General features: G+C 41.5%; 3 protein-coding genes across 3 annotated transcripts; all 3 read right to left on the reverse strand.

The window, feature by feature from the left end:
• Window positions 1–433: 433 nt before the first annotated feature.
• LOC103095836 (zinc finger protein 383-like) lies at window positions 434–32702 on the reverse strand. The gene is made up of 4 exons (XM_056826300.1): window positions 32358–32702; window positions 31587–31709; window positions 15730–15856; window positions 434–3740 (listed from the first exon to the last, which is right to left on the reverse strand). The coding sequence occupies exons 1-4, from the start codon at window positions 32700–32702 to the stop codon at window positions 2143–2145; spliced, it is 2193 nt and encodes a 730-aa protein (XP_056682278.1). The 3' UTR covers window positions 434–2142.
• A 20719-nt stretch (window positions 32703–53421) lies between these two features.
• On the reverse strand, window positions 53422–106536 carry LOC100620029 (zinc finger protein 420-like). Its single transcript, XM_016422424.2, has 9 exons — window positions 106438–106536; window positions 106133–106243; window positions 102221–102395; window positions 101228–101346; window positions 100819–101136; window positions 100047–100169; window positions 65793–65915; window positions 59862–59988; window positions 53422–56546 (listed from the first exon to the last, which is right to left on the reverse strand). Exons 1-9 carry the CDS (start codon window positions 106534–106536, stop codon window positions 54949–54951), a joined length of 2793 nt encoding a protein of 930 aa, XP_016277910.2. The 3' UTR covers window positions 53422–54948.
• Window positions 106537–117656: 11120 nt separating this feature from the next.
• LOC100619999 (zinc finger protein 260-like) lies at window positions 117657–133322 on the reverse strand. Its single transcript, XM_007492628.3, has 4 exons — window positions 133045–133322; window positions 132284–132405; window positions 126991–127117; window positions 117657–121635 (listed from the first exon to the last, which is right to left on the reverse strand). Exons 2-4 carry the CDS (start codon window positions 132314–132316, stop codon window positions 119630–119632), a joined length of 2166 nt encoding a protein of 721 aa, XP_007492690.1. The 5' UTR covers window positions 132317–132405; window positions 133045–133322; the 3' UTR covers window positions 117657–119629.
• Window positions 133323–144179: the final 10857 nt, after the last annotated feature.

Here is a 144179-nt window from a genome sequence, read left to right on the forward strand (position 1 = left end):
TTGAACCCCATTCTATCAGGGGATTATGTAAGGCCTACCAACAGGAGGTCCTGGGTTCAAATTTGCTCTCAGATACTTCCGAGTTGTGTGACCCTGGGCAAGTCACTGAAATCCTATGGCCTAACTCTTACTATACTTCTGCCTTGCAACCAATACACACTATTAATTCTAAAATTAGGTAAAGATTTTCAAAGCAAAACAAACACAAATAAATGAAGATGTCAGCACAAATTACCTCAGTTGAACAACTTGTTAGTCTAAAACAATGCATTAATTAATGACATTGGGAAATATTATGTCTCTATATGCTTTCTCTTATCAACATACCTTACTAATGGAATTGCCATGATTGTTATCCCCTCCCTAGCCTTAGAATTAAATTAGAGCAATATGCTTGCACTCTATTTCCCCAAAACATCACCAAAAGATCAGACCCTTGAACCCAATCCCAAAAGACAATGATGGGTTAACATTTATTTAGGTACATAATTCCCAGTGAAACCATAGCCACAAGCCAAACCCAGAACTTTTCCACTTACAGAAACTTATTCTCCCAGAGCCACAATATAAATCAATCATAAAAACCCATACAAAATGTGCAGGTACACCAAGCTTCATCATGCCTCATTGTCTTGATTTTTTCCCTTGAGAAACTCCCTAGGAAACCATGAAAAATGATCAGTCTAATATTAAATTAAAAGTAATAAGTAAATTCCCTCGATTGATTGTAAGCTCAAACTCCTCACAGGTTAATGAGAAAATCCAGTTGCCGGTGATGAAATAATTTATTTTGTGTGGAACCTTTATTCTGTCAAGAATCAGTAGTTACAATACAAGAATATAGTATGACCTCAGAATGTTAATCAAGTGATTTATTAAAAGTTAATGTGTCACTTTTCCAATTATCTTCATTTGAGCATGTGCATTAGCTAATGTATCTGTGTGCCCAAAAAATGGGCATTAGAATAAACACCAGATCTGGGTATAGTGGAGCAGCTGCCAGATGCAAAGCATGCCCATGGCTGAATCATATACATAGCTGTCTTCTGTTTGTTATTTCTTGACTGATGGTTTACCACCTGCCGGGAACCCCTGGATCCACAAGTGAGGCTGGACCTGCCCGTGGCATACCAGCAAAAAACAGGAAACAAGAGAGTGCCAATTAACAAGGCAATGACTAAAAAAACTGTAATAGATGAATGCCGACAAATAGTGAGGAAGAATGACAAGCATTGTATCAAAGAAAAAGTCCTTATCACTGTGGTATTGTTATATCTAAAATTATATCTCTAATAATAAAAATGTGATATTTAATGAGGTTTAACAATCATTAGAAATCAAGGAATAAAGAGGATACAAAATAAAAACCACTTGCTCATGGCTGATTAGCCCATTTTTTTAGCAATCCCCACCTTGCCACCATGCTACATCATGCAAGAGAGTCGGAGGCTTTGCCGCCAGTTAAATACCAATAATGTGATGTCACCAATGTGAAGACTCAGGAGAGATTATAGGGAATTTTGGGAACTACTAGGACTTCTGGGAAATGAAGTGCAAAGGTTTAAAATCTCAATATTCCCACATCTCCTACACCTTTGTCACTTTCCTTTTATGTCCTAATTTTAAAAATCTTAACAGATATGCCCTGTTCCCTCAGACTTATTATCATTTGCATTTTTCGAAATAATAGTAATTACCCTCCTCCAGAGAAAAACACATACAACTTGAGCACATTCATTAGGTTTTTTTGCACTATAAATCCTCTGATATGAAGGATGAGAGGATCTCTAGCTGAAAGCATTCCAGAGGGAATGCATCTGGATCTGATCTATTCAGAAGACATTTTCTTTTATTGAACAAGCTCTGGACTCTCCATTTTAATGTCTTTCTTCATTCATGACAGAAATAAGATTTCGATTGAAAAGGAATTCTCACTTGGGAATAACAGATGATTATTGCCTGAAGGCCTTACCCACATTGATCATATCCCTAAAGTTTCTCTCTAGTGTTGATCTTCTTATTTTAAATAATCTGAAGGTGATGATTATAAGCTCAGCCTCACTCCTGAGGTTTCTCTCCAGTGGGGATTTTCTGATATGAAGAAATTGTGTAGCTTTATGTGAAAGGCTATCTGAATTGATTTCATCCATAAACTTTCTCTCCAGTGAGAATGCTGTGATGGTTAGCAAGTTCACTTCTCTTTCTGAAACCCCTTCCACACTGTTTACACTTGTAACGTTTCTCTCCAGTGTGAATTCTCTGATGTTTACAAAGATGAGAGCTACACCTAAAAGCCTTTCCACACTGTTTACATTCATAAGGTTTCTCTCCAGTGTGGATTCTCTGATGTAAAGAAAGATCACACCTCCATGTGAAAGCCTTTCCACATTGTTTACATTCATAAGGTTTCTCTCCAGTATGGATTCTCTCATGTGCAATAAGATACCCATGGTCTGTAAAAGCTTTTCCACATTGTTTACATACATAGGGTTTCTCTCCAGTGTGGATTCTCTGATGTGCAGCAAGACTACTCCTCTGTGTGAAAGCCTTTCCACATTGTGTACATTCATAAGGTTTCTCTCCAGTGTGGATTCTCTGATGTTTAATAAGACCTCCCCTCCTTGTAAAAGTCTTTCCACATTGTGTACATTCATAAGGTTTCTCTCCAGTGTGGATTCTCTGATGTGCAGCAAGATGGTCCCTCTGTTTGAAAGCCTTTCCACATTGTGTACATTCATAGGGCTTCTGTCCAGTGTGGATGCTTTGATGCTTAGCAAGATTACTCCTCTGTGTGAAAGCCTTTCCACATTGTTTACATTCATAAGATTTCTCTCCAGTGTGGATTCTCTGATGTGCAACAAGATGGCCCCTCTCTGTAAAAGCTTTTCCACATTGTTTACATTCATAAGGTTTCTCTCCAGTGTGAATTCTCTGATGTGCGCAAAGATTACTCCTCCATGGAAAAGCCTTTCCACATTGTTTACATTCAAAAGGTTTCTCTCCAGTGTGGATTCTCTGATGTTTACTAAGATCTCTCCTTCTTGTGAAAGCCTTTCCACATTGTTTACATTCATAAGGTTTGTCTCCAGTATGGATCCTTTGATGCTTAGCAAGATTACTCCTCTGTGTGAAAGCTTTTCCACATTGTTTACATGCATAAGGTTTCTCTCCAGTGTGGATTCTCTGATGTTTAACAAGATCACACCTCCATGGAAAAGTCTGTCCACATTGTTTACATTCATAAGGTTTCTCTCCAGAGTGGACAATTTTATGTGAACCACATTCAGAGTTTTGACTGAAAGGTCTCCCACCTTTATTACTCACAGATAGTGTCTCTATACATTTATTTTTTGTAGGTTTAATGAGTGCTAAATTCCAACCAACAGCCCTTCCCTCTAGGTTTTCTTGATACGTGGGCATTTCAGGAGGTTTCTCATGCAACTGAATATGTCCTACTTCTTGAAGAAAGCATTTGCTGTATTCTCTATCATGACAATCATCATTCCCTGATATCAATTTCATGTACTGATTTAGGACTGAATATTGGCTGAATTTCTCTGCAATTTTATCAAATTCACAGTCATTCTCTGGATTTTTATTTACCTTCATATTAGAGTCACATATTTCTCTCAAATTGAAGTCACATGGACCCCCATTTATGAATCTTTGGGGGCCAGATTCTTCCACAAAAAGTCTCAGCTTTGAAGATATCTCCTTCACTTCAAAATTGGTCTCTGCCTCTAAAGAAAACAAATAATGATATGAACACAGATGGAAGAAGGACACGGGGACACACACACACACACATGCACAGAAATATAAGTTTCTTCCTCTTATGGCAGAAAGTAAACTGCTTTTTATTCTATTTTCCCAGGCAAAAAGGAGTTTTCAAAGTTAAAAAAAAGAAAAGCAGAACCCGCCATTGGATATATAATTTGGTCATAACTGCAAGATGGATGATCATACAGTAACAATGTAACCTCACAAAAGACCTGTGACACAGGCAAATCAAAGATTCTCATACTTCAGAACTCGTGTCATAAGCAAAGAAGGGAAGAGTGACCTGACCAACTTCCCTGCAGATAAACTACATTTCAAACCTTGTGTCTAAGCATGCTATGTCCACAGTATTGAACAATCTTCACGCAGTGCCCTTTCTATCTTTCCTTTAAAAGTAACTCATTAGAAGAGGCGGAGTCAAGATGGTGGCGTAGAGGCAGCAAAAGTTCAGACCTCTGAAAATCCTTCCTTACAGATTACAAACTAAATGCTCCCAGGGAACTGAAAATCAAACCTAACAAGTCAGAGCCAAGCAACCCTATTGCTGGACTCAACTGAAAAGGTACGCTCCGCAAAAGCCTGAATTTGAGAACACTCGGGTTTAAGGGGTAGGAAGAAGGAAGGTCCCAGGACCACTTCCCCACATTGGGCGCTGAACTTCCAGCGATAGCTGGAACCTCTGGGAAGACAAGGGTGCTGGTCTGGAGGGAGTACCTTGCGGGCAAAGCTGTGCCAGGCTCAGAGCATTGAACACAGGCAGAGGGAAAGCAGTTGGAGAAAAACACAGAGTGGGCAGCCTAGTTGCAACAGTGGAGACACTCCATATTGCCCCACCCCTTCCCAAGGTTTTGGCCTTAGGGCACATCCAGCACTGCAACTCACCTGGGCTTAATCTCAATAAATCCTTCAGAGGGCAAGGAACCTCAAGTTTCAACACCCCTCCACCAAAGACTGAGCTGAGAGATTTGCTGTCTAAGCTGCAAGGGTGAATTCTGACAGAAAAGCCCCAAACCAAAGATCCAACACAAAATGAGAGGAGCAAAAGTGCAGGCAACTACAGAAAGTAAAGAAGGGGTAAATATGAGCAAACAATAGAAAAAGAAAAAAGAAATTACAATCAACACCTTCTATTCAGGCAAAGAACAAAGAGCAAAGGGAACAGAGAAGGATGAAGAAACAGCAAGCAAAACAACAGAAATTCCAGCAAACTGGATACAGACTTTGGAAGAACTCAAAATACAATTCAAAACACAATTAAAAGAGGCTAAAGACAACTGGGAAAAGAACTTAAAAAGCAAGAGAAGTCATCTGGAAACAGAAAACAGCGTCTTGAAAGCCAAAATTAATCAGCTTGAAAATGAGGCAAAGGAGATGAAAGATCAGAAGGAAAAGGATGTCCAAAAAGCCATAGATAAAATCCAGTCTTTAAAAACCAGAATACAACAATTAGAAGCAAGCAACTTCACAAGGCAGCAAAACAGTATAAAACAAAATCAAAGGAATGAAAAAGTTGAGGAAAATATGAAGCACCTCATTAATAAAACAGAAGATATAGAAAATCGTTCCAGGAGAGACAACGTAAGAATCACTGGTCTACCAGAAGACAAAAGAAAAAGCTGGGACATTATACTACAGGAAATTATTTAAGAAAACTGCCCCGACATTCTAGAACAAGAGGGAAAAGTGGAGATTGAAAGAATCCACAGATCACCTCCTGTACGTAATCCCCAACCGACAACACCCAGGAATGTTATAGCCAAATCCAAGAATTATCAGACCAAGATAAAAATATTACAAGCTTCTAAGAAGAAGGTATTCAGATACCATGGAACTACAGTGAGGATAACACAGGATCTGGTTGCATCTATACTGAACAACTGAAAGGCATGGAATATGATATTCCAGAAAGCAAGGGAACTAGATCTACAACCAAGAATCAACTACCCAGCAAAAATGACTATATTCTTACAAGATAAAGTATGGTCATTTGACAAAATAGAATTCCAAGCATATGTAAAAATAAGACCTGAACAGAAAATCTGATGCACAAACACAGAACTCAAGAGAATCATCATGAGGTAATTAAGAAAGAGGTAAAAAAGCTAAAAAAACAAAACAAAACAAAACAAAAACCTTCTTAAGAGACCCAATATGTTAAAAGCATATGTATCCGTATAAGAATAGAGGTCATTGGTAACTCTTAAAAATTGTTATTATCACCTGGGTAGCTAGAAGAATTATACTTAAGAGGGAACAGTGACAAACTGTACAGGATGAAATGCCAAGACATACATATGTATATACATATATGTATGCATAAATACATATATATGCTTATAATATATACACATATATGTATAACTAGATCTAAAAAAAGAGGTTAATACTAAAAGATATGGGAAAGGAAACAAAATGGGGTAAATTTAAATGTCACAACGAAGCACATGGTGGAAGAGGGGAGAAGATAAATACACTGGAAGAGTAAAGAAGTTGGAGATAGGAAATACTCAATTCTTACGTGCATTACAATTGACTCAAAGAGGGAAGACCAATCAAATACACTGGGGCAGAGAATTGATTTGCACTATATATAGAAGAAGAAGGGTAACAAAAGGACTGGTGGGGAGGGAAGCAGTAAAAGGGTGGAAGAGGGTGGGGGGGGGTAATTTAAAAACCTGTAAAGTAAATAAGAGGGGAATAAGAAGGGAGGGGAGTAGAAAAGGAAATAAAATAAGGGTGGGAAATAGGGGAATTGCTTAAAAACAAAACATAGGTGTAAAAAGAAATAGTGAAAGAAGAAAAGACAGGACTAGGAGTGGAAATCAAAATGCTAGGAAATACACAGCTGGTAATCATAACTCTGACTGTGAATGGGAAGAACACACCCATGAAATGCAAGCAAATAGCAGAGTAGATTAGAAACCAAAACCTGACCATTAATTAACATCAATTGCTCATGTGTAGAATGAGGTAACATAATAAAAATGACAATCCTACCCAAATTAATTTACTTATTTAGTGCCATACCCACTGAACTACCAAAAAAACTTTTTTACTGAATTAGAAAAAACCATAACAAAGTTCATTTGGAAAAAAAGGATATCCAGGGAAATCACGAAAAAAAAAATAAAAAGGAAGGAGGCCTTGCAGTCTCAGATCTCAAACTATACTATAAAGCAGTGGTTATCAAAAAAGTTTGGTACTGGCTAGGAGACAGAAAGGAGGATCAGTGGAATAGAGTAGGGGTAAATGACCTCAGCAAGACAGTATATGATAAACTCAAAGATCCCAGCTTTTAGGACCAAAATACACTATTTAATAAAAAAAAAAATTGCTGGGAAAATTGGAAGACACTATGGGACAGATTGGGGTTGGATCACCATCTCACACCCTACACCAAGATAAACTCAGAATGGGTGAATGATTTGAATATAAAGAAGGAAACTATGAGCAAATTAGGCAAACACAGAATAGTATACATGTCACATCTTTGGGAAAAGAAAGATTTTAAAACCAAGAAAGAGCTAGAAAAAAATCAGAAAATGTAAAATAATTTTGATTACCTCAAATTCAAATGGTTTTGTACAAACAAAACCAATACAACCAAAAGTAGAAGGGAAGTAACAAATTGGGCAAAAACCTCTGACAAAGGTCTAATTACTCCAATTTATAAAGAGGTAAATCAAATGTACAAAAAAAAAATCAAGCCATTCTCCAATTGATAAATGGGCAAGGGTCATGAATAGGCAATTATCAGTTAAAGAAATCAAAACTATTAATAAGCACATGAAAAAGACTTCTAAATCTCTTATAATCAGAGAGATGCAAATCAAAACAACTCTGAGGTATCACCTCACACTTAGAAGATTGGCTAACATGACAGCAATGGAAATTAATGAATGCTGGAGGGGATGTGGCAAAGTTGGGAAATATTATATTCCATGAGGTTTATTAAGGATTATTAGAGTAATCAATTATTAATGTCAGGACATTAATGCATTGCTGGTGGAGTTGTGAATTGATCCAGCCATTCTGGAGGGCAATTTGGAACTATGCCCAAAGGGCACTAAAAGACTGTCTGCTCTTTGATCCAGCCATAGCACTGCTGTGTTTGTGCCCCAAAGAGATAATAAGGAAAAAGACTTGTACAAGAATATTCACAGCTGCGGTCTTTGTGGTGGCAAAAACTTGGAAAATGAGGGGATGCTCTTCAATTGGGGAATGGCTGAACAAATTGTGGTATATGCTGGTGATGGAATAATATTGTGCTCAAAGGAATAATAAACTGGAGGAATTCCATGGGAACTGGAATGACCTCCAGGAATTGATGTAGAGCAAAGGAAGCAGAACAAGGAGATCTTTGTACACAGAGATCTATACACTGAAGTACAATCAAATGTTATGGACTTCTCCATTAGTGGCAATGCAGTGATCCTGACTAACTTGGAGGGATCTAAGAGAAAGAACGCTATCCACATTCAGAGGAAAATCTGTGGGAGTAGACACACAGAAGAAAAACAATTGCTTAATTACATGGGTCGAGGGAATATGATTGGGGATGAAGACTCTAAATGAACATCCTAATGCAAACACCAACAACAAGGAAATGGGTTTTGACCAAGGACACATGTAATACCAAGGGGAATTGTACATCAGCTACGGGAAGGGTGGGGGGATGGAAGGGAAGGAAGCAATATGATTCTTGTAACCAAGGACTTATGTTCTAAACTGACTAAATAATTTACAATGAAAAAATGAAAATAAAAGTAACTCGTTGATTGTTCTTAATATTTTGAGAATCTCAGATAACCTTCCAGATATTTTGTTCTTATCATTTTGTAGACACTATCACATGGTCATTCATGGTAAATTTTATATGCTAAGTTAAGAAACAACTTTACTCTTTTTAACTCTCATGCAGTAATTTTCCAAATGAAATGTTTTCTTCTTTTCTCTACAGTTGCAAAGATATTATGCCATTTCATGCAAACATGCTAAACATTCATTTTATCTTATGATCTGCCATATAGTATATTTCATACTCTATACTGAGTCCATGATCCATCTCTCAGGAAATGAAAAGCATTATTCAGGATTGGTCTGCCAGCCCCCAAATCTACCAGTCCCTTCACTACAACAGATAAAAGGTTTTTGGGATAACCTCTTATACACCTGTTTTCACCTCATTCAACTGGACAGGAGCTCTTTGGGCCTTTTTGTTCTAGCAGTCAGGGTGATTTTCCTTGCTTAAAACAGGAGATAAATTTTTTTCTAGGAACTGGAAGCCCTGGGAATTCAGAGGAAGGAAGGGATCAGGAGAGGAAAATAAAAATTTGGTCCTCTTAAAAGAAAGGGGCCAGGTAAGCAAAGATTTCAGAATGGTTTCTGCTGTATAACTGTTGGAACATTTGCAGGAGGGCAGAGATCATGGAACCCATTTGCAATCAAAATATTCCATCTTGATTTACCTGCTATAACAGGTACATACCACAACTTCCATTACCAAGACATTAAAGGCAGCTCGTAGTAAAGGGTTAAGAGTTCAGAACTTGGAGTCAGAAAAACAAATTGAATGCAGACTGAGAGACATGGTAAGTGGGTATCCTTAGGCAAGTTATTTAACCTCTCTTTGCCTCAGTTGCCTCAACTATGAACTGAGGACAATAAGAATATCAAACCTGCAGGGATGTAGTGAAATTAATGGAAATAATGAACTCCTTCACCCAGTAGAGGACACAGAGAAGGCATTTTAAAATGCTTATTCCCTTCCTTTCCATTCCTATCCTATTTCTGATCTCTTTGGAGCACAGACCTAGTAGTGGTATTACCGGATCAAAAGGTATGCATTGTTTTGTAGCCCTTTAGGAGTCATTCCAAATCACTCTCCAGAATGGATGGATCAGTTCATAACTAAAGTGTTCCGAGTTTGCCACATCCCCTTCAAACTTTATTACTTTTCTTGACTGTCATATTAGCCAATCTGATGAGGCTGATGTGATGCTTCAGAGTTCTTTTAATTTACTTCTTTAATCAAAAGGAATTTAGAATACTCCTTGATATGATTATTGATAGCTTTGATTTACTCATCTGAAAACTGCTTATTCCTAACCTTCAACCATTTGTCAATTGGGGAATGACTTGTATTCTCATAAATTTGACTTAGTTCTTTATACAATTGAAAAATGACATCAGAGAAATTTTTTATAAAACATTATTTCCCAGTTTGATGTTTGTATTTTAATCTTGGTTATATTGCCTTTGTTTCTACAAAATAATCTTAATTTAATATAATAAGTTACTCATTTTGCATCTTGTAATGCTCTCCATGTCTTGTTTGGTCATAAATTCTTCCCTTTTCTGTAGATGTGCCAGATAAACAATTCTACATTCCCCAAATTAATTTATAATGATCACCCTTTATGTCTAAAGCATATGCCCTTTTTTGACCACATGCTCAAATAGGATGTGAGCTATTGATCTATACCTAATTTTTGCCATACTTTCCCAGTAGATTTTGTCAAATAGTAAGGTCTTATCCCCAAAGCTGGGATCTTTGCGTTCATCAGACCTTAGATTGCTTTGTCAGTTACACCTAATCTATTCCATTGACTCACTCTTTAATTTTTCGTTCCATTTTTTAAACTGAATTAGGATCTGAAAAGGTTGTAGTTATTGTTTCTGCTTTTTTGCATTTCATCGTGAAGTTTTTATACTCTGGTTTATAGTCTTTTGCATATTTTCCATGTGCAGCTGAAAAGATGATACATTCCTTTACTATTCCATTCACATTTCTCGAGATATGTAGCTTTAAATGTAACTTTTCTAAAATTTCATATACTTCCTTTATTCCTTTCTTGTTTATTTCTGATGGGGAAAGTTGCAGTTCCCCACCTTATTTATGTTAAGTGCCAATATTGTGTCACTACCTATATTATCTTTCATCAAGATGTATCTATTGACCTTATCTTTTAATCAGATCTATTTTTGTTTTAATTTTGTCAGATCATAATTGGCATTCCTGCTTTCCTTGTTGTAGTTGCAGCCCAAGAGATTGTGCTCCGTCCCCTTCCCTTTACTCAATGTATCCCTACCTGTGTATGCCAAATGTGTTTCTTGTAAACAACATATCCTAGGATTGAGGTTTTTAATCCACTCTTCTACCTGCTTCCATTTTATGGATGAGATGATCCCATTTATAATCACAATTATGATTACCATTCCTGTGTTCGCCTTCACCTTGTTTTCCTCTTTTAATCCTGCACTTTCTCCTTTGACTCTGTCCCTTCACATTATTTCCCATTTAATCACTACCCCCATTTCTGTTCCCTTATATTATTCTCCTTCCCACCACCAACCTTCTTATTCTCCTTTTATTTCTACTTTTTGTTTTGGTCTGCTCTCTTCAACAGGAATGTTTCAATATCCTCTATTTTATTAAATAACCAATCTACCCCTTGTGAAGATTGGATTTAGCTATTTCCTGATTTTAACAATGAAGTACTTAGTTTAACAAAATCAGGAATGTCTTGGGAACTCTAAATTACTCCACCCTACTTAGACTGTACTTTAGGGAAGATAAAGTTGTAATCTCCTGATTGAACAATAAAGGTACTTAACTCTTACCTTATAGTAAAGATAGAACTTTAAGCTGTCTATTTTAAGATCTTAATACAAAAAGGTGTTAAGTATCTATAATGGTTAAATTAATCACAAAAAGGTTAAGAAACTCACAAAAGGTGAACTTAACAAAGAAGTGTTAAGTAACTCTAAAGATATAATCTAATCAAAGAAGATGAGAACTAAAAAGAATGGGCATTTAGAGGAGGAGATGCAAGAGTGAAAGGTCTATGTATTTGGCACACTTCCTCTCTCGGGCACCTTTGGCAGCGGAGAGTTGGCTGATAGTATCATGCTGAGCCTTTTGGCATCTTAGGGTGGCTAAAAGCTATTGTCCGGTTCGGTGGTGAGTTTCTGGCTGAGTTTTCCTCCTTTACTTTCCAACTTTGTCCTCTTAGAAGCCTCTAAACTTCTTCAGAAACCTAGAGGCAGGGATTTTAAAACTCCCCCTGGCACAGGCCAGGCAGGAGAAATCCTATATCCTCTTCCCTCTTTCTCCTTAAATTCCTTTCCTCTATATTAATTAAATTACCATAAATTTCCAGGCCGACCTGGGTATTTTATCTGGGATTTTCCCCAGCAACCAATTAAATCTAGATTTTAAGTCACAACCCTAAAATTATCTTTACACCGAGAAAGAATATAATCAATCTAAATTTCTGATTTGTGGTTGTAAATCCAGGTGCTTTGCCTTCCAAAATGTCATATTCCAAGCATTCTGATCCTTTAAAGAAGAAGCTGCAAGATCTTGCATAATCCTCACTGGAACTCCATTGTATTTGAATCATTTCTTTCTGGCTGAGTGTAGTGCTTTCTTCTTGGCCTGGGAGTTCTTCAATTGTGCCATAATATTCCAAGGAGTTGTCATTTGGGGATTTATTATAGGAGGTGATCTTGGGATTCTTTCAATTTTTATTTTACCCTGATTTGAAAATATGAAAAGTTTACTTTGATAATTACATGTAATATGATGTCTAAACTTTTTTTTTTCACTGTGAGTTTTAGGTACTCCAGTCAGTTGTTTTTTTTAGTGAGAATATTTCAAATTTTCTTTTATTCTTAAATTCGTTGGGTTTTGTTTTTTTCTACATATCTCATGAAGTCATTAGTTCCTATTTCTCTAATTCTAATTTTTAAAGAATCATTTTCTTCCATAACCTTTTCATCCCCTTTTTATTTAATCAATTCTACTTTTCATGGAACTATTTTCTACACTAGATTTCGCCCCCATTTCCAATTGGTCAACTATATATATATATATATATTTTTTTTTAAAATTCTTTTCTCCTTTGGATTTTTGTGCTTCTTTTGCAACTTGGCCAATTTTGCATTTTTCAGCTTTTATTTTTACATTACTTTTCCCCATTCTAGGTCCACTTCTCTCATTTGATTTTTTAATTCCCTTTTGAACTCTTCCAGCATCTGAGACCAATTCCCATTATTATATTGAATTTTGCATGTGGCTGCTTTGTTACCACTATCTCTGCCTGAAATCTATGCCTTGCTCTTCTTTTTTCTCCTTTGACATTTTCTTTGGTTAGATTTTTTTTTTTGCTATTCACTTATTTTCCCAGAAATTTTAAGAAAATACTATTACTTCTATCTCAAAGCTGGACTCTGTTCTCAGGGTAGAGAGAGCATTCTCTTAAACTTGGGTTTTTTGATATGGCTCCCCTCAAGCTGTAGTTCTGGTTTCATCAAGTTTCCTTTCTTCCATATCAAGATGGTATCATGGCTTATGGGCTAGGTGTTCCCATAGCTGCTGATGGCTTTCAGGACTCAGAGATCTTGGAGCTACTCTTCCCTGAGGCTAGGGGCTTCATCACAGGGTTCAACTGGAAAAGGTACTTTGGAGCCTCACTATGGCCCTGTGTGAAACCTTCAAATTTCAAGAGGTAGGCATAAGATGTGCTAATGAAGGCTTAAGAAGGGTCCTGAGATCTCAAAGTTGGCTTGTGCTCAGGTATTCAACCCATCAGTATGTACGGGGTAGACAGTCTGCATTCCCCTGGGGGCAGGTTTACTTCCAGTTCCCCTTTATTCCCAGAAATGGACCCTTTCTGTCTACATTTCAAGTTGTATTCCTCTGTAGGCTCACCTTACTCTGACACTTGTGATTTTTAGATTTTCTCCATCTTGCTTGGTCTAGCACCCAGGAATGTGCACACCCACATTACACTGGCATGTGCTAACAAATGACAAACCAGAAACAACTGACTGTCCCCTGGGCTGTCCTAAACCAAGCTTGAGGCACCATTGGCACATGTGAGATGCAGGAAGTGAGGTAAAGAACACCCTCTGGAGTTTGCTCACTTCCTGTGGAAAGGGCTAGATGCCAGTTCGATCCTGGAGCTCGAGCTGGGAGGAGGCTCGCTGACAGCTTTCCTTCAGATCGGTCATATGAGTGAGAAGATCTGACTCCCTTCCCTGCCTTGGCCCTCCAAGGCCTAAAACTCCCTCTGGCTCTGCCAGAATGTTGAGTTAACCTCTTTCCTTCTCTCCCTCTCTCTCCCTCTAATAAATTCTTACTCCTTTTATAATTAAATTACCATAAAACTCCATTTGGAGTTGAGTGTTTCATTCAGGATTTTCATAAGTGAAATCCTTGGCACCCTTTAATTATATATTCAGTCTTTAATCCTAAAATTAACATTAACACAGCTTTCCTTCAATCGGTCACATGAGTGAATCATAAGAACTGACTCCCCTTTCCCTTGGCAGACTGAGTTAACTCTTTCTCCCTCTCTCCCTCTTTCTTAATTTCTTTCTTATTGTAATTAAATCACCATAAAAATCCATTTCTGACAGGAGTGTTTCATTTAGATTTTAAGAATTTAAAATCCTTTATGACCAGATAAATTATTATATTAAGTGTCAACCCTAAATTTAACCTTTACGCACTTATTTGTTCTGTGATTCTGGAAATTTAGAAGCACAGTTTTCAGGTTTGTTTGGGATTCTCAAGGTAGTTCCAACTTTTACATATGCTATGTCACCTCGTGACTCTGCCTTCCCCATTAACACCTTTTAACAAGAAATCCTTTCTAAAGACCAGACCATTGCAAATGGGAAGAGGCTACCATGGCAGCTAAGGTATCCCCTTCAATGGCCAACTGGAAGGAAAAAATCTTCCTGGGTAGTAAAAAGAGGACTTGCACTCAAAATTCAGGGCTAATTAGAAGCTGGACTAGATGACTTTTGAGATTAGCTTCAGGAATGTAAATCTGTGACACCGTTTTAAGCTTTTATCTGAAGCTACATTAAACAGAAGAGAGACTATTTCGGGAACAAGAAAGGAAAGTCCAAGATCCTCATCACAAAATTCAAAGACTTTTTTTATGAAATGCAGTCAGAACACTATGCAGAGATCATCACTTTTGCCTTACTATCACCTGACAAAGACTTAAATTTCTGCACTTTTGACCTAGAATGAAGACATCCCATTTATAGCGAGCCCCCATGGGAGTCCTATAATATTTATCTGTGGGTAATAACCTGATGTAGAAAGGAAGCTAAGGAAACAGGAGAATAATAATGACTCAAAGGTAGAAGTACAAACACATGGGGAGTTACGCGAACTCCAAGGAAATAAAAGGAATTAAGAGAATAGGTGAGGAGTATCAACTCCTTGATACTCCTAGACAAGAGAGTCTGCTTTGCGTGCAACAGTGTCGCTAGGAAAAGTGGGAAGTCTCAACTCCCTGGTGGCTCCTATAGCAACAGGAGGCACTGGGGGCGACAATGTCAGTAGAAAAGGGGGGAGTCACAATTCCCTGGTTCATCCTATAGCAATAGGAAGCAATGGGGCCACCGCGTCGCTATGAAAGAGATATAGTGAAGCAAGAGGGAAATAGGAGAGGAGGGGAAGAGAGAGAGAGTAAGAGTGAAAGTAAGAGAGCTAGTAGGAGTGAGCTAGTAAAGGGCTAGAGAGAGTTTCGCGCTCATTCCCAGTATTTATTGAAGGTTTTTAGGAATGTGGATCAAAATATACCTAACATGACATAGGTTTTAACATTGGTTGAATTGACAATGACGAGATCAAAGAGGTGGGGATTAATCCAACCCGAGCTTTTCAAATGAATGAACTCCAAGCAGAGGCATGGCTATTGACCTGCACTTTACAAATGAAAGTGCTCGGCACCAAGGGCTCTAATCTAAGCTCACTTTGCAAATGACTGTACTCCGAGCTGAGGCACGTGGCCACCAAGGGGTCTGACCATGTGTCTAGTAATACAATATCAATACATCAATCATACTTCCCAGATGCCAACATGCCTGGTATGCTACACCATTAATGGCAGATTGAGAGTTAACAGAAGAAATGGTCCTTACCCACAAAGAGGAGATTTTGCACATTCTCCAGCATGACCTCCAGGAACAGCTCTTTCTCAGCATGGTCCAAGAGGCACCACTCCTCCTGGGTGAAGTCCACAGCCACATCCTTGAATGTTATCGACCCCTAAACCAGCAAAAGTCGCAAGATTTAAAGATGAATCTTCAGAATTCATCCAGTTCTGTCAGCAACAAACTGGAGAAAACTAAAGCCCACGAGGAATTTAACTCAAACTCCTAATCCTGAAGAGTATCACAGCCCACACTGGAGATCAGTCATTCAGGGCCCAGTGGAATATTGACAAAGGCATTTTGGTTCTGAAGTGAGAATCATGTTGGAAGAGTAAAGACTGTAGAAATGTCTTACTTATTAGTCTGAAATACTTTCCCCATGGAATCTGAGTGATGGTATGTGTTCTCTGAGTGAGGTAAGGTTCTGTGAATAAGAGAAGTGATCTGAATTTCCTCCTTATCATAAGTGACAGAATTCGTCGGGTAAGAACATTTTTTTAAAGTTTGTGAGAAGGTAGCAAGTACTAAATATTCTGGGGGGAAATATTATCAATAAATAATAAAGAGGAAAAAAAAGAAAATGGAATTCTCTATCTAATTTCCTAAAAGGCTGAAATACTTTTATGTAGATAAAAGCATAAAGAGGAGTTCAGAGATTTATATGAGAAAAGATTCTGATTCTAGGTAAGTGACGGAGAGCAATGTGATGTTGTATTAAGACTTTGGCAAAACACTGGGTATGATGTGTCTTGGCCAAAACATCCTGTCTTTATTGAATGATGACTGTCATCGCTGACTGGAATATATTCAATGATTTTATGTTTAGATACACATAAAGAAGAGTGGGATGCGGAAAGGAGGGGGTGCTCATCTTTTAAAGATATAACATCAGACTAACAGATTGGGGACAGAGCTCCTTCATGAGAAAAGATATTGACAGCTTAATGATTAGAATTCTCAAGAGGCAGAATATCTTAATTTTAAATTAATTTTTAATTGACTAGTCATTTAATGTGGTCAGTTGACCCTTTCCACAATATAAAAGAAAAATGACAGTTCTCCTCTCTAGCACTGGTCTTGTCTTTATCTCGCTCTTTCTATATCTCTTGTCCTTATCTCTCTCACTTTATGTATTTATGGGCCTGGTGACCAACCCACTCAGTCCCTACCCTGGACATCCTCTGAAATCTCAGATTCATATATAACCACTGAGGAGGAGGACTTAAGAGATCTCAACTCCTTCCTCATTACTTCATCACAAGAGAAGCAGGTCCTTGTCCATACAAGAAAGCTGTCCGTCCAAGCTTACCCCCAGTCTTCTGGCTGGCCTAGCACACCCTCAAAATGGGTCAAAAGTTCACCACGTCTTGCCAGGACTAACTTAATCCATTTATTTTAACAAAAGAAGGGAAACTAACCCCTAGTTTCATAGCCTCAGGAGAAGGGGACAGCAAAACTGGAGTTTTTACCTTGGTCAGGCTAAAGGGAAATTTATTCCACAAAAATATCACAATTGAACTTTAATTTTCAAAAAGCTTATTACAGAAAACAAAACTTCTAAGCCTAGACCTATAACTATGGAAACCTGAGGAAAATAGGTCAAGAGAAGAAGAGGCAGACTGAAGAATAACTGACCAGCCAGTGGCCAGACCTAACAATAACAGGCTACTTGGCAGGACTCTTTTACTTTTCCATATTGCTCCATAGAAAACCCAGGCTACACCTGGTATTGGATGCTCTTCCATTTCACCCCTTTCTCACACATTCCCTACTTTGCAGCCTGAAATAACCCTGGGACACACAGGGGAAGAACAGTTTGAGGAAAAGATCAGTTTCCAAGCATGGGAGGACACCAATTCCCCAGACCTTCAATACACTCTAGAAACCGGAAAACCTTACAGGAGCCATTCCAATGTGCTCTTCATGCATGCAAGGGCTATTCCACTTCCCTGCAATGGCTTTTTCCAACCCTATGGCTACACTATGTAGACACCTTCAAGTCTTGAGAGGAATGGGTCTGAGCTGAAATTCTTTGGGCCAGAACCAGCATTTCCTCTCACACAATAAAACTAGCTCTACCACAACAGTGGCAGGGGCAGAGAGCAGCGCCTGGAGGTTGGTCTGGGAGGGAGAATTGTTCCTGACCTATGTGAAGGGCATTCAAAGAGTTCAGACAGGAAAGATGAGGCCCAGGGAAAGGGAAACCATCACCAGTAGCAGGGGCAGCAAAACATTCTCAACCAGAAGGCAGAAAGATATCAGCCCCAAAGGAAAGCAGAGAAATCTAGACTCAAAGGGAAGAATGCAGAGACCTTAGTTCCAAAGAGAGCAGACAGCTTCTTATTTTGAACTCATCTACCCTGGGTGGGTCCTAGTAGTCCCCACTGTCCCACCTGTCCTGCCTTTGTATTCCCAAGATCACTGCTGTCCTCCAATGGCACCCAAGGCTAGGACTTCAGGACCCTGCCTACCTCTCCACCCCAAACTCTACCCTCTATTATCTGGAATGCCACAGCCAGCAGAATGAAGGCTCTTCTCCCTAGATTACTCCCAGGCATCTGTACCACCACAGGGTTTGATTATGCAACCTTGAAAGCCACCTACAACAATGGCTACTTGGAAGCTCCCCCTTTACCTTCCTTCCCTCTCCCCTTATTCCCTTCAATACTCTTAAGTATCCAGTGACACTGGGCTCTTTCTTGTTTCTCACAGGAAACTTTCCATATACTGATCTTACATTTTTCCCAGCCTCCTCTACCTTTTTCCCCAGCCTTCACTGATGTCCCCTCTAATCTCTGCCTCCTGAGTTCACTGGATTCCTTCAGCTCTGAACTAAAATCTAATTTTTTCTGTCAAGTACAGGATGGGCAGGGAAGGGGAAGAAGAGAGGGAGACAATATGAATCAATAAATCTGGAAAAATTAGGCGTAAGTTTATTACAACAATTATAAAAATAATACATAAAAATAAAATCTCATCTTCTGCAAGAAGCCTTTATGGATCCACCTTCTTTTGATTTCCTACAACTTGTCTTACACATATTGAAAGGAAAATTGTTTCACTGCCTTTATATTATTGATCATGAAAGAAGTGATCACATATAATCCTTTACATTATGAAATGCAATTACAATTTTTAAGAATTAGACCCAGTGATTCCAGTTATGGTGTATAAGGTATCAATTATAATAGGAGAATATTGGTCATACTATTGGGAGGGATGGAGTTTGGTGTATTAAAATGTTGTAATCAATTAATATGTAATCAATTAAAAAATATTGAAGACTTCTGTTGGAAGAATAAAAAACTTTAGACCTAGGTGGTTTTCTAGGGAAGCTAAAACCCAAGCAGAAGGAGCTGGGTTCACTGGGAATGCTGAGTGTCCAGCTGGCCTGAGGAGATCTGATTTCTGTCTACATTCCAAAGTAAAACTTTAAACAGGTAACTAATAAGATTCTTTTACCTTTTAAAAACTCTCAAACCTTAATTCACTTTGTTCAAAATCCAAACAATGCCTAAAGGACCAGTGTGAATGTTCTTAACTCTTGCATCTACTTTTTCTTTGATAGAAAATGTCTACAATAAGAGCAAGTAGACAATGAAATGCATGATACAGTCAATAATCAAACATGTTCTACTAGGAACAATTCACTGTTGTCTATATAGAATACGGAGTTACTGAAGTGTAATTGCACCCCACCCACACCTTTGTGTTAACTGTTTTTTAAAAATTTTTTTTTGTTTTTACTTTTTTTTTAAAACTGCAATATAATTACTTTCTTATAACTTAATTCATTTGTGGAATCACTGACCCTGGGGATGGAGAAATCGATTCCCTAGGGAATGTTGCTATTTATATTTCTATCTATGAGGTTAGAAGCCTAATTGCATCTCTTAGTCCTCTAATAAATTAAATTATTCGTCATTATTGTGGTTGCCATTATAAAATCAATTCTCAAGTCAGGAGTCTGCCAGTAGCTCTCAACAACATACTGTTAATTTTTTAAAATGGAGATATAGGGGAAAAAAGAAATGTAGGAAGGGGACAGAAAATCTCCCTATCTAGGAAAAATACCCTAAACTGAATAGGGAAGCCCAGCCAAGTCACAAGAGCCCTTGGGGGTTGGGGGAGGAGAGTGCACTCTGCCCCACACTTTTTATCCTCCATGCCTTTACGTCCCACAAAATTCACATTCCCAAAAACAGGGTCGGGGCTTGGACAAACTTAGGGAGTGGTTTCTATCATCACACTCCTAAAAGAATTGAAAAGAATATTGAGAAAGCAACAGGTTACATAATCCTGTTAAGTTCAAGGTTCTAATCCAGGGGTCCCCAAACTTTTTACCTAGGGGGCCAGTTCACTGTCTCTCACACAGTTGGAGGGACAGATTATTAAAAAGAAACTATGAACAAATCCCTTTGCACACTGTACATATCTCAAAGTAAAAAGTACAAAACGGGAAAAAATACAATATTTAAAGTAGAAAACAAGTAAATTTCAATCAACAAACTGACCAGTATTTCAATGGGAACTATGGGCCTGCTTTTGTCTAATGAGATGGTCTATGTCTGGTTCCATATTTGTCACTGCTAGCCTTAACAAGTGTGAATTTTAAAATTACTCAACCCTATTCAGACCATTCTTTAGAAGATGGGATTTAGCTATTTCCTGATAAATAACAATAGAGATACTTGGAATAACAGAATCAGGTCTTGGAAACTACAATCTCCACCCTACTCAGGGTAACAAGATCAGGAAGGGCTGCAGCAAAACTCAAGATTTAATTATTTGAGAATATGGCCCTCAACAGACATGTGCAAAAAGGACAGACCTCTGGGCAGTCCTAGGTCAAGCTAGAGCCACCATTGGCACATGTGAGAGACAGGAAGTGAGGTAAAGGACAGCTCAGGAGTTCTGGGGACTACCTGTGTGAAGGGAAGAAGGTGGTTGTTGGAGCCTGGTGCTTGGAGTAGAGGAGCCCACAGACTGTTTCTCCATTTTGGTCACGTGAGTGATAGGAACTGATCTCTTTTCTTTGCCTCGGCTATCCAGGGTCTTGAGCCTTTGGCTCAGCCTAAGCAGAGTGGGTATTTAAGCCCTATTTCCTTCTCTCCCTTTTCCCTCTCTCTCTCTTTCCCTCTAATACTTTTCTTCCTCCTGTTTGTAATTAAAACACCATAAAAAGTTTGATGGCTGACTTGAGTTTTCATTTAGGAATTACATAGCTGAATTCCTTAGCGACCTTAAATTAATATATATCAGTCTTTTAAAGTGATTTCCATATCACACAAGTGATGCAAGTGTGCATAAGTTAAGTCAAGATCTGGTTAGAGATTTAGGATGTTTCATTCTGGAAAAAGTCTGTTCACAGACACAAATGCTGCCAAAGATGGTGCCATTTTGAGTGCATGGCTCCTGAGATTAGGATATGTCTCAGAGGGGAAAGAAGCATAGGAATCAGGCAAGCTGCTTGACTTGAATGCATCTTTCAGAGTCACAATTCTGCAGTTCAGCCAGTTCCATTTGGTAAATTGTACCCACATTTTCAATGTCAATAGAAAATGGGTTATGGAAAAGCTGTATGTCCTGCTCATGGAGATGAAGCTCTTTAAAGCTGAATTGGAACTCCTTTTCCAACTTTTCCAGTGAATCCAAACATGTTTCTTTTGGGAATGCAATCAAGGGTTTTTCTGCTAACAGATTTTGAGTTAAGGGGAGATGGCAGAAATTTTTCTCCTTAACTTATTTGGTAAGGAAGCCTAATTATACTTCAAAAGCTCTCATATGTGATTGCATACCACAGATGAGCTTCCCTTTTCCTTGAAGTTGCACATTGAAACTGTTGAGTAGTGACTTCCGGTCAAGATGGCGGTTTAGAAGCAGCAAAAGTTCAGACCTCTGAAAACCCTTCCTTGCTGATCACAAACTGAATGCTCCTAGGGGACTGAAATTCAAACTTAACAACAGGACAGAGCCGGGGAACCCTCCTTCTGGACTCAAATCAAAAGGTATGCCCCCCCCCACAAAAGCCAGAATCCTAGAACACTCGGGTCTAAGGGGACGGCAGAAGGAAGGTCCCAGGACTCCCCCCACCCCCGAACCCAGAGTGCTGAGCCTGCAGCAGCAGCAGGAACTTCAGGGCCGGGAAAAGTGCTGTTCCGAACGGTACACCTTGAAAGCAACCTGGGCCAGTCTCAGGGCGTCCAACACATCTGGAAGGGAAGCAGCCTGAGAGAGACGGGGGAGCCTGTAGCCCCCTGGATGGGTACTTCCATCAGTCTCACAGTAGGTTTTTGCCTCGGGGCTCATCCAGACCAACCCAGCTGAAGGTAAATCCCATCAAGAGCCCTCAGAGCTCAAGGAAGCCAGGACCCCTCCTCCCTTAGAATGCAGGGCCCTCTGAAAGGACAGGAACCTCAGGGCCGGCAAAGGCACTGAGGTACGTTGTGGACAGTGCTGTGCCAGGCTTGGAGCATGGAAGTAAGGCAGCGGAGAAGAAACTGGAGGGAACTGAGAGAAGTAACACCCGAAATGCCGGCAGGCAGGGGAGGGCAGACCCTGGGTTTCCCCAGGAAGACAGTGCAGCTGAGGAGAACAGACAATTTGCCTGGGACTAAAGCCTCAGACCATCAGACAGATTCAATAAGAGCCAGTCTTCCTCACTCAGATTTCTGACTAGAAAGGGGAAGAAAAGCCATAGAGATGGCAAACAGTACAGAAATGCAAAAGCCTTCAAACACCAAAAAAAAACAAGAAGAAGGGGGTGACTTTGGACACATTTTATGGAGCAAAAATACAAAATACAGAGGAAATCGAAGAGGAAACACAAAGAAATGCTCCAAAACCTTCCAAAGGAAATGGAAATTCTCCACAAACTCTTGAAGAATTTAAATTGGAAATTATCAAAAAGATGGAATCCTTCTGTCAGGAAAAATGGTAAACAATAAATGCAAAAGGAACTCAGCAATCTGAGAGACCAAAATATGCAAATGCAGAAACAGCTCGAAGCCTCAAAAAACAGGTCAGACCAAACTGAAAAGGAAAACCAGTCTTTAAAGGTCAGAATCAGGCAACTGGAAGACAATTGTGAATCTTAAAATTTCTCAGACTTGTGAATGTTAAAAGTTCTCAGACCCTACTTCATAAGGTTTGGTTAAGACCATTCCCCATTTAGACAATGAAGGGACTTAGATCAGGAATGTGAGACCTCTACTCCACCCCTACTTAAGCATACTTTAGGGGAAGAAACTCCTTGCTGAACAATGAAAGATACTTAAACCCATACTTATAGTAAGACAAAAGTTCTTAAGCTGTGCCTATTTTTAAATCTAATACAAAAGGGTGCTAAGTACCTATAAAGGTCAGGCAACTTGTGAATTTACAAGGAGCAAAAAGGTTAAGTTCCCAGAGATTTTTTCAGGTATGAACTTAATCAAAAGTTTAAGCCTACTTTGGTGTGAATTACGAATGGTCTGTCCTTTGGAAAACGTCTACTGTGATTGGTAGATGTGAGAACTTAGGGGAGGTGACATAGGAGAAAATTCCCTTTAAAAGGAGAGGAAAAGCTGCCTTGAAGGAAGGTCAGAAGAATCTCTCTCTGGAGATAGAGCTGGCTAAACTGGTTTCTCTCTGAACACTAAAATTTTGCTTGGGACAAATCTTGTGGTGAATGGATTGAAGACTGACTGATCTCTCTCTCTTAAGGCTGGCCAACGCTGGCCTCACTTCTTTTCTCATTATTTCCTCCCTCCCTCCCTCCCTCCCTCCCTCCCTCCCTCCCTCCCTCCCTCCCTCCCTCCCTCCCTCCCTCTCTCTCTCTCTCTCTCTCTCTCTCTCTCTCTCTCTCTCTCTCTCTCTCTCTCTCTCTCTCTCTCTCTCTCTCTCTCTTCATTAATTCCTCATTTGTATTAATTAAAATCTCTATAAAACCCTCTGACCTGGGTAGATAAGTGGATTGAGAGCCAGGCCTAGAGACGAGAGGTCCTAGGTTCAAATCTGACCTCAGACAATTCCCAGCTGTGTGACCCTGGGCAAGTCACTTGACCTCCATTGCCTAGCCCTTACCACTCTTCTGCCTTGGAGCCAATACACAGTATTGACTCCAAGATGGAAGGTAAGGGTTTTAAAAAAAAAAAAAACAGCTGACTTGGGTACATTTAATATTTTGGAATTTTTCCCTGGCGACCACCTTATATTTGATTTAAAACAAGACACTGTCTTGAAACCATATTTCTGCAGTCACAATTTAAACAAACCACTCTTTTATCTGTAACATTTTAAGTCAACCACTATTTTATTTATTACACAATGATCTTGCAAAAGAACAAGAATTAATAAAGCAAAGCCAAAAGACTAAAGAATTAGAAGATAACATAAAATATCTCACTGACAAAGTGACAGACCCGGAAAACAGAGGAAGGAGAGACAATCTGAGAATCATTGGTCTACCAGAAAAGCCAGAAATAAACAGTAATCTTGATATCATAATACATGGTATCATCAAAGAAAACTGCCCAGAGATTCTAGAACAAGGGGACAAAATATGTATTGAAAGAGTTCACAGAATACCCTCTACACTAAATCCCCAAAAGACAACTCCCAGGAATGTAATTGCCAAATTCCAAAGCTTCCAAGTAAATGAAAAAATCTTACAAGAAGCCAGAAAAAAAACAATTTAGATATAAAGGAACACCAATCAGGGTCACACAGGACCTAGCAATTTCCACTCTGAAAGACTGTAAGGTATGGAACATGATATTCAGAAAAGCAAGAGAGCTGGGTCTTCAACCAAGAATGAGCTATCCATCAAAACTGACTATATACTTCCAGGTGAAAGTATGGGCATTCAACAAAATACAAGATTTCCAAGTGTTTGTAAATAAAAGACCAGAGCTCTGTGAAAAGTTTGACATTAAAACACAAAGACCAAGAGAAACATGGAAAGGTAAATATGAAGGAAAGGGAAAAGGAGAAAAATGTTATCTTTTTCTTTTATTCAAATTCTGTTCTAGAAGGACTACATTTATATCAAATTATATATATATATATTAATACGTGGGGAAATTTTAATGTGTAACTCAAAAATTGTATACATAATTAGAGTAGTAAGAAGAATCACGCATAGGGAAAGTTTGGGGCATCAAGATGATGTGGAGAAAGGGGGGAATGAAAGAAAAAGGGAGGGGAAATTGTTGATGGTACTAAGATATACTCCAAGAAATGGGGGGGGGGGATAAAAAACTAAATAGTATAATCTTTCTCACACAAAGATACACATGGGAAGGGGAGGGGAAGAATTCTATAAGAAGGAGAGGAAGAGAGTTTTTACTTAAACCTTACTTTCAGTGAAATCAACTCTGAGAGGGAAGAGCATCCAGATCCATTGGGATCTTGAATTTTATCTTATCCAACAGGGTAAGGGAGAAGGGAAAACCAAGGGGGGGGAGGGAGGAGGGAGCACAAAAAGGGAGGGAAGGAGAGGAGGGAGGGGAAGGGAACAAAAAGGGAAGGGCTAGAAAGGGTAACATATCAAGGGAGGGGACTAGGGGGACTGATTTAAAGTAAATCACTGGCTTAAAAGGTTATAGCTAAAGAAGAAAGGTCAGAATTAGGGGAGGATATCAGAATGCCAGAGAGTGCACAAGTGACAATCATAACTTTGAACGTGAATGGGATGAACTTATCCATAAAATGTAGACGAATAGCAGAATGGATTAGAATCCAAAACTCTACCATATGTTGTCTTCAAGAAACACACATGAGGCGGATAGACGCTCACAAGGTCAGAATTAAAGGATGGAGTAAGACCTTCTGGGCCTCAGCTGATAGAAAGAAGGCAGGAGTTGCAATAATGATATCTGACAAAGCCAAAGCAAAAATAGACCTGATTAAAAGGGATAGGGAATGTAAATATATTTTGTTAAAAGGAACTATAGATAATGAAGAAATATCACTAATCAACATGTATGCACCAAATAGTATAGCACCCAAATTTCTAATGGAGAAACTAGGAGAATTGAAGGAGGAAATAGACAGTAAAACCATATTGGTGGGAGATTTGAAACAACCACTATCAAATTTAGATAAATCAAATCAAAAAATATATAAGAAAGAGGTAAAAGAAGTGAATGAAATCTTAGAAAAATTAGAGTTAATAAACATATAGAGAAAAATAAATAGGGACAAAAAGGAATACTCCTTCTTCTCAGCACCACATGGCACATTGACAAAGATTGATCATAAACTAGGTCACAGAAACATGGCATGCAAATGCATAAAAGCAGAAATAATAAATGCAGCCTTTTCGGATCATAAGGCAATAAAAATAATGATCAGTAAGGGTACATGGAGAACCATATCAAAAAATAATTGGAAATTAAATAATATGATACTCCAAAGTTGGTTAGTTAGAGAACAAATCATAGAAACAATTAATCATTTCATCGAGGAAAATGACAATGGTGAGACATCCTTTCAAACCTTATGGGATGCAGCCAAAACAGGAATCAGAGGAAAATTCATAACCCTGAATGCATATATTAACAAACTAGGGAGGGCAAAGATCAATGAATTGGAAATGCAAATAAAAAAACTTGAAAGCGAACAAATTAAAACCCCCCAGAAGAATACCAAACTAGAGATCCTAAAAATTAAAGGAGAAATTAATAAAATTGAAAGTGACAGAACTATTAAACTAATAAATAAGACTAGAAGCTGGTACTTTGAAAAAACAAACAAAATAGACAAAGTACTGGTCAATCTAATTAAAAATATGAAAGAAGAAAAGCAAATTAACAGCATCAAAGATGAAAAGGGGACATCACCTCCAATGAAGAGGAAATTAAGACAATCATTAAAAACTACTTTGCCCAATTATATGGCAATAAATATATGAATCTAGGCGATATGGATGAATATTTACAAAAATATAAACTGCCTAGACTAACAGAAGAAGAAATAGAATTCTTAAATAATCCCATATCAGAAAATGAAATCCAACAAGCCATCAAAGAACTCCCTAAGAAAAAATCCCTAGGGCCTGATGGATTCACAAGTGAATTCTATCAAACATTCAAAGAACAGCTAACCCCAATACTATACAAACTATTTGACATAATAAGCAAAGAAGGAGTTCTACCAAATTCCTTTTATGACACAAACATGGTACTAATTCCAAAGCCAGGCAGGCCAAAAACAGAGAAAGCAAATTATAGACCAATCTCCCTAATAAATATAGATGCAAAAATCTTAAATAGAATACTAGCAAAAAGTCTCCAGCAAGTGATCAGAAGGGTCATTCACCATGATCAAGTAGGATTTATACCAGGGATGTGGGGCTGGTTCAACATTAGGAAACCTGGTAGTTGTCTCTCGGTAACCGAGGATGACGACTGTCTTTGTGCGTTTTTGTGCACAAAGACACTTGTGCATGAAGATTTAAGTGGAAAAGTCGATGCACAGAGACAATCCCACTCTCTCGGCGTTGGAAGCCTGGGTCCAGTGGCACGAAAAGTCGTTACACCTGGAGACTTCCTCAGCTGCATTGGATGGCCGTGTTGTCCTCTGGGCTCCAACACGCCCTAAGCACTCCACAGTGCCTTGCTGCATCGCCATCTCAGCCATTGAACCTTCTCGTTGGTTTCTTTCACCTGTTCCACCAAAGCAGTCTTCTACATGCTGGGTAAGCAAAGCCATAGTTCACCAGGGGTCAGCGACGACCCAATGGCTACCCTCACAAGGTTTAGCCGGCTTGTCAAAGCTGTTGCCCGGGGTGTGGCCGCTGCCGCATTGCAAGCAGCTACTGGGAGCCACAAGTGAGAGCTGGGTGTCAGGTGGGGATCAGAGGCTGGAGAGCTGCCCTAGAAGGGCACAACAAGCCCTCCATACCAAAGATATTACTCCTCCCTGAGCACCCCATACCTAGTAGCTCCCTAAAACAATCAAGTCCTTTTCCTAAAGAAATGTGAGCTTCTTAATTATGATAATATGAATTCTATCAGAGGAAAATTAGGAGGGAGTCCTATGGTGCTAAGGAGCTTGGATTTTCTTGGAATCAAATTCCTTGTGCTTTTCTAGAGTTTAAAGCAAAATCCTGGATTTTGCCTAGGTGGCCAATGTACCACCAAGAATTTCTGTAGCCTGGGACTATAAAACTAAAGAAGCATTGGCTCAAGTGATTGCTCTAGTTTAATGTATGCATTTTCAAATATTGTCTGCAGAGAGCCTCTGACAGCTGCCTTAATTTAAATGTTAATGTCATATTTTTTTCACCATCCCTTTAGCCTAACCTTATCCCCATCTCTGTCCCTGACATCTTCATGAACCATATTGTTACCCCAGAAGGATCAAAAGTCCAGTCTTGTAAACAATGATAGGCAGTTCAGGACAACTACCCTTATCTGCCAATGGGAAGTTAGATCAGGCAACTTGAGGGATACTCAGATTACATCTCCATAGAAATGTGGCCCCAGATCTGAGGAAACTGGGTTCCTGTTTGGCTCAGAAGCAAACATTTAGCTGATTGTGGAGTCCAACAATATTCAGTTCTGAATAAGCATACATACTGTTTTAGTTTTTAAGTCCCACACAACTTGGAAGAATAAATAATGTGGTTGGGGCCACTTTTCTTATGGCAGCCACAGGGGTCACTGACCCAAATTGATGTCCCTCTCCACCCACCTCCCTCTCCTCTCCCAATTCTCTTCCCCTACTCAGAGTCAAAGGAAGAGAATGTGAGTATCCCTTAACATCTATATTAACCTTTTCCTAGGGCTGAGAGGCAGCCAAATCTGGGCCAGTGTTTACAGTAGAATTATAAATCACATCCCATGCCCCATCCCACTGACTCCAAGACAGACTGTTTCCCAAATGTAAACAAGGATGACAAACTGAAGTGGCAATAATGATCTCCAGCACCCTGCCATAGTCATGTGGGCAGCTGCTGGTTTCTGTACTTTGGAAGCAAGATTGAGGACTTTTTTCTTATTTATCCCAAACCTGAAATCCACTTGGTCAACACAGCAGGAAATGATTAAAATGAAACTCAATGACACGCTTAAAATGAAACAGAACAAAATACTAAAGGGGAAAATCAAGTAAACATTTCTTTAATCAGTAAGGAGCCCTTGGGTGCCACTGGCATTCTATTCATTAATGCTAGGAACACCTGTTCCCATAGCACCATGGAACTGATAGTGCTGAGGCTCATGAAACAGGGGAGAACAAACTGTCCTTCCCTAGCCTCCCCATCACTGTATGGTTACAAGACAAGGAGCTGGCAGGATTCTGATCCAGCCCCATGTAACTTCTCCAGACTAGACAGGGTCTTAGGCTCTTCTCTTCCTCCTCTTCACCTTGCTTGTACTTGAAAACCTTAAAATTCCTTAGACTTATAAATGTTGGAAATTTCACCATTGGGAAATTTCATACTTGGAAAATTTCTTACTGATAGTCTATTGGAATGTGAACCCCATTGGCATGGGAGGTTCCTCCTCCTCCCTTCTTAAGATTACTTTAGGACAGAAACCTTTTGCTGAACAATGGAAAGGACTTTGACCTATGCTTAAGCATAGAACAGGAATTTCTTTGAGTCATGATTGATTTTAGAATTGATACAATGGAGATACTTGGAATCAATCTCCACCCTACTCAGTCCTAACAGGATTGAGGAAGGGCTGCAGCATAGATCAAAATTTAATTATTCCAATCTCTACCCTACTCAGGTTAACAGGATTTAGGAAGGGCTGTAGCAAAGGATCAAAGATTTAATTATTTGAGAATATGACCTTCAACATACATGTGCAAAGCCAGAGACCTCTGGGTGGTCCTGGGTTAAGCTAGAGCCTCCATTGGCACAGGGAAATTGATGGACAGTGATTGGTAGATGTGAGAACTGAGGGGAGGCAACTTGGATGGTTTCCTTAAAGAGAGAGGGGTTGAGTGGAGGAGTGGTCTGAGTGGTTGGAGTGTGCTCTGAGAAGCTTGCTCTGAAGGAAGCTGAAGGTGGGGGGGCTTTGAGACTGTTTCTCCATTTTGGTCACGTGAGTAATAGGGACTGATCTCATTTCTTTGCCCCAGCTATCTAAGGGCTTGGGCCTTTTTGGCCCAGCCTAAACAGAGGGGGTATTTAAGCCCTATTCCCTTCTCTCCCCTTTCTCTCTCTCTCTATCTCTAATTCCTTTCTTCCTCCTGTTTGTAATTAAACTCTATAAAAGGCTGACGGCTGACTTGAGTTTTCATTTAGGAATTACATAGCTGAATTCCTTGGCGACCTTAAATTAATATATATCAGTCTTTTAAAGTGATTTCCTTGTCACATACTGAAGCAGACCCTGAATAGGTCACATCCCAGTCCCCAGTGGAAAAATCGGGCTTTCCTTGTTTTGGAATGTTTCTTTAGAAGAGGCAGTGTCTGGAATTATACTGTTAAAGAAAGGGGTAAAAGAGTAAAACAAAAAGGTATTGTCGCTTGAAAATAGAGGATGCTCCCTTTCTGCACCCTGCTTCAGTACAATATTAGGAAAACCATCCACATAACTGACCATATCAACAAGCAAACCAACAAAAATCGCATGATTATTTCAATAGATGCAGAAAAAGCCTTTGATAAATACAATACCCATTCCTATTAAAAACACTAGAAAGCATAGGAATAGAAGGGTCATTCTTAAAATTATTAACAGTATATATCTAAAACCATCAGCTAATATCATCTGCAATGGGGATAAACTAGATGCATTCCCAATAAGATCAGGAATGAAACAAGGATGGCCATTATCACCTCTATTATTTGACATTTTACTAGAAACACTAGCAGTAGCAATTAGAGAAGAAAAAGAAATTAAAGACATTAAAATAGGCAAGGAGGAGATCAAGTTATCGTTCTTTGCGGATGACATGATGGTCTACTTAAAGAATCCTAGAGATACAACCAAGAAGCTAATAGAAATAATCAACAACTTTAGCAAAGTTGCAGGATACAAAATAAACCCGCATTAAGTCATCAGCATTTCTATATATTTCCAACACAGCTCAGAAGCAAGAATTAGAAAGAGAAATCACATTCAGGATTCAGGGGAGGAAAAGAAAATGATCTTTGTCTCCAATGAATAATGTTTGGAAATGACCAAAAAAATAATGTTAAAAAAAAAAGAAACAAACTGTTGAGTAGCTGTTACATGTCAGGAAGGTGAGGTGTCATTTCCATTCTGCATCATTGAGCTCTGGTACTTCTTTGTTTTTTGAAAGCATAAAAGCAGTAATCTGTGGAAGTTTGGGGACCCCTTAGATTATAATCTAATCAGATAAGGAAAGATCTAAAGTTTCTGAATGTTAAGTGCACTCTAAGTTCCTGGTAGTTTAATTATATTTGAAAAGCAAATGGCCCTCACCCATAATTCCCATCTTTTTCTTCTACTAAAAACATACCTTTTCCTGTCTGTGCCCTCACCTGATCTCACCCCAAACTTCTTCCAAAGCCTCTTTGGCAGGGCAGACTGACCTGTCCAAACTTCAGAACCTGGAGGTCAGGAGCACAGACTGTCCTTGGGCCCTCCCTGGAATGGGGGGACACAGGGGCATTCTCCTCTGATGTCCCACTAGAGAGTGGATGAAGAAATGACTACACTTGGGTCTGTCTGTCTGGAACCTGGACTGGCACATCAAGCAGGGGCTACAGAGTCCCTGGAAATCCCCAGAACACAGTGAGGAATTGTGGGTGACCTTTGAGGTCACACTGACAGCAAGCAGTGATGGCGCCCCTGGAAGTTTGGGAAAGACAGAGGTCTAAGTTCTCCTGGATTCCACCTTTGTGGAGCTTGGTCAGGATAGGGATGGACTGTACTCACCTGGGAAGGGGGCCTCTGGGTGCTGGGGGCCATTCCCTCTGGCTCTAGACTTTCTGCTTCAGCCAGATTGTGGTGCTTCAGGGGGTGGGAGTCCCAAGGTGGGAAGACTTCTTCCTTGTGCACCTGTGGGGAATTACGGGGGAGGGGGCTCAGAGGGGCTCCCAGGGCCCTTCCCCTGGCCTCAGAGGAGACTCTCCCCACAGGAGGGGACAGGGAGCTTCAGGCTGGGAAAGGACCTTGGACTGGACTGGACAAAGATTCCCCAGCTTCTCTGATGACATCTTCGGCTTCATTCCATTCAGAAGCTGCATTGGGTGCACAGAGTGGATCGAGGGAGACTCCTAGGAGGAGAGCTTACTGGTTAAGGGGGGGGAGGGGGACGCTGGACAGAGAGATGGGCAGCAGGTCCAGGTTGGGGAAAACGTGTTGGCATTTGTTCTGTGCCAGAGATCAGAGCTCCTTCCATGGCCTCTGGGCACGGGCACCCCCCACTCCAACCAGGCTCATGTTGGCTGCTTCTCCCTGTGCAAATACAAATCTGCTGCAGCTGAACTACTTTTACCCAGCACCCTTTGGAGTGACGTCCTCATTTTGCACAGGGAGGGGAGCTTGGAAGGTCAATGAGGCTGAGCCCCACACTGCACAGCTCTCAGGGAGCTTGGGGGTTTTCAGCAGAGCTCGCTGGTGTGGGTGTCACTGGCTCTGCTCACTTGGCCGAATTAACCCTTTTCTTCCTCACTTTATTGTGATTAAATCCTACGTGATACATACTTGGAGTATTTCTTCCCCTTTAATCTCACATCCCCTTGGCAGGTTCGGACCTGAAGGTCCCCCGTGGGGAAAAGGCCCGAAACAGCCTCGCCCCCAGCCTGTGACTGCACCCCTTCCCCAGCCGCCCCCAGACTCCGGGGCCGGGGAGGGAGTCGGGGATTGGGGCACAATGTTCTCCTCCGGGGGAGGGCAAAGCCCCGCCGAGGCTCCTGGACCGGACAGAGCCGCCCCCGCCCCACACGGGCACTTCCGTGTTCGTCCCTTTCGGATAGTCCTTTGAAACGGTGGATAGACGCAGACGCGGACCTCCCCTTCCCCCCCCCCCGCCACACCGCCCCGGCCCATCCTCCCTTGTTGCACGGGAGGAGCACCTTCCCTCTTCCCAGGCCTCCCAGCCAATCCCAGGCTATTACCACTTTCTGGTCCACACGGATCTTCCCGCTCTCAAGAGAGACGGAGCAGGGAGCCCGGGCTACTGCGCCTGTGCACTGGCTCCCTCCCCTCCCCTTCTAAAGGAGGAAACGCCAAAGAACCTCGGAAGTGAGCACTACAGAAACTAAGACGGCCTTGATTTAGATTCCCAGCACGCCCTGGGACCGCACTGGGGGGAGGCACTTGGGTCGTCATGTCCCGGCATTCTGGGAAATGGAGTCTTCCTCAATGGGAGGGCCCAGGCTTGAAGGAAGTCATTACACAGGCATTCTGGGAAATGGAGTCCTTCCTGTGCCCTCTAGGCTTGGAGCCCTGGTGGAGGAGGATACTTACAGGAATTGTTCCCCAGCTTGGTTGCTGCAGCCTTCTTCCCCTCCCCCGTTTCCCCTTCCAGCCCTGCCCTGCATCTTCTTCTCTAGCCTGGAAGCTGCCTCAGTGTAGAGCCTGTCACACAGCAGGTGTCTAATAAATGGTGATTGATTGATTGACTGATCCCTCAATGGAGTGATCCCCACAGCCTGGGGAGGGGCTGCTAGGATGCCCCCTTCTGACAGAGAAGGAAACTGAGGCACAGGGCAGCAGCTAACCCTCCAGGGCCCAGTCCCAAGATCCCCCTCCCACAGCTTCCCCTCCTCTAGGGATCTTTCTCAGCATCCTGTTGCTCCTTCTGCTTTGGGGGTGTCTTTGGGCTCCCCAAAGGAGGGGCCAACCCTGTCCCCAGAGGAGGAATTGGGGGACTTGGGGCTGACCTCCTGCTCCTGGAACCCTAAAAACCTGGGCTCAAACCTGGCCTCAGACACTTCCCAGATGGGGGGAGCCTGGCCAAGGCCCTTCTCCAGTCTTTACCTCAGTTTCCCCCATTGTGAGATCCACACAATAAGAGCCTGATGCAGGGGCTCTATCAAAGGGGGTCTAGAGAGGGTCTGGGGGAAACAGAGCTGCTTCCTCCTGGTCTCCTGGGCCTCTGGGCCAGCTGAAGAGGGTCTCCTCAAGCACCACCGCCAGCCCACAAGGTCCAAAAACCCTTCAGAGGCTGGGGGAGGCCCAGGAACTCCCTCCTGCCTTTGAGGAGGCCACAGAAGGTAGCAGCACCTGCTGAGCCCAGCCTTGGCACCCTGATGGACAGACTGGGATGTTTGTGTGTCTGTCTGTAGGGCTGCTGGGCTCAGGCTGTTCAGGTCTGTCTGACTCTTCCCCCCCTGCACCCCCCCCCTTTGGGGCTTTCTGGACAGAGATTTGTCCTCTCCTTATGCAGTCTATATGACAGGGGAGGAAACTGAGGCAAGCAGGGTCAGGTGACTTGTCCAGGGTCCTGCAGGGGTGATCTCCGGCCTCCCTGACTCCAGGCACTGAGGAGCTAAAGACCCTGGAAGGGTGTCTCTCCCTGGACAAGTCTTCCTTTTCTGGCCTCAGGGCTGGGGCTGCTGCTCTGAATTCCTCTCTGCTGTCTCTGGGGCTCAAGAGGACAGAATACATAGGCCTGGGATGGGAGGTAGGGGGGAGAACAGGCCCTTCCCTGAACTCCAGACTCTCCTTCCAGGCTTTGGGCCTTTCCAGTTTGAGCTGGGAGGGAACCCTAAAGGGAGGCCAGAGGGGGAGGCCTCCAGGGAGGTGGCTGGGCCTGCCCTCAGGGGAGGCAGCAGGGAGGGCCCAGCTGGGAGATGAATTAACTCTGAACAGGAGGAGGCCTGGCCTCCATCTCTGCCTCCTTCTCTTGGGCCTCAGGGGCCTCCCCCATCCTTCCCCAGGGACCAGGAGGCAGAAGAGGCTTGCGGATCCCAGATGGGTTGAGGCCAGGTCGAGCCTCCTGACTCATGGGGGATAAGAGGAACAGACAGCTGTAACCCAAGAGGGAAGGCAGGGATGGCAGCCCAGAACCTTTAGGGTGTGCTGGGGGCCTGGAGGAGCTGGGCCTGGAGGAGACCTGCCTGGGGCATCACTGGCACACACTGGCCAAGAGGTGAGATGGGGAAAATGAGGCCTGAGAGATAGGGAGGCCAGGACCAGGGGGAGGGAGCAGCCTGGCTGGGATCTGCCTGACCCCCATAGCAGCCCAGCTGGCCTCCAGCAGCCACACAAGTCTCAGCTCCAAGGAGAGGCCCAGGAATGGGAGACCCAAGAATTTCTGCTTCCAGCCTGAACCCTGGGAGGGTCCTCCTAGGCCTGCCAGCCTCCAGGAGCCCAGGAGGAGCCCTTTCCTACAGGTACCCCAGGCCCAACCCCCAGAAGCCTGGCTCTTGCCCTCCCCCAGCAGGAAGCCTTTCCCCCTCGGGCCTCCTCTCAGGCCTTCAGACTCCCCATTGGAGGCCAGGCCTCCCCCAGCAGGGGCTTCCTGGCCTCCCCTCCTCCTCCTTGTCCCTGTCTCTCTCCAGCTCAAGACCTGCCTTCTCTGAGCTCTTCCCTTGCCATGTTCCTCTTCTTGTTTAAGCCTCCCCTTCTGTGTCACAGTCAGGACAGAGTCTGGACTCCAGAAGGGCTTTGATTTGTCATGGGCCCGATTTGAACCCAGAACCTCTGCTGTCCAGGCCAGGCCAGGCCAGATTCTATACACTGAGCCATCTGACTGAGCCATCTGGCTGCCCCCAGACTCAGCTTCTTTGCAAAGATTTTCTCCCACATCCTTCCTGTTTCTTCCAGTCCTTCCTATAACAGTTAATTTAGTTTCTAGTAATAAAAGTATTATATTTTAAAATGTTTATTAAAGATAATTAGAAATCAAGGATACAAAATAAACCACGTGCCTAAAGCTGATTAGCCCATTCACAGCCTACTGTAATATTTAAAATAGTTGGAGCCTTAAATTGTAATAATTAAAATAGTTGAAGGCTGTAAACTGTAGTGAGTTAAAATGGTGGAAGATATAAATTGTGAAAGATATAAGAAAGGGTGAGTAAATTTGACCACAGAAAATATGTTTCACTACAGTGTCTTGGTTTTTAAATCAAATATAAGGTGGTCCCCAGGGAATTATTCCCAATTATGAATATACCCAAGTCAATTGGGTTTTATAGAGATTTTAATTAACAATACAATGAGTAATCAAAGAAAGAGAGAGAGAGAGAAAAGGTATAAGTATGAAGGACCTTAAGCCAACATGGCCTAGACCTGAGTCTTAAGAGAGAGAGAATCAGTCAATTTTTTTATCACTCACCACCAGATTTGTCTTAAGCAAGGATATCTGGGGAACAGAGTTTCCCCAGAGGGAGTTCCAGCCAGAGTCAGCCTCCCAGGGGACTTCTTCTCAAGAGATCTTCAAAGGGCCTCCTCCAAAAGGATCTATCTCCAAGGATCCCTTGCTCAAGAGATTCCTTTTCTTATATAGGAGTTTTTTCCCCCCAAGTTCTTCCATCTACCAATCACCATAGATGCTTTCTAAAAGATAGCCCATCTGAATTCCAGCTAAGTCGACTAATCCCCTCAGTAAGTCTGAACCAGAGAAAACACAGCTGAGTCAACTAATCCCATCAAGAGAAAACCTGCCCAACCTTTTATAGGTACCTAGCATCCCATTGTATCAATTCTAAAAACAGGCATGGCTCAAAGAACTCCCTGCCTCATCATAAGCATGGGTCCAAGTACTTTCATTGTTTAGCAAGGAGTTTTCTCCCCTAAAGCAGTCTTAAGTATGGGTGAGTAGAGGTCCTCCCATTTCTGATCCTGGCGAGTTCTCACATCAAAATGGGGAATGTTCCCAGTAGTGAATTGTTCCAATGGAGGATTCCCCAATGTGGAAATTTTTAACATTCACAAGTCTGAGAAATTTCAAGATTTACACTACTTACTACATGTTGCAATCTCCTAGTAAAGGAAGAGAAAGAACCCAAAGTAGGCATTACAGCCAGTTTAAATACAAATTGTGATCTCACCCAGGTGGGGGACTCAGGTGAGTTTTTAGAGAATTCTGGGAAGTACCAAGAAATCTGGGGTTCAAATCTCCATTTTACATTAACCCCCTGAGGCCTGAGGAAGATTAGTCTCTTCGCTGGGGCTTGTAAACATACCAACTTTGGAATTACAATAATTTGAGGATAAGAGGAAAAGAGAACAAAACCAATGAAATATTAGTGCATTCTGTCCTACAGACTTGTGGGATTAGAATTTACTTAATTGGACCCTAATATAAGGGCCTGTGAAAAATTTATTCTTGCTTATTCAAAATTTTTTATACATAGATTTTTGATATTTTGATACTGATCTTGAATTCTTCTTTAAAACATATATATATACATATATATCAATTAAAAGAGTTTAATTTTCTTTCATTATTTTTTTCTTTTTCTTTTGTTTTTGTTTTTTTTTTAATTGACTCACACATCCCCATAACTAAAACCTTACATCCTCAGCTGGACTGGGTGTTTTTCAACACTTTCTTCAGGGGGGATTGTATTTTCATAAAATCCAAGATTTACAATTTTGTTCGAGAAAGATCTTCAGAGAAGCTTGCTAACTCATAAATCCCTAGAATGAACTGTTTGCAGAAAGATTCCTAAAGCCTTACACTACAGGAAGATCCAGAATGAACCATGGGGTGTGGTTGATTGAATTGAAGGTTGATTGAACATTTATTTTGAATGTACACTCTTATGCCAAAGGGGACTGCCCCCTAATTAGTTTTTGTCAATGTGCTCAGCAAAAACATTGGTTTTGCTGTCTCTCTCTCTTCTGTTTCCCCCTTATCTCTAACTATTGTAGTTTTCCTTCTAGAGGGTAAAATTTTGTATACACCAGCAGTTAGAAATTTTTGGGGTACAGGACACATGTTTAGTGATCAATTGGGGAGACTAGTCCCCCAATCATCATCAGGGGGTTGTGATTTTTAGATTTCCTCCATCTTACTTGGTCTAGCACCCAGGAATATGCACACCCACATTACATGGCATGTGCTAGCAATTGACAAATCAGAAACAACTGACTGCCCCCCCTGGGCTGTCTTAAGCCAAGCTTGAGCCACCATTGGCACATGTGAGATTCAGGAAGTGAGGTAGAGAACTGCCTTTGGAGTTCTCATCACTTCCTGTGGAGAGGGCTAAATGCCAGTTTGATCCTGGAGCTTGAACTTGGAGGAGCCCTGCAGACAGTTTTCCTTCAGATCAGTCATGTGATTGAAAAAGACTGACTCCCTTTTCTGCCTTGGTTCTCCAAGGCCTTAAACTCTCGCCTTGGCTCAGCCTGAGCAAGAGCGGTTTTGAGTTGAACTCCTCTCTCTCTCTCTCTCTCCCTCCCTCTCTCTCTCTCTCTCTCTCTCTCTCTCTCTCTCTCTCTCTCTCTCTCTCTCTCTCTCTCTCTCTCTCTCTCTCTCTCTCTCTCTCTCTCTCTCTCTCTCTCTCTCTCTCTCTCTCTCTCTCTCTCTCTCTCTCTCTCTCTCTCTCTCTCTCTCTCTCTTGATTTCTTCCTCCTGCTGTAATTAAATCACCATAAAACTCCATTCTGACTTGAGTGTTTCATTTAGGATTTTTATAATAAAATCCTTGGAGACCAATAATTATTATATTCAGTCTCAACCCCTAAATTTAACCCTAACAGTCCCTACCCCTGCAACCCCCCCCCAGTTGGGGATCCTGTATTCCCAGAAGGCTGGGCTTCCCCAACTTACCTCTCCTCCAACCAGAAACATCTCCACCCTGGGTCTGCCCCTATGCTAGCCTCCCTGTCCCCCTCTACAAGGAAGGGACCTTTCCCTGAGTCTTGTCAGAGCCAGTTCCAGTCCCCCAGGACTTTGTCTTCCAAAGGGGAATGGGGGGGCAGGGGAGGCACTTTAGGAGCACAACATCCTGGGGGGCTTCTTAGGACATGGATGGCCCCCCATCTTCCAAGGACTGGGGCATAGTGGGATTTGGTCTAAGGCCTTGTTAGCTCCATAGGAGAGGAAAGGGGGAGTCTGGGAGGAAGAAGAAGCCAGAATAATGGGTACATGAAAGTATGCAGACAAGGGGAAGTGCAGGAGAGAAACAGACTGGGCTAAGGATAGAGTCTCTGAGCAACGTCTTACCCGATGGTGACAACATTGTTTCAGCGAACCCCCAGTGGCATGTCTGTCCCTTGGGAACTTGCCTTCAAGAACCTCCCAGACGGACCAAGAAGCCATCAAGCACCCATGAAGCACCCTGAGAAGGAGGGACAGACAGAATCAAATCCAGAGTTCCCCATTGGCTCAGATGTGTCTTCCTGGTATCTCGTGGGGAGTCCAGCCCCTGGGCCCAAAGTCTCCTTCCCTAGCCTGCCTGGAAGCTCATCAGACACCTTCCCTTCCCTTTATTCCCCAAAGGGCAGAGAAGACCCTAAGGTCCTTAGTTCCTCAGAATGGTCATTCCCAATCCTGGTGCTTTTCCCCAGAGACATTGTTCCAGGGTCCCAGAGCTGTGTGTGATGGCCATAAGAAATCCGTCTCCCTGGTCCTGAGGTGCTGGTGGGGCACATGTAGATTTGGTCGGGAAGGGGGATGGGATGAGCTGGGGGCTCCTAAACTCTGTTATATTCTTTCCAACTACTTGGGCGGTTCTGTCTTTTTCAAGGTTCACCAATGGTTGGCAGCAGCTTCCAATGGAAGTATCCAGAGTGTGGGAGTCAAGGTTATTAAACCCAAAGTGACTCACCTAATTTGGGGTCTCTGCTTTGGACCAATGAAAATGGAGAAAAGTTCTTCATGGAATGAAACACTATGACTTGGGGTTCTTTTTCATAATCATTGTCAATGTGTGTGAAAACGCTTCTCATAGAACCTTGAGAACTTAAGCTCTGGATTTTTTCCAGGTATTGTTTATATTGCATTTCCCATATGTTTCCTAAATGAACATTTCTCTCCAGGACCCTTCAGTGCTTGCCGATTCAGGGGTGGCTGGTGATGTTTGAAGTTGTACTAACTGTTGTTCCCCCAAAGCTGGAAATGGAGGAGCTCGTTATCAGGGTCAGCATCTCCAGCAGGAGCCAAAGGAAAGGCCCAGGATTCCTCCTGTTAGGTTTTAGTGTTCTCCTTTACAATTCTGGCGTGGTGGATGGCGCAATATGGAACGTCAGCAGATAATCATCCCAATAACACCATACATTCTTCTTCTTTTTAATCCTTTTGACTTGAACGCTGTGATTTCACATTTTTGAAGCTACTGCTTATTCATTCAAGAGGATGTCCACCTCTTCTGGTTAACACACATTCATTCTGGAGCATGAGAAGCCCATTGGAGTTTGGTAAATGGCACACCTGCCTGGTTATTGCAAATGGACAGGAAGCATTTGGGGAAATATTTTGTGATGGACGCAGAAGGACCCTGAGCTTTTGCCCTGAACAACCAAAGTTCCTCTTGGATGCTGGCTACTGCCCTAGACCAAGAGAGATGTTTGGGCCGGGGCTGACTCTAATGCCATCTTTTCTTGGAGCCACTGGTGAGAGTAGAGTGAAAACCTAAGAAATGGGGATGGTCAGCCATGGCAATGGGAGTCCTCTGTTCTGATATAAAGCTCACCTTGAGCTTTTCCTTACTAATCCTGTGACGTCTTTGTGTTTTGTGGAAATCCTTATGGATTCTGCTTTGCTAAGAAGGGAAGCCACCCATTGCAGCCCAATCTTGGCAGAATATAATGGAAATTTCAGAAGTATAATCATCGCATAGAAAATGTTTTTGTTTTTAAAGATTATTAAGCCCTGATGACTACCTTTTTTGTGGTGGATTCCCTTTCTCTCTTCCTCTTTAAGTCTGGAAGATGGACTTGATTCAGCCTCTACCTTTGAGTATTCTTTTTATCTGATGGATGAAGACACTACACAGGTTGCTGCTGGAGAGGATTTTCTCCCCTAGAACTTCCCCTGGGACATCCTACACCTACCACCCCAGGCCTCCAGTAAATTAGTTAGTAAAATCTATTAAAGTTAATTTTCCTAGATTTCCTGTTGTTCATTTTGTTCTGTTGCAAGGAATTCATTCACAACCCCTAGAGCCCTAAGTATTACCTCAGTCATTTCCCAGGCAGCCGAAACCTAGACCAGGTTAACCTAAGGGAGTCCATGGAAGATAGAGGTACAAGGAACCTTACAGCCAAATGGGAAGGACTTCACCAAGTCTCCAAAGACTAGTGAACTGAGCCAAGTATCCTTTTTGCTCTCCCTTTCATTCCCTTTTACATTTCCCCCTGAACCAGCATTTGTAATTCCCCTATGAGTTCTGGTCCCTTTTAAGACTGGCAAAAAGCTCATCCTCTCTCTAACAAGAAGGGGAAAATTTCAACTTAGTTTTGCTTTATTTTGTTAGGAGGCTTAATGTAATCTCTGTCCATTTGAATATTTTCAACAGTTTCTAGAGCTCTTTTCTAAGTTTGTATAACTTATACGTTCAGAATTGTCGACTTGAAATCTGGAGACCCCAAATTTTAAAAACTAAAAAACCTTCACAATCAATATATATCCTCCCCCCCAAAAAAGTCCACTTTGGTCAGGACCAAATAGGTAGGCCTTACTCTGGATTTTAAGAGCACAGCTTCTCTAGGAGAAGGTGGCTGGTGTGTATCATCTTCAGACTTCTGGATTTTTCTTTAGCATCACATTAATCAAAATTCTAAAGTCTTTTAAAGTGGTTTTTCTCCATGAGGGTGTCATCTTATAAACTGTTCTCCAAATTCGGTTCACTTCACTTTCCAGCCTAAACTTTTCTTCTCAAAATGATTTTGCCATTTCTCATGACACATTTTTATTGCCAAATATACTATACATTGACCCCAACATGGTGATATCATTGGTCTTCTTCAAAAAACGAAGAACACACAACAACAATTCCATTCTATCAAAATTTGTTCAGCCATTCCCTGGCCCTTCTTAGTTTCTAATTTTTACCTACTATGAAAAGTGTGTTAAAATATGTGTGCACATATGGGTCCTTTTCCTCTTTAATCTCTTTGAGATAAAGGCCTAGTAGTAGCATAGTTAGGTCAAAGAATACACATAGTTTGAACCTTTTGGTGCAAGTCCCAAAGATTTTCTAAAACAGCTAAAAAAATCAAATGGAGAAGAATTATTTTGGACTATATATATTGATAGTGACGGTTTTATATTTTTTAAAAAACTGTTGTTTTGAGAGGGAGGGTGAAAGGGTGAAATAACAAACTGTAAAAAGCAATAAAAGGACCATAATATCACCACTGGCCACCAGAGGACACTAGGCTCTCATGTTTGGACAAGTCCCTGTCCCATTGCCCTGCAGCATTTCTTGTAAGCAAAATATATTACACAAAAAAAGCAAACAGAACTCTGGCTAAGCTCTGATTTTAAGCTTGGTGCTGATGTAGAAAAGGATATCAAAATATCAAAGGAAACATTTCAGTTTATGGTTTCGTCCCCTCTTCTCACATCTGGGCTATCTCCTTTCAGTCATAGTAGGTATTTAATAAATGTTTATGAAACTAAAGGAATGGCTGGTGTCAGACCTTCTAGAAACATTTTGATCCTGCCTCCTAGGTCTCCAAAGTAAGAGTGGGGGAGGATTTTGTGAAGAGTGAATCAAACTCTTTGTCTATCAATCAGCAACTTTTAAGTTAATCAATCAAAAACTGGACTGGGCTAACCTAGCCAGTGTGACAACTGATGGTGCACCTAGCATGATGGAGTCTAAAAAAAGAGTAATTGCTTGCATTAACCCAGAGATGGACAAACATAACCATTCTCATCCAATAGCCATACACTGCCTCATCCACCAAAAAGTGCTGCTATGTAGTAAATCACTGAAGTGGGGACTCTGTTATGAAAATTGGGGTATCTTGTATTAACTTCATTTGAGCTAAGCCACAGACAATTTCAGGAATTTCTGTCTGAGCTAAATGTTGCCCATGAAGATGTTCTGTACCATTCAGAAGTCTGGTGGCTGAGTTGAGGGAAAGTTTTGAAGCATTTCTGTGACTTACTTCCACAGATTACAGCTTTTATGCTTTCAAAAAGCAAAGAAGTATCAGAGCTCAATAATGCAGAATGGAAATGGCACCTCGCCTTTCTGACATATGTAACAGAGCTACTCAGCAGTTTCAATATGCAACTTCAAGGAAAAGGGAAGCTCATCGGTGATATGCAATCACATGTGAAAGCATTTGAAGTGAAATTAGGCCTCCTTATCAAACAAGTGAAGGAGGAAAATTTCTTCCATCTCCTCTTAACTCAAAATCTTTTAGCAGAAAAACCCTTGATTGCATTCCCCCCCCCAAAAGTGTTTGGATTTATGGGTTTTAAATTAATAATCAATAACTAAAGATTGTATTTTATAAAGTTTTATTAATAATAACTAAAGCGAAAGAACTGACTTCAGCCTGGTCGCAGGTGCAAAGGAGGAAGAGAGAGGAGTTACAGTCACTTAAATAAATTCACATAAAATGTGGGGATGCAGGAAAAGGAAAAAAGGATTCTGGCAATACAGAAAAGAACTTTGGGTAATGTAGTTTTGTTTAAGGGTTCAAGAATTTCTAACTATACATTATTCCCTGTGATCCTGCTGGGGAGACCAGTATCCCCAAAAGGATCATGGAAACATAACTAACTTATAAATTGCAATAATTTGTGGATAAAAGGGAAAAAAAGAACAAAACCAATGATTACTAAGTTGACAAGAAGCCAATTTTGGGGCAGTCCCTTTTGGCATAAGAGTATACATTCAAAACTAAAGCATTTTGATCCTCCATAGTTCAATTCACATCCCAACATTCACTTTGGATCTTCTGGTACATGTGGTCTATGCAAGCATCTATCTTCATGGTGCATTCTGGATTCTGGAAGGCAGCAAGTTTCTTATTCTAAAATTGCTCAAATTTAAATCAAAGTTCACAATAATAACTTGGGCCCCCTGAGGTGAATAATAACAAATACCTGGTTCACTCAGGGATGCATGGCTGTGTTATGAGGTATATGAATCAATTTGCAAAAGAAAATAAAAAACATGAAAAAATCCAAATAAAAGAGAAAAATAACTTGTGGGTGAAATACAAAATGTAAAAGTCTTTTGTCTAAGAAAATCTAAGTAAAGGAAAAACAAATCTATAACAGGTCCTTGAATCAGGGCCCAATTAAAATTATTTAAGCAATTGTGCATTTACCCAATTAGTAGCCAGGACTACAGAAAGTTTGCCACACTTTGAAAGCCAGAAAAGGGACTAGTTCATAGGAGCCAGGTAGGAGTGAAATTTGAGATACTTGGTAGAATGTGGGACAAGGAAGACCTACCTTTAACACATGTTAAACAGCCACAACCTCAAACCCCAAACACATTCAAGTCCTCTTGTCATGGCTCAAAATTTTCATTAACCCCATCAGGATTGGTTGGTCTCTTTGACCTTGTGCTCAATTGGCACTATCCAGCTTAGCTTTGTGCTTCTTTGGCCCTGTGCAATGGCTCTTTTTGTATTCTCTTGTCCTGGAATCAGACAGAATCATTAAGTAAAGTCCCATAAATTTTTTTAAACAGTCAAGGGCATTATTTTTATAGCCTAAAGCTTTTGGGGTATGCAATGACATTATTAGAACAAATGTATTTAAAACTTATATTACTACAAAAATTTTAAAAAAAATAAAGAAAATCTACTGTTGTGGTGAAAATTTTCACCTTTTAAGATTATTATAATATTGAACAATGGCCGCCAAGGAATTTACTTATAAAATTCCTAAAATGAAACACTCAAGACAGAATGGAGTTTATGGAGGTTTAATCACAATGGGAGTAGGGAAAAGGAGAAGGAGAGAAGGAGGGAGGAGAGAAGGGAAAGGGGTTACTCAACCTCTGACCAAGGCAGAGGGAGTTTAGGCCCAAAGGGCCAAGGTGGTAGGAATCAGTCCTTGACTCACGTGACCAATCTGAAGGGAAGCTGTCTGCAGGCCTCCTCTCTGTTCAAGCTCCTCACACGAACTGGCGTCTAGCCCTGTCCACAGGAAGTGAGCGAATTCCTGAGGCTGCTCTCTCCGTCACTTCCTGTGCCTCACACGTGCCAATGGTGGCTCAAGTTTGGTTTAGGACAGCCCAGGTGGGCAGTTAGTTATCAAGCTTCTTCTCTGAAGATTTATCTCAAACAAAATTTAAATCTTGGATTTGATGAAATACAATCCCCCCTTAAGAAAATAGGATGCAAGTTTTAGTTGTGGGGGTGTGTGAGTTAATCCAAAAGGAAAACAAAACAAAATGAAAATAAAAAGTTATTAGATGCATGTTATGATTATGAATTTGATATTCTCTTATCTTTTGATGTTTAAGTTTTCACAAGGGGTTTTATTGTTTTCTCTCTTTGATGTTCACATTAAGATATGTTGACTTTTTGAGGTTTCTTGGAGATAGAATGATGAAATAATGTATTTCGTTTAGTCATAGTTTTATTTTTTTAGTGAAATAACTTTGTTACTTTTCTTTGTTGTTACAGTTGTTGGCAGAGACTTTGTAGAGACTTTTTAATTGGAGCTAATTCCAAAATGCTAGTTTTTTCATCTGTGTTTTACTGTCAATCTTTCTATCCAGAGCTGTTTCATTTGCTTTTGCAGTGCTTGCTTGTTCTAACTGGTACCCTCGTGTGTGTGAATCTTGAAATTTCTCAGACTTGTGAATGTTAAAAATTTCCCCATTGGGGAATTCTCCATTGGAACAATTCCCTACTGGGAACATTCCCCATTTGGACAGTGAGAACTCTACTTAGATCAGAAATGGAAAGACATCTACTCCACCCATACTTAAGATTGCATTAGGGGAGAAAACTCTTTGCTGAACAATGAGAAATGCTTACACGCATACTTAAGCCATGCCTATTTTTTAATACAATGGGGTGCTAAGAACCTATTAAAGGTCAGGCAACTTGTAAACTTGCCAGGACAAAAAGGTGAGAAACTTGCTCAAAGATTCTAACCTACTCAGGTGTGGCTTACTAAAAGGATTAGTCAACTCAGTTGTGTTTTTTCTGGTTCAAACATACTAAAGGGATTAGTCGATTCAGCTGTGAATTCAGAATGGGCTGTCCTTTGGAAAACATCTACTGTGATTGGTAGATGGAAGAACTTAGGGGAGGTGACTTAGGAGAAAACCCCCTATATAAGAAAAAGGAATCTCTTGAGGAGGATCTCTCTTGAGAGAAGAGGTCTTGAGAGACAGGCTATAAGGAGGGTCTCTTGAGAAGAATCTCTTGAAGGAAAATCTCTAAGGATGTCTCTGAAGGGAGGCTGACTCTGGCTGGAACTCCCTCTGGGGAGACTCTGCCCCCTAGAATCCTCGCTTGAACAGATCTTATGGTGAGTGATAAAAGACTGACTGATTCTCTCTTAAGACTCTAGGCCATGTTGGCTTAAGGCCCTTCATACTTATACCTTTCTCTCTCTCTCTCTCTCTCTCTTTCTTTGATTTCTCATGGTATTATTAATTAAATTCTCTATAAAACCCAGTTGACTTGGGTATATTCATAATTGGGAATAATTCCCTGGCGACCACCTTATATTTGATTTAAAACAAGACACTGTAGTGAAAACATATTTTCTGTGGTCACAACTTACTCACTCACTCTTATATCTATCACAATTTAAGTCTTCCACTATTTTAACTCATTACAGTTTACAACCTCAACCATTTTAACTCTTACATGTGCTTTCCTTTATGTTTTCTTTCATAACTTTCCATTCATGGGGACTGTTTTTAATTATTGCTAGGGCCTTTTGTGTTGTTGATTATGGCTAGGGCTATTTGTTTCAGATGTCATATTTATGTATCTTCATTGATGGCAATGTCATGGGTGTGATGCAATTTTACATGCAAAGCATGGAACCAAGGATCTTTTTAATCAACCTTTACAGATGTTGGTGTCCTTGAGATGGTATTCTGAACTCCTAAACAGGTTTTCCTTCTCTAATGGAATCCCAGCCGGAGAAGAACAAATTCTTTTCTTTCCACAAAGAGGAAGGAAGGAACTATCAAAGGAAGTGGACTTTCCCTCAGGACTTCTGATAAGCCTTCAGCCTTGCCCTTTTTGTCTAATCCGGAATTTACTTTCCCTATTCCTTCCACCCCAGCAGCCTTGTGCACAGGAGTTCTAGCCACCTCCTCTGGTTGAGATAATCTCTCCTCTTCCACCCAAAGGCAGACAGTCTATATCCTGACTATTGTGGAACCCTCCTCCAAGGTCACCCCCGTAGGAAATTTAATTACTCCCCTGATTTGTGCATAAAATTTTTATGACCTGATGTCACCAAGTAGCTTCTCTTCCTAGGTCCAGATTCAGTTAACCAAGTTTCTGCTCCCCTTTTTGGTCTCTCCCTCTGGCCTCCTGGGTCAGAGAGACTCACCTAGTTCTTCCTCCAGCAGCCACCAAAAACTTAATGGGATGACTTGCTGGCCACTGGGGGTCCTGGATAATACTCATCTCTCCTAGATCCCAGAGGAGACCCATAAACTATATGAGCCAATATAGGTTAAAGAAATGGAGACCTTTTAAGTCAGGTGTCTGCAAACTATGCCCTGCGGGCCACATGCGGCTCCCTGAGGCCATTTATCCTACTGCCACCGTACTTCCAGAAGGGGCACCTCTTTCATTGGTGGTCAGTGAGAGGAGCACAGGATGTATCCACAGATTTCAGTAGCTCACAGATGCTCAGAAGCTGCCAGGGGCAGTGGGGGTAAGGGAGAGGGAACAACAGGACTATTGACAGGGAAATTCCTTTGTTCCCTTACATCCTCCTGACTCCTAGCAACAGTCAATACCTTCTCCCGCCGGAATGCACCCAATGGTTGTGTGCATCCTCAGGTTTGACTGACTGTGTAGCTAAAAGTTCCTTAGACTCAAAGGTCTTAGTTGGAGAGGGATAGATCTTCTATTCCTCCAGCCGGGTGGTCTCTGTGCTGCAATTCAGGAGGAGTGTTGCTTCTACACAGACCATACTGGCATAGTCAGAGAATCAGTGGCCGAACTTAAAAGGAGCTTAGACTCCAGTGAAAGGGCCCGGGCAACAGGCCAGTTATGGTACCAACAGCTATTTCAGTCTTCCCCATGGCTCACCACAGTAATCTCCACCCTCCTGGGACCCTTAGTAATTCTTATCCTCCTGTTGACCTTTGGGCCTTGTATCCTTAACCGCTTGGTTCAGTTCATTAAAGATGGTATCAGCACTGTCCAGCTCTTGGAGCTTAGGCAACAGTATCAACCCTTGGACACCATCCCTGAGCTATGTACCAACAACATAACCATGAGGAAGATTTCTCATTATGAACAACCAGAAGTGGGGAATGTCATGTAGTAAAAACCAACTGACACTCTGTAAGGGACAACAGAATGTCCTGTAATGGAATGTTCTGAGCAAGATCCCAGGAATTACAGGACCCCCCAGTATGCCAGTAGTCACATAGTGACCTACCTTTCATGTCTGTCCAATTGACCACCTGATATGTCCACCTTTCATGTCTGTTCAACATCACCCACCAGTTATGCAAATCATCCATTTTTTTATGTCAACCTAGCCCAAATCATTGATTAACAGAATATTCTAAAAATATTGTCATTCCCCATCAAGTAACTCAACTATGACTGCTTTAACCAATATAAACTCCACTCTGCCTCTGCCTCTTCAGAACTCATTTGTTGGGCTTCCCCTAGTGTTGTTAGCAATAAACTTCCCCTTGCCTGAATTGCATTGTCTCCGTGTGTTCCTTGGAGTGGTCTTCCACTCAGACCCTAACATTAGGAGGCCTGTCAGGGGTGTTAAAATAAAGATAGATGAAGGCAAATGTGCAAAAATCTTTGGGAAAAAGTATGCAAGAACCTTAAGGAAGACTGTTTGCAAAGGCAGTTAGTTGACTGCACGCCTGGAACCACTTAGGGTCCCATTCCGGAATCCCAGGGAAGGATAAGTAGGGCAGAGGTCCCAGGGGTTCCCCTTGGCTTAGGATGCTAGGAGTAGGAGAGCAACTTCCTGTGACAATTTTGATAGGTCACACCGAATTGGCTGAGCTTGAGACCTACCTGAGGAGATGGAGGAATGCAAAGACTCTTTCCCTGATCCTGACCGGCTTCCTGGAGATTTCAGAAGCTGCCTGGACAGAATCTGTCTTCCTTACTCCAAGCTAGACCATGCTTGGCTTAAGCTTGTTGGATTCTAGTTAAACCTTATAATGTGAACTTTGTTCTCATAGTTGTGGGCCAGGTTAAATTTATTTTGGTTGGATCCTGAATTTTGATTGGTGGTCGCCAGGGATTAAATTTCTGAATCCCAAAATGAATTACTAAAGTAAAATGGAACTTATGGTAGTTTATTTTACAATAGAGGGAAGATATAAAGGAACAGAGGAAAGGGATGAGAAAGAGAGAGAGCTCTGGCTTCCTCAGAGCCAGGTAGAAATTCTAAGCCCCAGCCAGGGGAAAATACTCTCAAGACAGTGGGGCTTTCTTGGGGGTTCACATCTCCAGAAAAGCAAGGAAACTAAGTCAGCCTTTATTCTCACCAATGTGACTCTCTAAAAGGAAAGCAGTCTGAGGACTCCTGCACCAGCTCCTCCAGGGATCCAGTTCCACAGCCAAGTGTCTTCACTCCAAGTATGAGTGTCTCTCTTCCAGTTTATCCTCAAGTGTCTATCTTCCAGTCTGAGTGACTGATCTTCCAGTCTCTCCTCTGAGTGACTGAATCCTTGATTCTTCTTGAATGACTCTCCATGTGCCTCTTTCCTCTATTTAAAGATCTTTTTCTCTTGTGTCACCTCTTCTAAATTTTTATGTCTTCCAATCACAGCAGAAACTCCTCTCCAGGACTGCCAACTCTTTCACACAGGGGTCACAGAACTCCCACTCAATGCATGAAATGGGTGTTCACACCTTTTTGTAGGTAGTTCACACTTTTTGTGGTTAAAATAGGTAGATCTACTTTAAATACTGGGGTAACACTTTGGGGATTAATATCTAAAAATAGACCAGGGATTACAATTTTATCTTCACTATCAAGGAAGAGCTAAGTACCTTCATTGTTACAATCAGGGGAGAGCCAAATCCAATCTTCACAGCCAGCTGATCAGATTTTAGTTAGCTAGAAGGGTTGGGCAGACAGTGAAAGAGAGCAGCCCAGCTGTGTGGGGACCAAGCAGGCCTCTGGAGCCCAGTGTCTGAGTGGAAGCAGGTAGAATCTGGGAGCTTAGGGCACTCCTTTAACCCTGCTCCATTCCCCATCCTGCTATTTATAAAGCAAACACCATTTATTCGAATCACATCAAACCACAGTCCGATTTTTGTTAAACGTACAAAGGCCTGGTGTGGCTGACCCCTGGGGCCAACACATAGAACAGAAACACTGTTTGGGCCACCACTGATCCAAATCTAAAGTCACACTACATTGCCTTTGTTAGTCATTTTAACCCCTATTCTCTCAGGGCCTACCAGCAGAAGGTCATGGCCTAACTCTTAGTCTTCTTCTGCCTTGCAACCACTACACAGTATTAATCCTAAAATTAGGTAAAGATTTTCAAACAAAATAAACGAAGATGTCAGTTCAAACGACCTAAGTTGAACAACTTGTTAGTCTAAAACAATGTGATAATTAATGATATTGGGAAATATTATGTCTCTATATGTTTTCTCTCATCAACATACCTTACTAATGGAATTGCCATGATTGTTATCCCCTCCCTAGCCTTAGAAAGAATGAAATTAGAGCAATATGCTTGCACTCTATTTCCCCAAAACATCACCAAAAGATCAGACCCTTGAACCCAATCCCAAAAGACAACCATGTGTTAACTTTAACTTAGGTACATAATTCCCAGTGAAACCATAGCCACAAGTCAAACCCAGAACTTTTCCACTCATAGAAACTTATTCTCCCAGAGTAAGACTATAAATCAATCATAAAAGCCCATACAAAATGGGCAGGTACACCAAGCTCCATCATGCCTCATTCACTTGATTCTTCCCCTTGAGAAACTCCCTAGTAAAGGCTGAAAAATTATCAGTATAATATTAAATCAGAAATGTGTTCCCAGTACCTCTCCACCTCAATGACATGATTGTTGAATTGCCTTTAAGAACTTCTGAATGATTATTTCTTTTTATTAAAAGTAATAAGTAAATTTCCTTGATTGAATGTAAGCTCAAACTCCTCACAGGTTAATGAGAATCAAGCTGCCTGTTATGAAATAATTTATCTTGTATGGAACCTTTATTCTGTTAAGAATCAATAGTTATAGGGGGTAACTGGTGGCTCAGTGGATTGAGAGCCAGGCCTAGAGATGGGAGGTCCTAGGTTCAAATCTGACCTCAGACACTTCCCAGCTGTGTGACCCTGGGCAAGTCACTTGACCCCCATTGCCTAGCCCTTACCACTCTTCTGCCTTGGAGCCAATACACAGTATTGACTCCAAGATGGAAGGTAAGGGTTTAAAAAAAAAAGAATCAATAGTTACAATACAAGAATATAGTATGACCTCAGAATGTTAATCAAGTGATTTGTTAAAAGTTAATGTATATCTTTTCCAATTATCTTTATTTGAGCATGTGTACTAGGTAATGAATCTGTATGCCAAAAAAATGGGTATAAGAATAAACACCAGACCTGGGCATAGTGGAACAGCTGCCAGATGCAAAGCATGCCCAAGGCTGAATGATATACATAGCTGTCTTCCATTTATTATTTTCTTGACTGACTGTTCGCCACCTGCCAGGAACTCCTGGAGCCATGAGTGAGACTGAACCCTGCCCATGGCGTGCCAGCAAAAAAACAGAAAACAAGGGAGTGCCAATTAACTAGGCAATGGCTAAAAAAAACTGTAATAGATGAATGCCGACAAATAGGAAGAATGACAAGCATTATGATATGAGAGAAAAAGTCCTTATCACTGTGGTATTGTAAAACCTAAAATTATATCTCTAATGATAAAAATATGATATTTAATGAGGTTTATTAACGATCATTAGAAATCAAGAAATGAAGAGGATACAAAATAAAAACCATGTGCTCATGGCTGATTAGCCCATGTTCAGCCCTCCCCACCTAACCAGAATCACTGCTAATGTGACATCATGCAAGAAGAGAGTTGGAAGCATTACCGCCATCTAAATACCAATAATGTGATCTCTCCAACATAGAGAGGCAAGAGAGATTACAGGGAATTTGGGGAACTACTAAAATTTATGGGGAATAAAGTCCAAAGGTTAAAAATCTCTATTTATACATACCTCCCTGAGAGCCAAGGAAGACTAGTCTCTCTGATGGGACTGGTAAACATAAAAACTTTGAAATTACAATAATTTGAGAAGAGGAAAGAGAACAAAACCAATGATTGCTAGGCACATTGACAAAAAGCCAGTTGGGGGCAGTCCCCTTTGGCATAAGAGTATACATACAAAACAAATGCATTCAACCCCACACTGTTCAAATCACCACATCCCAAAGTTCACTCTGGATCTTCTGGTGCAGGGTGTTGTCTCTGCAAGCATCTTCATGGTGCCCTCTCCCAACAACCCACTTTCTGGATTCAGAGAGGTAGCATGGTCCTTAACCTAAAATTACTCTCAAAAGAAATTTAAACTTTACAATTTAAAATAATAATAATTATACACAGCCCACTTAAGAGGGTGATTGAAAAACACAGGGATCACTTCAGGATGCATGGCTGAGTTATAAGGTATATGAATCAATTGGCAAGAGAAATAAAAAATAGAAAAAGAATTGGTTTTGCTGTCACTCTCTATTTCCCTCTTATTTCTAACTACTGTAGTTTCTGCTTACAAGGTGAAATTTTGTATTCACATGTAGTTAGAAGATTTAGAGGTACAAGATGATTATGTTTAGTGATCAATTGGGGAGACTAGTCTCCAAACCATCATCAGGCTGATTGTGAATTTTAGATTTACTCCACCCTGTTTGGTCTTTAGAATTTTAGCAACCAAGAATGTATACACCCACATGTAAGGATTAATTGTGGGGGACAATGGTCTGTGACACACATGTGCTAGGAAGTGACAAATCAGAGGCAACTGACTGACCCTATGGGCTGTCCAAAGCCAAGTTTAAGCCACCCTTGCTACATGTGAGACAGAGGAAGTGCTGTAAAGAACTGCCTTTATATTTCACATCACTTTCTATAAGAGGACTTTTTGTGGACTTTGGTGGTGGAACTTAACTTGGAGGAGGTGAGAGCTGACCACTTCCCTGAGACAACCACTTGGAGACTCACATTTTCCTTGACCTTTCTAAAGGCACCAGCCTCCAAGGAGGCCCCTCATCTTGGAGAAGGCCTTGTGGCTGGAAGCTGAGCTACATTTAATCTTCTGGGAAGGCCCTTTGGCTGAGTGGGAGGCGTTACCGCCACTTAAATACCAATAAAGTGATCTGGCCAATTTGGAGATGCAAGATATATTATAGGGAACTTGGAGAACTACTAGGACTTCTGAGGAATGAAGTCCAAAGGTTCAAATCTCCATTTATACAGTATTTTTTGAACAGTGTGAAATATGGGGTGTTTAATGAGGGCTCCTCAGTGACAGTCTATAAAGTCTGGGCTGTAGCTAAACACCTTTCTTAGTGACTTGAAGGTACTGAATCTAATCTCCAACATAATGTGTCCAGTGTATATAGTGAAGTATGAGCTGAAGGTAGATCTCTTCCTGTATTCATTCCCAGTACACCCCTTCATTTCAGAAGGAATCTTGTTCAATACTGATCATACAACTCTTCTCCATCATTTCATATTTTATTCTTAGATGACAATGATGTATAGACAATATCCAACATTGCAAAAACATTTTGAGTCCTGGATTTTCTCCCCAACACACAAGAGATATTAAGCAATCTGAAATAGATTTTACATATACAATCTTAGAAAATATTTATCCATATTGATCCTTCTGTGGAACTAGAAAAAAACAAATAATAAATTAAAATGGTGAAAAAAAATTTCTTTCATCTGAATTCCGACAATATCAGTTTTTCTTCTGGAAACAGATGAAATTTTTTTATTGAGTCATTTTGGATTGTTTTGGATCTTTGTATTATTGAGAATAGCTCAATTCACAGTTGTTCTACATACAATATTACAGATAAAATGTGCAGTGTTCTGGTCCTGATAAATTCAGTCTACATCAGTTCTCAAGTCTAACAAGGTTTTTCTGAGGTCTTCCTCCTTCTCATTAATGATAAAACAATTGTACTCTATTACAATCCTGGGACACAATTTCCACCGACATTTCCCATTTATTGGGTTCCTTTTACTTTCTAATTTTTGTAAGCCCCAAAAGGGCAGCTTTAAGTGTTTTCTTTTTGTCCTTTTTTTTTTAAATATATAGGTCATTTACCTACCTTATTGTTTACTAATTCCCTTTGGACATAGTTCAAAACTGTTGCTCCAGAGTGGTTGAATGAGTTCACAACAATCCCAAGAGTTCATTAGTATCTCAATAATCCCACATCTCCACCTTTGTCACTTTTCTATTCTAATAAAAAAATCTAATAGATATGGCCTGGTCCCTCAGACTTATTAACATTTGCATTTCTCTAAATAATAGTAATTACCCACCTCCTGAGCAAAACACATGCAACTTGAGCACATTCATTAGATTTTTCTGCACTATAAATTCTCTGATATGAAGTAAAGGATGATTCTCTACCTGAAAGCTTTCCAGAAGGAATCCATTTGGATGTGATGTGTTCAGAAGACATTTTCTGTTACTGAACAAGCTCTGGACTCTCCATTTTAATGTCTTTCTTCATTCATGACAGAATTAAGATTTCTATTGAAAAGGAATTCTCACTTGGGAATAACAGATGATTATTGCCTGAAGGCCTTACTGATTATATCCCTAAAGTTTCTCTCTAGTGTTCATCTTCTTATGTTAAATAATCTAAAGGTGATGACTATAAGCTCAGCCTCACTCCTGAGGTTTCTCTCCAGTGGGTATTTTCTGCCATGAAGCAATTGTGGAGCTTGATGTGAAAGGCTATCTGAATGGATTGCATCCATAAACTTTCTCTCCAGTGTGGATGCTGTGATGGTTAGGAAGTTCACTTCTCTTTGTGAAACCCTTTTCACACTGTTGACACTTGTAACATTTCTCTCTAGTGTGGATTTTCTGATGTTTACAAAGATCAGAAGTACCTCTAAAAGCCTTTCCACACTGTTTACACAGATAAGGTTTCTTTCCAGTGTGGATTCTCTCATGTGCAAAAAGATGGCGCCTCTCTGTAAAAGTTTTCCCACATGGCTTACATGCATAAGGTCTCTCCAGTGTGGATTCTCTGATGTGCAGCTAGATGGCTCCTCTGTGTGAAAGCCTTTCCACACTGTGTACATTCATAAGGTTTCTCTCCCGTATGGATGCTTTGATGAGTAGCAAGATGACTCCTCTGTGTGAAGGTCTTTCCACATTGTTTACATTCATAAGGTTTCTCTCCAGTGTGGATTCTCTGATGTGCAGCAAGATGGCCCCTCTGTGTGAAAGCCTTTCCACACTGGGTACATTCATAAGGTTTCTCTGCAGTGTGGATTCTCTGATGTACAGCTAGATGGCCCCTCTTTGTGAAAGCCTTTCCACATTGTTTACATTCATAAGGTTTCTCTCCCGTGTGGATTCTCTGATGTGCAGCAAGATGGCCCCTCTCTATAAAAGTTTTTACACATTGTTTACATGCATAAGGTTTCTCTCCAGTGTGAATGCTTTGATGCTTAGCAAGATTACTCCTCTGTGTGAAAGTCTTTCCACACTGTTTACATTCATAAGATTTCTCTCCAGTGTGGATTCTCTGATGTGCAACAAGATGGCCCCTCTCTGTAAAAGCTTTTCCACATTGTTTACATTTATAAGGTTTCTCTCCAGTGTGGATTCTCTGATGTGCAGCAAGATGTCCCCTTTGTGTGAAAGCCTTTCCACATTGTTTACATTCAAAAGGTTTCTCCCCAGTGTGGATTCTCTGATGTGCAACAAGATTGCCCCTCTGTGTGAAAGCCTTTCCACATTGTTTACATGAATAAGGTTTCTCTTCAGTGTGGATTCTCTGATGTGAAATAAGATACGTTTTCTCTGAGAAAGCTTTTCCACATTGTTTACATGAATAAGGTTTCTCTCTAGTGTGGATTCTCTGATGTGCAGAAAGATGGCTCCTCTTTGTGAAAGCCTTTCGACACTGTGTACATTCATAAGGATTCTCTGCAGTGTGGATTCTCTGATGTTTACCAAGATCTCCCCTCCTTGTGAAAGTCTTCCCACACTGTTTACATGCATATGGTTTCTCTCCAGTGTGGATTCTCTCATGTGCAAAAAGATACCTTTTCTCTGTAAAAGCTTTTCCACCTTGTTTACGTGCATAAGAATTCTCTCCAGAGTGGATAATTTGATATGAAACACGTTCAGAATTTTGACTGAAAGCTCTCCCAACTTTATTACTCACAGAAAGTATCTCTACATGTTTATTTTTTATATGTCTAATGAGCGCTAAACTGCAACCAAAGCCACTTCCCACTAGGTTTCCTTGAGCCATGGGTATTTCAGGAGGTTTCTCATGCAACTGAATGAGTCCTACATCTTCAAGAAAGCATTTGCTGCATTCTCTATCATGACAATGATCATTTCCTGAAGTCCGTTTCATATACTGATTTAGGACTGAATATTGGCTGAATTTCTCTGCAATTTTATCAAATTCACAGTCACTCTCTGGATTTTTATTTACCTTCATATTAGAGTCACAGATTTCTCTCAAAATGAAATCACATGGATCTTCATTTATAACTCTTTGGGGGCCAGATTCTTCCACAAAAAGGCTCAGCTTTGAAGATATCCCCTTCAGTTCAAAATTGACCTCTGCCTCTGAAGAAAACAAATAATGATATGAATTCCTTCCTCTTATGGAACAAAGTAAACTGCTTTTTATTCTATTTTCACATGCAAAAAGGAGTTTTCAAAGTTGTTTTTTTTTAAAGGAGAACCTAACACTGGATACACAATTTAGTCAAAACTGCAAGATGGATGATTTTAAAATAAAATACCATATATTATATTTCATACTCTATATTGTGCCCATGATCCATCTCTCAGGAAATGAACAGCATTATTCAGGATTGGTCTGCCAGCCCCCAAATCTACCATTCCCTTCACTACAACAGATAAAAGGTTTTTAGGATAACAGCCCTCACAAACCTGTTTTCACCTCACTCTACTGGACAGGAGCTCTATGGGCCTTTTTGTTCTAGCAGTCAGGGTGATTCTCCTTGCTTAAAACAGGAGATAAATTTTTTTTCTAGGAACTGGAAGCCCTTGGGAATTCAGAGGAAGGAAGGGATCAGGAGAGGAAAATAAAAATTTGGTCCTCTTAAAAGAAAGGGGCCAGGTAAGCAAAGATTTCAGAATGGTTTCTGCTGTATAACTGTTGGAACATTTGCAGGAGGGCAGAGATCATGGAACCCATTTGCAATCAAAATATTCCATCTTGATTTACCTGCTGTAACAGGTACATTCCACAACTTCCATTACCAAGACATTAAAGGCAGCTCGTAGTGAAGGGTTAAGAGTTCAGAACTTGGAGTCAGAAAAACAAATTGAATGCAGACTGAGAGACATGGTAAGTGGGTATCCTTAGGCAAGTTATTTAACCTCTCTTTGCCTCAATTGCCTCAACTATGAACTGAGGACAATAAGAATATCAAACCTGCAGGGATGGTGTGAAATTAATGAAAATAATGAACTCCTTCACCCAGTAGAGGACACAGAGAAGGCATTTTAAAATGCTTATTCCCTTCCTTTCCATTCCTATCTTTTCTATCCTATTTCTGATCTCTTTGGAGCACAGACCTAGTAGTGGTATTACTGGATCAAAAGGTATGCATTGTTTTGTAGCCCTTTAGGAGTCATTCCAAATCGCTCTCCAGAATGGATGGATCAGTTCATAACTACAAGTGTTCCGAGTTTGCCACATCCCCTTCAAACTTTGTTACTTTTCTTGACTGTCATATTAGCCAATCTGATGAGGCTGAAGTGATGCTTCAGTTTACTTCTTTAATCAAAAGGAATTTAGAATACTCCTTGATATGATTATTGATAGCTTTGATTTACTCATCTGAAAACTGCTTATTCCTAACCTTCAACCATTTGTCAACTGGGGAATGACTTGTACTCTCATAAATTTAACTTAGTTCTTTATATAATTCAAAAATGAGATCAGAGAAATCCTTTATAAAACACTATTTCCCAGTTTATTGTTTGTACTTTAATCTTGGTTATATTGGCTTTGTTTCTAAATAAAAATCTTAATTTAATATAATCAAAGTTACTCGTTTTGCATCTTGTACTGTTCTCTATGTCTTGTTTGGTCATAAATTCTTCCCATTTCCATAGATCTGCCAGATAAACAATTGTAATATGTAATATGATGTCTAAACTCTTTTTTTCCATCCTGACTTTTAGATACTCCAATACTTCTTAAATTCTCTTTCCTGAATCTATTTTCCATGTCAGTTTTTTTTAGTGAGATATTTCATATTTTCTTTTATTTTTAAATTTGTTGGGTTTTGTTTTTTTCTACATATCTCATGAAGTCATTGGTTGTTATTTGACAAATTCTAATTTTTAAAGAATCATATTCTTCCATAACCTTTTCATCCCCTTTTTTATTTGATCAATTCTACTTTTTATGGAACTCTTTTCTACACTAGATTCCCCTCATCCCCATTTCCAACTGGTCAACTCTATTTTTTTTAAATTATTTCTCCATTGGGTTTTTCTGCTTCTTTTACGACTTGGCCAATTTTGCTTTTTCAGCTTTTCTTTTTACATTACTTTCATTTCTTTTCCCCATTTTGCTTCCACTTCTCTCATTTGATTTTTGAATTCCCTTTCAAACTCTTCTAGCATCTGACACCAATTTCCCATTATTATATTGAATTTTGCAAGTGGCTGCTTTGTTATGACTATCTTTGCTTGAATCTATGCCTTGCTCTTCTTTTTCTCCTTATTTTCTTTGGTTAGCTGTTTCTTTTGCTGTTTGTTCATTTTCCCAGACTTTTTCAAAAAATACTATTACTTCCATCTCAAAGTTTGACTCTGTTCTCAGAGTAGAGAGAGCATTCTCTTAAGCTTGGGTTTTTTGATATGGCTCCCCTCACCTGTAGTTCTGGTTTCATCAAGGTTCATTTCTTCCATACCAAGATGGTATCATGGACTGTGGGCTAGGTGCTCCCATAGCTGCTGATGGTTTGCAAGACTCAGAGAATTTGGAGCTACTTTTCCCTGGGGCTAGGGGCTTCACCACAGGCTTTAACTGGCCAAGTGACTTTGGAGCCTCACTATAGCCCTGTGTGAAACCTTCGAATTTCAGGGGGTGGGCATGTAATATGCTAATGTAGGCTTGAGAAGGGACCTGAGATTTCAAAGTTGGCTCGTGCTCAGATAGAGGACCCATCAGTAGGTAGGCGGTAGACTGTCTGCATTCCCCTGTGGCCAGGTTTATTTCCGGTTCCCCTTTATTCTCAGAAATGGACCCTTTCTATCTAAATTCCAAGTTGTATTCCTCTATAGGCTCACCTTACTCTGATACTTGTTTGTTCTGTGATTCTGGAAATTTAAAGAAGGACTGTTTTCAGCTTTGTTTGGGATTCTCAAGCTGGTTCCAACTTTTACTTATGCTATGCCACCCTTGTGGCTCTGCCTTCCCCATTAACATCTTTTAAGAAGACATCCTTTCTAAAGACCAGACTTTTCCCAATTGGAAGGGGCTGCCATGGTAGGTTAGGTATCCCCTTTGATTCCCAACTGGAAGGAAAAAATCTTCCTGGGTATTAAATACGGAACTTGTACACAAAATTCAGGGCTAATTAGAGGCTGGACTAGATGACTTTTGAGATTAGCTTCAGGAATGTAAATCTGTAACACTGTTTTAAGCTTTCACCTGAAGCTACATAAAACAGAAGAGAGATGACTTCAGGAACAAGAAAGGGAAGTACCAGCTTCTCATCACAGAATTCAAAGACTTTTTTTTATGAAATGCAGTCAGGAGGAGAACACTATGTAGAGATCAGCACTTTTGCTTCACTATCCCCTGACAAAGACTTAAAATTCTGCACAATTGGCCTAGAATGAAGACATTCCCTTAATGAGAGACTCAGAGTTAACAGAAGAAATGGTCCTTACCCACAAAGAGGAGATTTTGCACATTCTCCTGCATGACCTCCAGGAACAGCTCTTTCTCAGCATGGTCCAAGAGGCACCACTCCTCCTGGGTGAAGTCCACAGCCACATCCTTGAATGTTATCAACCCCTAAACCAGCAAAAGTCACAAGATTTAAAGATGAATCTTCAGAATTCATCCAGTTCTGTCAGCAACAAACTGGAGAAAACTAAAGCCCACAAGGAATTTAACTCAAACTCCTAACGCTGAAGAGTGTCACAGCCCACACTGGAGATCAGTCATTCAGGGCCCAGTGGAAAACTGACAAAGCATTTTAGTTCTGAAGTAAGAATCATGTTAGAAGAGTAAAGACTGTAGAAATGTCTTACTTGGTCTGAAATGCTATCCCCTATGTAATCTGAGTGATGGTATGTGTTCTCTGAGTGAGGTAAGGTTCTGTGAATAAGAGAAGTGATCTGAATTTCCTCCTTATCATCTGTGCCAGAATTCATTTGGTAAGAACATTATTTTAAATTTTGTGAGAAGGGAGCAAGTACGACATATTCTTGGGGGAAATATTATCAATGATTAATAAAGAGAAATAAAAAAGAAAATGGAATTTTCTACCTAAATTCATAAAAGGCTGAAATACTTTTATCTAGATGAAAGCATAAAGAGGCCAGAAATTTATAAATGGGATCAGATTCTGATTCTAAGTAAAGAAGAGCAACCTAATGTTGTATTAAGACTTTGGCAAAACATCCTGTCTTTATTGAATGACGAATGTCATTGGTGACTGGAATATATTCAATGATGTTATATTTAGTTACACATGAAGAAGAGTGTGATGAGGAAAGGAGGGGGTGCTCATCTTTTAAAAATATAACATCTGATTAACAGGTTGGGGATGGAGCTCATTCATGAGAAAAGAAATTGACAGCTTAATGATTGGAATTCTCAAGAGGTAGACTATCTTCATTTTAAATTAACTTTTAATTGACTAGTCATTTAATGTGGTCAGTTGACACTTTCCACAATATAAAAGAAAAAAGACAGTTCTCTAGCACTGGTGTCTTGTCTTTATCTTGCTCTTTATATATCTCTTGTCCTTATCTCTCTCTCCCACTTTATATATTTATCTCCCTGGTGCCCAACCCACTCAGTCCCTACCCTGGACACCCTCTGAAATCTCAGATTTATTATATAACCACTGAGGAGGGGGACTTAAGAGATCTCAACTCCTTCCTCATTACTTCATCACAAGAGAAGCAGGTCCTTGTCCATACAACAAAGGTGTTAGTCTAAGCTTTTCCCCAGTCTGTTGGCTGGCTTAGCACACCCTCAAAATGGATCAAAGTTCACCATGGCTTACCAGTACTAACTTAATCCATTTATTTTAACCAAAGAAGGGAGGCTAACCCCTAGTCTCATAGCCTCAGGGAAAGGGGACAGGAAGTCTGGAGTTTTTACCTTGGTCAAGCTAAAGGGAAATTTATTCCACAAAAATATCACAATTGAACAATAATTTTCAAAACATTTATTATGGAAAACAAAAGTTCTAAGCCTGGTCCTATAACTATGGAAACCTGAGGAAAATAGGTCAAGAGAAGAAATTAAGAAGAGAACTGCTCATGACCTATCTGAAGGGCATTCAAAGAGTTCAGACAGGAAAGATGAGGCCCAGAAAAATTGGGAAGCCACCACCACTAGCAGGGGTAGCAAAACATTCTCATCTAGACATACCTAAAACCAGAAGGCAGAAAGATATCAGCCCCAAAGGAAAGCAGAGAAATCTGGACTCAAAGGGAAGAATGTAGAGACCTCAGTTCCAAAGAGAGCAGACAGCTTGTTTTGAACTCATCTACCCCGGGTAGGTCCTAGTAGTCCCCACTGTCCCACCTGTCCTGCCTCTGTATTCCCAAGATCACTGCTGTCCTCCAATGGCACCCAAGACCAGGACTTCAGGACCCTGCCTGCCACTCCACCCCAAACTCTACCCTCTTTTATTACCTGGAATGCCACAGCCAGCAGAATGAAGGCTCTTCCCCCTAGATTCCTCCCAGGCATCTGTACCACCCCAGGGTTTGATTATGCCACCTGGAAAGCCACCTACAACAATAGCTACTTGGAAGCTCCCCCTTTACCTTCCTTCCCTCTCCCCTTATTCCCTTCAATACTCTTAAGTATCCAGTGACACTGGGCTCTTTCTTGTTCCTCACAGGAAACTTTCCATATCCTGATCTACATTTTTCCCAGCTTCCTCTACCTTTTTCCCCAGCCTTCACTGATGTCCCCTCTAATCTCTGCCTCCCGAGTTCACTGGATTCCTTCAGCTCTGAACTAAAATCTTATTTTTTCTGTCCAGTACAGAATGGGCAGGAAAGGGGAAGAAGAGAGGGAGACAATATGAATCAATAAATCTGTTAAAATTAGGTGTAAGTTTATTACAACAATTACAAAAATAAAATCTCATCTTCTGCAAGAAGCCTTTATGGATCCACCTTCTTTTGATTTCCTACAACTTGTCTTACACATATTGAAAGGAAAATTGTTTCACTGCCTTTATATTATTGATCATGAAAGAAGTGATCACATATAATCCTTTACATTATGAAATGCAATTACAATTTTTAAGAATTAGACCCAGTGATTCCAGTTATGGTGTATAAGGTATCAATTATAATAGGAGAATATTGGCCATACTATTGGGAGGGATGGAGTTTGGTGTATTAAAATGTTGTAATCAATTAATATGTAATCAATTAAAAAATATTGAAGACTTCTGTTGGAAGAATAAAAAACTTTAGACCTAGGTGGTTTTCTAGGGAAGCTAAAACCCAAGCAGAAGGAGCTGGGTTCACTGGGAATGCTGAGTGTCCAGCTGGCCTGAGGAGATCTGATTTCTGTCTACATTTCAAAGTAAAACTTTAAACAGGTAACTAATAAGATTCTTTTACCTTTTAAAAACTCTCAAACCTTAATTCACTTTGTTCAAAATCCAAACAATGCCTAAAGGACCAGTGTGAATGTTCTTAACTCTTGCATCTACTTTTTCTTTGATAGAAAATGTCTACAATAAGAGCAAGTAGACAATGAAATGCATGATACAGTCAATAATCAAACATGTTCTACTAGGAACAATTCACTGTTGTCTATATAGAATACGGAGTTACTGAAGTGTAATTGCACCCCACCCACACCTTTGTGTTAACTGTTTTTTTAAAAAATTTTTGTTTTTACTTTTTTTTTAAACTGGAGTATAATTACTTTCTTATAAGTTAATTCATTCATGGAATCACTGACCCTGGGGATGGAGAAATTGATTCCCTAGGGAATGTTGCTATTTATATTTGTATCTATGAGGTTAGAAGCCTAATTGCATCTCTTAGCCCTCTAATATGTTGGTTGTCTCTCGAGTCGAGGATGACGATTGTCTTTGTGCGTTTTTGTGCACAAAGACATGTGACAAGGAAATCACTTTAAAAGACTGATATATATTAATTTAATTTAATTAAAGTGATTTCCTTGTCACAGACACCTGTGCATAAAGATTTAAGTGGAAAAGTCGATGCACAGAGACAGTCCCACTCTCTCGGCGTTGGAAGCCTGGGTCCAGTGGCATGAAAAGTCATTACACCTGGATACTTCCTCAGCTGCATTGGATGGGCGTGTTGTCTTTTGTGCTCCATCACGACCTAAGCACTCCACAGTGCCTTGCTGCATCGCCATCTCAGCCATTGAACCTTCTTGTTGGTTTCTTCTGCCTGCTCCGCCAAAGCAGTCTTCACATGCTGGGTGAGCAAAGCCCTGGTTCACCAGGGGTCGACATCGACCCGGTGGCTACTCTCACAAGGTTTAGCCGGCCTGTCGAAGCCGTTGCCCGGGGTGTGGCCGCTGCCGAATGCTAGCAGCTACTAGGAGCCACAAGTGAGAGCTGGGGGTCAGGTGAGGGTCAGTGGCTGGAGAGCTGCCCTAGAAGGGCACGACAAGCCGTCCTTACCAGAGGTATTACCCCTCCCTCAGCACCCCATACAACCCTCTAATAAATGAAATTATTCATCATTATTGGGGTTGCCATTATAAAATCAACTCTCAAGTCAGGAGTCTGTCAGTAGCTCTCAACAACATACTATTAATTTTGAAAAATGGAGATATAAGGGATATAAGGGAAAAAAGAAATGTAGGAAGGGGACAGAAAATCTCCCTATCTAGGAAAGACCCTAAATAGGGAAGCCCAGCCAAGTCACAAAACCCCTTGGGGGTTGGGGGAGGAGAGTGCACTCTACCCCACACCTTTTATCCTCCATGCCTTTACTTCCCACAACATTCACATTCCCAAAAACAGGGTGGGGGCTTGGACAAACTTAGGGAGTGGTTTCTATCAACACACTCCTAAAAGAATTGAAATGAATATTGAGAAAGCAACAGGTTACATAATCCTGTTAGGTTCAAGGTTCTAATGCAGGGGTCCCCAAACTTTTTACATAGGGGGCCAGTTCACTGTCTCTCACACAGTTGGAGGGCCAGATTATTAAAAAAAAACTATGAATGAATCCCTATGAACACTGCACATCTTATCTTAAAGTAAAAACAAAAAACAAAAGGGGGACACATACAGTATTTAAAATAAAGAACAAGTAAATTTCAATCAACAAACTGACCAGTATTTCAACGCGAACTATGGGCCTGCTTTTGGCTAACGAGATGGTCAATGTCTGGTTCCATATTTGTCGCTGCTGGCCTTAACAAGTGATGCAAGTGTGCATGAGTTAGTCTAGATCTGGTTAGAGATTTAGGATGTTTCATTCTGGAAAAAGTCTGTTCACAGACACAAGTGCTGCCAAAGATGGTGCCATTTTGAGTGCATGGCTCCTGAGATTAGGATATGTCTCAGAGGGGAGAGATGCATAGAAATAAGGCAAGCTGCTTGACTTGAATGCGTCTTTCAGAGTCACAATTCTGCAGTTCAGCCAGTTCCATTTGGTAAATTGTATCCACATTTTCAATGTCAATAGAAAATGGGTCATGGAAAAGCTGTATGTCCTGCTCATGGAGACGAATCTCTTTAAAGCTGAACTGGAACTCCTTTTTCGACTTTTCCAGTGAATCCAAACGTTTCTTTTGGGAATGCAATCAAGGGATTCTATGTTAAGAGATTTTGAGTTAAGGGGACATGGCAGAAATTTTCCTCCTTTACTTGTTTGATTAGAAAGCCTAATTATACTTCAAAAGCTCTCACATGTGATTGTATATCACAGATGAGCTTCCCTTTTCCTTGAAATTGCACATTGAAACTGTTGAGTAGCTGTTACATGTCAGGAAGGTGAGGTGCCATTTCCATTCTGCATCATTGAACTCTTGAAAGCATAAAAGCTGTAATCTGTGGAAGTTTGGGGACACCTTATATTATAATCTAATCAGACAAGGAAAGACCTCAAGTTTCTGAATGTTACGTGCACTCTAAGTTCCTGGTAGTTTAATAATATTTGAAAAGCAAATGGCCCTCACCCATAATTCCCATCTTTTTCTTCTACTAAAAACATACCTTTTCCTGTCTGTGCCCTCACCTGATCTCACCTCAAACGAATTTCAAAGCCTTCCTGGCAGGCCAGACTGACCTGTCCAAACCCCAGAACCTGGAGATCAGGAGCAGAAACTGTCCTTGGGCCCTCCCTAGAATGGTGGGACACAGGGACATTCTAATGTCACACTAAAGAGTGGATGAATAAATGACTGCACTTGGGCCTGTCTGTCTGGAACCTGGACTGGATCACTAGGCAGGGGCTACCGAGGCCCTGGAAAACCCCAGGAAACAGTTAGGGATTGTGAGTGGCCTTTGAGGTCACACTGACAGGAAGCAGTGACCACTGGAGGTCTGGGAAAGGCAGAGGTCTAAGTTCTCCTGGATTCCACCTTGGGGGAGCTTGGTCAGGTTGGGTATGGATTGTACTCACCTGGGAAGGGGGCCTCTGGGTGCTGGGAGCCATTCCCTCTGACTCTAGAGCCTCTGCTTGGGCCATACTGTGGTCCTTCAGGGGGTGGGAGTCCCAAGTGGGGGAGACTTCTTCCTTGTGCACCTGTGGGAATTAGAGAGGGGGAGGGCTCAGAAGGGCTCCCAGGGCCCTTCCCCTGGCCTCAGAGGAGACTGTCCCCACATGAGGGGTCAGGAAGCCTCAGGCTGGGAAAGGACCTTGGACTGGACTCGACAAAGATTCCCCAGCTTCTCTGGTGCCATTTTCGGTTTCATTCCATTCAGAAGCTGCATTGGGTGCACAGAGTGGATTGAGGGAGACTCCTAGGAGGAGAGCTTACTGGGTAATTGGGGGGGAGGGGGGAGGAGATGCTGGACGGAGATTTGGGCAGCAGGTCCAGGTTGGGGAAAACGTGTTGGCATTTGTTCTGTGCCAGAGATCATGGCCTCTGGGCACGGGCACCTCCCACTCCAACCAGGCTCATGTTGGCTGCTTCTCCCTGTGCAAATACAAATCTGCTACAGCTGAACTACTTTTACCCAGCATCCTTTGGAGTGACGTCCTCATTTTGCACAGGGAGGGGAGCTTGGAAGGTCAATGAGGCTGAGCCCCACACTGCACAGCTCTCAGGGAGCTTGGGGGGTTTTCAGCAGAGCTCCCCGGTGTGGGTGTCGCTGGCTCTGCTCACTTGGCCGAATTAACCCTTTTCTTCCTCACTTTATTGTGATTAAATCCTACGTGATACATACTTGGAGTATTTCTTCCCCTTTAATCTCACATCCCCTTGGCAGGTTCAGACCTGAAGGTCCCCCGTGGGGAAAAGGCCCGAAACAGCCTCGCCCCCAGCCTGTGACTGCACCCCTCCCCCAGCCGCCCCCTGACTCCGGGGCCGGGGAGGGAGTAGGGGGTGGGGGCGCAATGTTCTCCTCCGGGGGAGGGCAAAGCCCCGCCGAGGCTCCTGGACCGGACAGAGCCGCCCCCGCCCCACACGGGCACTTCCGTGTTCGTCCCTTTCGGATAGTCCTTTGAAACCGTGGATAGACGCAGACGCGGACCTCCCCTTCCCCTTCCCCCCCCCCCGCCCCGGCCCATCCTCCCTTGTTGCACGTGAGGAGACTCCCAGCCATCCCAGGCTATCCCAGGCTATTACCAGGTTCTGGTCCACTCGGATCTTCCTGCTCCCCAGGAGCCACAGACAAGGAGATCTAGTCTGCCAGAACAGGGAGATCCGGCTGCTGGGCCCGTGCACTGCCTCCCTCCACCTCCCTTCTAAAGGAGGAAAAGCCAAAGAACCAACCAGTGAGCACTGCAAGAACTAAGACTGTGTTCATTGAGTTTCCCAGCATGCCCAGCGAGCGCACCGGGGGGGGGGGGGGGGGGGGGGCAGACTGGGGTCAAGTCAGGTCAGGTCTCAGCATTCTGGGAAATGGAGTCTTCCTCAATGGGAGGGCCCAGGCTTGAAGGAAGTCATTACACATGCCTTCTGGGAAATGGAGTCCTTCCTGCGCCCTCTAGGCTTGGAGCCCTGGTGGGGGAGGATACTTACAGGAATTGTTCCCCAGGGTGGTAGCCGCAGCCTTCTTCCCCTCCCCCGTTTCCCCTTCCAGCCCTGCCCTGCATCTTCTTTAGCCTGGAAGCTGCCTCAGTGACGCCTGTCACACAGCGCGTGTCTAATAAATGGTGATTGATTGACTGATCCCTCAATGGAGTGATCCCCACAGCCTGGGGAGTGGCTGCTAGGATGCCCCCTTCTGACAGAGAAGGAAACTGAGGCACAGGGCAGCAGCTAACCTCCAGGGCCCAGACCCAAGACCCCCCCTCCCACAGCTTCCCCTCCTCCAGGGAAATCTCTGAGTATCCTGCTGCTCCTTCTACTTTGGGGGTGTCCCCAGGTCTCCCCATAAGAGGGGCCAACCCTGTCCCCAGAGGAGGAATTGGGGGACTCGGGGCTGACCTCCTGCCCCTGGAACCCAAAAAAACTGGGCTCAAACCTGGCCTCAGCCACTTCCCAGCTGGGGGAGACTAGCCAAGGCCCTTCTCCAGTCTTTACCTCAGTTTCCCCCATGGTGAGATCCACACAATAAGAGCCTGATGCAGGGGCTCTATCAAAGGGGGTCCAGAGAGGGTCTGGGGGAAACAGGGCTGCCTCCTCCGGGTCTCCTGGGCCTCTGGGCCAGTTGAGGAGGGTCTCCTCAAGCACCACCGCCAGCCCACAAGGCCCAAAGACCCTTCAGAGACTGGGGGAGGCCCAGGAACTCCCTCCTGCCTTTGAGGAGGTCACAGAAGGTAGCAGCACCTGCTGAGCCCAGCCTTGGCGCCCTGATGGACAGAAGACAGTCTGGGATGTTTGTGTCTGTCTGTAGGGCTGCTGGGCTCAGGCTGTTCAGGCCTGTCTGACTCTTCTCCCCCCCTGAATTGAGTAGCTCCATAGTGATATAAATCAGAGCTGTATCATCTCTTGGACCTAGGCCATCTGAAAGACTAAAACAAGGCCATACAAGAATCACTTCAGGGCAACTGTCCTGAGAAATTATAGAATCATGTGTGATTTTCCCACAACACATACATTGATTTTAGAGATTATCCCTAGGTCAGGGATCCAATTATAAGAGTAGAACATCTCTCTGTTCTCTTTCACCTCCCTCCTCATCTTTAAGTTCTATCACACAGTGGTTGTCAACTCTGTGAGGTCCCTATTTGGTCCCTAAGTACCAGTGTGGAACAATCATAGGCACGTCACGTCCTTCTCTTTCCTGTGTGCAAGGAGGGGGTTAATAGCTTGTGAGCAATTATCCTAAGGCTGCTTGGCTCAATTTAGGGTTTAACCTTGTCCCATCCTTCTTTAACACGTGAGCTTAGCTTACCACAATTTAAAATTTCGAATGTATCAAACCTTCTTCATAATAATTTACTCCCAGTAGATTATAGTTTGAACTCCACAACTTTCAAATAACTGATTAGATCCTTTAGAAATCTCTCAGTGTGTAACCAAACTGAAGTTCAAAGCATTTCCCTGCACTCCTCTCAACCCTCGGTCTAAAGTAGAATAGAAACTCCAGATTAATTTTCTTTTGGCTCAAACCATTACCACATACCTGATTAAATTCCATCAACATTACTCCAATTTATAATTTGTTGTATCTATTTCACACTAGAATTCATAATATCAACTAGTTGCTAGCTCTGAAAAGCATTAAAATAACATCTGATTTGAAAAATCCCACGTTTAAATTCTAGAATAAGTTCTTCTCAACAACGTAACAACTTTTCCTGGATGACTTTTACATCTATGAAGTAGCCAGTACAGTTTCTGTCCTTATAGAATAAAACAGTGTCCGGCTGGCTATCAATCACACTTAGACAATTCTCAAATTCACTGAAACCATCATGCATTGCAAGATCTAACAAAACTTCTGACCAGGAGTTTTGTTGTGCTCAAGAAAATCACATTTAACTGACGCCATACATGAATTTATATTTGAACCCTGGCAGTATCAACAGCAATCATCCCAAATTGTATGTATCAATTACATCCAACTTAGAATGAATCTTAAGTGAAAAATGGTCTGTTTGGAATCCACTCTCCTATCCTCCCAGTGGTAGAGGAGGAAGGCAGATCTAATCAGTGGACTGAGAGTTTCCAGGTGGCCGGTTTTCTGATCATCTCTCCCTGGATTTCTCAGCAGGCCCTTGCCTTAAAATTCAAGCAGAGTAAGGGGCTTCTATCCATACCATGCCCTCTTTTTTTGTAAGATATATCCAATTGCCACCTGGTCTTAGTTAGAACTTAGGGTATCAAAAAGCCAATTTCCTCAGTTTTTTCCCCCTGATGGTGCTCAGCTATTTAACATGAGGGAAAGCAGGTGAAACAAACAAAAATACCCCAGAACCATCGGCCAGACCGTGCAGATGGGGAAGGAAGGGGCGTTGGGGGAATTGCCCTGCCTCGTCCCCTCCTCCAGTGTGCAGGAGGTGGGTAGGTGCTGGAGACGGTGGAGGTGCCTCCTGCTCCACAGCCACAGCTTCATTGGCATCGGGAGGAAGAGGAGGAGGAAACCCAGAGATCTACAGCCACACACACAGGACAAATTTGTTACCTTTCTTCTCCAGGTTCCCCAGGCAGAAACCCCAAACTCCATAGATTGTTCTAAAAATCAACACAGGCCACGGGCTTGTCCCCCCATTTCAGCCCACCCAACCCCAGGCCCCCCCACCATCTAGCCCACCCACCTCTGAGTGGGTTACACCTGGGGCTGGGGAAGGGCTCCTCTAGGTGCCAGTGGAGCAGAAAGGACTTAGCAAGGGGCCAGCCCATTGATCCACTGGGTTTTTGGTTTAACTCCTTTTCTGCCGACCAAGAGTTCTACACCAGTAGCTGAATACTGGGAGGAAAGAGAGGAAACCTAGGGATGTATGGGGGTGGGGGAAAGGGGACCTAGGGGTGGTGACCTCAAAGGGGGCAACTTGGGAGGGGTTGCAGAAATGCCTGAATTTTCCCATCACTCCCTGGGGCCATCCAACCCCAAAGGTGGGTCACTCCAAATCACAGGTTTGCAACTTTCCCTGCCGTACTGTCTATTTAAAGTCCGGATACTGACTCAGGACCAAGTCCAGGGGAACTGACAGATCCTGGCCCATTTCTGGCCAGAAAAAGTGTTACACAAAAGACAGACAGACAAAAAGACAAACAAAAAATTCTCTTTGGGGATCCAAATAAAGTTTGTAATGGGGAAGGAGCTTGCTCAGGGCTCCACCCCACTTACCCTGGTGTCCTCCAAAAAGACTCAGTGCCCTTTCACTTGTTTAGCTCTGGGTGTGTCCACCCTGAGCCTCCCTGGGATTTTAAATCCTGCTAGGGACTGGAACCCTAGCCTCTCTGGAGTCAGAGGGACTCCACCCCTCTGAAGTTCTGTATTTCTGTCTCCAAACACTTGCACGACTCCCTTCACACCCTCTTAAACTGACTCACTTCCCGGTTTTCCCAACCTGGCCCCTTGCTGGAAATAGGTACTGCAGTACTTGCCAGTTCTCACTCAGAAACAGGTGAGAAATCAGACTTTAACCCAGGGGATTGGCCTAGGACAGCCCCTATAATCCGGGGGCATGGGATCTCCCGTCCACTAAGCCTCATGCCCTTCTGGAGTCTGATATTCTCCCATAACCAATCACACAATCAATCATACTGCACAGACACACTGCTCACCTCTGGGGAGTCACCATGAAAGTTGGGATAGCACTTCCCTTGTCCTGGTGCTCCTTAGGGGGTCTTTACCATCCTGGACAAGCCCCCATATGTTAGGGTCCTAGTGGAAGACCACCCCAAAGGAGCACAAAGAGACAATGCAACTCAGGCAAAGGGAAGTTCTTTATTGCTAGTGCTACAGGAAGCTTAGCAAAAGCGTTCCACCCTTGTATGGTCAGGGTAGAGATTATATATGTTCAAGGCATGGGTTGGGAACAGGGTGTTGCTGAGGACCTGCTCAGGGGGTCCAGTCCATTTGGCTGGAACGGAATTTCTATGGTTAGTGGTTTTGGCTGATTCAATAGCAGGTGGGGTTGTTTAGCTTTGGTTACAGTGAGTGTAGGTCGCAGTGCCCCACAACACTACCATGGGTTAACTTTTATTTAGCTACATAACTCCCAGTGAGACCGCAACAGGCCAAACCCAGGACTTTTCCACTCACAGAAACATTCTTGCAGAGCCAGAATATAAATCAATCATAAAAGCCCATAGAAAATGTGCAGGTACACCAAGCTTCATCATGCCTCATTGACTTGATTCTTCCCCTTGAGAAACTCCCTAGTAAACACTGAAAAATGATCAGTCTAATATTAAATCTGAATTGTGTTCCCAGTACCTCTCCACATCAATGATATGATTGTTGAATTGTCTTTAAGTACTTATGATTATTTCCTTTTATTAAAAGTAATAAGTAAATTTCCCCAATTGATTGTAAGCTCAAACTCCTTGCAGGTTAATGAAAAAATCAAGCTGCCTGTGATGAAATCATTTATCTTGTGTGGAACCTTTATTCTGTCATGAATCAATAGTTACAATACAAGAATATAGTATGACCTCAGAATGTTAATCAAGTGATTTGCTAAAAGTTAATGTATAACTCTTCCAATTACCTTTATTTGAGCATGTGTACTAGGTAATGAATCTGTATGCCAAAAAAATGGGTATAAGAATAAACACCAGACCTGGGCATAGTGAAGCAGCTACCAGATTCAAAGCATGCCCATGGCTGAATGATATACATAGCTGTCTTCCATTTATTATTTTCTTGACTGATCATTCACCACCTGCCAGGAACTCCTGGAGCCATGAGTGAGACTGAACCCTGCCCATGGTGTGCCAGCAAAAAAACAGGAAACAAGGGAGTGCCAATTAACTAGGCAATGGCTAAAAAAACTGTAATAGATGAATGCCGACAAACAGGGAGGAAGAATAACAATCATTATGATATCAGAGAATAAGTCCTTATCATTGTGGTATTGTAAAACCTAAAATTATATCTCTAATGATAAAAATATGATATTTAATGAGGTTTATTAACGATCATTAGAAATCAAGAAATGAAGAGGATACAAAATAAAAACCATGTGCTCATGGCTGATTAGCCCATGTTCAGCCCTCCCCACCTAACCACAATCACTGCTAATGCTACATCATGCAAGAAGAGAGAGAGTTGGAAGTGTTACCACCAGTTAAATACCAATAATGTGATCTCTCCAAAGTAGAGAGGCAACAGAGATTATAGGGAATTTGGGGAACTACTAATATTTATGGGGAATGAATTCCAAAGGTTCAAAATCTCCATTTATACATACCTCCCTGATAGCCAAGGAAGACTAGTCTCTCTGATGGGTCTGGTAAACAACAACTTTGAAATTACAATACTTTGAGAAGAAGAAAGAGAACAAAACCAATGACTTCTAGGTACATTGACAAAAAGCCAGTTAGGGGGCAGTCGCCTTTGGCATAAGAGTATACATACAAAACAAATACATTCAACCCCACACAGTTCAAATCACCACATCCCAAAGTTCACTCTGGATCTTCTGGTGCAGGGTGTTGTCTGTGCAAGCATCTTCATGGTGCCTTCTCCCAACAATCCACTTTCTGGATTCAGAGGGATAGCATAGTTCTTAACCTAAAATTACTCTCAAAAGGAATTTAAACTTTACGATTTAAAATATTAATAAATATATATACCTCTGTGAAGAGGTTGATTGAAAAAGACAGGGATCACTTCAGGATGCATGGCTGAGTTATGATGTATATGAATCAATTGGCATGAGAAATAAAAAATAGAAAAAAATTGGTTTTGTAGTCTCGCCTCTATTTCCCTCTTATCTCTAACTACTGAAGTATCCATTCAGAAGGTGAAATTTTGTATGCACCTTTAGTTAGAAGATCTAGAGGTATAAGAAGAGAGGATGTCTAGCTGAAAGTCTTCCAGAGGGAATCCATCTGGATTGGATCTGTTCAAAAGACATTTTCTTTTACTGAACAAGCTCTGGACTCTCCATTTTAATGTCTTTCTTCATTCATGACAGAAATAAGATTTCGACTGAAAACGAATTCTCACTTGGGAAATAAGAGATGATTATTGCCTGAAGGCCTTACCCACATTTATCATATTCCTAAATATTCTCTTTAGTGTTGATCTTCATATGTTAAATAAACTAAAGGTGATGACTATAAACTGAGCCTCACTCCTAAGGTTTCTCTCCAGTGGGTATTTTCTGCCATGAAGCAATTGTGGAGCTTGATATGAAAGGCTATCTGAATGGATTACATCTATAAACTTTCTCTCCTGTGTGGATGCTGTGATGGTTAGGAAGTTCACTGACATAATCAGTGTGGATTCTCTGATGTTTACAAAGATCAGAGCTAATTCTAAAAGCCTTTCCACACTGATTACATTTATAATGATTCTATCCAGTGTGGATGCTCTGATGTAAAGCAAGATCACACCTACATGTGAAAGACTTTCAACATTGTTTACATTCAAAAGATTGCTCTCCAGTGTGGATTCTCTCATGTGCAACAAGAAGGCCCCTCTCTGTAAAACCTTTTCCACATTCTTTACATGCATAAGGTTTCTCTCCAGTGTGAATTCTCTGATGTGCAGCAAGATGGTCACTCTGTGTGAAAGCCTTTCCAGATTGTTTACATTCATAAACTTTCTCTCCCATGTGGATGTTTTGATGCCTAGCAAGATGACCACTCTGCGTGAAAGCCTTTCCACAATGTTTACATTGATAAGGTTTTTCTCCAGTGTGGACTCTCTGATGTGTAACAAGACTGCTGCTGTGTGTGAAAGCCTTTCCACATTGTTTACATGGATAAGGTTTCTCTCCAGTGTGGATTCTCTGATGTACAACAAGATGCCCTTTCTCTGTAAAAGCTTTTCCACATTTACATACATAAGGTTTCTCTCCACTGTGGATCCTCTCATGTACAACAAGATTAGCTTTCTCTGAAAAAGCTTTTCCACATTGTTTACAGGCATAAGGTTTCTCTCCAGTGTGGATTCTCTCATGTACAACAAGACTGTCCCTCCATGTGAAACACTTTCCACATTGTTTACATTCATAAGGCTTCTCTCCAGAGTGGATAATTTGATGTGCAGCAAGATAATAACTCTGGGAGAAAGCCTTTCCACATTGTTTACATGCATAAGGTTTCTCTCCAGTGTGGATTCTCTGATGTGCAGCAAGATGATTCCTCTGTGTGAAAGCCTTTCCACATTGTTTACATGCATAAGGTTTCTCTCCAGTGTGGATTCTCTGATGTGAAGCAAGAATACTCCTCTGTGTGAAAGCCTTTCCACATTGTTTACATTCGTAAAGTTTCTCTCCATTGTGGTTTCTCTGATGCATAGCAAGATTACCTCTCTGTGTGAAAGCCTTTCCACATTGTTTACATTCATAAGGTTTCTCTCCAGTGTGGATCCTCCCATGTATAACAAGATCTATTCTCTTTGTAAAAGCTTTTCCACAATGCTTACAGGCATAAGGTTTCTCTCCAGAGTGGATTCTCTCATGTGCAGCAAGATGGCCCCTCTCTGTGAAAGCTTTTCCACATTGTTTACATTCATAAGGTTTCTCTCCCATGTGGATGCTTTGATGCGTAGCAAGATGACCACTCTGTGTGAAAGTCTTTCCACAATGTTTACATTGATAAGGTTTCTCTCCAGTGTGGATTCTCTGATGTGCAGCAAGATGGCCACTCTCTGTGAAAGCTTTTCCACATTGTTTACATGCATAGCGTTTCTCTCCAGTGTGGATTCTCTCATGTTTAACAAGAACACACCTCCCTGTGAAAGCCTTTCCACATTGTTTACATGCATAAGGTTTCTCTCCAGTGTGGATTCTCTGATGTGAAGCAAGAATACTCCTCTCTGTGAAAGCCTTTCCACATTGTTTACATGCATAAGGTTTCTCTCCAGTGTGGATTCTCTGATGCTTAGCAAGATTACTCCTCTGTGTGAAAGCCTTTCCACATTGTTCACATGCATAAGGTTTCTCTCCAGTGTGGATTCTCTGATGTTTAAGAAGATCACTCCTCTGTATGAAAGCCTTTCCACACTGTTTACATGCATAAGGTTTCTCGCCAGTGTGGATTCTCTGATGTTTAACGAGATCACACCTCCATTGAAAAGACTGTACACATTGTTTACATGCATAACGTTTCTCTCCAGAGTATATAATTTGATGTGAACTAAGTTCAGAGTTTTGACTAAAAGGTCTCCCACCTTTATTACTCACAGAAAGTCTCTCTACACGTTTATTTTTTGTATGTCTAATGAGTGCTAAACTCCAATCAACAGTTCTTCCCTCTAGATTTCCTTGATATGTGGGCATTTCAGGAGGTTTCTCATGTAACTGAATAAATCCTACTTCTTGAAGAAAGCATTTGCTGTATTCTCTATCATGACAATCATCATTTTCTGATGTCAATTTCATGTTCTGATTTAGGACTGAATATTGGATGAGTTTCTCTGCAAGTTTATCAAATTCACAGTCACATTTTGGATTTTTATTTGCCTTCATCTTAGAATCACAGATTTCTCTCAAAATTAAGTTACATGAACCCTCATTTATGAATCTTTGGAGGCCAGATTCTTCCACAGAAAGGCTCAGTTTTGAAGACTTCACTCCAAAATTGGTCTCTGCCTCTGAAGAAAACAAATAATGATATAAACACAGATGGAAGGAGGACATGGATACACACACACACACACACACACACACACACACACACACACACACACACATTGAAATATAAGTTCCTTCCTCTTATGGAAGAAAGTAAACTGCTTTTTATTCTATTTTCCCAGGCAAAAAGGAGTTTTCATAGTTAGGGGGGAAAAAGCAGAACTTGTCACTGTATATACACAATTTGGTCATAACTGCAAGATGGATGATTTTACAATAACAATAAAATCTCACAACAGATCTGTAACACAGGCAGATCAAAGATTCTCATCATACTTCAGAACCCATGTCATAAGGAAAGAATGGAGGAGTGACCTAAACAACTTAGCAGAAGATAGACTACATCTCAAACCCTCTAAGCATGCTATATCCACAGTATTAAACAATCTTTGCTCAGTGCCCATTCTTTCCTTTAAAAGTCACTCTTTGATTGTTCTTAAAATTTTGTGAATCTCAGATAACCTTCCAGATATTCTGTTCTCATCATTTTGTAGATTCTATCACATGGTCATTCATGGTAAATTTTATATGCTGAGTTAAGAAACAACTTCACTCTTTTTAACTATCATGGAGTAATTTTCTAAGAGGAATATGAGGTTTCTTCTTTTCTCTACAGTTTCAAAGATATTATACCATTTCATGCAGACATGTTAAACATTCCTTTTATTTTATGATCTACCATATATTATATTTCATACTCTATATTGTGTCCATGAGCCATCTCTCAGGAAATGAACAGCATTATTCAGAATTGGTCTGCCAGCCTACAAATCTACCACTCCCTTCACTACAACAGATAAAAGGTTTTTTTAGTGAAAACAGCGCTTTTACACCTATTTTCACCTCACTCTACTAGACAGGAGCTCTGTGGGCCTTTTTGTTCTAGCAGTCAGGGTGATTCTCCTTGCTTAAAACAGGAGATAAATTTTTCTCTTGGAACTGGAAGCTCTGGGAATACAAAAAAAGAAAGGGATCAGGAGAGGAAATTAAAATTTGGTCCTCTTAAAAGAAAGGGGCCAGGTAAGCAAGGACTTCAGAATGGTTTCTGCTGTATAACTGTTGGAATATTTGCAGGAGGGCAGAGATCATGGAACCCATTTGCAATCAGAAAATTCCATCTTGATTTAGCTTCTGTAACAGGTACATTCCACAACTTCCATTACCAAGACATTAAAGGCAGCTAAAAGTGAAGGGTAAGAGTTCAGAACTTGGAGTCACAAAAACAAATTTAATCCAGACTGAGAGACATGGTAAGTGGGCATCCCTAGGCAAGTTATTTAACCTCTCTTTGCCTCAGTTGCCTCAACTATGAACTGAGGACAATAAGAGTATCAAACTCCCAGGGATGGTGTGATATTAATGGGAATAATGAACTCCTTCACCGAGTAGAGGACATAGAGCAGGCATTTTTAAATGCTTATTTCCTTCCTTTCTATTCCTATCATCTGGTCTGGAATTTGAGGGAAGGGTAAAAGAGGAATAAGGATAAATATACTGGATTAAGCGGAATTAGGGCTATGAGCTACAGTTTCATACTTTTCTAATTTTATTTCCATATTGTTTATTTTTAGAAGTGAATAATAAAAAATAACCACAAACTCAAAACAAAAACCCAAAGAAACAAGTGAAAAATTATATGCTTTCATCTGCATTCCAACTCTGAAAGTACTTTTTCTGGAGGCATTTCTTTTCCTAGGTCCCTCAGAATTATACTGGATCATGTTATTGCTGAGAGTAGCCAAGTTTATCACAGTTGATCATTCCATAATATTACTATTACTGTGCACAATGTACTCCTAGTTCTGCTCATTTCTCTCCACATCAGTTCATAGGGAGTTTCCAAGTTCTTACTGAAATCATCTCACTCATCATGTCTTACAGCATAGTGGTATCGCATCACCATCATGTACCACAATTTATTTAGCAATTTGTCAAGTGACAGACATCCCTTCAGCTTTCAATTCTTTGCTACCACCAAAAGAGCAGTTACAAATATTTACCTACAAGTAGGTCCTTCTCCTTTTTTTACTGATCTCTTTGGGGCACAGACCTAGTAGTGGTATTACTGGATCAGAAGGTATGCATTGTTTTGTAGCCCTTTAGGAGTCATTCCAAATTTCTCTCCAGAATGGATGGATCAATTCATAACTACAAGTGTTCTGAGTTTGCCACATCCCCTTCAAACTTTATTACTTTTCTTTACTGTCATATTAGCCAATCTGATGAGGCTGATGTGATGCTTCAGAGTTCTCTTAATTTACTTCTTTAATCAAAAGGAATTTAGAATACTCTTTGATATGATTATTGATACCTTTGATTTATTCATCTGAAAATTGTTTATTCCTAACCTTTAACCATTTGTCAATTAGGGAATGACTTGTATTCTCATAAATTTGATTTAGTTCTTTATATAGTTGAAAAATGAAATCAGAGAAATGTTTTACAAAATACTATTAACCAGTTTGTTGTTTGAATTTTAATTTTGGTTATATTGGCTTTGTTTCTACATAAAAATCTTAATTTAATATGATTAAAGTTACTCATTTTGCATCTTATACTGTTCTCTATGTCTTGTTTGGTCATAAATTCTTTCCTTTTCCACAAATCTCCCAGATAAACAATTCTACGTTCCCCAAATTTAATCATAACAATCACCCTTTATTTCTAAAGCATATGTCCTTTTGACCACATGCTCAAAAAGGATATGAGCTATTGGTCTATACCTAATTTTTGCCATACTGTTTTCCCAGCAGATTTTGTCAAATAGTGAGTTCTTATCCCTAAAGCTGGGATCTTTGCATTCATCAGACATTAGATTACTTGGTCAGTTACCCCTAATCTATTCCATTGATCCACCCTTTAATTTTTCAATCCATTTTTTAAATTGAATTAAGATCTGAAAAGGTTGTAGTTACTATTTCCACTCTTTTGAATTTCATCATGAAGTTTTTATACTCTGGTTTATGGTTTTTGCATATTTTCTATGTGCAGTTGAAAAGATGATATATTCCTTCACTATTCCGTTCAGATTTCTCCAGATATGTAACTTTAAAAGTAACTTTTGTAAAATTTCATATAGTCCCTTAATTCCTTTCTTGTTTATTTTTGGTTCAGGGATCTGATAGGGGAAACTTGCATATGTTAAATAATGTAAAGATGATGACTATAAACCCAGCCTCACTCCTAAAGTTTCTCTCCATTGGGTATTTTCTGAAATGAAGCAATTGTGGAGCCTGATGTGAAACGCTATCTGAATGAATTACATCTATAAATTTTCTCTCCAGTGTGAATACTGTAATGGTTAGGAAGTTCACTTCTCTTTGTGAACCCCTTTCCACAGTTTACACTTGTAACATTTCTCGCTAGTGCGGATTCTCTGATGTTTACAAAGATCAGAGCGACTTCTAAAAGCCTTTCCACACTGATTACATTTATAACGATTCTATCCAGTGTGGATTCTTTAAGGTAAAGAAAGATCACACCAATGTGTGAGAGACCTTCAACATTTTTTATATTTGAAAGATTGCTCTCCAGTGTGGATTCTCTCATGTGCAACAAAATGGCCCCACTCTAAAACCTTTTCCACATTCTTTACATGCATAAGGTTTCTCTCCAGTGTGGATTCTCTCATGTGCAGCAAGATGCCCCTCTCTGTAAGAAAGCCTTTCCACACTGTGTACATTCATAAGATTTCTCCGCAGTATGGATTCTCTGATGTGCAGCAAGATGGCCACTGTGTGAATGCCCTTCCACATTGTTTACAATCATAAGGTATCTCTCCCATGTGGATGCTTTGATGCCTAACAAGATGACAACTCTGTGTGAAAGCCTTTCCACAATATTTACATTGATAAGGTTTCTCTCCAGTGTGGACTCTCTGATGTGTAACAAGACTGCTGCTGTGTGTGAAAGCCTTTCCACATTAATTACATGGATAAGGTTTCTCTCCAGTGTGGATTCTCTGATGTACAACAAGATGCCCTTTCTCTGTAAAAGCTTTTCCACATTTACATACATAAGGTTTCTCTCCACTGTGGATCTTCTCATGTACAAGATTAGCTCTCTCTGAAAAAGCTTTTCCACATTGTTTACAGACATAAGATTTCTCTCCAGTGTGGATTCTCTCATGTACAACAAGACTGTCCCTCCATGTGAAACTCTTTCCACATTGTTTACATTCATAAGGTTTCTCTCCAGAGTGGATAATTTGATGTGCAGCAAGATAATAACTCTGTGAGAAGGCCTTTCCACATTGTTTACATGCATAAGGTTTCTTTCCAGTGTGGATTCTCTGATGTACAGTAAGAATACTCCTCTGTGTGAAAGCCTTTCCACATTGTTTACATGCAAACGGTTTCTCTCCAGTGTGGATCCTCTCATGTATACCAAGATCCATCCTCTTTGTAAAAGCTTTTCCACATTGTTTACATGCATAAGGTTTCTCTCCAGCATGGATTCTCTCATGGGCAGCAAGATGGCCCCTCTCTGTGAAAGCTTTTCCACATTGTTCACATGCATAAGGTTTCTCTTCAGTGTGGATTCTCTCATGTGAAGCAAGAATACTCCTCCGTGTGAAAGCCTTTCCACATTGTTTACATGCATAAGGTTTCTCGCCAGTGTGGATTCTCTGATGTTTAACAAGATCACTCCTGTGTTTGAAAGCCTTTCCACATTGTTTACATGCATAAGTTTCTCTCCAGTGTATAATTTGATGTGAACTAAGTTCAGAGTTTTGACTGAAAGGTCTCCCAACTTTATTACTCACAGAAAGTCTCTCTGCACGTTTATTTTTTGTATGTCTAGTGAGTGCTAAACTCCAATCAACAGTTCTTCCCTCTAGATTTCCTTGATATGTGGGCATTTCAGGAGGTTTCTCATGTAACTGAATAAATCCTACTTCTTGAAGAAAGCATTTGCTGTATTCTCTATCATGACAATCATCATTTTCTGATGTCAATTTCATATTCTGATTTAGGATTGAATATTGGATGAGTTTCTCTGCAAGTTTATCAAATTCACAGTCACATTTTGGATTTTTATTTGCCTTCATCTTAGAGTCACAGATTTCTCTCAAAATTAAGTTACATGAACCCTTCTCAAAATTAAGTTACATGAACCCTCATTTATGAATCTTTGGAGGCCAGATTCTTCCACAGAAAGGCTCAGTTTTGAAGACTTCACTCCAAAATTGGTCTCTGCCTCTGAAGAAAACAAATAATGATATAAACACAGATGGAAGGAGGACATGGATACACACACACACACACACACACACACACACACACACACACACACACACACACACACATTGAAATATAAGTTCCTTCCTCTTATGGAAGAAAGTAAACTGCTTTTTATTCTATTTTCCCAGGCAAAAAGGAGTTTTCATAGTTAGGGGGAAAAAAGCAGAACTTGTCACTGTATATACACAATTTGGTCATAACTGCAAGATGGATGATTTTACAATAACAATAAAATCTCACAACAGATCTGTAACACAGGCAGATCAAAGATTCTCATCATACTTCAGAACCCATGTCATAAGGAAAGAATGGAGGAGTGACCTAAACAACTTAGCAGAAGATAGACTACATCTCAAACCCTCTAAGCATGCTATATCCACAGTATTAAACAATCTTTGCTCAGTGCCTTTTCTATCTTTCCTTTAAAAGTCACTCTTTGATTGTTCTTAAAATTTTGTGAATCTCAGATAACCTTCCAGATATTCTGTTCTCATCATTTTGTAGATTCTATCACATGGTCATTCATGGTAAATTTTATATGCTGAGTTAAGAAACAACTTCACTCTTTTTAACTGTCATGGAGTAATTTTCTAAGAGGAATATGAGGTTTCTTCTTTTCTCTACAGTTTCAAAGATATTATGCCATTTCATGCAGACATGTTAAACATTTGTATGGGGTGCTCAGGGAGGGGTAGTATCTCTGGTATGGAGGACTTGTTGTGCCCTCCTAGGGCAGCTCTCCAACCTCTGACCCTGTAAAATTGAGATTTAAACTCTGGACTTCAATCCCCACAAGCCCTTGCTCCACTTCCTCAAAATGCTTTGTAATCTCATGGGAATTCTGAGGTGGGCTGAGATCGAGAAAGGATTTAACCTGGTGGTAAAGGTTTTTGGGGCTCTTTTGGACTTCCGTTTTGGAGCAGACATGGCTCTTTCCATAATGTAGGTGAGGTCTTGTCTAGGCCTCTGGCCTAGGCACGTGTTTTTTCTTTCCTGTATTTTCTTTAATCCTTAATCTCTAATAAACCTCTAAAAATTATAATACTCCTTGCAGAGAGAAACTAATTTCTACCTGCCTCAGTCTCCCCTAAATTTTAACTGTTACAGTATGGCGACCATGAAGGGGTGAGAACTTCTCAAATTTTTTAGCCTAGATAATGATTTTTTTAAAGCCACATTTCTCCAAGATGCTCTTTGGAAAACCATCTTGATCAGCTCCTGCCTGCGGCCCTCTCTGGCTCCTGCTTCTGCTCCTGGCCTCTCACCTGGTGCCCGAGCTCCTGGCCCTGCTTGCCTGCTCTCAGGCTCCCGGCCCTACCTGTCTGCACTCCGGCTCCTGGCTCTACCCACCCCGGCGGTCTGTCTCTCACCCATCTGGCCTCCAACCCAGACAGCTCATCACCCCAGCCCCAGACCCACAAGCGTGACTCCAGCTGGCTCATCACCCAGATCCTTGGAGCAGATTGCTCAGGACTCATTGCGACCAGCTGGTAACAGTACTGGCCACGTGGGCGGAGGGGAGAGATGAGAGGGAAAGGAGAATGGGTAATTTTCCCTTAGCCTAAGCCTCCACATGGATGGGGATATTGACCACAGGGGTTTCATAGCAGGAGAGAGAGAAGAAACAGACTTTTCAAACAGACTTTTAAGCAATGGGCTATTTAAAAGGATACCTTTTGACTGTTCTGGTAATAGCATTGACTTCACCTGCGTGTCAGGGAGAAGATTCAACTAACTTTGAAGGGGCAAATGGGTGGCTCAGCAAACTAAGAACCAGGCCTACTGTAAAGATTAAAATTTAGGAATATGAGGAGACTGAGGCAGATAGAAATTAGTTTCTCTCTGCAAGGAATATTATACTTTTTAGAGGTTTATTGAAGATTAAGGATTAAAGAAAAGGCAGAATAAGAAACATGTGCCTAGGCCAGAGTGGTCTAGACAAGGTAATCTCACATCATGGAAGAGACGCTTCTGCTCCAAAACTGAAGTCCAAAAAGAGATCCAAAAACCTTTGCCACGAGCTTAAATCCTTCCTCGGTCTCGGCCCACCTCCGAATTCCCGTGAGATTACAAAGCATTTTGGGGAAGTGGAGCAAAGGCTTGTGGGGATTGTAGTCCTGTATTTGAGTCTATTTTTTACATTCCCTGTTTGATCCTCTAGGAAGAAGTCCTTCCCCAAAGGATCATAAAAACATAATCAATTTAAAGATTACAATAATTTGAGGATAAGAGAAAAAAACCCAAAACCAATAATTACTGGATGCATTGACAGAAAGCCAGTTAGGGGGCAGTCCCCTTTGGTATAAAAGTATACATACAAATAAATGTTCAATCAACCACACCCAAAGTTCATATTTCTGCACTTGGGGTCTGGAGGCTTCTTTATGGTGGCTTCTCCAACAGTTCAGTTCTGGATTCAGAGAGGTAGCATCTTCTTTACCTAAAATTCTTCTCAAAAGGAATTTAAACTTTGAAATTTAAAATAATGATATTTTTTACATTCTCCCCGTTAAGAGGGTGATTAAAAAAACGGGTTCACTTAGGGATGCATGGCTGAGGTATATGAATCAATTGGTAAGAGAAATTAACAAAAACATCAGAAAAATCCAAAGGAAAAGAAAAAATTTCTGGATGAAAATACAGACTATCAAAGTCTTAGGTGAAAGAATTCTAAGTAAAAAGAAAAATAAATCTATAACAGGTCCTTGAATCAGAGCCCAATCAAAATGATCTAAGCAATGATGCATTTACCCAGTCAGTAGCCAGGTCTACAGAAAGGTACCACACTATGAGAGGCAGAAAAGGGGACCAGATTATAGGAGCCAAGGTTTTGGGATACTCATCTGTGAGTATTTTCAGAGTGAGTGTGGATACAAGGACAACCTATGTTGTAACATGTTAAACACAGTAACCTCGAGTCTTCACACTAGGTTCAAGACCTTTGTATTGGCCTAGAAGTGCATCAATCCATCCTGGATTTGCTTTTCTTTGGCTCTGTGCAATGGCTCTTGTGTGTATATCTTGTCCTGGAATCAGACAGAATCATTAAGCAAAGTCCCATAATTTATTTAAATAATTAGTGGCATCGTTTTTATAGTCACAAGCTTTTTGGGCATGCTCTGACAAATGTATTTCAAACTTATAGTACTGAAAAATCAAAAGGTTAAAGAAAATCTTAATACTGGTGACATGTGCTTCAAATATAAAAAGGAGAGAAAAAAAATTAAATAAAAACAAATATTATATTGCACATGCAAGAAAAATATAATAAAAAGAGCTTTAAAAAATTCAAAAATATAGCTTATAATAATTGACACTGTGTCAGCTAAAAAAAAATATAAAATGCAAGGTTTTCTCACCAAAAATGAGATCCATTTCCTCTTTGTATCTGGCCATGATCACTGTGAGTAGAAGGCAAATGAATTGAACAGTAGTACAAATATGTAGTTTCAATATCCCCAAAATTCTCAATAGCCCAATTAATTACACTATCATATTTCACATAAGTTGCTGTATGACATTTAAAAGCCTATGAATTGATGAACATCTGTCACAATTTTTACAAACATAGCAAATCTTTCAACCTTGGTATTTAAACATATTTTTTAAAACAAAGTAAAACTCATCTTGGGTTAAGAACATAATCAAGAAATCTATATATCATTCTGGTGCAAGTAAAGTAGTGAGCTGAAGAGTATAAATAAAGGGGTGCTCCTTTTGGAGGCTTTTAGGGGATACAAATGCCCTGAGATTAACTGCCCAACTTCCATTCACATGTGGGAAGGTTGGGGTTTATAAAATGTATTTCACTTCAGCTACTAGAATGGGCCTTACCTCATGGTAGGGGAAGGCAAAATAACCAGAGATTGTTAGAAAAAAATTCCAAAAATCATATTTAAAAAACCCTTAAAATCATTTGAGATATTTAGCACATTAATTTTCCAAAGGTTGTTATACAATTATAAGCAGTTCTGAAGACCATCCATCCTCTATGTCAATTTACAAAGGCAAAAATAGAAAGGCTGTTTTTAATATATGGGCTTAATCACTAATATTTTTTCAGCACAGTTATAGGGGAAAAACAACAGAATTTCAAAACTCAGTACATTCAAAATGAATTCAATCAACCTTCAGTGTAACATAATATTCAATCCAGTAATATAGGAACTTAAAATCACAAAGTTATATCTTAAAACAATCAGGAAAAATGCAATAGAGATACAGAGATTTTTAATAAACCACTGGAGTCTGAAATGCCTTAGAATATAGCCTTTAGTCTCTTCAAAGTTCCTTGGGTGGGTTTTTTTTTTATTAATTATCCATTTAAATGCCTATTGTCCAAAGGCAGAGTGGTAAGGGCTAAGCAATGGGATCTAAGGGGTTTGCTCAGGGCCCCACAGCTGGGAAGTATCTGAGGCCAGATTTTAACCCAAGACCTGTCTGATTCCAGGACAAGATATACACACAAGAGCCATTGCACAGAGCCAAAGAAAAGCAAATCCAGGATGGATTGATGCACTTCTAGGCCAATACAAAGGTCTTGAACCTAGTGTGAAGACTCGAAGTTACTATGTTTAACATGTGTTAAGACATAGGCTTTCCTTGTGTCCACACTCCCTCTGAAAATACTCTCAGATGAGTATCCCCGAAAACTTGGCTCCTATAATTTGGTCCCTTTCTTTTCTGCCTCTCATAGTGTGGCAACTTTCTGTAGTCCTGGCACTGATTGGGTAAATGCATCATTGCTTAGATCATTTTGATTGGGCCCTGATTCAAGGACCTGTTATAGATTTATTTTTCTTTACTTGGAATTTTTACACATAAGACTTTGATAGTCTATATTTTCATCCAGAAATTTTTCTTTCTTTTTGATTTTCTGATGTCTTTTTAATATCCCTTGCCAATTGATTCATATACCTCAGCCATGCATCCCTAAGTGATCATGTATTTTTCAATCACCCTCTTAACGGGGGGAATGTAAAAAAATATCATTATTTAAATTGCAAAGTTTAAATTCCTTTTGAGAAGAATTTTAGGTAAAGAAGATACTACCTCTCTGAATCCAGAACTGAACTGTTGGAGAACCCACCATAAAGAAGCCTCCAGACCACAAGTTGCACAAAATTGAACTTTGGGTGTCGTTGATTTGAACATTTGTATGTATACTTTAATGCCAAAGGGGACTGCCCCCTAAATGGCTTTCTGTCAATGCATCCAGTAATTATTGGTTTTGTTCTTTTTTTTTTCTCTTATCCTCAAATTATTGTAATCTTTAAATTGATTATGTTCTTATGATCCTTTGGGGAAGGACTTCTTCCCAGAGGATCAAACGGGGTGATATAAAATTGAGATTTGAACTCTGGACTTCAATCCCCACAAGCCCTTGCTCCACTTCCCCAAAATGCTTTATAATCTCACGGGAATTCTGAGGTGGACCGAGATCCAGAAAGGATTTAACCTGGTGGTAAAGGTTTTGGGGGCTCTTTTGGACTTCTGTTTTGGAGCAGACATGGCTCTTTCCATAATGTAGGTGAGGTCTTGTCTAGGCCTCTGGCCTAGGCACGTGTTTTTTCTTATCCTGTATTTTCCTTAATCCTTAATCTCTAATAAACCTCTAAAAATTATAATACTCCTTGCAGAGAGAAACTAATTTCTACCTGCCTCAGTCTCCCCTAAATTTTAACTGTTACAACCCCCACCTGACACCCAGCTCTCACTTGTGGCTCCCAGTAGCTGCTAGCATGGGGCAGCGGCCACACCCCGGGCAACGGCTTCGACAAGCCAGACAAACCTTGTGAGGGTAGCCATCGGGTCGTCGACCCCTGGTGAACCAGGGCTTTCCTCACCCAGCATGTGAAGACTGCTTCAGCTGAACAGACAGAAGAAACCAATAAGAAGGTTAAACGGCTGAGAGGGCTACGCAACAAAGCACTGTGGAGTGCTTAGGGCGTGTTGGAGCACAATGGACAACACGGCCATCCAATGCACCTGAGGAAGTCTCCAGACGTAACAATTTTTCGTGCCACTGGACCCAGGCTTCCAATGCCAAGAGAGTGGGACTGTCTCTATGCATCGGCTTTTCCACTTAAATCTCCTTCACACACAAGTATCTTTGTGCACACTCACCATATATTATATTTCACACTCTATATTGAGTCCATGAGCCATCTTTCAGGAAATGAACAGCGTTATTCAGGATTGGTCTGCCAGCCTACAAATCTACCACTCCCTTCACTACAACAGATAAAAGTTTTTGTTTTTTTTTTTGTGAAAACAGCGCTTATACACCTGTTTTCACCTCACTCTACTAGACAGGAGCTCTGTGGGCCTTTTTGTTCTAGCAGTCAGGGTGATTCTCCTTGCTTAAAACAGGAGATAAATTTTTCTCTTGGAACTGGAAGCTCTGGGAATAAAAAAAAGAAAGGGATCAGGAGAGGAAATTAAAATTTGGTCCTCTTAAAAGAAAGGGGCCAGGTAAGCAAGGACTTCAGAATGGTTTCTGCTGTATAACTGTTGGAACATTTGCAGGAGGGCAGAGATCATGGAACCCATTTGCAATCAGAAAATTCCATCTTGATTTAGCTTCTGTAACAGGTACATTCCACAACTTCCATTACCAAGACATTAAAGGCAGCTAAAAGTGAAGGGTAAGAGTTCAGAACTTGGAGTCACAAAAACAAATTTAATCCTGACTGAGAGAGATGGTAAGTGGACATCCCTAGGCAAGTTATTTAACCTCTCTTTGCCTCAGTTGCCTCAACTATGAACTGAGGACAATAAGAGTATCAAACTCCCAGGGATGGTGTGATATTAATGGGAATAATGAACTCCTTCACCGAGTAGAGGACATAGAGCAGGCATTTTTAAATGCTTATTTCCTTCCTTTCTATTCCTGTCATCTGGTCTGGAATTTGAGGGAAGGGTAAAAGAGGAATAAGGATAAATATACTGGATTAAGCAGAATTAGGGTTATGAGCTATAGTTTCATACTTTTCTAATTTCCATATTATTTATTTTTGGAAGTGAATAATGAAAAATAACCACAAACTCAAAACAAAAACCCAAAGAAACAAGTGAAAAAATTATATGCTTTCATCTACATTCCAACTCTGAAAGTACTTTTTCTGGAGGCATTTCTTGTCCTAGGTCCCTCAGAATTATACTGGATCATGTTATTGCTGAGAGTAGCCAAGTTTATCACAGTTGATCATTCCATAATATTACTATTACTGTGCACAATGTACTCCTAGTTCTGCTCATTTCTCTCCACATCAGTTCATGGGGAGTTTTCAAGTTCTTACTGAAATCATCTCATTCATTATGTCTTACAGCATAGTGGTATCGCATCACCATCATGTACCACAATTTATTTAGCAATTTGTCAAGTGACAGACATCCCTTCAGCTTTCAATTCTTTGCTACCACCAAAAGAGCAGTTACAAATATTTACCTACAAGTAGGTCCTTCTCCTTTTTTTACTGATCTCTTTGGGGCACAGACCTAGTAGTGGTATTACTAGATCAGAAGGTATGCATTGTTTTGTAGCCCTTTAGGAGTCATTCCAAATTTCTCTCCAGAATGGATGGATCAATTCATAACTACAAGTGTTCTGAGTTTGCCACATCCCCTTCAAACTTTATTACTTTTCTTTACTGTCATATTAGCCAATCTGATGAGGCTGATGTGATGCTTCAGGTTCTTTTAATTTACTTCTTTAATCAAAAGGAATTTAGAATACTCCTTGATATGATTATTGATAGCTTTGATTTATTCATCTGAAAATTGTTTATTCCTAACCTTCAACCATTTGTCAATTAGGGAATGACTCGTATTCTCATAAATTTGATTTAGTTCTTTATATAGTTGAAAAATGAAATCAGAGAAATGTTTTACAAAATACTATTACCCAGTTTGTTGTTTGAATTTTAATTTTGGTTATATTTGCTTTGTTTCTACATAAAAATCTTAATTTAATATAATTAAAGTTACTCATTTTGCATCTTGTACTGTTCTCTATGTCTTGTTTGGTCATAAATTCTTCCCTTTTCCATAGATCTGCTAGATAAACAATTTTATATTCCCCAAATTTAATCATAATAATCACCCTTTATTTCTAAAGCATATGTCCTTTTGATCACATGCTCAAAAAGGATGTGAGCTATTGGTCTATACCTAATTTTTGCCATACTGTTTTCCCAGCAGATTTTGTCAAATAGTGAGGTCTTATTCCCCAAAGCTGGGATCTTTGCATTCATCAGACATTAGATTGCTTGGTCAGTTACCCCTAATCTATTCCATTGATCTACCCTTTATTTTTCAATCCATATTTAAAATTGAATTAGGATCTGAAAAGGTTGTAGTTACTATTTCCACTTTTTTGCATTTCATCATGAAGTTTTTATACTCTAGCTTATGGTCTTTTGCATATTTTCCATGTGCAGTTGAAAAGATGATATATTCCTTCACTATTCCGTTCAGGTTTCTCCAGATATGTAACTTTAAATGTAACTTTTCTAAAATTACATATAGTCCCTTTATTCCTTTCTTGTTTATTTTTTGTTGAGAGATCTGATAGGGAAAAGTTGCAGCTACTCACGTGTATAGTTTTATTGGTAATTTCCTTCTTATTTTCCTTTAGTATCTACTTTACAATTCTGGAGATTATATCACTTGGTGCATTTATGTTAAATGCCAGTATTGACTCACTGTCTATACTACATTTTATCAAAATGTAATTACAGAACTTATCATTTAATCAGATCTATTTTTGTTTTAACTTTGTCAGAGATCATAATTAGTTTTAGTTGCAACCCAAGAGATTCTGCTTCATCCCCTTCCCTTTACTCTCTGTATCCCTGTGTATAACAAATGTTTTTCTTGTAAACAATATATCCTAGGATTGAGGTTTTTAATCCACTCTTCTACTTGCTTCCATTTTTACAAATGAGGTGATCCCATTTACTATCACAATTATGATTACCGTTTCTGTGTTCCCCTTCACCTTGTTTTCCTCTTTTAATCCTGCACTTCCTCCTTTCATTCTGTCCCTTCACATTATTTCCTTTTTAATCACTCCCCCCATTTCTGCTCCCTTATGTTACTCTCCTTCCCAACACCAACCTTCTTAGTTGCCTTTTATTACTATTTTTTGTTTTGGTCTGCTCTTTTCAACAGGAATGTTTCAATATCCTCTATTTCATTAAATAACCAATCTACCCCTGAAAGTATATGGTTAATCTAAATGTCTGATTTGTGGTTGTAAAGCATTTCTTTGCCTTCCAAAATATCATATTCCAAGCATTCTGACCCATTAATGAAGAAGCTGCAAGATCTTGTGTAATCCTCGATGGAATTCCATGATATCTGAATTGTTTCTTTCTGGCTGAGTGTAGTGGTTTCATCTTGGCCTGGGAGTTCCTAGATTGGGCCACGATATTCCTGGGAGTTGTCATTTGGGGATTTATTATAGGAGGTGATCTGGGGATTCTTTCAATTTCTATTTTCCCCTGATTAGAAAATATATGACTATATATTTTCTATTATGATTTCATGTAATATGATCTCTAAAAAAATTTTTTCCCCTTTCTAGCCCCTCCCTTTAAATGCTCCCTTCCCCTCCCCCCTCTCCTTCCCTTCCTTTTTATACTCCCACTCCCCTCCCCCTCCTTATTTTTCCTTTCTCTCTTACCCTGTTGGATAAGACAGAATTCAGGATCCCAATGGATCTAGATGTTCTTCCCTCTCAGAGTTGATTTCACTGAGAGTAAGGTTTAAGTAATACCACTTCGCACTATCTTCCTCTCCTTCTCGTATAAGAGGTCTTCCCCTTCCCTTCCCATGTGTATCTTTGTATGGGAAAGATTATTCTATTTAGTTCCCCCATCCCCATTTCTTGAAGTAAATCTTAGCATCGATGATTCTCCCCTCCCTTTTTCTTTCTTTGCCCCCCCTTTCACCAAATGTTCTTGATGCCCCAATCTTTCCCTATGCATGATTCTTCTAACTACTCTTATGGTGCATACAATTTTTGAGAGTTACACAGCACATTTTCCACACATATTAATATATATAATTTGATGTAAATGTAGTCCTTATAGAAGAGAGTTTGACTTAAAGAAAAAGATAAGATTTTTCTCATTTTCCCTTTCTTTCATATTTACCTTTTCATGTTTCTCTTGCTTTCTGTGCTTGGATATCAAATTTTCCACTAAGTTCTGGTCTTTTCTTAGCAAATACTTGGAAATCTTCTATTTTGTTGAATGCCCATACTTTCCCCTGGAAGTATATAGTCAGTTTTGATGGGTAGTTGACTCTTGGTTGGAGACCCAGCTCTCTTGCCTTTCTAAATATCATGTTCCATGCTTTGTGGTCTCTTAGCGTATTAGCCACTAAGTCATGTGTGATCCTTATTGGGGCCCCTCCATATCTGAAGCTCCTCTTGTTGGCTTCTTGTAGGATTTTCTCCTTTGCTTGGAAGCTCTTGAATTTGGCGATTACATTCCTGGGGGTTGTCCTTTTGGGGATTTAGTATAGAAGGTGTTCTATGAACCCTTTCTATTTCTATTTTGCCCCCTTGCTCCAGAACATGTGGGCAATTTTCTTCTATAATCTCCTGTAGTATAGCATGGAGGTTTTGTTTATCTCTGGTTTTTCGGGGAGAACAATAATTCTCAAGTTGTCTCTTCTTCCTCTGTTTTCCTGGTCTGTCACCTTGTCAGTGAGATATTTTATGTTTTCTTCTAATTCATTAATTTTTTGGCTTTGCTTTATTAATTCTTGCTGTTTTGCAAGCTCACTGTCTTCCAGTTGCTTAATTCTGGTCTTTAGGGACTGGTTTTGTTTTTCAGCTTGGTCTGCCCTTCTGTTAGATGCTTACAGCTCTTTCTCCAATTGTGAAGTCTTGTCTATCAGACTGCTGATCTCTTTCTCCCATTTTTCTTTCCAGAAGGTTTCCATCTTTTGGATAAGCTCCAATTTGAGTTCATCCAGAGCTTGTGGATAATTTCCATTTTGAGAGGCGTGTTTTGATTTTGTTTGGATTTCATCCTCTTTCTCTTCTTTTCCTTGGGTACTCCTGCCACAAAAGTTTTCAATAGTCATTTTTTCCCCTTTCTTCTTGGAGGCTTGATTTTTGACCATGTGAGCCATTTCTTTGGTGGTTTTATTCCTCTTTCCTTTTTGGTCTGTGGTCTGGATGATATGGGAGGGTTTTCTGTGAATTTAGGTTGCTTCAGACTAGTTCTTCCCAGCCTCTGAGGTTTCTTAGTGTGCCCGCCCCTGTGCTCAGCACGCTGGCCCCTGTGCTCTGTGATCTCTTCTCGCCCGTGCACAAGAATCTCCTGTAAAACCGCTCTGAGGGATGGAACTCTGGTATTCCCTGTCAGTTTCCAGGAAGCCTGGCTTGCCCACCCCTCACTACAGCGAGGGGCAATGCTTTGGCCTTAGGCAGTTTTTACAGACTCTCGAGACTCCTCACTGTTCCCAGTTTTCACGGGATCCTCCTTCTGTGCGCTCTCCAGTGCCCAGGGTTCTCCCGTGAAACTGCCCTGAAAGGTCGTTTCCTAGCAGTCTTTAGATCCCGAGGACCCTGGTGTGCAGCCCCCAGACAGAGACGTTCCTCACTCACTCACTGTCCCAGTGAGCGCTCTGATACCCTACTCTGGTTTGGTGGGGGAGGTGGGAGGGGAAGGGCAGCTCAGATCACGTTTTTGTGCAAGCTTTTCCTCCTTATAGTGTGGAAATGTTCAAACCCCACATACCTTCATTTCTGTGGGGTACTGGAGAGTACCTCCGTTCTTCCAAAGGTGATTTTTATGCTCTTTTGAGGTAGTCTATTTCGCACAGTGCTGGGAAGAGGAAGCAATTTGTGTCTAGATTGTAGTCATGTTTACCCATAAGTCCGAGAGCATTTTCTTAAACTTGGGTTTTTTGATATGGCTCCCCTCACCTGTAGTTCTGGTTTCATCAAGGTTCATTTCTTCCATACCAAGATGGTATCACGGACTATGGGCTAGGTGCTCCCATAGCTGCTGATGGTTTGCAAGACTCAGAGAACTTGGAGCTACTTTTCCCTGGGGCTAGGGGCTTCACCACAGGCTTCAACTGGCCAAGTGACTTTGGAGCCTCACTATAGCCCTGTGTGAAACCTTCGAATTTCAGGGGGTGGGCATGCAATATGCTAATGAAAGCTTAAAAAGGGACCTGATATTTCAAAGTTGGCTTGTGCTCAGGTATAAGACCCATCAGTAGGTAGGCAGTAGACTGTCTGCATTCCCCTGTGGGCAAGTTTACTTCCAGTTCCCTTTTATTCCCAGAAATGGAAACTTTCTGTCTAACTTCCAAGTTGTATTCCTATGTAGGCTCACCTTACTCTGACACTTGCTTATTCTGTGATTCTCGAAATTTAGAAGCACTGCTTTCAGCTCTGTTTTGAGATTCTCAAGATGGTTCCAACATTTACTTCTGCTATGCTACCTTTGTGGCTCTGCCTTCCCCATAAAAACCTTTTTAACAAGATATCCTTTCTAAAGACAAAACCATTCCTAATGGGAAGGGGCTTCCATGGCAGCTAAGATATACCCTTTGATAGCCAACTGGAAGGAAAAATCTTCCTGGGTATTAAATAGGGAACTTGCACACAAAATTCAGTGGTAATTAGAGGCTAGACTAGATGACTTTTGAGATTAGCTTCAGGAATGTAAATCTATAACAGTGTTTTAAGCTTTCACCTGAAGCTACATAAAACAGAAGAGAGATGATTTCAGGAACAAGAAAGGAAAGTCCCAGCTTCTCATCACAGAATTCAAAGACTTTTTTTTATGAAATACAGTCAGGAGGAGAACACTATGAAGAGATCAGCACTTTTGCTTTACTATCCCCTGACAAAAGACTTAAAATTCTGCACTTTTGACCTAGAATAAAGACATTCCCTTAATGGCAGATTCAGAGTTAACAGAGGAAGTGGTTCTTACCCACAAAGAGCAGATTTTCCACATTCTCCAGGATGACCTCCAGGAACAGCTCTTTCTCAGAATGGTCCAAGAGGCACCATTCCTCCTGGGTGAAGTCTACAGCCACATCCTTGAATGTTATCAACACCTAAACCAACAAAAGTCTGTGAGATTTAAAATGGTTGAGGTCTTAAACTGTAGTGATTAAAATAGTGGAAGATATAAATTGTGATAGATATAAGAGAGGGTGAGTAAATTTGACCGCAGAAATATGTTTCACTACAGTGTCTTGGGTTTTAAAATCAAATATAAGGTGGTCGCCAGGGAAATATTCCCAATTATTCAAATACCCAAGTCAATTGGGTTTTATAGAGATTTTAATTAACAATACAATGAATAATCAAAGAAAGAGAGAGACAGTAAGAAAGGAATAAGTATGAAGGGCCTCAAGGCAATATGGCCTAGACCTGAGTCTTAAAAGAGAAATCAGTCAGTTTTTTAACACTCACCACAAGGTCTGACTAAACAAGGATTCTAGTAACACCAGGCCAGTTCCATCTCAGCTGGCTTCACCAGAGAGCCTTCCAGCCAGAGACTGTTCCAAAGGGCCTCTCTCCAGAGCCTCCAGAGGGACAGAGTCCCCTTAGAGGAGCTCCAGGGAGACCTCCTTAGAGATTGTCCTCCAAGAACTTCCCTTCTCCAGAGCCTCTCTCAAGAGATTCTTCCCAAGCTGTCCTCATCAGAGATCCTCCAAAAGGAATTCTCCAAAAGGAATATATATATTCTCAAGAGATTCTGCTTTTCCTTATATAGGGGTTTTTTTCTCCCATGTCACCTCCCCTAAGTCCCTACATCTACCAATCACTGTAGACGCTTTCCAAAGGACTGCCCATCTAAATTCCTGCTAAGTCGACCAAGAGCCTCAGTAAGTCTGAACTAGAGAAAACACAGCTGAGTCAACTAATCTCATCAAGAGAAAACTTGACCGACCCTTTTAGTTATCTAGCATCCCATTGTATCAATTCTAAAAACAGGCCTGGCTCAAAGAACTCCTTGCCCCACCATAAGCATGGATCCAAGTACTTTCTTTGTTTAGCAATGAGTTTTCTCCCCTAAAGCAGTCTTAAGTACGGGTGGAGTAGAGGTCCTCCCATTTCTGATCCTGGCGAGTTCTCACATCAAAATGGGAAATGTTTCTCAGTAGGGAATTTGTTCCAATTAAGAATTCCCTGATGGGGAAATTTTTAACATTCACAAGTCTGAGAGATTTCAAGATTTACAAGTCACAAGACTTAGAACTGAATCTTCAAAATTCATCCAGTCCTATCCTCATCAACAAATTGGAGAAAAATAAAGCCCACAAGGAATTTACGCCAAACTCCTAATTTTGAAGAGTGTCACAGCCCACACTGGAGATCAGTCATTCAGGGCCCAGTGGAATACTGACAAAGGCATTTTGGTTCTGAAGTCAGAATCATGTTGGAAGAGTAAAGACTGTAGAAATGTCTTACTTAGTCTGAAATGCTTTCCCCTATGGAATCTGAGTGATGGTATGTTTTCTCTTTAAGAGGTAGGAGGTGCTGTGAAGAAGAGAAGTGATCTGAATTTCCTCCTTATCATAAGTGACAATTCATCTGGTGTGAACATTTTTTTAAAGTTTGTGAGAAGGTAGCAAGGACTACATATTCTGGGGGGAAATATTACCAATGATTAATAAAGAGGAAAAAAAAGAAAATGGAATTCTCTACCTAATTTCCTAAAAGGCTGAAATACATTCATCTAGATGAAAGCATAAAGAGGAGTCCAGAGATTTATATGGGATCAGATTCTGATTCTAAGTATGTAAAGAAGAGCAATCTAATGTATTAAGACTTTGGCAAAATGCTGGGTATGATGTGTCTTCACCAAAACATCCTGTTTTTATTGAAAGATGAATGTCATTGGTGATGGGAATATATTCAATGGTTTTATATTTAGTTATACATAAAGAAGAATTTCATGAAGAAAAGGGGGAATGTTCATCTTTTAAAAATATAACATCTGGGGGCAGCTGGGTGGCTCAGTGGATTGAGAACCAGGCCTAGAGATGGGAGGTCCTAGGCTCAGATCTGGCCTAAGACACTTCCCAGCTGTGTGACCCTGGGCAATTCACTTGACCCCCATTGCCTAGCCCTTACCGCTCTTCTGCCTTGGAGCCAATACACAGTATGACTCCAAGTCGGAAGGTAAGGGTTTACATTTTTTTAAAATATTTTATAAATATTTTGTTTATAAAAATATTTATAAATATTTTATTAAAAATTACATATATATATAAAACATCTGATTAACAGGTTGGGGACAGTGCTCATTCATGAGAAAAGAAAATGACAGTGTAATGTTTGGAATTCTCAAGAGGCAGGATATCTTCATTTCAAATTAATTTATTAATTGACTCTTCTGAATTTTAGATTTTCTCCATTTTGCTATGTCTTAGAATTCTAGCAACAAGGAATGTATATACCTCCATTTAAGGATTAACTGTGAGGAGGATGGCCTATAACTGACATGTGGTAGGCAAGTGACAAATAAGAAACAACTGAAAGACCTCCTGGGCTGTTCTAAGTCAAGTTCAAGCTACCATTGGTACATGTAAGACGCAGTGATGTAAAAAATGGTTTATATATTTGGCGTCACTTTCACTCTCTGGCCTCTCTGGTGAAGAAGTGCGCTTGCTCTCAGTCGTGTTGCTAGGGGATATCACTCTCTCTCGCTCATGGACATGTTGGGCTCAGCAGTATGGGGAGCTTGTGGCAGCATTCGTAGCATGCTTGGTGAGTGGGTTAAGTTGATTCCTGCTTTTCTTTACCTCCTAAAGCTCTATCCTCCTAGGAGATCCCTCATCTCAGAGCAGGCCTTGTGGCTAGTAGCCGAGCTAGATTGAGAAGGCCCCTTGGTCAACTCCTCTGAACTCCTGCCTGACTCAGCCCAGACTGGAGCAGTTTAAATTCTCTTTTCCCTCTCTCTCTTCTTCTTAATTTCTTCCCTCTATTGTAATTAAACCACCATAAAAATCCCAAACTGACTTGAGTATTTTATTGGGATTGAATTAATCTCTGGCAACCACTAATATAATATCTTCAGTCAATAACCCCTAAATTTACCCCTTACACTGTTCATTTAAAGTGGTCAGTTGATGCCTTCCACAATATAAAAGAAAAAAGATAGTTCTACTCTCTAGCTCTGGTGTCCTTGTCTTTATCTTGCTCTTTCTATATCTCTTGTCCTTATCTCTCTCTCAATTTATACTTTTATTTCCTTGGTGACCTACCCACTCAGTCCCTACCCTGGACATCCTCTGAAATCTCAGATTCATAAATAACCACTGGAAAGGGGGATTTAGGAGACCTCAACTCCTTCTTTATTACTTCATCACAACAGAAGCAGGTCCTTATCCATACAATTCATTGGTGGAATCACTGAACCTGGGGGTGGAGAAATCTATATTCCCCAGAAGGTGTTGCTGTTTATATTTGTATCAATAGGGTTAGAAGCCTAATGGCATCTCTTAGTCCTGTAATAAATGAAATTATTAATCATTATTGTGGTTGCCATTATAAAATCAATGCTGAAGTTAGGAGTCTGTCAGTAGCTCTCAACAATATACTTTTAATTTTTAAAAATGGAGATATAGGGAAAAAAGAAATGTGGGAAGGGAACAGAAAATCCCACCTATCTAGGACAAATACCTAAGCCAAATTTGGAAGCCCAGTCAAGTCACAAAAACCCTTGGGGGTTGGGGGAGGAGAGTGTACTCTGCCCCACACCTTTTATCCTCCATGCCCTTACCTCCTACACTACATTCACATTCCCCAAAATGGGCTGGGGGACTGGACAAACTTAGGGAGTGGTTTCTATCATCACACTCCTAAAAGAGTTGAAAAGAAGAATATTGAGAAATCAACAAGTTACATAATCCTGTTAGGTTCAAGGTTCTAATCTAGGGGTCCCCAAACTGTTTACACAGGGAGAAAGTTCACTGTCCCTCAGACTGTTGGAGGGTTGGAATATTTTAAAAAACTATGAACAAATCCCTATGCACACTGCATATATCTTATTTTAAAGTAAAGAGTACAATATTTAAAATAAAGAACAAGTAAATTTAAATCAACAAACTAAGCAGTATTTCAATGGGAACTATGGGGCTGCTTTTTGGCTAATGAGATGGTCAATGTCGGGTTCCATATTTGTCACTGCAAGTGTGCATCAGTTACTGTAGATCTGGTTGGAGATTTCAGATGTTTCATTCTGGAAAAAGTCTGTTCACAGACAAGTGCTGCCAAAGATGGTGTCATTTTGAGTACATGGTTCCTGAGATTAGAATATGTCTCAGAGGGGAGAGATGAATAGGAATCAGGCAAGCTGCTTGACTTGAATGCATCTTTCAGACAGTCACAATTCTGCAGTTCAGTTAGTTCAATTTGATAAATTGTATCCACATTTTCAATGTCAATAGAAAAGCTGTATGTCCTGGAGATGACGCTCTTTAAATCTGAATCTTAAAACTCCTTTTGCAACTTTTCCAATGAATCCACACATTTCTTTTGGGAATGTAATCAAGGGTTTTTCTGCTAACAGATTTTGAGTTAAGGGAAGATGGTAGAAATTTTCCTCCTGGGGGTAGCTGGGTAGCTCAGTGGATTGAGAGTCAGGCCTAGAGATGGGAGGTCCTGGGTTCAAATGTGGCCTCAGATACTTCCCAGCTGTGTGACCCTGGGCAAGTCACTTGACCCCCATTGCCGAGCCCTTACCACTCTTCTGCCTTGGAGCCAATACACCGTATTGACTCCAAGACTGAAGGTAAGGGTTTTAAATTAAAAAAAAAAAAAGAAATTTTCCTCCTTTACTTGTTTGATAAGGAGGCCTAACCCAAACCCTAACCCTGTCAAACCTTGCACAGGCCCATCACCACCACCAGTATACAGGGAAACAGCAGTATACACAGTGCAGAATCCCATCCCCCAAATCACTGCTCACCATACTAATGTCTTTCATTCTGCAGTCACATAATCATTTGCGCAGCACCTTGTTCTCGTGCCATGCAAAGGATTATGTCACCAAAAGTAGTACTGTATGTGAGCAATGCCTCCCTTTGTGGCGTTGCCACATACAGTGCTCCTCTCACTGACCACCAATGAAAGAGGTGCCCCTTCCGGAACTGTGGGGGGGGCCGGATAAATGGCCTCAGGAAGCCACATGTGGTCCTCCGGACATAGTTTGGGGACCCCTGTTCTAACTGGACAAGGAAAGACCTCAAGTTTCTGAATGTTAAATGCACTCTAAGTTCCTGGTAGTTTAATAATGTTTGAAAAGCAAATGGCCCTCACCCATAATTCCCATCTTTTTCTTCGGCTAAAAACATACCTTTTCCTGTCTGTGCCCTCACCTGATCTCACCCCAAACTTCTTCCAAAGCCTCTTTGGCAGGGCAGATTGACCTGTCCAACTTCAGAACCTGGAGGTCAGGAGCAGAGACTGTCCCTAGGCCCTCCCTGGAATGGTGGGACACAAGGACATCCCCCTCTGATGTCACACTAGAGTGGATGAAGAAATGATTGTGCTTGGATCTCTGGAACCTGGACTGGATCACTAGGCAGGGGCTACAAAGGCCCTGAACAACCCCTGAACACAGTTGGGGATTGTGGGTGACCTCTGAGGTCACACTGACAGCAAGCAGTGATGGCACCACTGGAAGCTTGGGAAAGACAGAGGTCTAAGTTCTCCTGGATTCCACCTTTGTGGAGCTTGGTCAGGATAGGGATGGACTGTACTCACCTGGGAAGGGGGCCTCTGGGTGCTAGGAGCTACTCCCTCTGGGTCTAGAGTTTCTTCTTGGGCCATACTGTGGTGCTTCAGGGGGTGGGAGCCCCAAGGTGGGGAGACTTCTTCCGTGTGCACCTGTGGGGAAATAGAGAGGGGGAGGGCTCAGAGGGGCACCCAGGGCCCTTCCCCTGGCCTCAGAGGAGACTCTCCCCACAGGAGGGGACAGGGAGCTTCAGGCTGGGAAAGGACCTTGGACTGGACTCGACAAAGATTCCCCAGCTTCTCTGGTGCCATTTTCGGCTTCATTCCATTCAGAAGCTGCATTGGGTGCACAGAGTGGATTGAGGGAGACTCCTAGGAGGAGAGCTTACTGGTTAAGGGGGGGAGGGGGACGCTGGACAGAGAGATGGGCAGCAGGTCCAGGTTGGGGAAAACGTGTTGGCATTTGTTCTGTGCCAGAGATCAGAGCTCCTTCCATGGCCTCTGGGCACGGGCACCCCCCACTCCAACCAGGCTCATGTTGGCTGCTTCTCCCTGTGCAAATACAAATCTGCTGCGGCTGAACTACTTTTACCCAGCATCCTTTGGAGTGACGTCCTCATTTTGCACAGGGAGGGGAGCTTGGAAGGTCAATGAGGCTAAGCCCCACACTGCACAGCTCTGAGGGAGCTTGGGGGGTTTTCAGCAGAGCTCCCTGGTGTGGGTGTCGCTGGCTCTGCTCACTTGGCCGAATTAACCCTTTTCTTCCTCACTTTATTGTGATTAAATCCTACGTGATACATACTTGGAGTATTTCTTCCCCTTTAATCTCACATCCCCTTGGCAGGTTCGGACCTGAAGGTCCCCCGTGGGGAAAAGGCCCGAAACAGCCTCGCCCCCAGCCTGTGACTGCACCCCTCCCCCAGCCGCCCCCTGACTCCGGGGCCGGGGAGGGAGTAGGGGGTGGGGGCGCAATGTTCTCCTCCGGGGGAGGGCAAAGCTCCTGGACCGGACAGAGCCGCCCCCGCCCCACACCAGCACTTCCGTGTTCGTCCCTTTCGGATAGTCCTTTGAAATGGTGGATAGACACAGACGCAGACGCAGGCGCAGACCTCACCTTCCCCTACACACACATATCTACACCCCGACACACCGCCCCGACCCATCCTCCCTTGTTGCACCTGAGGAGCCTCCTAGCCATCCCAAGCTATTACCACGTTCTGTTCCACTCGGATCTTCCCGCTCCCCAGGAGCCACAGACAAGGAGGTCTACTCTGCCAGAACAGGGAGATCCGGCTGCTGGGCCCGTACACTGCCTCCCTCCACCTCCCTTCTAAAGGAGGAAATGTCAAAGAACCACTCAAGTGAACATTTGCAGGATATAAGAACTGCTTTCAATTAAGATTCCCAGCATGCCCTGGGAGCGCACTGTGGGGAAGCGCTGACACTTAGGTCAAGTCAGTTCCCGGCATTCTGGGAAATGGAGTTTTCCTCAATGGGAGGGCCAAGGGTTGGAGGAAGTCATGACACAGGCATTCTGGGAAATGGAGTTTTCTATGAAGAGGGACAGGATGTGCCTGGTGTCCTGACGCAGGCATTCTGGGAAATTCTCCAGCCTTGGTTCCTGGGTTAAGCCTCCTGGTGGGGGAAGGATCATAAAGAAAATGTTCCCCATCCTGGGGGTTGCAGCCTTTTCCCCTCCCACCATTTCTCCTCCAGCCCTGCCATGTATCTTCTTTTTCTGAGTGGAACCTGCCTCAGGCTAGACCTTGGCACATAGCAGGTGTGTAATAAATGTTGATTGATTGACTGATCCCTCTATGGAGTGATCCCACAGCCTGGGGAGTGGGTGCTGGGATGCTGCAGTCTGACAGAGAAGAAAACTGAGGCACAGGGGAACAGCTGATCATCCAGGCCTAAGCCAATCCCCAATGCCCCCCTCCCACAGTTTCCCCCTCCTACAGGGACCTTTCTCAGCATCCTGCTGCTCAGGCTTTGGGAGTGTCCCCAGGACTCCCCATAGGAGGGGCCTACCCTGTCCCCAGAGGAGTAATCGAGTGATTTGGGGGTGCCCTCCTAGGCCTAGAACCTCCAAGATCTGGGTTCAAACCTGGCCTCAGACACTTCCCAGCTGGGGGAGCCTGGCCATGGCCCTTCCCCAGCCTTTACCTCACTTTCCCCCATTGGGAGATCCAGACATTAAGAACCTGAACTGGGGATTCTAGGGAAGGGGGTCCAGAGAGGGTCTGAGGGGAAACACAGCTGCTTCCTCTGGGTCTCCTGCGCCTCTCCGGCCAGCTGAGGAGGGTCTCCTTTAGCACCACCCCAGCCCACAAGGTCCAAAGACCCTTCAGAGTCTTGGGGAGGCCCAGGAAAGCCTGCCTGCCCTTGAGGAGGCCACAGGAGGCAGTAGCAGGCGTTGAGCCCAAGCTCCCAGCCCCGATGGACAGAGGACAGTCTGGGGTGACTGTGTCTGTCTGCAGGGCTGCTGGGCTCAGGCTGTTCAGGCTTGTCTGACTCTTCCCCCCCCCCCCACCTTGGGGCTTTCTGGGCAGAGATTTGCCCTCTCCTTCCGCAGTCTATTTGACAAGGGAGGAAACTGAGGCAAGCAGGGTCAGATGACTTATCCAGGGTCCTGCAGGGGTGATCTCAGGCCTCCCTGACTCTAGGCCCTGAGCTCTACTAGGCACTGAGGTGTAAAGGCCCTGGAAGGGCATCTCTCCCTGGGCAAGTCTTTTTCTGGCCTCAGGGCTGGGGCTGTTGCTCTGAATTCCTCTCTGCTGTCTCTAGGGCTCAAGAGGACAGAATACATAGGCCTGGGATGGGGGCTGGGGGGGGGGGGGAGGGGGTCGGCAGGCCCTTCCCTGGACTCCAGACTCTCCTTCCAGGCTTTGGGCCTTTCCAGTTTGAGCTGGGAGGGAACCCTAAAGGGAGGCCAGAGGGGGAGGCCTCCAGGGAGGTAGCTGGGCCTGCCTTCAGGGGAGGCAGCAGGGAGGGCCCAGCTGGGAGATGAATTAACTCTGAACAGGAGGAGGCCTGGCCTCCATCTCTGCCTCCTTCTCCTGGGCCTCAGTGGCCTCCCCCATCCTTCCCCAGGGACCAGGAGGCAGAAGAGGCTTGGGGATCCCAGATGGGCTGAGGCCAGGCCGAGCCTCCTGACTCATGGGGGATAAGAAAGCCAGACAACTGTGACCCAAGGGGGAAGGCAGGGATGGCAGCCCAGAACCTTTGGGGTGTGCTGGGGGCCTGGACGAGCTGGGCCTGGAGGAGACCTGCCTGGGGCATCACTGGCACACACTGGCCAAGAGGTGAGATGGGGAAAATGAGGCCTGAGAGATAGGGAGGCCAGGACCAGGGGGAGGGAGCAGCCTGGCTGGGATCTGCCTGACCCCCATAGCGGCCCAGCTGGCTTCCAGCAGCCACACAAGTCTCAGCTCCAAGGGGAGGCCCAGGGATGGGAGACCCAAGAATTCCTGCTTCCAGCCAGCACCCTGGGAGGGTCCTCCTAGGCCTGCCAGCCTCCAGGAGCCCAGGAGGAGCCCTTTCCTGCAGGCACCTCAGGCCCAACCCCCAGAAGCCTGGCTCCTGCCCTCCCCCAGCAGGAAGGCCTTTCCCCCTCGGGCCTCCTCTCAGGCCTTCAGACTCCCCATTGGAGGCCAGGCCTCCCCCAGCAGGGGCTTCCTGGCCTCCCCTCCCCTCCTCCTCTTTGTCCCTGTCTCTCCCCAGCACAAGCCCTGCCTTCTCCCAGCTCTCCCCCTGCCATGTTCCCTTTCTTGTTTAAGCCTCCCCTTCTGTGTCACAGTCAGGACACAGTCTGGGCTCCACAAGCCCTAGAAGGGCTTGGGTGTGTCCTGGGCCGAATTTGAATCCAGAACCTCTACTATCCAGGCCAGGCCAGACTCTGAGCCATCTGGCTGCCCCTGGACTCAGCCACTTTGCAGAGATTTCCCCCCTATGTGGTAAAGACTGGCACTCTCTTCCCCCAAATACCCCAGATTCCTAGAGCCGGCAGGTCCCAGATCTCTAGAGGATTCCCCTGCAGGGCTGGCGGCTTAACAAACAGGAACCTCAGCCTGGAAGGTTACAGGAGGCTCCCCCACCCCGTAACACTTAAAATTAGTTTCTATGCTAAAAGTATTATATTTTATGAGGTTTATTAAAGATTATTAGAATTTTAAACAGGACAGAATAAGAAAAGCACACGCAACCTTCTCACAACATCCTGCCTGCTAGGTAGGGAGACGTGTGTGCTTAGAAGCGGGAGCAGAGAGGGAAACCAAGTAGGTGGTACAGTCGGTTTAAATACCCATTTTGTTCTCGGCCTAGGTGAGGACTCTGGTGAGATATTAGGGAATTCTGGGAACTACCAAGGACTTCTGGGAATTGAAGTCTGGGGTTCAAATCTCCATTTTTACACCCTCCCCCATGTTTGACTCTTCACTGGTGTACAAGCAGCTGTTGTAAGTTCAGCCGTTTGTGGAATCTGTTCCCCCAAAGGCAGGGTTGCTTCTCTTTGTGTCTCCAGGACTAGAACCTGTTAGGGGGGTGCAGATGTGTACCCTGGGGTTCGGGAAGGAGACCTTTTGCAAGAATGCAAGACTCCAAAACTTAGCTTAAAAACAAAAAGAGAAATTTATTAGTTTAGAGAGTAATGTTGAGAATGGCCAGGAGGACAGCAAGGTGGGGAGCAGTTCCTGGTGTTAAGGTCCAGGATTTCACCCACCACCATGGAAGTCCACGAACAATGCAAACTGGCAGAGAAAGGCCATTTATTGAACTGATAGGTGCATCAGTGGGAACCTCTACCATCAGAGTTCCGAGTTGCTTCTGACAGGCTGGGCTTTTTATACTTTTCTGTAGGTACCTTACCATCCTTGGAATTTTGCCTGCACATATGGCCCTTATCTGCTTCCTACTATTCTTGGAGCTTTGACAATTCTATATTGTTGGGGTCCCCCTGACCTGTTGTTTGACATATTTGTTGGGGTCCTCCTGGCCTTTATCTGGTACCTACTGCAGCTGGAGGTTTGGCATATTTACGGTTCTGATAAGTTTCTCAAGGCTGACCAGCTCATTAGGCCTTCCTGCTAGGATTTGGTATATTTACGGTTCTGACAGGTCAGCTTGTTAGGCCCTCAAGTTTGGCCATTTTCCGGCCTCCCTCACTGGGAGGGCAGCATGGATGGAAAGGCTGTTCCCCCCATGACATCAATTCTGGGGCTTTTATACATTTTACAATGGAGAGTTAGGCACTCAGGCATGAGGTAGGGTGATCACACTGGGGTCTGCCTGGGGACATAAAGATTCCTTAGTTTTAGGGAACAAACAGATGTCTGAGAGGATCAAAGTGTGGCCTGAAGGTGCATCTTCCTGTCCATCTAGGGGACGATCAAAGGAAGGTAGTCATCTCAGGACCCTAGAGGGCGTCATTGGGTGTTTTTAGGCTCAGAGTCAGGAGGATGGAAGGGAGCAAGGAAGCTCCCCTGATAATAGTTCGCCTGGGTTTCTGGGGGTACAGTGCCCATGTCAGAACCCTCATTGCATCTAAAGGCAGCAGGCAGTATACTGAGAGCAACAGGTTGGATAATCCTGTTAGGTTCAAGGAAAGGATTTGAATAGGAAAAGGAGAGATCTAAAGTTCTGGTATGTTAAGTCACCCTAAGTTCCTGACAGTTTAATCATATTTAAAAGCTTTTACCCTCCCCTGGAATTCCCATCCTTTCCCTCCTACTAAAAGCACACCTTTTCCTCTCTGTGCCCTCACCTGATCTCACCCCAAACTTCTCCCAAAGCCTCCCTGGCAGGCCTGACTGACCTGGCCAAACACCGGAACCCAGAAGTCAGGAGCAGAGACTGTCCCTGGGCCCTCCCTGCAATGGTGGGACACACAGGCATCTCCCTCTGATGGAGGGTGTCACACAAGAGGGTGGATGAATACATGACTGCACTTGGGCCTGTCTATAAGGAACCTGGGCTGGCTCACCACACAGGGGTTACAGAAGCCCTGGAAACACAGTTGGGGGTTGGGGGTGACTCCTGAGGTCACATTGGCAGCAAGCAGTGATGACACCCCTGGCCTTGGGGGAGCTTGGCCAGGGCTGGGGATGGACTGCACTCACCTGGGATGGGGGCCTCGGGGTCCCAGGAGTCATTCCCTCTGGCTCCAGGGTCAGACTGTGGTACTTCAGGGAGTGGGAACCCCAAGGTGGGGAAACTTCCTCTTTGTACACCTATGGGAAATTAGAGAGGGGGGGGACTCAGAGGGGCTCCCAGGATCCCTCACCTGGCCTGAGGGAGTCCCACAGGAGGGGACGGAGCCTCAGGCTTGGAAAGGACCTTGGATGGCCAGGAAGAAGCCTCTCACTCCCTCTTCTGCTCTTTGACTTCATTCCATTCAGAAACTGCTCAAGATCAGAACTCCTACCTTGGCATGTGGGCACAGGCTTGCCTTCACTGTCCCCAGAGCAGACTCATATTGGCTGCTTCTCCCCTTGGCCTGTTCTAACCTGAACATCCCCTGCATTGTCTTCCTTGTGCTGATTATGGGCTTGTTCTTTCTAAGGACTTGGGTGGTCCTCTGTTTCTCAAGGTTGAGGAATGGTTGCTGGAAGCTTTGAATGGAGGTGGAGCAGGAGTGTGGGAGCTGAGGTTAGTACCAGGAAATGGGAGGCTGGTTTTCTTAGGGTTTATCTTCTGAGTAAGGCAGGAACTCCTCAGCAGGCAGGAACACTTCAGGTCAAACTCTCTGCTGCCCTTAGCACCCTAGGAGCCAACAGAGACTAGATATCTTTTTCTCCACTCAGCATTGGGGACAGGAAGCAAAGACCCCCCCCCCAGCAGTAGGTGACCTCTCAAATCCTTCTTCTGAGTTCCAGGACCCCTTGTCATTTGGCTCCTGGCTTGCCACCAAGGTCTCCTTCTGCAAAACCCTCTCTTACTCACTTCAACCCATTTCTTGCTTTCCTTCCCACAAAACCCAAGAGGTTTCATCCAATTTTCCATCACTGCAGGGGGTTAAATGCCAGAGACTGTGGGCAAAAAGCTGCTTCTCTGGGGCAAAAGTGGTTTTCAAAGTGGGTCTCCTGACTGCTTCCACCTCCTGTTTCCAGGGAGCCCACTTTCAGGCCAATCAGGAAGGAAGCCACTTCTGTGTGCTGGCCTGGGGGCAAAAATGTTTGCTGGTATTTTATTCCTAATGGATTTGAAAGTTTTTCAGGACTAACAGAGCACTTTTAGTTGTTCCTGTTTCTGCTGACTGCTCTCCTTAGTCAAGACTGGTGGGGTTTGGAAAAGGTGGTAAAGAATTCTGGGCTGTGAGATAGAAGCTCAAGGGGACAGGGTTGCTTTGTCCCAGGCAAGAAGGGGGCTGTGGGGTGTGGGGTGTGGGTTTCTCCAGGTGGAGCCCTGAGGGCCAGTCTTATTGTTACCTAAGAAAAAACAGCCAACCTAGCCTGTAGCAGCTGGTAATTCAGATGTTTTCAGTTTAAGGGGGAAAAGAAAAAAGAAGAAAAATTTAGGACTTACCCTTCCACAGCAAACAAACCAGCAGCTGTAACTTGTGGTTAATCTGTTTTAAACTGCTGGGGGGGGGGGGGTGTAGCTGGGTAGCTCAGTGGATTGAGAGAGCGAGGCCTAGAGACGGGAGGTCCTAGGTTCAAATCTGGCCTCAGACACTTCCCAGCTGTGTGACCCTGGGCAAGTAACTTGACCCCCATTGCCTATCCCTTACCACTCTTGTGCCTTGGAGCCAATACACAGTATTGACTCCAAGCCAGGAGGAAAGGGTTTAAAAAATAAAAAATAAACTGCAGAGTAAGAACTCCAAACTCAAGAATTTAGCTACTAAAGACATGAGTTAAGGATAGTAAAAAGTGAAGACAATTGAGGGTAATCATGAAAACCTTTGTTGTCTGAAATTAACGTTAAGAATTTAAATTAAGGAGGTAACTGGGTAGCTCAGTGGATTGAGAGATGGGCCTAGAGATGGGAGGTCCTGGGTTCAAATGTAGCCTCAGACACTTCCCAGCTGTGTGACCCTGGGTGCCAGGGACATCTACGGAGTTGAAATAAGGGACTCCTAAGGAGTCAAAAGAATGAAAGACTGGAACATTATCAAAGCAGGGATAATGAACTTTTATTGTAAGCAACACACAAGATTTAAAGCTCTTCTTGAGAGAAACAATCTATCCTCCCCAATCCTCCCCAGAATGTGAACAAGGGAGTTAACCCACTCTCAGGATTTCTTGGAATTGTTTATGCAGCCTTGAACTGAGATTTCTATGTTTTGGCATACTCAGCAGGAATACTATGTCACAAACAGCTGGGAAGAGGAACTATTCCCATGAGGTCATGGAAGGTTCACTACACCTGGGAAAGTCATTTAACCACCATTGCCCAAACCTTACCACTCTTCTGCCTTGGAACCAATACCCAGTATTGATTCTAAGACAGAAGGCAAGGGTTTAAATTTTTTAAAAAGAGAGATCCAGAGGCAAAAGACCCCCAACTGTCAACTGATTTCTTCTTTATATCTCCTGTCATCTCCCTGGGAATAGATCTTTGGCTCTCTCTCACAGAAACCTGTCAGTTCTGCTCTACTTAGAAATCATGCACTCTTGTCTATTAAAGAGACAGAGGGAGAGATTAAGAAAATCCCTTTAGCATTATTAAGCCAAAATCCCAAGAACCAAGAGTTGCTGAAGTCTCCACCAAGAACCTTCAGGGCACATGGGCTAAGACCACCAAGAATATCACCAGAACTTATATTGAAGGAAGTTTCCCACCAAAGAGCCAATAAGCAGAGGGGGTGTCCTCACCAAAGAACCAAGGAAGGAATCACTCCATTCACCATTGCAAGCTGACAATGGATCCAGAGAAAGTCATTTACAGTCTGGCTCACCAATGCAGAGAAAATGACTGAATCCTTGAGTTGGCCTTTGTAAAATGGTAAGTTTGACCAGTAATAAAGTTGGTTGAGTCTTTAACTTTTTAGCTGCTACTCTCTGGCCTGAGGGCAAGATGGATACCCTCAGGCCTGGAGTTCACTCACAAAAGTTATCTTTCTTGTTGAAAAAAAGTAGGTTTATTCAAATTGATATCCAGGAATTAGGAAAGGATGATGGGCTAGGAAGCTCCCTAATCTTTTCCCAAGCTATATGTCCCAGTACCCTCTGACCCTCATGGGTAGCATCTGTGTCCAACACAGTTGGATGTGCTCTGCCTCTCTCTCTATCTAGTCCATCAAACAGTTATTGAATCAAGGTCAGAGCTCATTGATTAATCAGTAGGATGGTAACAGAAAATGATTTAGCCACCACAGTCTGTAGGCTCAGCCTACTTGAGGTAACTTAGAAGTCCAAGCCAATTTCACTGTTAGAGTCTTCTTGGGAGTCAACCGATGTCAATTGGGACAGCTCAGGAATAACAGGAACCAAAGTAGGCAATTTGGGTCCATTTCCCACTCAGTTTGGAGAGAGCTAAGGGCAGAAGATGTGTCTTCTTCCACAAACACCTCACTCTCCCTGTCAGTTCCAGGCACTGAGAATTTCTCACTCAGAATTCCAAGCTCCCTCCTACACTCCATCTTCTGCATCCAGCACACTCCTGCCTATTTATCTCTGGTCCTTCAATTTTACCCAAATTTCCCCTTCATCTTTTTAAAGCAGTTTTCTCAATATTACTTCCTGTGCATTCCCCACTTTATGGGAATCAATCACAGTCTTTCAATTTGGCTAGCACTGCCCAGTGGGGGTGGGGGGAAAGGGAGCAGTGACCTCTGGAGGTGTGAACTTACTCTAGTGACTTGCAAACTCTCTTACTTAGTGTTTGGTAAGGTACTAAGTAGGGGTACTTAAGTTTTTGATTGATTAACTTAAAAGTTGCTGACAAAGAGAGTTGCAGGATACTGTAAAATTTAAATATCTAATAACTCCAAATATTATATTTTATGAATGTTATTAATAATAACTTGAAGTAGAAAGAAAATAAATTAAAATGGTGGAGGCCATCATGTCCCGACCATTTGACAAGGTCATGGTCCGAGGAAGGAAGGTCAGCAAAGCAGTCCCCAAAATGAGGGCCCCTTGCTGATTCCCCTTTGTGACTTCTTTCCCCACATTTCCCCCCCTAGTGGACTTGTTATTATTCTTCTCTCCCCAATACAGGAGAAATAACATGAGAGCAAATACTTATAGGATCAATAAAATATATACCGTACTTTAAACCCCCTAGGTTATTACCCCCCAAAGATTGCAATTACAGAATAAAAGCCCAAAGATTACTGCCCATGACCCCTCCTTTCTCAAGCACAAAGGCCCTACAATAAACACAAGCTGAAAGGTTGAGTACTATAATGAATCTTGTCCTATAGTTACCATACTTGAATGAATTTGTTGGAACAGAAGCCAAACAGCATCGCTAGGTATCTCAAAGTAACACAATCAAAACAGAACTTGTAAATTGAGGAAAACCCCAAAATTGGTCTGCCTAAAGTCCTTATGCCTAGATACCAATATGTTTTTTTGTTCATCTCCCAAAGAATTAAGATGGATAGTGAAAGCTGACCAAAAGCACAATGATCCTCTCAGCAGGTTAAGGAGTACTAACCTAAAAATGGCTTTATTCACATTAATCAAATCTATCACAGTGTTGTAGAAACCTAAAATGATCAGAGAACTGTTTATTGTAGTAACATCACAAGAATGTTGTTTAGGTGATTTGATAATATACAATCAAACTGTAGAATGTCACATATGTAGAGAATTGATTATGTGTGTGTACCAAAAACCTATATAATAAACATACCATGATACCATGGAAGAGCACTGTGTGTGATACCTGTGTACATGGGCTGAATGCATGGTGTGTCTCACCTCATTTATCTGACCATAACATCACACCTGGGTGAGCAACCCTGGTCCTCAGAGAGGCCACTGGACAGACCTCAAGATTAAAAGAAATAAAAGTTCAAACCTAATTCTCTAACAAAAGTACACATATGTGTGTAGATTCTCGTGGCTGGCATAAAGCCTACATCTGTTGCCAAAACTATGGGGAGAAAAGCAAGAGGTGGGGTTACAAACAAACGTTATCAAAATGTAAGAATATAACATGAAAAGGAAAGTGGGAAGCTAGGATTTAGAGTTCTGGGGAGCAAATCCTAATTATACCATCCTACTCCTATGATTTCTCTCCCAGATTTACATGGCTAGTTGCTGCAGGTGGTCCAGCTTACCACAGAGGATGAGGTCTTTGAGGTGGGATGGTGTTGGCGGATAATGAATGGGATACAGCTTTCATTTTCAACCTGCTGCTCAGGCTTCACAGAAAATCTGCTCTGCCCTGGTCAGGCTTGGCTTTATTTTTATACAGTCTGGTTACATATACTGGGTACACAGTTTCATTTTTCAACATACATGTTTCTATAGATCCTAACAACAAACAAGAAGCCTAAGGAGATAATTAACAAAATATTGTTGCTAAGTGTGAGGTCATGGGGTAGAATCAATACAACCCAGATTTAAGTATTTTTTTATTATCAGGCTTTTATTTTTTAATGTTTCAGTAAGGTCCAGAAGTTTTATGCTTAGAAAAGAGAGTCCTAGCTAAGTGGGTACATAGGAACCCTTAGGTTTAAGTTTGTAAATATGATCTTTTGATAATATTCTGGGGGGAGGGGGGGAAAGAGTGGGACCTTTGTATTAATGCTGCATGCATTCTGTTCTCATCTATTGTCTCCTGGGGAACAATTCCAATAATAAGGGATGTTTGTGAGAGAAGTCACATAGACGAGGCTGAGTGGATGTTTCCATCCTTCCTGGGGGCTGCTTTCCAGTCTCCAGTTTCTACATATGACTGTGTCAGACAGCGTGGTCTTTGATGGCTCCCAGCAGCTAGTTTCCCCATGGAATCAGTACACAGAACCAACTTATATCTCTAAAGAACTTTAACTAGAGATACATACAATATTACACTTTCTAAGGGAAATTACAATAATTGGGGGATAAGGAAATAAAAGAGAAAGAGAACAAAACCAATGATTGTTAGGCTCATTGACAAAAATCCAATTAGGAGGCAGTCCCCTTTGGCATAAGAGTATACATTCAAAATAAATGCATTCAACCCCTCACAGTTCAATTTCACTATATCCCAATGTTCACTCTGGATCTTTTGATGTACTGTGTGATTTCTGCAGATTTCTTGATGGTACCTTCTCCAAGCAGTTCACTTTCTTGATTTGGGGAGGTAGCAAGTTTCTTATCCTAAAATTACTCTCAAATAAGAAAAATTTTTATAAATCTAGAATTTTGTGACAATTATACAATCCCCCCTGAGGAGGATGTTGATCAAGACATGGATCTCCCTGAGATACGTGGCTGAGTTATGAATTATATTAATCATTTGCAAAAAGAAAATAAAAAACACAAATATCAAAGTCTCATGAATTTCATCAATCCCACAAGGACTGGTTGGTCTCTTTTGTGATCCCTTCTTCTGAAATCAGACACAATTATTAGTCAAAGTCACATAATATTCAACTATCAATGGCAAGTTTCCATAGTCTAAAGCTTTTGGGTATGAATTAATATTAGCACTAATGGATATTGTAAACTTATATTAGTGCAAAATAAAAAAAAAACATTAATACTAGTAATGTGCTTCAAGTACAAAAATGAGAGAAAAAAGAAAACTCAAATACTCTATTGCACATTCAAGGAAAAACAATATTTTTTTTAAAATAAAAAATATATAGTTCAATTGTACACAGAGTCTGACACACTGTGGTACAATCGAATGTAATGGATTTCTCCATTAGTGGCAATGCAGTGATCCTGAACAACCCGGAGGGATCTATGAATAAGAAAACTATCCACATTCATAGGAAAAAATATGGGAGTAGAAACACAGAAGAAAAGCAACTGCTTGATTACATGGGTCAAGGAGGATATGATTGGGGATATAGACACTAAAGGAACATCCTAGTGTAATCATCAACAGCTTGGAAATAGGTTTGATCAAGAACACATGTAATACCCAGGGGAATTGCACGTCAGCAATGGGAAGGGTAGGGGGAGGGGAGGGAGGAATAGAAAATGGTTTTTGTAACCAAGGAATAATGTTTGAAATTAACCAAATAAAATTTTTTTTAAATGTAGTTCATATTCAGTGACACACTGTTAGCAAAGGAGAGGCACAACACAAAGGCTGCTCACCCCAAAATGTGATCCATTTTTTTAACTTGGCCATGATCCACAGTATAAGTGCACATAATTTTCACAAAGTAACAGATTTTTAAAAACAGTAGTACAGGAGCTAATGCATATTCACAGAGGTACCAAACTCCCCCAGATCACAAGAGACCATTTAATGACAACTGCAAAAAAAAACCCACTATCATTAGGATTCACATGAGTTGCTGTGTGACATTTAAAAAACTTTTGAAGCTCACAGATACTTGTTACAAGTTCTCCAGATCTAGCCAATCTTCCAACCTTGGCTGAGATATTTTTAACAAAGTCTATATCTTTCATCATTCCAAAATTTGGCAGGAGAGCCCAGAAAAACCTCTATACTGCTGATGAAAATGTAAATGGGGTCTAAAATGTCACCAAGAATCTCGATCATTATGATGGAAGAGTAGAAAATCTATGGAAGACTAATCTCCTCAATGGATCTTGTAAACATAACCAATTTATAAATTACAATAATTTGAGGATAAAAAGGAAAGAGAACATAATCAATTATTGTTAGATGCATTGACAAAAAGCCAATTGGGGGCAGTTCTCTTCAGTATAAGAATATACATAAAAGAGGGCAGCTGGGTAGCTCAGTGGATTGAGAGCCAGGCCTAGAGACGGGAGGTCTTAGGTTCAAATCTGGCTTCAGACACTTCCCAGCTGTGGGACCCTGGGCAAGTCACTTGACCCCCATTGCCTAACCCTTACCACTCTTCTGCCTTGGAGCCAATACACCGTATTGACTCCAAGACGGAAGGTAAGGGTCAAAAAAAAAAAAAAGAATATACATTAAAAAAATGTGTTACAATCTCCCACAGTTCAATTTCACTACAACCCAAAGTTCATTCTGGATCTTCAGTACATTGTGAGGTTTCTTCTGGCAACTTCATGGCACCTTCTCCAAGCAGTTAACTTCCTGGATTCTGGGAGGTAGCAAGTTTCTTTACTTTTATAAAACTACAGTTTTATGACAATTATACAATCCCCTCTGAGGAGGGAGTTGACAAACACACGGATCAACTGAGGATACATTAATTTTCACTAAGAAAACAGCTTTATAAAAAACATTAGTATAGCAGCTAATTCAAGAAAACCTTTTGGGTCTAAAACATCACCAAGAATCTAGATCCTTCTGGTGAAGGTATATTAAGCCGAAAAGTTAAAACTTATCCAGAATCTTAGACTTTCTGGGAAAATGTTCCCTCTTGGGAACCATCCAGGGGTACCACACCCTAGGAAAATCTTCCCAGCTCCTCTGGTATGAGACTGTACAACCATAAACGGCATGTCTTTATATGTCTCATCCATTACATTTTTATAAATGCAGAAGTGGGGATATTAATAGTGCTTCAGCTACTAAATGGATCCTTTACCTCTTTTTACAAATAACTCAAAGGCCCTTTTTAATGGCATCTTCCCCAGTCCAGTCACATGAGGAGGTACAAATAATGAGTATGTAACAGCACATATAGCTAATTGTCAAAAAACAGTAGCTTAAAATGACAGTGTAACAGAACTTAACAAAGAAAATAAAATCTTAAAATAATCACTAAACAAAATGTGACAGGATACAGGCAGTGAATTCAATTTCTTTATTCCAATTCTGATACAGAGACTTCCATAAAATAATGGAGTCTTTTAGAGAGCTGAGCCTGCGGTCTCTCAAGGTGCATGGTCCTTCTGTCTCGATGTGGTGGTCAATTGATTGAGGGGCAAGAGACATTGTATGTTCATTTCTGTGTTTAGGTATCACACAATTTTCTGTCATGTATAGGGTTTCTGTTTATGTTATAGGTTCAGTGAGTACATACTTTTCTGGCACACAATCATTTCTTAACATACATGTTTCCATAGAACCTAAAAACAAATACAAAGCCTAAGGATATAGTCAATGAAACATTGTTGCTAAAACAGAAATAGATGAATGATATAAACAGGGTGATCTGGAGATTGTTCCCCCTGACCTATGGGATGGCCAGCTAGGAGAATCATTGTTACTTTTGACATGCTTTCACAATCAATCACCATTTTAGGAGATAGGTAACAAAACATTTTGCAGCTAGGTTTGGGGTTAGAGGGCAACTTAAGGCAGACCACAATTGTAATTTTCCTCAATTTCCAAGTTGCATTTTTCTATTGTTTGATTCAAGCACCTGGCAAAGTTGCCTGGTTATGGTAAACATAATGAGCCAGCAAAATGTGTCTGTAACTTGTGTTTCAGAGGAATGATTAATGTATGTGTCATGCTTGGCCTGAAATGGTGTGGGGCCTGTGAATCTACCTCTGCTAAGAGAAAGGAGGGGTAATGGGTAGTGATCTTTGGGTTTTAATTCTGTGAATGTAATCTTTTGGGGGTACTATTGTAATGAGGTTAAAGTGGGACATATATGTGTTAGAACTATAAGTATTTGCTCTCATATGATTTCTCCTATATTGGGGAGAGAACAATAATCATAACAATTCCATTAGTAAGGGAAGTTAAAGGGAGAAGTCATATAGAGGGGGTTCCATGGGTGCCTTGTTTTCTGGGTGCTTTGCAGTCTCCATTTCCCCAGACTACAACTGTGATATAGCAGGGGTATAAAGGTTCCCACAGTCTGAAAAGGCTTTTAAAAAATCCATCTCCAGACTCTTTAAGATGCTTTTCCTTTCCCAGTATCATTATCCATTTAGGATCTGTAGCAGTCCACCCCTAGCTATGGGCAAGGGGAACAGTTGGTATGTACAGATTGCCTTAGAAGAGAGCATGCTCAGTATTGAGCATGCTCAGTATTGCACGTGGCTAGGAAAGCCTCTGACCCTTGACCCCAACTTCCCCCAGGTTAGGTGGGAACACAGGTTTCTTTGTGCTCACCTGGTTAAGAGAAACCACACCTATACCTTGTCATTAACCAATGATGATCATCCCTATGTACTGTGTATATTTGCATATCAAAGAGATTAAATAGGGCCCAGCCAGCTACACCTTTCTCTCTTCTGCTCTTCCTCCCTTCCAGCTCGCACTGATGGCTGTCCTCGCTGGGGCCTGGCCTTGGGCCAGGCTCCATTTCTAATCTTTCTCTATCATTTCTCTGACCTGTGTGGTATTGAATCTGGATCTCTGGACTGGTAAAAACCTTCGGAAGGGTCCTTTGATCAGAGCTTGGCTGTGGCTTATTGGTAATCAATAAAGACTTCATTTCTGCCACCTCATATCTCTACTTCAACTCCGTCATCCCCCTCATGGTATCTAAAACTTCTATCCTTTCTCTATCTTCCTACCTTAAAGCTTCTCTCTCCCCTCTGAGGAAGCTTTAGGATCCTTTTGATACATCTCTGGGATCTCCCATAGTAAGGGAGAATTCCACTCTGAACATAGTGTGGAGGAATCCCATATTGGTTGTATTATAGTGTAAAAATGGAGATTTGAACCCTGGACTTCAATCCCCAGAAGTCCTTGGCCACTTCCCAGAATGCTTTGTAACCTCACCTGAATTCACACCTGGGCCAAGAACAGAAATTATTTTTAAACTGACTCTGCCTTCTTCTTGCTCTCTCGGCTTCCACTTCTAGGGACGGGCGATTCTCTTCCAGGCAGGCAAGATGTAGAGTGAGTGGTTGTGAATGGGCTCTCTGGCCTAGACACGTGCTTTCTTATTTTGTATTTTCTTTATTTCTTAATCTTTAATAAACCTCTAAAATTATAATAGTCCTAACAGTAAAGCTAATTTTAATCTTAACAGTAGAGACTGGGCAGGCCAGAATGGCAAGGGGATATAGGGAGATGATTCTCTCCCCTAAATCTCAGACAAGCTAATCTCAAGAACCATTGTACCCAGGAATGGAAGGAAGAAAAGACATCCTAAAACCAGGAGCTGTTCGAGATAGGTAATAGACCACTATTTCATAGTGAGCCATGCTTACAATTCTACTTCCTGTTTGGAAGAGTAACTTTCCTTCCCCTTCCCCCAGGGGTAAAGACGCCAGGGAGAAGCTTGCTTCCCCTGCCACGTAGACAGGGAGTTAAGAAAGATTGCCTAAGGGAAACAAACCCGGGCTTCCAAAGCAAGCAGCGGGCAAGCATTCAGTTGTTGGCAATGTAAGCAAAAGAGGGATTTTATACTTTCCAAGTCTCCAGAGAGTGGTTCTAATCAATAGCAGCAGCAACAGCAGCAGTAGGAAGATCAGGAGTGGTAGAAGCAGGTGGCTGGGACCACCCAGGGAGTTAGCAGCAAGAGGCAGGATTGCCAGCAACAGGTCAAAGCTTAAAAGAGAGTTCACCTGGGGATGGAAGTGGGGATGGCAAAAAGCTGTGGCAGGAGAAACATGGTTTCTTTTAAAACTAATCTACTCAGAGAATTGAGGGTTTCTGAACCCCACTTCTGGTCACCATAAATGTAAGAGTTAAATTAATGTCCAATACTTAAAGTATTTTTCATAAAGTTTATTATCCAACAAAATAGAACCATATGACTAAGTTTTCTACCTGTTCAAAAAAGTGCACTCTGCCAACACCACTGATAGGAAGGACAAGAAGGCTAGACCTGGAACTCGACCCAATTTATCCTGTCTACATCAGCACGTCATGACAGGAAGTGAGTGGAGTTATGGGAAACATAGTTTTTTTGGGTAACAGATTCTAATTTCACAATATGGGGAGCTACAAATAAAAACAATGTAACAGCACATATAGCTAATGGCCAAAACACAGTAGCTGAAAATGGCATAGTGAAATAGAACATTATAGATTAGATCGATATATGAACTTTAAACCAAAATTAAATCTTAAACAATCAGCAAATACAACATATGTGACAAGATATAGGAACTGAATTCAAGAGTTCTTTTCTCCAATTCCAATAGCTGCATTATAGAGACTTCTTCACTATTTGGAGGGAAACAAACTGAAACAGTTAATATCAAGGGAGCAATGTAGTAGCAAATTCACCTCGACTCTTTAAGGTGCCGTCCCCTCCCCAGTATCATCATCCATTTGGATTCCTTTGGTCACACTATTGGGGGTCCCCATACCCACACTAGGCATTGTGTAGGCTAACCCTATATTGGATGTATTGCAGAGACTGGGCAGGCCAAAATGGTAAGGGGGTGCAGGGAGATGAATCTCTCCCCTAAATCTCAGACAAGCTAATCACAAGAACCAGTGCACCCAGGAATAGAAGGAAATGACATCCTAAACCTTTGATAAGCCTCTTTTTCAGAGTAGGTCATACTTGCAATTCTACTTTCTGTCCATAGGTAGCGCTCCAGTATGCACTGGTTAAAGTTAAAGAGGTTTGGAAGAGTAACTTCACTTCCCCTGTCCCCCAGGAATAAAAACACCAGGGAGCCACTTGCTTCCTTGTCCTTGTCATGAGGCCATAGACTGCTGCTCTCCTTGATTGTTCTTCCTAGTTATGGCGGCAGGGAGTTAAAAGGGTGGAAGCATCTCCTCAGGTAAAAGCCTTTAGGAGGCTAACTGTTGCCTAAAAGAAACACCCAAGCTTCCAAGGCAGCAGCAAACACTCAGGTGTTAGCAACACAATGGAAAGGGGGATTTAATAGAGTGATATTATAAGTAAATTAAAGGAAGGTAAAATAGTATACCTGTAAGATCTATGGGAAAGGAAGGAAATTTAAAACCAAACAAGAGACAGGGAACATTACATAATGTGGAATGAATAATTTTGATTATATTAAATTAAGTCTGCATAAGTTCTCAAATCTTTCCAGGTTTTTCTGAAATCCACCTTCTCCTAATTAATGATAAACTAATAGGATTCTATTACAATCATATGCCATCATTTGCTTAGCCATTTCCTAATTGATGAGTTTCCTCTTAATTTCCAATACTTTTGTCACCCCAAAAAGAGCATCTTTATGTATTTTATAATTTTTATACATATAGGGTCTTTTTCCTTTTTGTTGTTTAATGCCTTTTTGACGTATTTCCTTCTCCAGAATGGTTGAGATAGTTCACAACCCCAAAAGGTCATTCTTTTTTCAATCTTCTCACATCTCCTCCAAGGTTTGTCAGTTTCCTTTTCTGTCATAATAACCAAACTAATAGATGTGGGCTGGTCCCTCAGACTTGTTAACATTTGCACTTCTCCAAATGAGAGTGATCACCCTCATGAGGGAAAAACAGAAAATTGAACATAGTCATTAGGTTTTGTTGGTATTGTTCAGAAGACATTTTCTCACACTGAACAAGCTCTGGACTCTCCATTTCAATGTCTTTCTTCATTCATGATAGGAGTAAGACTTCTATCCAAAAGGAATTCTCGCTTGGGAATAAGAGATGATTGTTGCCTGAAGGCCTTACCACAATGATCATATTCCTAAAGTCTCTCACTAGTGTAAATCCTCAAATGTTAAATAAGAGTGGTAACTATAAGTTCAGTCTCACTTATGAGGTTTCTCTCCAGTGTGGATCCTCTGATGTGCAGCAAGACTCACCCTGTGTATGAAAGACTTTCCACACTTTGTACATTCATAAGGTTTTTCTCCAGTGTGGATTCTCTGATGTGCAGCAAGCTTACTCCCCTGTGTGAAAGCCTTCCCACATTGTGTACATTCATAAGGTTTCTCTCCAGTGTGGATTCTATGATGTACAGCAAGAGAACTACTCTTTGTGAAAGCCTTTCCACACTGTTTACATTCATAAGGTTTTTCTCCAGTGTGGATCCTCTGGTGTGCAGTAAGATTCACCCTATATATGAAAGCCTTTCCACACTGTTTACATTCATAAGGTTTCTCTCCAGTGTGGATCTTTTGATGTGCTGTAAGATTCACCCTGTGTATGAAAGCCTTTCCACACTGTGTACATTCATAAAGTTTCTCTCCAGTGTGGATTCTCTGATGTGCAGCAAGCTTACTCCCCTGTGTGAAAGCCTTCCCACATTGTGTACATTCATAAGGTTTCTCTCCAGAGTGGATTCTATGATGTAGAGCAAGAGAGCTACTCTCTGTGAAAGCCTTTCCACACTGTTTACATTCATAAGGTTTTTCTCCAGTGTGAATCCTCTGGTGTGCAGCAAGATTGTCCCTCCGTGTGAAAGCCTTTCCACACTGTGTACATTCATAAGGTTTCTCTCCAGTATGGATTCTCTGATGTATAACAAAATTACTCCTCTGTGTGAAAGCCTTTCCACACTGTGCACATTCATAAGGTTTCTCTCCAGTGTGCATTCTCTGATGTGCAGCAAGATTGTCCCTCCGTGTGAAAGCCTTTCCACACTGTGTACATTCATAAGGTTTCTCTCCAGAGTGGATTCTCTGATGTGCAACAAGATTGTCCCTCCGTGTGAAAGCCTTTCCACACTGTGTACATTTATAAGGTTTCTCTCCAGTGTGGATTCTTTGATGTGCAGCAAGATTGTCCCTCTCTGCGAAAGCCTTTCCACACTGTGTACATTCATAAGGTTTCTCTCCAGAGTGGATTCGTTGATGTTTAGCAAGATTACCTCTCTGTGTGAAAACCTTTCCACACTGTGTACATTCATAAGGTTTCTCTCCAGTGTGGATTCTTTGATGTACAGCAAGCCTACCCCTCTCTGCGAAAGCCTTTCCACACTGTTTACATTCATAAGGTTTCTCTCCAGTGTGGATTCTCTGATGTCTAACAAGATCTCCCCTCTTTGTGAAAATCTTTCCACATTCTGTACATTCATAAAGTTTCTTCCCAGTGTGGAGCCTCTGATGTGTAGCAAGACTCATCCTGTGTATGAAAGCCTTACCACACTGTGTACATTCATAAGGTTTCTTTCCAGTGTGAATTCTCTGATGCCTCACAAGAGAGCTATTCTCTGTGAAAACCTTTCCATACTGTGTACAATCATAAAGTTTCTCTCTAGTGTGGATTCTCTGATGTGTAACAAGATGACCCCTCTGTGTGAAAGCCTTTCCACATTTTTTACATTGATATGGTCTCTCCCCAGAATGTAATATTTGATATGAACCAAACTCAGAATTCTGACCGAAAGGTCTCCCACCTTTATTACTCACAGAAAGAGTCTCTACACGTTTACTTTTTGGACGTATTGTGAGGTCTAAACTTGAGTCATAGGTCATTCTCCCTAGGTTATCTTGATATATGGGCATGTCAGGAGGCTTTTCATGTAACTGATTAAATCCTACTTTTTCAGGAAAGCATTTGGTGTATTCACTATCCAGACAACAGTCATTTCCTGAGGTCAATTTCCCATACTGATTTAGGACTGAATGTTCGACTTCATCAAATTTATAGTCACTCTTTGGATTTTTATTTACCTTTAAGATATTAGAGTCACATATTTCTCTCAAAATGGAGTCACAGGGACCTTTATTCATGGCTTTTGGAGGGCCATATCCTTCTATAAAAAAGTTCAGCTTTTTTATAGACATCTCCGCTTCAAAATTAGTCTCTGCCTCTGAAGAAAAAATAATGATATTAACACAAAACAAAAGGGGACACACACAGAGAGAATATAAGTACTTTCCTCTAACAACAGTAAATAAACTGATTTTTATTCTATTTCCAAAGGTCAAAAGGAGTTTTCAAATTTAAATGAGCAAAACCAGACCTTGGATACACCATTTGGACATAACTGCAAGGTGGAAGATTTTAGAAATACATACGAGGGCAGCTGGGTAGCTCAGTGGATTGAGAGCCAGGCCTAGAGATGGGAGGTCCTAGGTTCAAATCTGGCCTCAGACACTTCCCAGCTGTGTGACCCTGGGCAAATCACTTGACCTCCATTGCCTAGCCCTTACCACTCTTCTGCCTTGGAACCAATATACAGTATTGATTCCAAGACAGAAGGTAAGGGTTTAAAAAAAAAAAGAAAAGAAATACATGCACATACAATAAAAATGAAACCTCACAACAGACCCATGAAAGGCAGGCCCAAGAATCTCATCATACTTTGCAACTCATGTCATAAGTAAAGAATGGAGGAATGACTTGACCAACTTCCCTGCAAATAGACTACAACTCAAACCCTGTGCCTAAGCATGCTATGTCTACAGTATTGAAACTATCTTTGTTCATTGTCCTTTCTGTCTTTCCTTTTAAAGTCACTCATTGAATAATCTTATAATTTTGTCAATCTCAGGTAACCTTCCAGATATTTCATTCCCATCAATCTGAATGCACTATCACATGGCCATTCTTGGTAAATTGTATATGCTAAGCTGAGGAACAACTTCATTCTATTTAACTTACATGCAGCAATTTCAAAGTGCAATATAAGTTTTCTTCTTTTCTCTACAAAGATATTATGCCATTCAGAGCAGAAATTCATCTTATTTTATAATCTACCATATATGTCTCCTACTATATACTGAGTCCATCATGCATCTCCCAGGAAATGAACAGTATAATTCAGGGTTGGTCTGTGAGCCCCCAAGTCTAACTCTCCCTTCACTACAACTGATAAGTCTTTTGGGGTAACAGTCCTTATACACCTGCTTTCACCTCACTCCCCTTGATAGGTTATCTTTAGGCCTTTTTTCTCTAGCAGACATTGTGATTCCCCTCACTGAAAACAGGATATAAAATTTGTTCTTGGAACTGAAAGCCCTGGGCATAAGAAAGAATGAATGGATCAGGAGAAAAAAAATTAAAATTTGGTCCTCTTAATGTAAAGGGGGCATGCAAACAAGGCCTATAGAATGGTTTCTGTTGTATTCATTGTTTGGACATTTACTGCAGGGCAGAGATCATGTAACACATTTGCAATCAGAAAAGTCCATCTTGATTTATCTCTTGTAATAGAAAGATAGGCACATTCTACAACCCCTGTTATCTAGAAATTAAAGGCAGCTGATAGTGAAGAGATCAGAACTTGGAGTCAGAAAACAAATTTAATCCAGCCTGAGAGAGATGGCAAGTTGATGCCCTGGGTTAAGTTATTTAACCTGTTACTTCAGTTGCCCCAACAATGAATTGAGAACAATAAGACTATCAAACTCACAGGCATTTTGTGAAATTAATGATAATTATGAACTCCTTTACCTAATAGAGGACACAGAACAGGTATTTTTAAAATGCTTATTGCCTTCTGTTACATTTCTATCACCAGGTCTGGAATTTGAGGGAAGAATGAAAGAGGAAGAAGGATAAACTTGCTAGACTAGGCAGAATTAGGGGCTATGAGCTATAGTTTCATATATCTCTTTAAGTTTTATTTCTATATTATTTATTTTTAGAAGTGAATAATCATATAAAACCACAACCTCAAAACAAAACCCCCCAAAAGTGAAAAATTATATGCTTTCATCTGCATTCCAACTATTTCTCCGGAGGCATTCTTTGTCATAAGTCCCTCAGAATTGTACTGGATCATTGTATTGCTGAGTAGCCAAAGTTGTCATAGTTGAACATTCCATAACATTACTGTTATAGTGTATAATGTTCTCATGGTTCTTTTTATTTCCTTCTGCATCAGTTGATGGGGGTCATTCCAGCACTTTCTGAAATTATCCTGTTTGTCATTATTTACAAGACAATAGTATTCCATCACCCACATATATGACAATTTGTTTAGCCATTCGTCAACTCAGACATCCCTTCATTTCCAATTCTTTGCTACCACTAAAAGAGAAATTACAAATATTTTCCTACAAGTAGGTCCTTTCCCTTTTTTTCTGATCTCTTTGGGGCACAGACCTAGTAGTGGTATTACTGGATCAAAAGCTACCCATTGTTTTGTAGCCCTTTGGGAGTCATCCCAAAATGCTCTACAGAAAGGATGGATCAGTTCACGAATTCAATAGCAAGGTATTAAGTGTGCCAATTTTGCCACATCCCCTCCAATCTGTGTCATTTCTCTTTACTGTCATATTGGTCAATCGGTTAGGGGTGAGGTGATCCTTCAGAGTTCTTTTAATTGACTTAGCTAATCAACAGACATTTACAACACTTCTTCATATGATTATTGACAGCTTTGATTTCTTCATCTAAAAACTGCCCACCTATGACCATTTGTCAACTAGGGAATGACTTGCATTCTGGAATAAAATTGAACTAGATCTTTATATGTTTCAAAAATAAGATCAGATAAATCTGTTATAAAACAGTATTTCCTGGTTTGTTGTTTCCCCTCCTAATCTTGGTTACATTGGTTTTGTTTGTTAGATTAATGCTCTATTTTATTTGCCCTTTTTTCTTTGAAAACAAACTCCTAGTCTTATTTATTCAATAGTTCTTTTACTTTCTATTTTATTAATTTTTCCTTTGATTTTTTGGATTTCCAATTTAGTCTTTATTTGGATTTTTTTTTATTTCCCCCCTCTATTTTATTAACATAAGTATTCACAGATATAAATTTCCCCCGAAGTACTGCTTTGGTTACATTCCACAACTTGATATGTTGTCTCCTCACTGTCATTCCTTTCATGACATCATTGATTGTTTCCATCATGTTTGTTGACCCACCCCTTTTGACCAATTAGATTATTCAGTTTCCAATTAATTTTAATTCTTTCCATTAATTCTTATTGACAATAATTTTATTGCATTATGATCTGAAATGTTTGCATTTATTACTTCTGATTTTTGTATTTCATTGTGAAGATTTTATACCCTGGTACATGGACTTTTGTTTATTTTCCACGTGCACCTGAAAAGAAGATATTTTCCTTTTCCTTTTTGTGTTTGCTCCATGTATCTATTAAATGTAACTTTCCTAAAATTTCATATACTTCTTTTAATCCTTTCTTGTTTATTTTTTGGTGAATGTTCTGATAAAAGAAGGTTGAGATCCCCTGCCAGTATAGTTTTATTAGCAATTTCCTACTTATTCTCCTTTAGTTTGTAAACTTGGAAATTACTTCACCCTAATTAGACATACTTTAGGGGAAGATAAAGTTGTAAACTCCTGATTGAACAATGAAGGTACTTAACTCATACCTTATAGTGAAGCTAGAACTTAAGCTAAGTCTATTTTTAGATCTAATACAAAAAAAGTATTAAGTACCTATAAAGGTTAAATTAATCACAAAAAAGGTCAAGTAACTTACAAAAGGTGACATAAGAGAAAATTTCTTTAAAAGGAGGCTAGAAAAGTCAGTTCAGGAAAATTGATTTCAGTTGAGGACTGGAACTCAGCCTGAGACGGTCTCTTGATGAGTGATAAAACTGACTCCCTTTCCCTTGGGCTCAGGGAGGCCACTTTGGCCGAGGCCTTTAACTACTGCCTGGCTCAGCCTGAGCCTGAGCAGTTTAAAATAACTCTTTTCGCTCTCTCTCTTTTCCTTAATTCCTCCTCTCTATATTAATTAAATCACCATAATTTCCAGCTGACTTGGATATTTTATTATTTGGGAATATTCCCTGGTGACCAAATTAATTTAGATTTTTTCAAGTCACAACACTAAAATTATAAGTTTCTATTTAAAAAATCTGCAGGCTATATCACTTGGTGTATATATGTCATGAACTAATATGGTCTAATTATCTAAACTACCTTTTTTAATCAAGATGTAATTATCAACCTTATCTCTTCTACTCAGATCTATTTTTGCTCTAGTTTTGTCTGAGATAATTGCTACTCCTGCTTTTCTTATTTGAGTTGAAGTCCAATAGTTTCTCCTCCATCCCCTTCCCTATATTCTCTGTATCCTTATCTTTAAGGGATAAGTGTGGGAGGTAGTAATGAAGGCTTAATAAGAGTCTGGGGTCTTTAAGTTGCCTTCTGCCCAGGTACAGAATATGTAACATTATGTAGGGGGTGGATTTTCTGCACCCATCTTTGCCCAATTTTATATCCAATTCCTCTATGTCCTCAGAAATAGACGCTTTCTGCCTATTTTTCAAGTTCTTTTCCTCAGGAGCCTCACCTTACTCTGAACCCTGCTTAATCTGTGATTCTAGAATTCTAGAAACATTCTTTTAAGGTTCATTTGAGATTTTCAGGGTATTTCCAGCTTTGACTTCTATACAGTTGGAAAACCTTGAACCCCAAATTATGTTCCCCAGAATTCTTTTTCATTACCCAGTATCCCTTTCCGTGCATCCTCACCTTTGTGTAGTAACTCTTCCTTTCGCTTCTTCTCTTGTGGTCAAGTTAGGCAGGTTTACTCTAGCTTTTTATTTCAAGTTGTTATTAATAGGTCGTATAAATATAATACTTGAGTTACAGTATATTAATTTTAATTCTCACAATATGGCTTACCACGTAGGGATAGAAATCTAAAAAAAATTTTTTAAGGCTTTGAGAAAGATTTCTGGGGAACACAGTGCTGGAGTTCAAGATTTTCCAACTATACACTTCTGGTCTGCTGCTTTCTTTGGTACTGCTACTCCCATTAATGCTTCTTAACAAAAAAATCCTTTCTAAATACCACTCATCCCACATGGGAAGGGGCTGCCTTGGCAGGTATAGTGTCCCCTTCAATGGCCATCTACAAGGAAAACCTGCCTTGGTATTAACAGAGAATTCACACACAAAATTTAGGTCTAATCAGAAGGTTGACTAGATGACTTTTGGGATTAGCTTCAGGAATGTAAATCTGTAACACTGTTTTAAGTTTTCACCTGAAGCTACCTGAAATAGAAGAGAGACAATATCAGGAGCAAAAAAGGAAAGTCCCAGCTTCCCATCAAAGAATTCAAAGATTAAAATAAATAAATAAATAAACCCAGGCAGGAGGAGAACCTTGTGCAGAGATAAGCACTTTTGCTTTATAAATCACTGACAAAAGCTTAAAATCCTGTACTTTTGGCATGGAATGAAGACATGCCCTTAATAGCAGATTCAGTTAACAGAGGAAATAGTTCTTACCCACAAAGATCAGATTTTGCACATTCTCCAGCATGACCTCCCTGTACAGCTTTTTCTGAGCATGGTCCAATAGGTACCACTCCTCCTGGGTGAAGTCCACAGTCACATCCTTGAATGTTATTGACCCCTAAAACAGCAAAAGTCACAAGATTTAGAGCTGAGCCTTCAGAATTCATCCAATCCAGGTCTTATCAACTAACTTAAAGAAAATGAAGCACACAAGGGACTCACCCCAAACTCTTCCCTTGAAAGAGTGTCAGAGCCAGCTCTGGAGACCAGTCATTCAGAGCCCAATGGAATAGTGACAAAGACATTTTGTGTCTGAAGTGAGAATCATGTTGGAAGAGTAAAGACTGTAGAAGTGTCTCACTCTGAAATGCTTTTCCCTATGGAATTAGGGAGAAGGTATGTGCTCTCTGAGGGAGGCAGGAGATTCTGTGGAAAAGAGAGATGATCCCTCCTCATCACAACTGTCAGAATTCATCTAGTAAGAACCTTTTTTTTTTTAAGTTTGTGAGAAATAAACAATTACTGGGTATACTGGGGCAAAATGTTACCAATGATTAATAAGTAGAAAACAATGAAAAAGGAATTCTATACTTAATTTCCTAAAAGTCTGAAAGACTCTTATCTAGCTGAAAGCATAAAGAGGACTCCAAAGTTATATGGGATCAGATTCTGATTCTAGCTAAGTGAAGAACAGGCTTTTGTTGTTATATTGAGAGTTTGGCAAAATACTGGGTATGATGTGCCAAAACATCCTGTTTTTGCTTTATGATGAATGTCATTTCTTCCCAGAAAATATTCAATCATTTTATATTTAGTTAAAGAAGAGTAAATGTGATGAGGAAAGGAGGGGGTGTTCATCTTTTAAAAAGACAACATTGATTAACTGGGGTTGGGGACTGAGCTCATTCATAAGAAAGACATTGACTGTAATGACTAAAATAGACAGAATTTCTTCATTTTAAATTAATTTATTAATCAATTGGTCATTTAATGTGGTCAGTTGAACCTCTCTACAATACAAAAGAAGGAAAAAAAGGTAATTCCTCTAGCACTGGTGTCTTCTCTTTATCTCTCTCTTACTATCTATCTACACACATATGGTGGTACCTCGAAACATGAACACCTTAAGTCAGGAGCAATTTGAGATACCAGCAGTCACAATGAGGATTTTTTGCTTTAACCCATGAGTGGATATTTCAACCACACCCCCTGTGGGAGGAGCCCAAGTTGTATGAGGTAATGAGTATTAGTGATATCAAGGAAAGGTTGAGGATTTGGGAAAAAAATTAAACAGCTTATTGAAAAGACACACCCAGAAAAAGATGCAACAGGTCCTGCATTGGAGGTATGTAAGGACACTTGATTCACACATTATCGAAATGTTCTGAAAGGGAGGAAGAAACATGGCCTCTTTTTTTGTTGAAATGGCCTCTAGGTGAAATCGAGAAAAATGTGGCAAAACAACCAAAATTCAATGAAGAAAATGATGATAATTAAGTAAAAAAAATAGCAATTAAGTTTAGCAACAGTTACATATCACAACCAATGTGTAAGGTCAAATTTGCATTTAAATGTTGTAGCATGTGTGTAGAGTAAGTTATGTTAAGCGATAGTGCATGGAATGAATACCTTTTCCGTCAGCATCTTCACCTGACTTCAAAAGGTAAATAACATTTCATAAGCAAGTTTATTACTTTACTTTCTTTCTTATTATCTATACATATGTTATGTATAAAATATATTTTTTATTTTAAAACATATAAAAGAAAAAATTTGCATGGTTTATGGGAGTGGAACAGATTAATTCTCAGATTCATAAATAACTACTGAGCAGGGGGACTTAGGAGACTTTATTAACTCCCTCCTCCTTAGTTCTTCACAAGAGAAGCAGGTCCTTGTCCATACAAGGAAGGTGTCAGTCCAAGCTTTGCCCAGCCTTGTGGCTGGCCCAGGACACTCTCAAATTGGGTCAAAGTTTACCATGGCTGGACAGTCCTACCCTTATCCCATTTATCATAACAATAAAGGGGAGGCTCCCCCCTAGTTTCATAAACTCAGGGGAAGAGCACAGTAAGTCTGGAGCTTTGACCTTGGCCAAGCTAAAAGGAAATTTATTCCACAAAAAGATCACAATTCAACATTAATTTTCAAAAAGGTTATTTGAGAAAAACAAAGGATCTAAGCCTAGCCCTACAACAATGGAAACCTGGGGAACAAGGGTCAAGAGAAGAAGTTAAGATGCAGACTGAAGAATAACTGGCTGTTGGCTTGAAGCTCACAGCACCCAGGCAATAACTGGGTTGCCATTCACCCCAGAGCTGGGCTAAAAGCAGGCGTTCAAAATAAACCCACATTAAATCATCAGCATTTCTATATATTTCCAACAACACTTAGCAGTAAGAATTAGAAAGAGAAACTCCATTTTGAATCACTCTAAACAGTATAAAATATTTGGGAATTTATTTACCATGACAAACACAGGAATTATATGAAAATAACTACAAAACACTTTTCACACAACTAAAATGAGATCAAAACAATTGGAAAAATTTAATTGCTCATGGGTAGGTCAAGCTAATAGAATAAAAATGACATTCCTAATGAAAGTAATTTACATATTCAGTGCTAAACCTATCAAACTTTTTTCAAGTTTTCAAGAAACTTTTTTATAGAATTAGAAAAAAACTATAACAAAGTTCATTTGGAAGAACAAAAGATCAAGAAACCTAATGAAAAAAAAAACGTGAAGAATGGTAGCCTAACAGTATCAGATCTTAAATTGTACCATGAAGCAGTGAGAATCAAAACAATCTGGTAGTGGCTAAGAAAAAGAAGGATCAATGGAATAGACTTGGAGAAAATGACCTCAGTAAGCCAGTGTTCCATAAACCCAAAGATTTGATTTTGGGACAAGCACTCACTATTTGACAAAAACTCCTGGGAAAACTGGAAAACAATATGGGAAAAATTAGATTGAGATCAACATGTCAAACCCTATATCAAGATAAATTCAAAATGGACAAAAAACTTAAATATTAAAAGAGTGAAATCATAAATAAATTAGGAGAACATAGAACAGTATACCTGATAGATCTATGGGAAAGGAAGGAATTTAAGACCAATTAAGAGATAGAGAACATTACAAAATGTAAAATGAATCATCTTTTATATATTAAATTTAAAAGGTTTTATAAAAACAAAACAAAACCCAATGCAACCAAAATTACAAGAAAAGCATCAAACTGGGAAAGCTATTTTATGAGAAAAGTGTCTAACAAATGTCTAATTTGCCAAATATATAAGGAAAGAAGCCAACTGTACAAGAAATCAACCCATTCCACAATTGACAAATGGTCAAGGGACATGAGCAGGCAGTTATCAGATAAATCAAAATGATCAATAATCACTTGAAAAAGTGTTCTAAATCTCTCCTAAAGAGAGATATACAAATCAAAACAATTCTGAGGTACTATCTCATACCTAGCAGATTGGCCAATATGATAGTAAAGAAAAATAATAAATGTTGGAAGAGATATGGTAAAATTGGGACACTAATACATTGTTGGTGGAGTTGTTAATTGATCCTCCATTCTGGAAGGCAATGTGGAATTATGCACAAAGGGCTTTAAAAGACTGTAAGCCCAGGGGCAGATGGGTAGCTCAGTGGACTGAAAACCAGGCCTAGAGATGGGAGAACTGGCCTCAAATCTGGCCTCAGACACTTCCCAGCTGTATGACCCTGGGCAAGTCACTTATCCCCCATTGCCTAGCCCTTACCACTCTTCTAGCTTGGAGCTAATACACAGAATTGACTCCAAGATGGAAGGTAAGGGTTAAAAAAAAAGACTGTAAGCCCTCTGATCCAGCTATAACACGACTGGGTTTGTATCCCAAAGAATTATCTCTTTGGTAATGAAAAGTACTTGTAAAAAAATAATTAGAGCTGTGCTTTTTGTGTTGGCAAAAATTTGGTGAATGGCTGAACAAATTTTGGTATATGATGGTGATGGAATATTATTGTGATTGATGATCTGGAGGCTTTCCATATAAACTGGGAGACCATCAGAGAACTGCTGCAGAGTGAAATGAGCAGAATCAGAAGAACACTGTACACAGAAAGTAAAACACTGGAAAAATCCAATGTAATGGACTTTGATACTAGTAGCAATGCAACAAGCCAAGACACTCCTGAAGGACTTGTGTAAAACAATGCTATTTACCCTGAGAGAAAGAGCTATGGGAGTAGAAATGCAAAAGGGAAACATATGACATCACTTATCACAGGTATTTATGGAGATGTGATTTGGTGTTTAGGCCTTAAAAATTGCTCTATAGCAAAAATAAATAATATGGAAATAGGTATCAATTGACAAGATTTGTACAACTTAGTGAAATTATTGGCTCTGGGGAGGGGGAGGAAAGAAAATAAATCATGGAAACATGGAAAAAAACTTTAAAATTAATTAACTTTTTAAAAGATCACTCTATTACAAATATGAATAATATGGAAATAGGTTTTGATCAATAATACATGTACAACCCAGTGAAACTGTCTTTCAGCTCCAGGAGAAGGGAAGGAGGAGGGAAGGGAGAGAATACAAATCATATAACAATGGAAAAATTTTTTAAATAAACATTTTTAAGTTAAAAAATAAAAAAATAAAGGAACCAAAATGAAAAATATTGAGAAAGCAACAGGACAGATACTCTTGTTAGGTTAAAGATAAATGATCCGAATAGGAAAGACCTAAAGTTTCTGTAGGTTAAGTGCACTCTAAGATCCTGACAGTTTAATAATATTTAAAAAGCAGACCTTTTAGCCCTCCCCTGGAATTCCCATCTTTTTTCTTCTACTAAAAATAAGCCTTTTTCTATCCGTGCTCTCATCTGATCTTACCCCAAACTTCTTCCAAAGCCTCCCTGGCAGGCCTCAATGACCTGTCCATACCCAAGAACCTGGAATCCAGGAGCAGAGACTGTCCCTGGGCCATCCTTAGAATGGTGGGACACCCTGCAAACGCCCTCTGATGGAGGGTGTCACACTGGAGGGTGGATGAATAAATGACTGCACTTGGGCCTGTCTGAAACTTGGGCTGCCTCTTCCAGGTGGGAGGTATGGAGGCCCTAAAGAAACCCCAGAACACTGTTGGGGATTGTGGGTGTCCTTTGAGGTCACCCTGACAGCAAGCAGTGATGGCACCCCTGGAGGCTGGGAAAGAGAGGTCTGAGTTCTGGATTCCAGCTGGGGGGAGCTTGGCCAGGGCTGGGGCTGGACTGCACTCACCTGGGAAGGGGGCCTCCAAGTCCCGGGGGCCATTCCCTCCGGCTCCAGGGTCTCTGCTTGGCCCAGACTGTGGTCCCTCAGGGGGTGGCAGCCCCAAGGTGGGCAGACTTCCTCTTGTACACCTGTGAGAAATTAGAGAGGGGGAGGGCTCAGAGGAGCTCCCAGGGCCCTTCCCCTGACCTCAGAGGAGACTCTCTCCATAGGAGGGGACAGGGAGCCTCAGGCTTGGAAAAGACCTTGGACAGAGCAGGAAGAAGCCGCCCCACCCCCTCTGCTGCTCTCTTTGGCTTCATTCCATTCAGAAACTGCTTTGGGAGCCCAGGGTGGATTGAGGGAGATTCCTAGGAGAGGTTACTGGGTAAAGGGGGAGGGGAGACCCTGGAGGGGGAGACGGGCATCAGGTAGGGATGGGGAGAATCATGGGCCTGGGCCAGCCCCGCCCCTATTCAGTGACTGACTGCACGCCCCTCCCTTAGCAGCCTCCTGGGTCCCGTTATGGAGGGGTGGGGAGGGAGTTGGGGCCCATTCCTCCTCTGGGGGAGGGCAAAGCCCGGCCACGGCTCCTGGTCCAGACACAGGAGCGCCGCCTGGCATCGGCACGTCAGTAGTTCTCCCCTTTCTATGGTTCCTTAAAGAGATGAAGAGACACGGAGATGTCCCCCTCCCCCACCATAAATCGCCCCTGCCCCGCCTCTCTGGTTGCACGTGCACCGAGTTTCCCCCTTCCCCCAACCTCCACCTTAACTTCCAGGCTCAGTTACCCGCAACTGGTCCACCCGGGTCTTCTGTCTCCCCAGAAATTCGGGAGCAGAAAGTCTCCACTGCGGAAGCCCCAGCTGCAACTTTTGCATTGACGCCCTCCCCGACCCTCTCAAGACAAAAGCCAAAATCCAAACTTCTGAGCACTCCAGGAGCAGAGATGGCCCTCAAGAGATTCCCAGCATGCCCCGTGACTACACAGAGGGAATTGCCAAGACTTGGGTGACTTCAGGACCCAGGCATTCTGGGAAATGGAGTCTTCTACAATGGAAGTGCCTAGGTTTAGAGGACGCCATGCCAGAGGCATTCTGGGAAATGGAGTCTTACTTCCTGGTCCCCTATTTTTGGAGCCCTGGTGGAGGAGGGGCCACGCACCAAGGGTTCCCAGTCTCCCTGGCTGCAGCCGGGTCCTTTTAGTTTCCTTTCCTTTCTGGTACTTTTAGCTTTGATCCTCCTTCCTGTCATATAAAAGGCGGCTCTAAAAAGAAACATGGAAGCGTTTCTGAGGAGAACAAAGACTGAGGGTGAGAAAGGACCCAAGAAGCCCCTGAGCGCGACCTCCTCATTTTAGGGAGGCCCAAACTGAGGAGCCCGAGGAGGCATGGTTCCGGTGCCGTATTGATCCTAATAGCAGGGCCCTGGAGCGGAAAAGCCCCGATTCCTTTCGCTTAGGAACACTGACTATTTCTCTGTCAGACCCGGCTCCTAGGTGCCGTCTAGTCTACGGCTTGTTGCCCTTCCTTTGCCTTAAGCATCCCAAAGACCTTCTTCCTCTTCCACAGAATTTGGTGCCTGAGTGAAGGGAGCAAAGAGGGTTTTCAGGGCTGAGAGGGAACCTTCCCGAGTACCCCTGTGTGTGACAAGGGCTGAGGGCTGCCTGGACCGTCTCCTCATCAGGCTTTCACCAGTTGGGGTGTCTCCGGGTGTTCCAGGGAGAGGCTGAATAATGAGCTCCTCAAAGTCTCTGTTAAACTGCTTGAGCGAACTCTGGGGTCTCTGGTCACTGGGGAGGCCCTTGGCCTCTTGGCATCTGGCCCTTCCTGGTCCTGAGCAGCCCTGTCCAGCTTGGCCCTCTGTCCACAGCCTCCTTCTAGCTACTCTCTGCCTCTCATCTCCCTGGGTTTCAGGCAGTATTTTTGTATCCCTCATTCCAAAGGAAAGGAAATCATCACAGCCAGCATTTCTGGGGCCCTCAGGGATTCAACACATGCACCTTACTGGGTTGATGCTCCATTTTACAGAAGGGGAAAAGTAAAACAGAGATGCAGTGACTTCTCCAGGGTCACACAGCTCCAAGTGTTTCAGATGCGATTCCACTTCAGATCTTCTTGATTCCATCCACATGTCCCTCCTCTTCCAGGGGTTCACAGGAAGGTCATGTGGTCTCAAACCTACTCTTGCTAGAGCACCAGGGATTGACCCTCATTTTATGTGAATAAAACCATGAAATGTTAGTGAAAGAACATTAACTTAGCCAAGCTTGTTTCATGTGTGGGATCCTGCCTGCCTGCCACCCTGCCAACTCTAACTTGGGCAATAAGAAGAGGCAGAGACAGAATTTGAACCCAGGACTAACCCTAACCCTAAATTCTTCTCTCTCTCTCTCTCTGTTGGGGGGAGGGGGGGAGGACTCTGGCCATCTCCTGGGGTCATTGAATTGACCTGGAAGGGATGCTTCATATCACCTGAGCTGACTCTTGTTTCACAGAACACACTGAGGCTGAAGGAGAGAGAAACACATGTCAAAGTCAGAATCTGAACTCAAGTTCTCTGAGTGTTTCTCATAGGAAACAGGAGGGAGAGGGATGCCTGGCCTTCAAGACTACCAGCCCACTTCCTTTCCTCTCTCAGCAGAGGACATCAATGGGGATCCTGGATCAGCCACTTCCTCTCTGACTGTTTCTGAGGATCCAAACCTATGAGGTTGGGCTGAGGGGGGTGGGAATGAGGAGGCAGATAGTGGAAGATGGGCAATGGGGTTCAACTTTTTCTGCATAGAAATCATTGAGGAAATTACAGACTGACATCCAGCATTCAGGGGCAGGAACAGAGTGATTTGTCCTTAGTTGTTGTTGTTGTTGGCTAAATTGGAGAAGACAAAGGCCTGGGATGGCAAAGGAAGCCAAAACCAGGCCTGGGCTGGGAAGGTAGAAATGTCCTGAGAGTGAAGTGATGATTTCTTGAGGCTTCCCTTCACCAGTGATAGAGGAGAAATGGGCACTAGGGAGCACCACAGAGTCTCAGGGAGCCAAAAGCAGGACTCCCAGGTGGATACTTGTCTGCTCAGTTTTGATTAATTTAGGAAAAGATATTTTACCCTCTGGCTAAATTCCTTGGAGGAGGTGGAGGCAGGGAGGGAGGAAGAAACAGAGACTGAGACAAAGAAAGAAAAAGAAGAGGCAGAGATAAAGTCAAATGAGAGAGAGAGATAGACCTAGACAGAGAGATAAACACCTGGACAGAGAAGGAGTTAAAGAGATGAGACAGAGAAAGGAAGAAAAAGACAAAAGACAGAGGTAAAGACTAGAAACAGAGAAAGAGAGATAAAAATAAAAGAAAGACAGGAGAGAAAGAGAAAGATAAGAGACAAAGATAAAAAGGAAAGAGGGGAAGAGAAAGAGGCAGAGGAATGAAACAAAGATAAAGACAAGAGAGAGGGGGGTATGGGGGATAGAGGGGAAGGGAGGAGGGAGAGACAAGGAAAGTTTTCTAAATAATTGGAAATTCTTTTATTTATTTATTTATTTAGAATTTTTTTACATGGTTACATGATTCATGTTCTTTCCCTCCTCTCCTCCCTCCCCTCTCCTGTAGCCAATGAGCAACTCCTCTGGGTTTTACATGTATCATTGATCAAAACCCATTTCCATATTATTGATATTTACAATAGAGTGATGATTTAGAGTCTACATCCCCAATCATATCCCCATCAACCCATGTGATCAAGCACATGTTTTTCTTCTGTGTTTCTACTCCTACAGTTCTTCCTCTGGATGTGGATAGTGTTTTTTCTCACAAGTCCCTCATAAATGTCTTGGATCATTGCATTTCTACTAGTAGAGAAGTCCATTACATTTGTTTGTATCACAGTGTATCAGTCTCTGTGTACAATGTTCTCCTGGTTCTGCTCCTTTTGCTCTGCATCAATTCCTGGAGATAGTTCCAGTTCACGTGGAATTCCTCCAGTTCATTATTCCTTTTAGCACAATAGTATTCCATCACCAACGGATACCACAATTTGTTCAGCCATTCCCCAATTGAAGGGCATCCCCTCATTTTCCAATTATTTGCCACCACAAAGAGTGCAGCTATGAATATTTTTTTACAAGTCTTTTTCCTTATTATCACTTTGGGGTACAAACCCAGCAGTGGTATGGCTGGATCAAAGGGCAGGCAGTCATTTAAAGCCCTTTGGGCATAAATAATTAGAAATTCTTAATACCAGTTTCAGAATGCACTGAGGCCACTAAGTGCCCACCTATTTGGAATCAAAACCAGGTATTAGATAGGCAGCTATGTAGCTCAGTGGATTGACAGTCAATCAGGCAAAGAGGCATGAGGTCCTGGTTGAAATCTGCCCTCAGACACTTTCTAGCTTTGCAACCTTGGTCAAAGTACTGTGAAATTGAGATTTACTCCACCCTACTTATTCTTTAGAATTTTAGCCACCAGGAATGTAGACACCCCCACTTAAGGATTAAGTGCAGGAGAATAAGGTCTATGACCCACATGGGCTAGCAAGTGACAAATCAGAACCAACTGACTGACTCCTGGGCAGGCCAAAACCAAATTTAAGCCACCATTGGTACACAATAAGACACAAGAAGTGACACAAAGAACTGCCTTTAAATTTTGCAGTCACTTCCTGTGAGAAGATCTTCACCTTGGAGGAGCTCAGGCTTGAGATCTCAGACTGCTTCCCTTTGGACTGCCATGTGGTGAGTGAAAAGACTGACTCCTTTTCCTTGGCTTTTTTTGGAGACACTAGCCTCTGGAGAGGCCCTTTATCTTGGAGGAGGCCTCGTGGCTGGAAACCATGTTAAATTTAATCCTCTGTACCCCACCCCACCCTGCTGGGACATCTGAATTCCTGCCTGATTCAGACCAGGCCAGAGCAGCTATCTCTTTCTTTCTCCTCATTTCCTTAATTTCTTCCCTCTATTTTGTATAATTGAAAAATCCATTACTCTAAAAAAGAACTACATATCCCAAGAACCCACTGACTTCCTGTCATTATGTACTTCCTGTAGACGGAGGATAAAGGGAGTGGGCATTGAGACTCTTCCTCTCTTTGGGCATGATGTAGCAATCAGCTGTGATGGTGGTAAGGTGGGGATATTTGAAAAATGGCTAACCAGCCATGGGCAAGTGGTTTTTTTATTTTGTACTCTCTTTATTCCTTGATTTCTAATGATCATTTAATTAAACCTCATAAAATATAATATTTTTATTATTTGAGATTAAATTTTTAAATTTTACAGTTGGTGACCAGAAGTGATGAGAAAAATTCTCAAAAAAATTTTTTTAAGATAGCCAAGATAATTTTTTTAAAGCCATGTTTCTCCTGCCAAGACTTTTCACCCACCCTCTCTTTGGAGCTACAGTCCTTTTTTTTCTTTCCCTGCTTTTTGCCCATTTGCCCTCCGTATGGGCCTGGCTGTTTTCATGTTCCTGTTCCTCATTCCATGTTCCTCAGTTCCTTGCTGCTGAATCTGGTGTTACTGATACTGTTTCCTCCAGCCCCAACCCCAATTACTCATCCAGCCTGACCCCAGCCCCAACCCTGGGCCCCCAGAAATCCTCCTCCTGATCTCTGGATCTGATCCTAAAAAATTTCAAGCTCAATTTTACACAGAGTAACTACATAAAGTTTACTGCATACAAACAGTATCTATTTTGTTTATATCCAGCTCTGACCTTTCCCGTAACAATCACATCCTAAATTGTTTATAGAAATAATACTTTTACTCCACTAATCTTATAACCCTTACCTTCAAGGCAGGAAGAGCTAGACAAGTGGGTTTAAGTACCTTGCCCAGGGTTGCAAAGCTAGGAAGTGTCTGAGGGTAGATTTCAACCAGTACCTCCTGCCTCTTTGCCTGATTGATTTCCAGAGCACTGAGCTACCTACCTGCCCATCTAACACCTGGTTTAGATTCCAAATAGCAGGTCATTTAGTGACGTCAGTGCATTCTGAAACCAGTATTAAGAATTTCCCCTTATTTAGAAGTCTCTCTTTCTCCCTCTCATTCTTCCATCCTCCTCTCTTCCTCTCCTCTTTACTCTCTGTTTCTTTCCTCTACATCTTTATCTTCCCCTCTCTTTCCTCTTTATCTCCTATGTTTCTCTTTGTCTCCTATCTTTCTGTCTTTTGTGTTTATGTTTCTTTCTCTGTCTCTGGTCTTTTTTCTTCTTTCTCTGTCCCTTCTCTTTAACTCCTTCCTTGTCTCTGGTCTTTATCTCACTGTCAGGGTCTATCTTTGTTTCTCTTTTGTCTTTATCTTGGTCTCTTGTCTTTATATCTCCATCTCAGTCTCTGTCTTTTTTCCTCCCTCCCTGCTTCCACCTCCTCCAGGGATTTTAACCTGAGGGTATAATATCTTTTCTTAAGTTTGTCAAAACTGTGAAGACAAGGATGGACCCACAAGTCCTGCCTATAGTCTTGGCTCCCTGAGACTCTTCAGAGCTCCCTAGTGTCCACATATTCTCAATCACTGGTGGAGGGAAGCCTCAGGAAATCATTACTTCACTCTCCACTCTCATAACATTTCTGCCACTCAATCTTCCCAGCCCAGTCATAGTTTTGGCTTCTTTTGCCATCCCAATCTGTTCTCTTCTCCAGTTCAGTCAACAAATAAGAGCAAATCACTCTGTGCCTGGCCCTGGATGCTGGATGTCACTCTGTGCCCTGAGACCCCCCTCTCCAGACTAGGAATTTTTCCAACCAAAAGTCCCCTCAATGCCCACTATTCTCTTTTGGAAGTTCAACTGCTGGAGCAAAGGGAATTTCTTTACTTTGGTATTTATGTTCCTTAGGCTTTTGTATTTTCCTTATCTCTGGTCTGGGTGCAAGTAAGAATTTCTTAAACGATTTCTATAGAGAAAAGATTCAACCCCATTCTCCATCCATCTGCCTCCTCATTCCCACCCCTCTCAGCCCTCCCACCTAAACCTCACAGGTTTGGATCCTCAGATATTGTCACGTGGGAAGTGGCTGATCCAGCATCTCCTCTGATACCCTCTGTTGAGAAGGGAGGTGTCTGGTAGTCTAGAAGGACAGAAATATACCTCCCTCTTGTTCCTCATGATAGATTCATTCAAAGGACTGTGTCATTTGAATCTGTTACCCTAAAAACTACAGTCCCCAACAAAGCTACACTTCCCAACACCCTACTTACTTCCTGTTGATACGTGCTAAGGTAGACAGGATATAAATTGGGTGTAGTTCCCTCTCTCAAGCTCTCTTTCCTTCCTGTGGCAGTTTTGGTGGAGTGGGGATTTTTGAGCAAGTAGAAAATCTTAGTCACATGGTTCTATTTTGTCAGATAATAAGCTTTAAAAATATAAAACTTCAAATATTGGATATTAATTTAAATCTTACATTTATGGCAACCAGAAGTGGGGTTCAAAACCTTTAATTCTGATTAGTTTGATTAGTTTGAAAGATTAGTTTGAAAAGAAACCATGTTTCTCCTGCCACAGCTTCCCCCCCACCCACCCAGTGAGGGACTCTATTTGGAGCTGCCATTTGTTGCTGCCAATCATGCCTCCTACTGCTAACTCCCTGAGTGGTCCCAGTCTCCTCCTGGCAACCCTGCCACCCCCAGGGGGTCCTTATGGAGCCATTACTCCTATTGCTGCTGCAGCTGCAGAGCCAATCTCTGAAGGCTGGGAAATGTGGAAGAGGCATGAAGAGAGAAAGGTTTTGAAGGACAAGACAAGATGCAAGAGACTAAGCTGGGGACATGTTTTGTCAATCAAGATGAAGATTCTAAAATGGAATGTTCACAGGAGTGGCAGTTGAGCTGATGAAGGGCAGGGGCTGGGAGTGTCACTCTCTCTCTGGCAGTTGAGACTGGCTAAAGACCCTGATTGTACTGGCTTGTTTTGGGGGGCTTTCTGATCAAGGGGAGACCCCTGCGCTCTCTGAGATTTTGACTGACCAAGAGTTGGGGTTTTTCTGGCCACAGAGAGAGAAGGAGAAACTTGGCTTTTGAGTTGGTTGTCTCTCTCTCAGAGTTTAAGCTGGCCAGGAGAAACTGAAAGACCTTGATGGTGTAGTAAAAGAAGAAAGAAGATCTTAGCTGTTGTCCTCCATTTATCTAATTGTTCCTCTTCTCACCTTTGTTACTGGACTATTTCTATAACCCTCTCAAATTCCCTTTATAGATTAGGGAAACCCTCATCCCATTTCCCTCAGTTTCCCATCCTGTTATCCCAATAAACCCCTACTTGAAAAAGGAAAAGAAAAGAAGATCTTTATAGTTCACTTAAGGGGGAGGGAAGAAGCCAAAGGCTTCAAGAAGAATTGGGAGGTAAAGGGGGGCAGGGAGCAGAGGGTTGGAAAAGGGAAGGAGTGAGGAAGGAAGGAGGTTAGGAAGTACATTGATCCATCAGCCATCAGTAGGGATCAATAGGCAAACCCCAGAGTAGTTCCCTGTGTACCAGCATCCCAGTGTAGCAGTTCCCTTGTGTAGCAGTCTCAGGTTCCCCTCTAGCAGCTCTCTCTAGTCATAAGCCAGAGGACAGCAGTCAGTTCAAGAAGAAATAGTTTCCCTCAGTTTAACTAATATTTTATTTTAATTGGCATCCCAGAACAGTCCTCTGTACCAGCATCCCTGTGTGCCAGTATCCCTGTGTGGCAGCATTTCCCTATACTAGCAGTGTCTCTCATCTATCCCCATTGTAACTAGGAGATCCATTAGGGTGGTTCCCCTCTAGCAGCTCTCTCTAGTCATAAGCTAGAGGACAGCAGTCAGTTCAAGAAGAAACAGTTTCTCTCAGTTTACCGTTCTCTATCTCAAGTAGTAATAGTTTTCCCTCAGTTTAAATATTCTATTTCAAGTGCCAGAGCATTCAGTCATTACAACAAGTAATAGTGTCACCACAGATTTGCCTCAGTTTACATATTCTATTTCAGAAAGTACACATCTCTTTTTCCCTTACATTGCCAATAGCTGAGTGCTTGCTTGAAGCTTGCCTTGGAAGGCTGGGTGTGTTTCCTTTAGGCAATAATTAGCCTCCTAAAGGGCTTTTACTTGAGGAGAGCTTCTACCCTATAAACTCCCTGTCTACATGGCAGGGGAAGCAAGCTGCTCCCTGGCATTTGACCTCTAAGAAGGGGAAGGAAAGTTACTCTGCCAAAGAGGAAGTAGAAATGTAAGCATGGGCCACTCTAGGAAAGAGCAGTGCATTACCTGATGGATCTTTTAAACTTATCCTTCAATATATAAAAAAAACCCCAACAAACCATTAATACTGGTTACATGTGCTTCAAGTACAAAAAATAAGAGAAGAAAATTCAAATACCCCATTTCAAATAAAAGGAAAAACAAATAATAAAAAATTTTTTAAATAAAAAATTCATAGTTCCCATTGTAAATAGAAATTTTGTACCTTTGGACTTCATCTCCCAGAATCCTTTCCCCTTTGTCCCCGTTTGCATCTTTACATGTATAGATAAGTTCTGTAACTCTTCTCTCTTGCTTATGCTTGTTCCTGTGCTCTCTTCCTGGCTCTTTGCCCACTCTTGGCAGTCTGGGCAACTCTCTCTTTGCTAATGCTATCATTTCCTTTTTCTTCAAGTTATTAATGAATAAATTCTTATAAGAATATAATACTTGAAGTATTTGGATATTGATTTTTAATCTTATAGCATTCTATGACAATATGTCAGTCAAAACTGTGTCTAACTTGTCTATGAACTTTTATGATAGTATTATCTCTGGTCCAATCATAGGAGGAATAAAAATTAAAAAACTATTGCATTACAGGATATAGTTGTTCAGAGTCAGTAGAAGATGCCTGTTTTACTTGTGAGCAATGAATCCAAGAGTCCTTTTCTCCAATTTTGATAGCTGTTGGAGTGGTTAACAGGACTTAGAACAGACCTTCCCAGGCAGGCTGAGTTCCTCTAGTGCACTGGAAGTTCTTAATATATATCTTGTCTCCTGGGTGTAGGTCATAAGCGATAAGTCCATAGGTTTTGCTTGTACAGCAGCTCTAGATTCATGGAGTTCTCGAAATTTGATCTGTAAGTCCTACATATATAGGAAGCAATAGGAGTGTCCCCCACCCCCCCACCCCCCACCATGATGTATATGCAGGAGAAAATGGCTTAGCCTGTATAGGGGGATGTCCAAAAAGCATTTCAAATGGTGAGATGTGTAGATCTCCCCTGGGCCTACTTTGAAGATAAAAGAGAGCCAGAGGGAGAACTTCAGGCTATTTTAAGTGAGTCTCTGTGCACAATTTCCCAATCATAGTCTTAAGATCTTTATTCATTCTCTCAACTAAGCCTGAGCCCTGGGGGTGATATGGTACATGGAATTTGGGAGTGATCCCCAAACAAGAATAAGCCTGAGACAAAACAGAATTGGTAAAATGAGTTTCCCTTCAAAGAAAGAAGTCTTAATGCGTAATCAATAGTGACAGAGGGAGGCAGCTAGGTGGCTCAGCAGACAAAGAGTCAGGTCTGGCCTCAGATACTTCCTAGCTGTGTGACCTTGGCCAAGTCACTTACCCACAATTGCCTGACTCTTACCATTCTTCTGCCTTGGAACTGACCCTTAGTATTGATTCTAAAACAGAAGGTAAGGGTTTAAAAAATAGTGACAGAGGGAAAATCTGGAAGTGTCAGTGTGGGCCTAGGAGTATTCTAACACCCCCACTGTCACCTGCTAGTGGCAGTTACAAAAAGAAATTTTTTCCTTTGTGGGTTGGGACTCGAGAAGGAGCGAGGAGTCTGAGAATATGGGTGAAGAATGAGAGACATAGACAAGTCAGTATTTCTGAATAGGGCAGGCATGATCCCCTATGATATTCTCCTTGGTAGGAAAATATGAGAACTAATGGAACATGTGGAAACGAAAAAGAATAGAGTAAGCATATCAAGAGTGAGAATGCAAAGCCAAGAGAGGAAAAAGGACCAAGAGGAGAAATCATGAGTCTGCCTCCCTTATTTATTACAGCATGGCTTGGGAGGTACTCAATGAATAAGTAACAAAGCATAGATAATTCAGATTGGATGGGAAGGTAATGATGACACCTTTTGGGCACGTTGGGTGTGTTGACTTCAACCCATGCTTTAACAAAGGAATTTGACTCTGCACCAAATGTTCATGAGTTTGCCTTGAGCAAAGGCAGAATGGCTAGGTCAAGAGTCCGCCCACAAATATCAGAGTATAACCTTGTATCTGAAGACACAGTAACCATACAATCATTTATATTTCTTAGATATGAATATGCTTGGAATGCTACCACCCACCATGATGCCCAATGAGTCAAGGATGGGAGGTACTGAATGAAAGTGCCACTATTGCTGGAAATTGGGGTCAGAGAAAGGCCATGTCATCAGGAGGGAGCCAGGTCTCAGTGAGACTCAAAAGAAAGAGGGAAAGTGGGGTCAGAGAGTAAGATCCAAGCCAGTCTGTTACCACTTAGAGCGGGCATTCCAGAGTGCCTGGGAGTAGTGGCCAGTAGACCAGGAGTGGGATATTGGAGAGGTGAAGGATTGAATAGGTGGGGGTAAGGGAATGGGCAACAGGGGGATGAGGACTGGGGTTTTTACACACACAGCTAAGGAGCCAGAATCACTGTGATGGTGTTTGGATGACAGAAATAAAGGAAACCAGACAGAAGGAGTTCCAGAAGACTCACAGTGACTGTTCAGAAGTCCATAGGTGGGAGGCATGTGATTAGAGTGGGCAGGGAGGGTCTTCAATACCCAACCTTGTGGCAAGGGGGTAATGTTCCACCTCACAAGGCTCAGGAAGCCCTCCTCCCAAGGAGGGAGGAGCAGGGGCAGGTACAGCCTGGGGGTTCCAACAGAAGGCAGGAGCTGGCTATTCAAAGTGAGTCTCAATGGGAAAGTATCTTGCTTCTCTGTGTTCCCTTCTGAACCTCCTGCTGCTTCCTG

The sequence above is a fragment of the Monodelphis domestica genome, chromosome 4 (assembly GCF_027887165.1).
Source record: "Monodelphis domestica isolate mMonDom1 chromosome 4, mMonDom1.pri, whole genome shotgun sequence".
Classification (NCBI taxonomy): domain Eukaryota; kingdom Metazoa; phylum Chordata; class Mammalia; order Didelphimorphia; family Didelphidae; genus Monodelphis; species Monodelphis domestica.

Bases quoted from the DNA above. Each gene is read 5' to 3' on its own strand.
- LOC103095836 (XM_056826300.1), bottom strand. From the start codon at position 32,702: ATGGGCCGGGGCGGTGTGGCGGGGGGGGGGGAAGGGGAGGTCCGCGTC. The intron at 15,857-31,586 runs GTGAGTACAGTC...TTGCTGGTTTAG, and splicing joins CCCAGAGGCCCCCTTCCCAG to GGGTCGATAACATTCAAGGA. The intron at 3,741-15,729 runs GTAAGGACCATT...TGTTTTCTTTAG, and splicing joins GCAAAATCTCCTCTTTGTGG to AGGCAGAGACCAATTTTGAA.
- LOC100620029 (XM_016422424.2), bottom strand. From the start codon at position 106,536: ATGCAGGGGATGTTCAGGTTAGAACAGGCCAAGGGGAGAAGCAGCCAA. The intron at 101,137-101,227 runs GTAATAGCTTGG...ATGTGTGTGTAG, and splicing joins TCCGAGTGGAACAGAACGTG to GGGAAGGTGAGGTCTGCGCC. The intron at 100,170-100,818 runs GTATGTATCACG...ATTTCCCCACAG, and splicing joins AAGGGGAAGAAATACTCCAA to GTGCACACGGAAGAAGTCTC.
- LOC100619999 (XM_007492628.3), bottom strand. From the start codon at position 132,316: ATGGCCCCCGGGACTTGGAGGCCCCCTTCCCAG. The intron at 127,118-132,283 runs GTGAGTGCAGTC...TTGCTGTTTTAG, and splicing joins CTTGGAGGCCCCCTTCCCAG to GGGTCAATAACATTCAAGGA. The intron at 121,636-126,990 runs GTAAGAACTATT...TTTTTTCTTCAG, and splicing joins GCAAAATCTGATCTTTGTGG to AGGCAGAGACTAATTTTGAA.